This window comes from Natator depressus, chromosome 22 (assembly GCF_965152275.1).
Source record: "Natator depressus isolate rNatDep1 chromosome 22, rNatDep2.hap1, whole genome shotgun sequence".
NCBI classification, from domain to species: domain Eukaryota; kingdom Metazoa; phylum Chordata; order Testudines; family Cheloniidae; genus Natator; species Natator depressus.
In genome coordinates, this window is record NC_134255.1 from 10,926,947 (window position 1) to 11,052,200 (window position 125,254).

At 43.6% G+C, this 125,254-nt stretch overlaps 2 protein-coding genes and 3 non-coding genes across 5 annotated transcripts; all 5 read left to right on the forward strand.

The window, feature by feature from the left end:
- The first annotated feature begins 35,092 nt into the window (after window positions 1-35,092).
- On the forward strand, window positions 35,093-104,185 carry CLMP (CXADR like cell adhesion molecule). Its single transcript, XM_074936794.1, has 7 exons — window positions 35,093-35,268; window positions 91,082-91,239; window positions 93,428-93,629; window positions 95,102-95,269; window positions 96,030-96,152; window positions 98,705-98,846; window positions 100,369-104,185. Exons 1-7 carry the CDS (start codon window positions 35,115-35,117, stop codon window positions 100,661-100,663), a joined length of 1,242 nt encoding a protein of 413 aa, XP_074792895.1. The 5' UTR covers window positions 35,093-35,114; the 3' UTR covers window positions 100,664-104,185.
- A 5,701-nt stretch (window positions 104,186-109,886) lies between these two features.
- HSPA8 (heat shock protein family A (Hsp70) member 8) lies at window positions 109,887-116,795 on the forward strand. The gene is made up of 9 exons (XM_074936792.1): window positions 109,887-110,016; window positions 111,249-111,458; window positions 112,269-112,474; window positions 112,620-112,772; window positions 112,884-113,439; window positions 113,839-114,041; window positions 114,538-114,736; window positions 115,155-115,387; window positions 116,362-116,795. The coding sequence occupies exons 2-9, from the start codon at window positions 111,254-111,256 to the stop codon at window positions 116,545-116,547; spliced, it is 1,941 nt and encodes a 646-aa protein (XP_074792893.1). The 5' UTR covers window positions 109,887-110,016; window positions 111,249-111,253; the 3' UTR covers window positions 116,548-116,795.
- LOC141976128 (small nucleolar RNA SNORD14) lies at window positions 113,678-113,768 on the forward strand. The gene has a single exon (XR_012636078.1). It is a non-coding gene; the product is annotated as a small nucleolar RNA SNORD14 (small nucleolar RNA).
- Window positions 114,315-114,411, forward strand: LOC141976129 (small nucleolar RNA SNORD14). Its single transcript, XR_012636079.1, has one exon. It is a non-coding gene; the product is annotated as a small nucleolar RNA SNORD14 (small nucleolar RNA).
- Window positions 115,667-115,764, forward strand: LOC141976127 (small nucleolar RNA SNORD14). The gene has a single exon (XR_012636077.1). It is a non-coding gene; the product is annotated as a small nucleolar RNA SNORD14 (small nucleolar RNA).
- Window positions 116,796-125,254: the final 8,459 nt, after the last annotated feature.

Sequence of the window (125,254 nt, forward strand, 5' to 3'; positions counted from 1 at the left end):
TCTAGAAGAACAGGAACAGTTTTTGACTTTCCAAGCAATTTTTTTCCTCTCCTCTCTCATTTCCTGGGGAGCAGAAAACAATCCTTCATCAGATTGCAACAAGAAATGGAATCTGCGAAATAACCCAAGGAGTTCCTTACCAAAGGATGAAAGAAAACATATTCAAATTTCCTCCTTGATGTTGAGCCAGTCCCCCACACACTGTGGGAAACAGCAAAGATTCAAAGACCATTGAGGCTACTGTTGAACTGAAACTCTAATTACTCTGCATTGCTTCTTGAAATCACTACAGCTGCTGTGGAGATGGGGCAGGGAGAGATCAAATCTGATGCAAACTCCCTCACATTGATGGAGCCTCCATATGTTAAGTGGAAAACAGATGACAAGTATAGCTTAAAACTGACTCTCAAGGGAAGAAGAAGAATTAAGTTTGCACCTTTCCTTGCTTTTGGCCGTGTATAAAGGTAGCCTGAAATGGGGTTTTGTTGTTGTTTTAAGTGGGTGCTGGTGGTGTGGGGGGATTGTTTTTTGTTTTTAAGAAATTCAGATCTTGACTGACTAATTTTTCCTGGAAAACGTTATGGACAACTGGAGAAATTGTAAAATTAGGACTTCACACATAGCCACAAAGTGACACCTGACCAATGAAAAAAAGGGGCTTTTAGTCAAACTGTTTATAGCTCTTTGAGTTAAATAATGAATCAACAAAAACAAATTAAAAAAATACAACTCATGCTACTATAACTGTTAGGGGGAAAAAGCCTCTCTGTGAAAGATTCAGTAATCACTTCAACAGCAGGCTGGGAGAGGAAACAAAAATACTCTCTGAAAATTCCAGCTCTGTGAGCCAGCCTCCAAAGAGTGTGGTTGGGGGAAAAAAGGGCAGATGGAGAGACAGTGGATTTATATATATCTTTTTCCAGTGGTGGATGAAATGATCCTTATATGAGAGCACTTTAGAATCTTTTGATATGAAAAGTGCAAAGTAAACGTCAGGCATTGCTGACACTTGTTAGTATGATGAGGGGAAATGTGCTCTTGAAGTTAAAATGGTGGAGAGGGAAAGTTATGCAGATTCCCGGGTTCTAGTCTCAGCTCTGGCACTGACAACCCTTGGCTAGATACTGCCATGCATAGCGTGAGAAGTGAGGCATAAAACAATGCAAAGAGTACACTCTACCTTCACATCCCATTTCACCCATGCAGCAGTTGGGTGAGATGTTCTCCTGGAGTACTAAACAGGGGCCCTGCTAATGCACCCACCACTATATCATGACTTCAAGAGAGCAAGGTCTTCCAACAAGAGAATATGGTCAAGCTCCTTATGTATGCTGCAGCATCCAATGTGTGCTAGTCAGAAGCAGCTGTAGCGACAGAAAAGTATGCCTGCTGCAGGTCTTCCTGCCCATCCAATCCTGGCCAGCACAATAACTCTGGAACCTACCAAACAGCCATTACCTCTGCATTCCTCCCCAATGCATCTCAGACAAAACTGAGCAGGATTCTGCCAGGTTAAATACTGCATTGCCTATCAGCAAAATGAAATGGGCAGAGAAACGAGAATTCAAGTGATCACAATGCCCCTCGTCCAACCAAGGGGGCAGAAAACCGCGTGCCAGAAAGCTAACTACATGCCACAGAAAACTGTGGGCCCAAATAAATGGAAAATCCCTCCAGATGAAAGGACATGAATTTGCTGGTTATTAAATTTAATGCTAGCTTAAGCCAGAATCAGATTACAGGTCAGGACGTAGCCTGTTCAATCAGTAAACAATGCCATAAATAGTCTTCCTTACACAGCTATCACATCAGCAGTGTAAAGAGCTCTCTTCCCCCACCCCCGCCATCTCAGACTTGCTGGTAAACTACCCCATTGCTTTTCTATGCGTATGGAGACTGATACAGTGCAATAAAAAAAGTAAAATAGGTCTGTCTGTTCGCAAACGCCAAATTGGCTTCCCGAGGACAGATAGTCAGACCACCCAGCATTCCCCCTGTGCGGAGACTGAGGGGCTTGGTTTGCTAGAACTTTATGCGCTGAGGAGCTTTAGCTCTCTCATCTTCCAGAAATGTTATTTTGTCTTTAATCCCAAATGCAGACACACAATGTACTGTTGAAACTTACCTGCATCTTTTCAAAAGATTTCAGTTAACTAGCAATTCTTTTTTAAAGGTCAGTTGTGAATAATTTAGAGGTAGAAGAAATACCCACTGAAGGAAAACTCAGACATGTAAAGAGACAGACTTATACATATGCAAAAGTTTATGGACACAGCCATACACATTAATGAACAGAGAATCACACAATATATTGAAACAATAAAAAAAACCATCAAAATGTGCTATCATACACAAACACACGGAAAATGAATAAAAAATACACACAAACATTTACAGTGCTTACGTCAGGAAGCCACAGTACACTAAGACATATATTACACACAAACTGATGCAGGTATACAATCCCATCTAAAGCCACATAATCATGCATGCAAAAATATGAATATCATGAATAATGTGCTAGCCTGAGATCTTTTATACTGTGGAATAGTCTCCCTGGGGAGTTGTAGCAGCTGCATTGGACGTTGAATAAAACAAACTGTAAGGAACAGCCCTGTATCTGCAGTGCAGACTGGGCTACATAACCAGCAAGTCTTTTCCATCTCAGATTACTGTGGCTCCATTGCATTAAATCCATCTATATTTTCAGGTTAGATAATTGCCTGTATAGGAAGACTGGATTATGGGAATTCAGTGCAGCAGAAAGGGTTGAAAACATTGGTGAACAGACACAAAGTATATGTGAAACTACAGTACTTTTCAATTTCTGAACATTTCAGGCCTGCATTATGCAGGAGGTAAGACCCAATGATCACAATCATCCCTTTTGTTCTTAAAACATATAAATCCCTGTAGCATCCATCTCCAGTCTGGTTCTGTCTAGTAAGTCTCTTTCTTGGAATATGAATATCCTGGCAGCCAGTTAAATGGAGACTATATCAGATGCTATACCTTAAATTTCAGCTCACGTTCACATGCAGCATAGGCCCAGGGGTGTCCGTGTACCTGTTTCACATGCACTAAAAGCACCTTTCGCACCTGAACTGCTCACCTATGATGCACTGGCTAACATCTGAGTGAGCAGTGCTGCTGTCTGTTTCATGGGAAGGTTATGAGGCCTACTATTTGGTAATACCTCCAGCAAGAAGAGCTCTCCTTCAGCTCAAGTAGAAACCTATATTTTTGGAGCTGAAGTGCCCAGGTTCTACTCCTGTCTCCTCAGTTACACGAGAATGTGAGAGATTTATCGAGCTTAGGTTGTCTTTAGATTTATCTTACTCATATGTCAAGCTTTTCAAGGCAGGGACAGTCTTTTTGTTGTGTGTTTATACAGCACCTAGTGCAATCAGGTAATTGTATTCTGTGATACTGTAATACAATAATAGCAATTTGTCTGTAGCGTACACTTTCACTTCACCACACACACACACCCCTCTTTTACCTGGATTGTCCAGGACACCTTGTGAACACTCTGTTGGCTGTTGTCCCCTTCATCCAAGACTGCAGGAGTGTGTAATTAAAAACCTATTATATTGAGCTGTTGTCAAAGTAACAACAGGACTCACATGGCTATCGCTTTACAATCGGTTTATGGAGATACTGGTTAATACTCATGGTAGTATATTGTGACAACTCGTTTATAGACCACAAACATTTATTTAAAAAAAAACAAAACCCAAAGAAAGGACATGACTTCTGACAGAGCACCTGCTCCTTATCATGAGATAGCTGAGCCTCACAAGAGAAAGAGAAGACTTGGAGGAGACTGGAATAAGACCGAGGAACTGGGAATAGTGGAGGATGACAATTGGTCTGGAAGGCAATGAAGTAAGATTTAGCCCTTACATAATGCTTTGCATTTTCGGAACACTAGATTCAGTACCCAGCTAGTAGATGGGCACCCTACAGAATAGCCAGGTGGTCTGCATTCAGTACCCAATGACTAGACAAGGCAACCTATAGAAAAAACAGGTGCTCAGCATTCAGTACACAGCTATAGAAAGAAAAAAAAAACAGGTGTTCTGTGTTCAATACCCAGCTAGCAGGCATGCATCCAACCAAAAAAAAAAAAATTACAGGTATTCTGCGCTCAGGACCCAGCTATTAGACACCCTATAGAATAACCAGTCAAAAATATGTTAAGGACTTAAGGTTAAGGATACATATCAGTTAATGGTAAAACACAATATACAGTGTTATAATTATCCCACAAACCAAGCATCATAAACTCAGGAAATTCAGAGTTAAGGTTGCATTTAAAAGAAAACCAAATCAGGTTTCAAAGTCTTAAGGTAAGAAACGTCCAGTTAAGCACATAAACAACCTTAGCTCTACCCTGTAGCGATGCCATGGAATGACCATACTATTATGACTGAGGTATCTTCGTGTTTGACATCCCAGATTAGATTCAACTACATTTTTAAGACACACTAGATTTTTTTTTCATATTTTCACCATTACAGGACAGAATTAAGGTTGTTTGGGTGCCTTAACTGTGCATTTATTTTTAAATTCATAATCAAATTAATGGATTTACTTATAAATTCTCAGAAGATTTGTTCTGCATTCATAGAGTAAGTGTAAATTTGGAAGGATATGCTGTATTTCCAAACAAAGGTCTCATGGAAACCTATTTTGGCAAAATTGTCATCGGTAAAAAGTTAAAAAAATAACAAAAAGTGTAAATGAATCATTTTGAGTTTCTTGTTATGATAATGTAGAAGTTTCATTTTGACTATTGTTTCAATTCATTGTGACTAACATAAGAACGGCCATGCTGCATCAGACCAATGGTTCACCTAGCCCAGTATCCCGTCTCCACAGTGGCTAGTGCCAGAGCTGCAGGCAGAAGTGATAATATAAAATATATAATATTAAATATATATTGTCTGATAAAATTAATATTTTATGTTTGCCGTTATCAGAACAATTTGATGGTTGAGAATTGAAACATCTGAATTTGTGTTTTATGGGAAATTTTGAAATATCAGGTTTTTGTTCCAATTAGAAAGAACAAATTTTGAAATGTTGGAATTTCCCATGAAATGGAAATTCTAGTTTCTGAGCAGCTCTAGTCCAGAGATATTAGACAGGTATTTATAATCACCGGGTGAGCCAAGCTAGCAGGCAAACCCTGGTATCATACAGGATCTGCAGATGAAGTGAGAAGGAAGGGGAAATAAGAGAAAGTAAGGAAAAAAAGAGTGAGATAAAGAAGTGGAAAGGGAAAAAATAATCTATGTACGTAGAGGAAAGAAAAGGATGCACACCAAATCTTTATTAAATATACTGCAGCATTCTACACTTCTGACCCAAAACAACTGCAGACTAATAACCTGAGTGCAAAAGGTAGCGTTTTTGTTTATAACGACTCTCTCACTCTTAACATTCTTCATAGTAAGCTCTCTTTTTTTTTTTTTTTTTTTTTTTTTAAGAGCAAAGGGGAAAGTTTAGATGCCTGTGACAAGAGTAAGCATCTGCAGAAGAGAAACTGTCTGATATTTATTAACAGGAGTTCTCTATCTGGAAGCTTAATTGAACCAAAATGTTTCCTTCCAATATTTTTCTGCTGTTTTAATAATCCAGAGCTGGAAGTCTTCATTTAGCCAGAAAATACACGGTGTTCCATTCAGTTCCTGTCCAGGGGCAGACAATGATTGAGCAAACACTCCCTACGTTATTACACAGACCTTTACTCTCCAGCAGCTGAAGATACAGCTGGTTATTGTTCATGTGACATTTTGGGGATCACCCAGACGATTAAGGGGTTCTGACACCACCTGCCCTGTAACCTCTTGTGCCTTTATGCTACACATCTTTGGTTCAGAGCCCTGATACCAGTCGCCTGCCCACAAGCACACGGTCTCACCCTGACTTCCGCCAGCCTAGTTACTCCTAGCAGGATCAAACCAACTGCCCTTCCAGATTACAGTGTCCCCAAATCCGTCCTCCTTGAGTTCTTAACTATCAAACATTCAGACTTTTCCCATCTGGTTCATCACCCCCAAAAAGCATAAAGCCAGCCCCCTAGACACCAGCTTATTTTGGCACAGACGCACCACTGTTTGCACAACAGAAACCTGCCTAGGGTAAAAATAAACAAAATGTTTATTTAGTAGAAAAACCACAGATTCAAAGATGAAATAGTGAGGAAAAGCAAACATGCAATTTACACAGAAAATAAACAAAGATGCAACCTCCACTTTACACTTCTATCTTAGATAAAATCCCTGTTCTAATACAAGTTACCTATAGCTTCTGAAAAGTTTCCCTGCATACCCCCAGTCACAGAGTAGATCCAGTCCAGCATTTCTCAGACAGCACGAGCCAAGTGACTGTCCCTCATTTTCTGGAATAAAAAAAGCTCAAACACAAGCCGGCTTTTAAAAGGCTTTTCCCTCGGTTTCTCTCTCAGTCCATGGCAACTCATGTTTATTCAGTATGTGAAAGTCCCCTCAGTTTCAGAGTGGGGATGTCTCAATGTCTTTCCATTAACTCTAATGGTCCACCGTGGTGTCTTCCTGGCTGGACAACGGGTTGTTATTTGGAGCTGGTTTTGTGTAAATACGTGGCTAGGAAAATGCTCCTCCCTGCTGTGAGACACAGCTGAGAGACAGGTTTCAGAGTGGTAGCCGGGTTAGTCTGTTTCAGAAAAAACAATGAGGAGTCCTTGTGGCACCTTAGAGACTAACAAATTTATTTGGGCATAAGCTTTTGTGGGCTAGAACCCACTTCATCAGATACATGGAGTGGAAAATACAGGAGCAGGTATATGCCCAAATAAATTTGTTAGTCTCTAAGGTGCCACAAGGACTCCTCGTTGTTTTTACAGTTGAGAGAGACAAGGTGGATGAGGTATTATATTTTATTGGGCCAACTTCTGTAAAGAGTATTACCTCACTTTCCTTGTCTCACTCATATCCTACGACCAACACGGCTACAACACCACTGCGAAAACCCGATTACTGCAGAGATTCTCTATCAGCTGGGCATTGAACCTAGATACCCAGATGGATTCTGTCTCAACTAGATGGATATTAAACACAGATCTCTTAGGTTACCTTCCAAGTACCACACCACTTGAGCAGTGAACTCATAGCTTGTGCCATCTGCATGCTAAACTCAGGTCCACTTGCTACTGGCTAAGATTCTATGTTGCTTGTGATCTAGTCTTTGGTTTGATTCAATTCATATATTTTATTGACATGACAAGTTTATGGAAGTGTTGCCAAGTGTAAAAAGGAGACAGATCCCTCATGAATCCCTTGGAGGCAGGTAGTGAACCATCCCAGCTATGGCTACATACTACATTTGGGTTCAGTTTTTCAGCCACATCTGCTCCTGATCTGATGGCAGTGTGCTACACAGAATTACAGAAATGTATGGCTGGAAGGGGCCTCGAGGCACCATGGCAGGACCACGTAAACCTCAACCATCTCGGACAGGTGTTTGTCCAAACTGATTTAAAAACTTCCAGTAATGGGCATTCCACAACTTCTCTTGGAAGTTATTCCAGAGCTTAATTACCCTTACAGTTATAACATTTTTCCAAATATCTAACCTAAATCTCCCTCGTTGCACATTCAGACTATTACTTCTTGTCCTACCTTCAGTGGACATAGAGAACAATTTATCCCTGTCCTCTTTAACAGCCAATAATATATTTGAAGACTTATCACGTCTCCCCTTGGTTGTCTTTTCTCAAGACTAAACAAGTCCTGTTTTTTTAACCTTTCCTCATAGGTCAGGTTTTCTAAACCTTTTACCATTTTTGTTGCTATTAGCCAGGATGGACAGGGATGGTGTCCCTAGCCTCTGTCTGCCAGAAGCTGGGAATGGGCGATACGATGGATGACTTGATGATTACCTGTTCTTTTCATTGTCTCTGAATGACCTGGCATTGGCCACTGTCAGAAGACAGGATACTGGCCTAGATAGGCCTTGGTCTGACCCAGTATGGCCGCTCTTATGTTGTCCTGTGGGCTCTCCAATTTGTCCACATCTTTCTTAAAAAGTGGCAGTCGGAACTGGACATAGTATTCCGGCTGAGGCCTCGCCACTGCCGAGTAGAGCGGGACAATTACCTCCCATGTCTTACATATGATGCTCCTGTTAATACATCCCAGAGTGATATTACCCTTTTTCACAGCTGATTGACGACTCTCATTCAATCCACGATAAACCCTAGATTGTTTTCAGCAGTACTATCACCTGTCCTAGCCCTTATTCCCCATTTTGTAGTTGTGCATTTTATTTTCCTTCCTAAGTGAAATTCTTTGCACCTGGCTTTATTGAATTTCACCTTGTTGAATTCGGGCCAATCCTTCAATTTGTCAAGGTCATTTTGAAGCCTAATCCTGTCCTCTAAAGAGCTTGCCACCCCTCCCAGCTTGGTGTCATCTGCAAATTTTATAAGCATGCTCTACTCCATTATCCAAGTCATTAATAAAAATGTTGAAGAGTAACGGGCCCAGGACTGACACCTGTGGGACCCCATTAGGTACACCCTCCTATAGTAGAGTGCAAAGAATTAAATTACATATAGCTTAACTGAGGTAAATTAGAATTTATTATGAATGGGATGAACCAAGTAACTCAAGAGTAATTATCCCAGGGACCCAACCATGCCTGTGTTTTGGAAAGGTGTCACAAATTTTCTGCATTCCTGTTTGACTGTGAAGGAAAGCCCTGCTCCTTGTAACTTTAAATGAGCTTCAAATCAGGTGAAGACTCACCATGATTAAAGCAGCACACAAGCGAGACCTCCCCATCCTGCGTCTCTGGCCTCATTCATTTCAGATTCCAGCTTTAACCTCCTCCCTTAAAAAATTAAGTTAGTTGTGGAAATTTAAGCTGGAGCTTTTCCAGGTTGGAGCTTTCAAGTCTGTGTCAGCAGAAGCCTATGAGTTACAGTTAGAAATTTGCAAAAATCTGACACCTGCCACTTTCCATTGAGCTTTTGGTAGAAAACGTCCCTGGCCTCTTCCATTTTTAATGTCAACGTCAGCCTAGCGGAAGAGATCACCTCCAGGTAAAGTCATTCAGAACAGGCGCTCGTGTCTGCTGAGCCCCTCCTCCTTCTCTACAGAGCTGATGCATCAGAATAGAGACTTTTACTTGCACTGGGGATTGCTATTTTCAATGTCTCTCAACACAGCAGCTCAGCTGACTTTTTGGGTAGGAAAGGGGCAGATACTCCCTTTTATAGTTTTTTTAATTCTGATAATTATCTCCTTTCAGGAGTTAGGGGAGTTAACAGTAATTAGCCCTGTGGGAACCTCAAGCTGTCTGGAGGTTTGGCACTCCCAAAAAATCCAACGCTTATACAAGCCTTTCAAGGGCCAGATTCTCCACTGGTGTAAATTGGCATGGCTTCACAGAAGTCAATGGGGCTATGCCAATTTATACCAATGGAGAATCTGACCCAACATTGACAAACCTGGGCCGGATATACACCAAGACCAGCCTCCCATGGTATTTTAGCTTCCAGCCCTAAACTGAAACAGGAGGTGAAGAGGCTGCCACAAAAATTAAGGATAACAAGGGTGTAAAAGGTATTGGAGTTTTTTCAAGCCTCAGAAATCAGGCTCCATGCAAGATTTGGGTGGAAGGGTCTGGTGGATTGAAATTTAATCCATCTGGATTAGAGACAAGTCTGAACCAGAACCCCAGGTTTCAACACCCCCAAACTCTGTTGAAATTTGAAGTTTGTTGAAGATCCTGCAAAATCCAGCCCATTTGTAGCTTAAATTCTTCCACTTCCTCCTTCTCAAATAAGCCAAAATCTCTATCCCAATACAGGAAGCACTGGATGGAAATGCTTGCCTAAAATTCCCCTTGAAAGACACAGAAGTTGAAATTCATAGAAAGGCATAGAACAAAAGAGGTTTCTGCATGTCACAGCATGGGATCTCCTTTCACCTTACCTCTACCTGTGACTAATTTGTTGCCTCCCACCTGTTGGGTTTGAGGCCAGAAATCAGCTTACAGCCTGCAGGCTAACAGTCCTTAGATAAAAGGCAAGTAAGCAGCTGAGTTAGGGAGAGAGACCTTCAAGGAGCAGGAAGACTCCTGTAGGACACCCAGTACCAGGGAAAAGGATCTGAAAGGGGCTCTCCATGCCAGCTATGTCAAAGACCTGGCTGGAGGCACCTGCTGAGAAAGAGAATTTAGGAGGGTCCAGGCAGCACGATGTAACCTATCTGCTTTGTGTGGGACTGTTCAGTTTTGAAAAATAAACCCATCCCTCAATCAAGAGACTGAAATTCTGCTGCAGATGGGAGCTTCTGATGCAGTGACCGGTGAGTTGGCCCCACCAGCTTGCACAGCTTATTTCTCTTCACACATTTGCTGAGAAACATACATTCTTGGCGGGTGACGGATTCCCTCTCCAGTCTGAAATTAGGACAACCAAACAGACCTGCAGGCCCACTTTCTTTGCGGCACTGAGTTACCCTATCAAGAAACTAAGGGAGGGCTGACACTGCAAATGTCCCCCACTGAGCTTAATGGATTCCTTTAGTGCAACACAGAGTGGGGTTTTTACTAAAACCTTCAGAAACTTGCTGAAAACATCAGCTAGAGCTGAATATTATAGCCATAATGTTCTAAAATAGAAGGAAATAAAAGCAAAGAGATGTCAGTCTCTCCTCACTAATGTCATAAGATACTGATGCTCTTTATTTATTGATGGGTACTCTTATTCCAGCCCGGCAATCTGAACATCTTCATGAATATTTCTATATGCAGGGGAAAAGATCCTTCTGCCTCTATCCTCTTCCCATTGGGGCCACAGAAAGCAGCTTCTTTATAGACTGAGACATTAAAATTCAGCAAATACAAAACCTGGTTTGTCTATCTAGTATTTATAGTAAAATACCATTTTTCAGAATCACTAAATCCACCATCTCTGAATCTCCAGGAACATCTTGGGTACACTTTTACACATCTACCTGTGTATTGTTATTTTTGTTTATTTACAGCTGCACCCACCATGGGTTAGATCCTTTCCAAACATCCTTGCTCCAGGAATCTCATAATCTAAAGACAGACAGGTAACTGGTTAGGGGAAGGTGAACAATGATAAGCAATTTATATACAAGTCAATTCAATTCAGTGTAAGCACAGCAGAAGTCAATCTTTACGAGGAGCTTAATATGGAGGAGGTAGGAGCTAACATGCAGATAAGTGCAGGGAGGCTGCACAATGCATAGAGGACCATGCAGAGGGCAGCACAAGGGCCTAGCAATGCAATAGCTCAGAGCCAAAGATGGACCAATCAGGATCCATAATAAAATATTCTGCACTTAATTCATTGCTTTACTTCGAAGGATCTCAAAGCTCTTTGCCATGGTTAATATAGCATCACTATTCCCATTTTACAGCTCAGATGTAGAGAGAAAGTGCACAAAGGTAGTGCACCAAATCAGCAAGATCAGCATACAATGCAGGTATTATTCTGACACACACTTCCTTTGCTCATCACTGGACAATGCTTCCCCACCTTATTATTATTAAGTATGAAATATGGTAGCTGCTAGAGGCCCCCACTGAAACCAGGGCCCCCACTGTGCTAGGTGCTTCACACACATGTAGTAAGAGACAATCCCTGATTCAAAAAACTTTCAATCCAAACAATCAGAGGGGTGCGGGAAAGCAGCAGCATTATCCCTATTTTACAGATGGTGGAAACTGAGGCACGGGGGGGGGGGTGATTTGGCCAAGGCCACACCAGAGGTCCATGACAGAGCTGGGAAATGAACCCACATCTCACAACTCCAAGTTCAGTGTCTTAACCACAAGACCTTCCTTCCTACACGTCATAACTACTATGCTACCTGAAGCTTCAGTACAGTTTACTGACCACGTCCAGTTTGCCTCACATGCCTGTAACACTTTGAGGTAAATATTTCCTGAAATGTCTTCCCACAATCCAGGTTTATGCTGCCATGTATCAATGCTCTCCTTGGCACAGCACCATATGACAAAGTTACTCATTAAGCAAGATCTCTTGCCTTCAGCTGCCAACTTGAAGGCACTGCTTTTACATACCAGCATTTATTTCTTTACATAGAATAAAGGATTGTGCCTTTGCCCAGAGCAAACCTCAGCACTATGGCCCTTCCTTAGTTCTCAATAAAATATTCTCATTTCAGTATCCGGTATCTTCAAGTTCTCTAGCATGAGTTACATAACAGATTATCCAATCCTATTATTCACACTGTTGGATATCTACCCCTCCTTTCACCACAGTCTATGCTCAGGATACAATATGCCACCCTAGCTGAGTGGCATACCACCAGCCTATATAGAACTTGCTATGCAGGGTAGTCTGTTGTAGGTGGGTATTCAGATACAGAATTTGGATTCATGCTCCCTCATTAATATTTATATATGTCTCTTGACAAGCATCAACATTCTCAATGAAATTACAAACATACATGCAAACTATACAAATCACCACTCCGCATCACTTTTGTGATGATGGCAGCCATAATAACTGCATTGCCAACACTGCATAGCAGTTTCTTAGAGGCAGGAAGTGAAGAATAGGACCTTATATTGAAGCGTCAAGGCAATTTCAAGTAAGAGGGATTTAAATACCCATTTTGGAATTTGCAAGGGACATTAGGGCTAACCCTCAGACTTGAAAAAGTCTGCCATGGGCACAAGGAGCCACAGCTTTGGGTTTCTCTCTCCCTTGAAAGATGCTAACCCCACACAGCACAGCACTACTAATGCCATGCTGGAGCCTTCCTTCAATTTTGACTCAAAGGCAAACATACACCTTAATCCCAAACCCACTTCATGGAGTAGTTTGTATAGGCCTTGGAGGAACCTCATCCAAGTACTGGCTATGCTGAATCCTGCTTGGCTGATGAACCACGACAAGAACACAGCCCAAGATGCTATGGCTATAGGTACAGTTGGGTCAGGCCTGGGTGCTGCATGAATCTGTTGGATTAGAAATGCAATTACCTTCTCAAACAGATCCCCCCTATTCCTGCACCTGGATTTGCACACATGGGCTAGGACTTCCACAGGAGCCTAAGAAACTTAGGCTTCCAATTCTCAGTGAAATTCAACGGATGCTGGGCACCTAAATCCCAGCCATAAGTATAAATTGATGTTGTCTTTTAAAGTCCTTCTATGCTTTGTTCTCCAATTCCTATGTTTCTGGTAGATATCTGACTTGCAAATCATATGTATGCAGTAGTGTTGTAGCCGTGCAGGTCCCAGGATATTAGAGACACAAGGTGAGTGAGGGGATATCTTTTACTGGACCAACCTCTGTTGGTGAGAGAAACAAGCTTTCAAGCTTACACAGAGCTCTTCTTCAGGTCTTGCAAATCATATGACAGTCTTGTTTTTTGTTTTGTTTTTTCTGGTTCCTATTTAATTAAATGTTTGCAAAAGGCGGCAAGGACTCCGTGTGCCAGTGACAATTAAGGACAATGACCCAAACCAGTTTAACACAACACAGAATAATGAAAATCATAAAAAGCACACATTATTCATGCCTAATAATTAATAGCAGAGGGAGACTCATATTAGGTCTCAGAGTCCAAGTAAATATGAAAAGACTGCCAAATCTGTCTATAAATCCTAGTGACGTGATATATGTTTTCATTAGATGTATGGAGAAGTGGTATTTTTATCCTGCTAATGAGATGTGAAGACAATAGACTAAAGTTCTGTTTTAGATTAACTCTTTCATATGTATATAGTCTGATAAATTTTAATTTGTGCCTGAGTTAAAAGAGAACTATGGGATTTGCCAGAGAGATTCAAGACCCATGGTCCAACAAGTTCTGTATCCTGGCCCCAGAAGGGGCCTGCACTGGATTCTTCAAAACCAGGGAAAAAAACACACATGGAATTGCTTACTTGTGCAACTGTCAGCTGTAAAATGTAAAATAGTGTCAGCTGTAAAATGATCCCACATGGAAAAACATCTTTCTTGAAACCCATGCAGCATTAGCATGAATTTTTGAGGGCTGATTTGGAGGCCAATCCATATTCTAAAGCCAGTATTTTCACTGGTTTCAGAGTAACAGCCGTGTTAGTCTGTATTCGTAAAAAGAAAAAAGAAAAGGAGTACTTGTGGCACCTTAGAGACTAACCAGTTTATTTGAGCATGAGCTTTCGTGAGCTACAGCTCACTTCATCGGATGCATAGCATATCGTGGAAACTGCAGAAGACATTATATACACACATGGTCTCTGTGTGTATATAATGTCTTCTGCAGTTTCCACGATATGCTATGCATCCGATGAAGTGAGCTGTAGCTCACGAAAGCTCATGCTCAAATAAACTGGTTAGTCTCTAAGGTGCCACAAGTACTCCTTTTCTTTTTAGTATTTTCACTGATTACTACTTCTTTGTCGGCTAGAATTATTTTTTGTTTGTTTGTTTGAATGAAGCATTGGGTGGATCCTGTGATTAGGTCCTGCCCCAACCCACTCAGAATAGAAACAAAAAGGCAAAGCAAAGCAAATATACTTCTTCTGGGCTAGTCTCCACTTATTTTAACGCTTCAACTGCTCTCGATAAAGGATCTATGCAATGCAGTATACATTCCAGGAGGAGGATTCTAGAGATTTCACCTTTACTACATTGAAGGAGGTACCACATGAAGGATTGCCTCTCTTCCTATGCCATACCACCACAAATGCAGACCACAGGGCCACTCGAGCTGGATCCCCTTTATTATGAAATAAGGGACAACTGGCAGAGCATAATCTGTGCAGGCTCTGAGACTCTGGAACACGCCCACCCAACTTGACCCAAAACTGTCTGAACTTGGTGATTTAGCAGGCACACTGCAATACATCTGTTTGATAGGCGTTTTGGAGAAGTCTAAGGGTAGACTATGCTTTCTCAATGATAAAGGGACAGAAAGGACTTTTAAAAATATATTACTTACTATTTTTTTTACCGTTGGTCCTAGGAGCCCTAATCATGGGCCAAGACCCCATTTTGCTAGCAATGTAGAGAAACAGCAAAAAGACAGTCCCTTCCCCCAGGAGCTTTTGTAGGTGGCTGGCTAGCTGAGCTCCTGCTGAATAATTTTAATGCTGCTGAGATTTAAATTGTATGTTAATGTGTGTCAGCACTCCTAAAGCCTTGGCTAGGTCTTTTTTAGTTATTGTTTGTATCTGAATATATGAATGAATAAATGGCTTGGTAACCCAAGCAAGAGGAGAGAAAGGCACCTGCAAAAGAACCATTAAATGAGCCACTGTGCAGCTAAATTGAGCTAGGGCTCTATAAACGTTGACCGTGAGCGACCACTGTAACAAGAGGGTGAGGGATAAAGTAGTTCAGAGCCATTTATTAGTGTAAAGATATCAGAGACAATAACAGGGGGTATTCTGCCCAAAACATTTAAATACAATGCAGGAAAATGTGAGCCATAAATGGCTATCAACAGTCCCACAACCCAAGGAGGTAAACTGCAAGTTTTAGAGAAGAGATGAAGACACAGATAAGAGTGTCTCTGTGTTCATAAAACTTCAAAGCTAGCATGCGTGGTCTGCAGAAATGAGAAGTCCTCACCCCCAAAACTCATAATCTGAGTTAGACACTGCCAATAAGAAAGAAGGATGAGGATAACAACAAATGCAAGGCTAGATTATAAACCCTTTAGGGGAAAAGACCATATTTTTCTTCTGTGTTTGTACAGCACCTAGCACAGTGGGGTCTAGTCCATGTCTGGGGCTCCTAGGTGCTACTTCCATAAAAATGAAACGTAATAGTAATAATGTCCTGCAAATGCTGAAAGATTGAGCAGAGGGCAAATGTGCAAAACAGGTCATCACAGATATCCTCACATTGCATATGTAGGGCCCTACCAAATTCAAGGGTCATTCTGGTCAATTTCACAGCCAGAAGAGTTTAAATTTGGTCAATTTCACAATTTCAGATGTTTATATCTAAAATTTCACAGTGTTGTAACCGTGGAGGTCCCAACCCAAAATGGAATCATGGGCCGGGGGGTGGGGGTGGGGAGGAGTTGAAAAGTTATTGTAGGGGGGGTCCCAAATTGCCACCCTCACTTATGTGCTACATTCAGAGCTTCTTAGGGCCAACTGGCAAGGGGCACAAAGGGATTGCTTACTGTTACAGGGATCTCCTGGGTCTGGTATTTACCTTTTAGTTCACCAAAAGGGTGTCATGAGAGGTTTTAATAAAAGCCTGTGTCATGCTGGTCATCAATATCCTTGTGAAATACATGTACATCTGTTGTGTAAAGAGTTAAGAGAGAGAGTGTGTGTGTGTGTAAAAATATAAAATTATGTTTTTACCATATCTGTCTGGGGACAGATAACCAGGAAAAGTGAAAAACAGGTTCTCTTTCAGGCAAGAAATACTTGTCTATTTGTAATTAAATATTGTATGGTTCACAGTGGGTCTTCTCTCACCAGTCAGAACCGAATATTAATGAAGGTATGTGAAAACTTCAGAGAAAAATGTTAACAGGAAAAGGTTAACAGCAAGAGGGGGGAACCTTATCTTGGGATGCATATCAAAGGATTGTTCTGGTATATTTGGGGGGACAAAGATGACACCCTGCCATCCTTCACTTTGGAAATAAACAGATAGCAAATTTGCTTCATGAATGAGGGGTCTCAAATAGGCTTGACTGGAACCACTGGAGAGAACTTGGGTGAACAAAGATTCTTTAGACAGGAGGACAACTTGTTAAAGTTTAGTCACCAGAAAGCATGTTATGATTGTTTTATATGTAACCATTTGTTTCCAATATTTTTACTCACAATCATTTGAATCTGTTCTTTCATAATAAACGTATTCTTCTTTTCACTATAAATATATCTAAGTGCTGTTCATTTATCCGAACTGCGTCCTGAGTTATAACCAATAAACTGTGGTGGGCTGTTCCTTTGGGAACAGAGGCCTGGTAATTCTGTGAACGTTTGGTAGATAAGGGACTGGACGCTAGAGAGGATGCTCAGAGGACTCGGGGGTTGCTTCGTGTCTGTCGCGAACCTGTGCACAGAGAGAAAGGCCTGGAAGGTAGTCCTTGCATGGCCAGAGGCTGCTGGTTTCAGGGAGCTGACCCACAGCAGGCACAGACAAGACTTCCTCACACTAAGGGCAGGTGCTGAGGTGAGTCTCTACCCTGGGTACACACTATACACATTCGTTTTGGATAATGGTTACCTCTCGTCTCCAGAATCTGCTACAGCAACAGCTATGAAACATTACCTGCGGTTCTGACAAATAATCCTTCCAAACATCAAGACTGCATAGCTTTTACCTTCCTTTAACTGATACCGCAGATATCTTCACAGAATGATTTTCACCTTAGTAGAGTTCTCGTCACAAGGTAGTTATCCTATCTCCACAGTGTGATTATCTACAAGCCAGCTGTCATGAAAGTTTGAGATTCTAACCACGGTGCAAGCTGCTCTCCTGAAAATGCAATTTCCTGAGACTCCCCCAGTAAGTTTATTTCTACCATCATATGGTCCTCAGTTACTACGGCACTGGGGGGGCATATAAGCACATACAGAGATCTCAGCACAACAAGATTTTCTGAAGGTACTGACAGTTAGCATCACAGTGTGGTTAATATGAATGTACAATTATCCTCTCAGTGTTATCACTGCAAGTATCATCATCATCGTGGCAAATTCCCAAGGGATGTATATAGCCTCCTTGCACATTAAATGCCACCGGGATCGATCTGTAGTTAGGTCCTTAAGAGGATCTGGCTGGATGTTCAGTCTGTCTGTCATTGGTGAGCTTTTCAGTCTACTGAAACTTTTGGCAGTCATGTGACTGCCACCTGTGTAGTGGCATTTCTTGTTAACTGTGCTTAGTAATTCCTTGGTCTTCCACCTTAATAATATGCCCATACCACGAAAGCAGTTGAAACCAAAGTCCCACTGATGGAGATAGTTGCTTGGGTCAGCTATGAATATCCTCATTGCTGATCTTGTCTTGCTAGTTAATACGGCGCAGATGACAAAAGACAACCGAGGCAGAATTCTTATCCGGGTGCAGTTGCCAGCAGAGCATTCTGGACTATGGAACAAATTCTGAGGTCTTTACTCAAGCAAACTACCATTGGGTTTGGCCCAATTAGATTATCACCATCTACAGCACTCATTAAGACTTGGTTCGCACCACCGTTTTGAGTTTACATCTTCCCTGAAGACACTTGCCAAGGTTACAGACTTCAATCCATCATAACTCAGTACTTCCTTGCCAAATGCTTCCAAACAAATGGAACCAGAGTCTTGAACCCACCTCAGGATACTTCTGTCCACCGATCTGAATGGTGATTCTCACAGTGCAAAATTCATCTCTTTCAAGCCCAAGTATAGTGGTGTTTATCCCTTAAGCCCCCTGGTACCACCCAGAACTGTCTGTGTCTCACTAATATAATTACAAGTTGTGAAACTTCTCCATGTATTTTTAGCTTACAAATGTCAGGTTGTCATCTGGTAATTGCAGTAAATGCTCTTCTGAGACAGAACGGTGACAATTCTGCCTTTCCTAAGTAAATTGGGAAAACAATACCAAACACACATACTATTCCACAGTGACTTGTTTAGAATTGGGAAGTTGGCAAGGAGGAGAATGATAGAGCTACACCCAAGATCCAATCCACATGCATACCATCCTGTCCTTTGACCAGGAATTATTGGACTTGACACAGGAATTGCTACTGGTTGAAATTCTCTGGTGTGTGTTAGGTACAAAACCAAACCAGATGATCAGAATGGTGCCCTCTGGCCTTAAAGACCTATGAAAACTAGATCCCTAGGAACAGCTATACTTGATCAGCCCAAGGGACTGCCTAGCACAGTATCTTTTCTCCGACAGTGACCAGTTTTAAAGGAGGACAGTAAAAACAATAAACAAAAACCAAACAAAAAGCCTCCAACCAATCCACTGCACACCATAATGGGCAATTATGAAATAACCATCTCAGAGGGAAAGTTTTTCCTAACCTCAAGCAGCTAGTAGTCAGATTATTCCCTGAAACCAGAAGACTTGTAACCCTTTTATACATTTTTCACTCTGTAACGGGGTGCATGCCACACCCCGTAGGATTTGGCCCCTTGGCTCCGCTCCTTAAAGACTCAGACGCTCGAAGGTGGTGCAACACCCGTGCTCTTTATTTTGTGTCCGTTCTCACCACCAGTTTCCCACTATTTATAGGCTATATACACGGCTTGGCCTCACACAGGCCTGACCAGTAACAAACTAGTAGACTCTTTCCTCCCTCTGAGCCTGGCCTGACCTGTCCATCCTGGTCTCTACCCTCCCCCTCTCCCTCCCCCGCCTGTTCCACTTCCTCCCAGCCTTTTAACTTCTGCTAATGAGGCAGACAGGTGCAGGCAGTTCCCAGGCAAGCACTGGGTATTTATCCAGCCCCAATCCATTCCCCCTGATGGGCCTGGGGTGGCAGGAGCTGATTGAGGGCTTTCCTAGCAGCCCCCTGCCACACCCTCAAATAAAAGAGCAGTTCATTGTTTCAAATCCTGATAAGCTCTTGACCTCAATAAATCTTGCGGCAGTGAGTGCCACAGGTTAATAACATGTTGTGGTTTTTTAAAATTATTTCTTTATTGGTTTTAATCCTTTGCCTTTTAAGTTCATTGTATCACACTTGTTCTGTTATTATGAGAAAATGCAAATAGGGGCACACTGCTTATTCAGCATGGGTGAAATCCAGTCTCTATTGAAATAAATGGGATTTTCACATCTTTAGTTAATTCAGATTAACTTTCCTGAATGTGCCAGTGTAGACAAGCCTTTAGTCTCTCCATGCTTCAGTTCCTCATCTATAAAATAGGATAACAGTACTCCGCTATCTCCCGGAGTTTTGAGAGGTTTATGAGATGTTCAGGTACTACGGTGATAGGGGGCATGTTACCCTTATATCTACATAGTTTCCTTGTTGGTCTCTAGCTATCTGAAATGTCTGAAGTGCCCTAATCACAATAAATTACCCACAGCTCAGTAATACAGAAACCCTTCCAAGTTTTCCCCACTCTCCTTCTCAAGTACCTTGCTTGAGGAAAGGAAGAAGATTGTGTGTAAGTCAAGTGTCCAAGATTTAAGAGAAGGAAATTGTTCTGTGCACATGTAAGGGAAAGGAGAGGCACTTTCAGGGGTGTACATGGACCAATTAACATCTGATTCTGGCTGGGGGTAGAAAAGGCTGTCATTCTCTTTGCGCTGTTCAACCAGCCACAGCACAAACTTCCCCTCTTCAGCTCACACATACCGTTTCCTACAAGCACGTTTCATGGTCAGCCTATGCTTCAATTGTTACTAAGCTGCTACACGTTTCTCTCCTACCCCCAAAGGCCTTAATAGCTGTAGATATTTAAAGGGTTTTCCCTTCCCCTCCTCGCCCTGGTTTCTGGGGGCCATTAGTGCTTTTCATCACTACAATTAGCTGAAGGCCAAATGCAACTTTTTAAAACACCAGAGCTCTTCACTTCATCAATCACTCTGCAGAGAGATGGAATTAGCCCTCCAATCTTAATTTTATCGGACAAGGAACTGATTTCCTCTGGGGTGCGGCATGACTTCCTGCGTCAGCACAGACTAACCCTAACTGCCGTACCTTGGTTGTGTGTGAAGCGAGTCTAGGGAGATGAGGTGGCTGATGGACAGCTAGATTGCTCAGATTGACATATCTATGCCATGTTATGTTAATACACTGGAGCTGAAACATTTAGTTCTCACTGTTCTAACCCTCAATAAAGGATGAGTTTGAGATCAGGGAACCTATGAAGCTTCCTGTGTCAAGCACGAGGGATAATGTTACATTATTTCTACAGCATCTTCCATCCTAAAGGATTCCAGAGCACTTGGCAAACAAAGTGAAATACATCTGAAGCTATATTAGATATCGGGCAGTCCCTTCATCCACTCCTAAAATGCAGCCAGCTCTGGAGTGGAATGCAGCTGCTGCTGAACAGCTGCACAACAATGAATAGCAGCTCGGGAAGAAGAGTAGCATACTGATTTGAAACAGCAGGGGAATATTTAGGTCCTCAGAATTTATTCACCTTGGCTGAAGCCCAGTCACAACATTAAAGTTAACACCCTCATTTGCAAAATGTGCTATGGGATCTTTAATGAACATAAGTGGTCAGCACAAGTGGTCTTTCAAAGGAGATGTAAAAATCAATCTCCAGTAGCTACCTCAGGATTAACTCAGAAGAATAAGTACTAAATTCCTAACATCACCTCCTGTAGCACCTAAATTTCCCTTGCAAGATTTGAGCTTCAACTGGTAGGGCTGGCAGCACAAGAAAATCGTTTCATTTAAAAAGCAGGAGGCATGAGTCTTACTCCTCAGTCAGCAAAGACAGGGGGGAAGAAGAGGTTGGTTTGACTGAGCTATTTCCCCCTGAAAGACAGCTAGCTCCTACAGAAAGCGATTGTTCCCCAGGGCCCTGGCCAGAGCAATTCTCAAATGAAGCCTATTAATTGTGGGCCTGGTTCTTCCAGGCTACCCATTCATACATGCATATCTAACTTTACTGTTAGTGGAAAAGGGCTCAGACTTCATCAGGCAAGAACAGAGGAGTTTAAGAGGGGGTCAAGGAAAGAACAAAATGCTTCAGCTAGAGAATTACTTGTGATAAACCCACAATCTCCACTGCCATTTTTTTTTAAATGAGGCTGTTCTGGAGAAGGGGTTAAATTTTATGCAGACTCACAGCTCTTCCTTCTCTGATGGGACGTAAAGGGAACTTTAAATTGGGCATCCACTGTTGGTATTCTATGCTCCCATGGCCAGTGTCCTGCTTTTCTGACAGAGGATTCCTATCACTCTTCAAAAGTGTCCCCTGGGTTTAAATGGTTTTGAATTGTGCAACCAGGACTGTCAGAAGAGGTTTAGCCACTAAGGAGTAACCCACTCTTGAGTTTCTCTTAACTATGAAGAGGCAGCGTTATGACTTCAGTGACCACACTGACATTTTAATAGGAGCTGAAAGAACAGGTCTTGTAACCTTCACTCCTTACAGGTCAGATTAAATTAGCAAAATGTATTAAACGATTATCTTAAATGGCATTATTCAAACATACCTCACAGGGCATTCTCCTCAAGCAGACCGCATCAGATAAGAGGACTGATCATGCTGCTTGTGTATGCGTGAGTGTCTATTCAATGTGTGACCGTGCATACTCAGGTTCATAAATCTGTGCTAATATTCAAGTATGTGTGTTATTAAAAGTTAAATAATCTGAACTAGGTCAGAATCCAGTGCCCTACCGGGGAAAGATTTCAGAAATGACTAGTGATTTTTGGATGCCCAACTTGAGACACCTTAAAAGGCCCTAGATTTTCAGAGTGGGTAACTCAGCTCTTTTCTGAAAATTTTCGGCGATATGGCTCTCCTGGAAAAAAATATTCTCTATTTGGAGAGAATTTTCCTTGCAATTGTGGGCTTGTCTATGCTACCACTTTTGTTGGTATACTTTATGTATTTCCGGGGTGTGAAAAAACACCTGTCTGAGCAACATAAGTTACACAGACATAAGCGCCTGCGTGGACAGCGCCAAGTTGGTGGGAGAGCTTCTCCCTCCAACGTAGCTACTGCCGCTCATTGGGGGTGGTTTAATTATGTCCACAGGAGAGCTCTCTCCCCTCAGCATAAAGCGGCTGCATGAAAGATCTTACAGCAGTACAGCTGTGCCACTGTAAGCTCTCTAGTACAGACATAGCCTGTATGTACGTGTTACAGCAACGTAGCGGGACTAATGCAATGGCCTGCCAACATTTGTCACAGAACATTGAGTCTTTCACCTTTTGACATTGGGTTCTGATGCAGCCAAGTTTGGTACTAGTAACCAAAGGTAGTTAATTGTTAAACATCAGGAGTGAAATCTTGGCCCAACTGAAGTCAATGGCAAGACTCCCATTAACTTCAAAGGAGCTAGGATTTCACCCCTGGTGCCTGTTCAGTGGCTTCAGACAGGTGAAATCAGCTGGTGGATCTCAGTCCAGTTTCCTGTGGACTGGTGTCCCCATTCACATTAACGAACTGGCACCCTTGCTGGCAGTGTTACCAGAGGGCCACCAAGTATCTGAGAGCACAGATGCTAAAATACCCCTCGCCACTAGAGATGGTCTCTTTAGGTAAGGGCTGAGGCAAGTACATGTGCATGGAATACTTTATGGCTTGTGCACTATTACATCAACAGTGAGAGGCGCATGAGAGGACTTCAGTCATCACGGTTGTCACACCAGCACCAACTACTCCATCCCTGTCTTTTGGGGCAAGAAAAAGGTCAATTTCAGGTTGTTTTGTTGTGTTTCTTTTTTTACTTCATCCTTCTTTGACGGGGGGGGGGGGGGGAACGCGCCTGCAGGCAATTTGTCTCTGTATGGGCCTCTCAAGGGGAGCCCCACCCTGGAGTCAACTGGAGGGGTCAGCAACAGTCACCACTACTTTGAAACGTGGATTAACGAGCAAGCAACTCAGATGTGTCCCAACTCATTTTAACATGCGAAGAGAAATGAGTGGAACTTTCAGAGGAGGAATTATTATGATGAGAGCTGTTTGAATAATATTTGAATAAATTCATTTAATTAATTGTGTGCTGTTTTCTCTAATAAGTGTGCTTATGCTCCCATTCACAAATACACGAATATAGTCAATGCATTTAGCATTATAGTTCAAATAAATTATTATACTTTATTTCCATTATTTACCCAGCTCTAACTGGTTATCCCGAGAGGATGTAACAATTAATCCTCCCTTCAGCAATAGGAGCTGGCCCCTATTTGGCAACAGATAACGCACAGGTATCTAAGCAGCGGGAGAAACACATGGTGGCTTAGCCACTGCCATTAAAATGTCAGCATTTGTCTATAGGGTGACCAGATGTCCTGATTTTATAGGGACAGTCGTGATTTTGGGGTCTTTTTCTTATATAAGCTCCTATTACCCCCAACCCCTGTTCCAATTTTTCACATTTGCTGTCTGATCCCCCTATTTGTCGACAACCACTGCATCCCTAAAACATGTGGACACACTTGAATAGTTTCATAAATCATAGATTTCCTCATAATAATGCACTCAATGTACAGAGGCTGCCAAAACAGTTACACAGAGCAAGATATTGATAGAATAGCTGAAATAACATGAACATAATATTGCAACAATCTGGGGTTCAAGGAATTCTGACCAATAGAAAGAAGTATGCCAATGTTATCCAGTAACAAGTCAAGCCAACCATAAGGACATGGTAAATTTAGATATTGAGCAAAGGCTTGTTTACTTGTTCATCTTTTCCCCTTCTTTTTATCTAGCATCCACATCCACGCTATTGTGAAGAGTTCTTAAACTCAACTCCGTGAGCAACGTTATGCTCAGCATGGCATTGGCAAACAAGGAATCGGTCAAAATGGCTTTGTACATGTTTCCTGCGCAACACTGGATACCTAATGAAGTGATCTTGTCATTCTAGACACCCAAGTTAGCAAATCTGATTGCTGAGAAGCAAAAAAAAAAAAAAGTCTGAACACAACAACTGGAGAAGAAAAGATCATATGTAACAGAATAGTGTTCACATATGGTGTCCTTGATATGAAGGTGTCAAAGCACTTTTTTTAAAGTATTAAATGTAACTACCTTCCCTTTCCCCCGTGAGGGAAGTGCTATTATTATACCCACTTATTTACAGATGTGTAAACTGAAGCACAAAGAGATTAAATGGCTTACCCAAGGTCAAACTGTGAGTCAGTGGAAAAGGCTAGACAGAACAGAACCCAAGAATCCTGAGGCCCAGTACCTTACTCTAACCATTACATAGCACTGCTCCCTATAATTCTATTTCATTTCTTTCTATTTACTATCCTTAAAGAATGTGCAAGTTTTTCTGAATCGTTCCACTGTATCTTTAAGTACATTCAGTGCAAGGGTATGTGTAGACGCAGTAAAACACCTGCATCTGGCCCAGAGCAGCTGACTCAGGCCTCAGACTGCAGGGCTATAAAATTACAGTGTGGCTTTCTGGGCTCCAGCTGGAGTCAGCTCACACAGGCCAGCTGTGGGTGTTTTATTGCAGTGTAGACATACCTGTAGCAAAGAATCCTAAGCAGAACCCCAGAGATAGAAGCCCTCTGCTGCCTAGCCACTGACTATACACAAAATGGGCAACCATTCACAAACACACTGCCCCTGTGCTACCCTCGATTTGACAACCTTCTTGAACCCTGACCTGGAAGAACCAGGTCTAGGTGATGGAGCCTCCAAGTCTCCACTGATCATTTAATCTTTACCCTCTCAGCTGAGACTGCCAATTCCAATGGCAGTTTGAGTTGTGCAGACAGGTGCCCAGTAGGAATTTGGCTGAGACCAACCAAATTCATTTCACATGGTCCACTGAGCAACTGTGTCATGCTAACAACTTTTGCTCACTATCGAACTGAGCTAGATGCAAACCAGCAGCCTACATCTTCCATTAACAAAACCTTAAGCATGCTAGTCCCTGTAATGAAAAGATTGATAGTTAAGAATGCATTAGATTTGAGATACAAATAAAGAGACAAACCATTTTATCCCTTTCTTGTCCCTGTCTCTTTCCTGTTCAGTACGAATCTCTCCTTGTCTTCAGGGTCACAGGAGATACCCTCCTAGTGCCAAATGCTTACATGCAACACTCTCCACTGTAACAAACTGGTGGCTTCCTTAAGAGAATAAAAGAAGCTGCAGGGAGGTGGAAATAATACAGAGTGACCGTTTCCACCTAGAAATGACTTTTTTTTCCCCCTGCTGAGCTTGAATAAATGAAAAGTACAAGAGAGCCAACGATGGCTTGGGACTTGGAGCCTGGCTCCCTGGCTGGGTATTTCTGGATGGCCCTGCCTGCTTCCACTGGAGACATTTCCAGTTCACTGCCGAGTGTCCAGAAATGTATTTAAAAGGCAACTCTTAAGGCGTTTTTCTAACTTCTTCTTTCCAACTCAGTGTTTTTAAATAATCCCTTGTAAGCCTAAAAGTGAAATCGTGCTTGCTAATAAAAACTTTGACATTGCATCATCCATGCTAAGCTGTGCACACAGGCTTTATTTCTGTACCGGCACTTGTGAGTACTAGATTGTACAAGCTGGTTCGTTACTACAGCGATGCTCGTGAGTGCTGGCTTAAGTCTACTGGTTTATTATTGTAGGGTTGTTTAGGAGCACTGGGCTGTATAAAGAGAAGTATAGGATAACTCAGAAATGCTGTTAACTTATTCTGACATGTTACTATTGGGTTGCTCATTTGTGTTGAGATGAACACACAGATTTACTATTAAAGGATTGTTCAGGAGTGGTATTAATATTATTTATATGTTTAAAGAATATTAAAACATTTGCTTGATGTGGAGTAAAAACACAGGTCCAAACCCCAAAATTCAGGAAGACAGGACTTTCGGATTTGTGCCTTAAAATATCATAATGGAATTTTCATACCAACATTTAAAATCAAGTCAAGCTTTAGATCTACTTACCTTGACAAGTGAAAGATCTCCAGATAACCAAGACACAGCTTGAGTTAAGCTGAGCTGTCTTATTTCCATTGTACTAAACAAAAACAAGAAAACAAAAACAAAAGACAATGCTTAATGCACAAATGAGTAGCACAGATCTTTGGAAGTTTGATTTATAAACACTGCACAAATGTTTTTAAAACCTGGTAAAATAAGCAAAGCCTGATTTGCATCCTGTTATTGGCATTGATTCTGACCTTACTATTAAGTGATAAATAAACTGTTACAGTTGTCTTTAGATCCCAAGTTTTTCAGTAAATTTCAGATTCGGGGCTCTCTCTTTCCCATCACTAAAGAAGCCTGGGACTTAGCATTAATTTACATTTCCAAGGCACTTTGCAAACAAACTAATTACTATTTGGACTAGTTTCACGGGGTAGCTGTGTTAGTCTGTATCAGCAAAAACAATTTTTATTTGGACTAGATTAGCACTCTGAAATTAGGGCCTCATTTTGTTAAGCTCTGTACAAAAACAAGAGATGGGACCCAGGGGAAGTAACTTGCCCAAGGTAGCATGGGTGGTCAGTGGCAGAACTGGGACAGATTCCAGGGATGAAGTCAATGGGATGAAGTCATCCCAGGACCTTTGAGTTCCTGTCTATGCCATATCCACTAGATAAAACTGCCCCCACAATGACTCAATCCTCACACTATCCCTTACGCAGGTTATAAGGATTATTCCAATTTTACATTTGTAATTTCCTTTGGCAATTTATCACCACAGCACATTCCTCTCCCCTAGTAACTGGGAACTGATAAAGTCCTGCACACTTAACGTTGTATTTCTCTTCTCATTTGTAGCACTGCATTAGCTTTCAGTCTAAACCGAAAGTTTGAGACTGCACCCAACTGAACATCCCAGATTGCTAAACTCTCTCTGTTTCATATAAAATATCAGCTGTTGGGAAGCTGATAATAGTATACAAACCCCAATCCTACATAAACACCATATGGGTATTGCAGCCACCGAGAGCCCCTTGCAGGATCAGGTCCTAGAGGCACAGTAATACTAACAACCAGAAATTGTTACCACTCACAAGAAAGATGCCTGAGATCCCCAAATTTCCCTGAATAAAGATTTAGATCCTTTCCCTTTCTTCCTACTCCCTTAGCAGTCAGGCTGAACAAAAGGTGCACACTCTGTCTGAAGTTTTGTCACATTTTTTTCCTGCACTACTGTACCTTTATTTTTAGGTCCATTTTGGTTGAAATCTACCTGCTTCAGAGCAAGTTTCTCTGCAGCAAGAGCTGTGCTTGTTTCAGAAGAGTTCCAAAATGGAGGAAGGTCTGCTTATAGATTAAGTCCCTTCAGCAGCTGGAGTTGTATTAATTAGGGGTGGAAACTTAGTAACTGCTAGGCTGCTGCCCTTGGTCTTCTTTTCCCCCTACCCATGTTTGTATTTTGATCATTCTTACCGGCCTCTGTTTACTTCATTTTATAACAAATCATATGCATTGCTTTGTAAGAGTTTAAATTCAAGCTCTTATTTGTCAGTCTCCAATTAATAGCAATTGAAGTGGCTCAACAGCAGCAGAGAAGCAGCAGCTCCCAAGGTTTGTTGTGTATGAGATACACACATTGCACTCACTCTGAGATTTTCTTTTAAATGAGGCTGAGGTTTATGTCACACTTTGTAGAATATATTAAAACCAGTACATTAAGCTGACCCTTTTTCCTCTTCTATTCTCTATCCTACCCCTATGTTTCTCTCTTTAATGTCTCCTTTACCTGTCTTTTTCCATGTATTTAGCTTCCCCACTCCCATAGTTGGTTCTTCTGTCTAATTTTGTTTCTCTTCAGCTTTTCTTACAGCACTTGAATGTTTTCTTCCTTGCCATACCCAAGACAGTACTTTGCTCTGATTTCTCCCCCTCCTCCTCTTCACATGTGGGAGGGATAGTTAGGCATTTGCTTTGGACTCCATGCCTAGTATTGCTTAAGGAAATCACTTACGGAGTGAGAGCTTCACAGCCAGGAGTCCCAGCAAGGAACGGACTGGCAACCCAGTTATTTCTCCTGCCTGGTGACAGTGCAATTTAAGGCAAACTCTTTATTTTGGTTTAATGTATTTTACTCCCCTGCCAGCTGACAGACATTCATGTAAGCACCAACATTCCCCTACTTGAAATGTTTGTCTTAAGTACTAGCCTCCTTTACAGTAGCGTTTGAACACCCTCAGGGGACAGGGAAGTGCTACTGACAGCCGCAGAGAGGCTAAGTGACTCCACCAAGGGCACTCAAGAAGCCCGTACCAGAGCAGAGCCCTCAACCCAAGTCTCTCAACTCCTAGGGTGAGGCCCTAACACCTGGGCCATCCTTCCTCTCTGCAACAGGTCGGTGGTAACACAGTGAGGAAGTAACATTTATTATTATTTGTATTATGGTAGCACCCAGAGACCCCACTCGAGACCAGAGCGCTGTTGTGCCCAGCCTGGTACTTACACATAGTACGGAGCAGTCACTGCTCCAGAGAGCTCACGTTCCAACAGGACAAGACCGAGACAGGGATGAGGGAAAGAAGAGAGAGGTTAGCTTGGCTGGGAGTGGCTTACACAGGTGGGAGGGGGGCAAACCTTGCACTGGAGCTTAGAAAACCCCAAGGATGGAGCTAGGGGGGTTAGCGAACAGTATTTTTAGTCAATTAAAAGCTGCCTTTGACACTAGGTACCACGCACCACTGGCCAAGATACTATAGTGCTGGTTTTCTTCCTCTCTGCCTGTTAGCACAGAGCCAGAGACCTGCTGCCAGCTTTTACCTCAGAACTGGCTCTGCACCCTCTTACATTCCAGGTTCAGTCAATAAAAGGGGCTCATCAGCCTGGCTTTTGATACCTGTGAGCAGCTCCCCCTGGTGCTAGAAATGCAGCACTGCAGCTGCCCCCTGAGGAGACAAGGTACAGCCTCCTTTCTGGGGTGTGGTAGTTTTTGTTTATTCTGGTTTGTTGCTGGTTAGGGTGAATGGTTCATGGTGGTAGCCCTTTATTTCCTCCAGGGCAGGGGGAGATGTGCATTTGTTTTAAGTTACCACTATATCTATATACAGCTATCGTCAGGGCTTGAAGGGGAGATTTTCAGAGCTAAAAAATCCCCCTCCTGCTATTGTTTGAGCTGAAGGGAGAGTTCTTTGAGCAAGTAGCTGCAGCAGGCTCTTCTGCAGACCAGCCCCTAGGGAGAAACAAAGGCACGCATCCTCCTAGTGTGGGTCATAGGTACAAAGGTGGAACTGGCTGAAATTAAAAGGGGGGCAGAAAAGGGATTCTAAAGTCGGTCTCCAGCCTTTCAGAATTCACCTGCAGCTAGGAGTTAGTGCAGGGTAGATCGTAGTTTGGCCTAGGCAAGGCTGCCCCGAGATGCGAGCAAAAGGAGCCGTTTGCACTGGGCCTCCTATTTGCGAGAGGCCCCCAACTGAGTGGCGATGAGACCTAATGCAAACCTGAAGGGCGCTGCAGCACTGTGCACCAGGTCGCAATGCCACTCGCTCAGATTTAACCCAGTTTACCCTCTGTCATGACAGAGGGGCAGCCAGGCCAGACTGTAGTGTTGCTGCCACCCCGTGCATCAGATTGCAATACCTGGAGCAGGGAGCCAGCCTGAGCCCTGCAGGATAGGAGCTGCCTCTACAGGGTGAATGTGGGATGGGCTCACTCTCGAACCCCCAGGCCTCCTCAGGATAGTAATTTTTTAAAGGGGTGTGGGGGCTTAGAATCAGATTTTCCCCCAAGCCTAGGTTTTTAGGAAACACTTTCTTATACTTAAAGCTGTGTTTTAAGAAGGGGTAACTATTACCAGAATTTTGTTACTGGAACTTTGCAATCCAAATCTATTGATTTTTACAGGGATTTTAATTAAAGTCCACTGTTCTGGATACCTGCAATGGCCTCCTGATTTCTCTCTGCTCTCTTTCTCTCCTCATGGACTTTTATGAGCCTACAATCCACATTTCCCATGCTACTACAACTTCAGAGTGTGACCAAAGGAAAATCATTCACAACCTTGCCTGAAAAAACTGGCCTTTTAAACAGAAGACATTACGCTGCTGAAACCACCTGCTTACCCTTAAATAGACCAGCCAACATCCTGAAAAAATCAGCTTGTATGGGATGGATTCAGCAGGTCCTCTTGTGACTGCCTGAGTCGGCCCAACCCAATCTTAAAATTTGTTACAAGTTTGGAATTGTTTTGTAATGCAGGCAGCAGAGATGTCCTGTCAATAGCAGAAACTAACACAAAAGGGGGAATCCTCACTGAGCCCCAAAGCATTACTTACCCCGAGACAAGTTTTCTGAGGGGATGGAGAGGAGAGGAAATATAGCTTGACAAGAGGATGTAGAATGGCTTTTTAGATGATAGACGGAGCTTCTGCAAGCATGGCTTTTCCCCCCCACCTTCCCTATAGCCTCTCATGCTAGTCTCCGCTTTGCAGATTTCAATGGATGCGGGGAATAAGTGCAGGGTGACAACACTTTTCTCTCTCAGTTCCTGATGCATTGATTCTATTAAAGCGAGGAAGCATTCTGGGTACTCATGGCACAGATCGGGCCATCTTCTGTCAGAGCTGTAATAGGGAGAGACAAGCTCAGTGCTCCTTGGATTCTGGAGAGGATTAAATGCACTTTTCTCCATTGATTTATGTCTTACACTGAAAACCAATGCTGTTCTCTCGGATCCATCCACGCTGCTGTTTGAGAACCAGCAGCCTGTTGGGCCAAGTGTGATGGGAGAAGTTCTGAAGGAATCCAGGTTTCAGAGTAGCAGCCGTGTTAGTCTGTATTCGCAAAAAGAAAAGGAGTACTTGTGGCACCTTAGAGACTAACAAATTTATTTGAACATAAGCTTTCATGAGCTACGGCTCACTTCAAAGAATCCAGTTTCTACTCAACGCACAGATGAGACAGACACTGCTCCCTTTTAGCAACTGTTCCATTTGCCCGCTAATGATGGCTTTTGCTATTTGTCTCCACTAGTTGGATATGCCATTTAAAGTTCCTTTTTTGTCATTGTCACAGGGAAAACAGCCGTATAGTAGACAACGAGCCAAATTCTGCTCTCGTTTACATCTGTGAAATCAACAGGAGTTACCCAGATGTAACTGAGAGTCAAATTGGGCTGTTTATGTTAACAAAGCAATGGGAAGAGGGAGGATTCTTTATACCTTGGGTACCAATCACCATCACTTCTCTCTGATGGAACCCATGTGTGTGTCAGCACCTGCTGAGATCAGAGTAACTACATTTTCCTGTCAAACTCATTTCCTGTCCTGAAGTAAATATTTAAAAAGCCCCTGTCACAGTGAAGAGCCAGATTACAAAAGTCCTTGAAGGACAGGAAGGAAAATGTGTAAGGGCTACATTTTCTCCCCAGTGCTGGATGTTTTCATTTTAGTGACGGTGAAAAGTGATGACCTGACAGACCTGGAGACAGATGCCTTTGTTCCAAAGAACATGTCCAGCGGCAAGACAAGCTACACTCTCTCTATCTCGTTGATGTACCTCAACTCTGTCCTGTTGGGACCTCTCTTAGGGGCCATTGAGCAGCTCTGACATGCTAAAGAGCTTCAGTTACTACTAAGCTGGGCTGGATCTGAACTGATGGTGTAGCGGTAAAGGGCTCCCTATCACCTAAAAAAAGTTCCCTGAGCCACAGGGGCAGTTAGCAGAGGAACAAAAGAAATGCATAGGAAATACTCATTGATCTGTATTGGACTGTGCATCTTTGATCTTGGGACATTTCTGTAGGCAGTTAAGCATGGAATTTCCAAACCTGAACACAAAGGCCTGAGACACAGTCTGACCCAAACCGAAACTTCAAAATGAAAGAGAAGAACCCGTGGCAACAGCCTCATGGCTTACAGTGCACATTTCACATCAAGAAAAGAGACCTTTAATTCTTTCTGGGCCCAGCTTTGCAGCCAGTCCAGGACTGATTGGGAGCAGAGTGGCTGCACAATCCACTCCTCCAGGTGGGTGAAACTTTAAAATAATTTTAAATGATAAGAAGTGCTCTGCATTGCCTGTTCTCTTTCGCTGTGGAGGTGTGAATGCCCGAGAATGTTAAACAGTGATAGATGATATCCTGGTATTATAGTAGAATATAGCATTAATCTGAAGTACTTTTTATTTGTATTGCTGTAGCACTAAGAGTCTCCATCATGGATCAGGACCCCAATGTGCTAAGTGCTGCACAAACACAGATGAAAGAGACTTACCCTACCCCAAAGATCTTACAATCATGGCTCTCATTACTGAAGTATCTGAGCACTTCATAATCATTAATGACTTTACAGTCATAACATCCATGTGGGGTTGGGAAGTGCTATTAACCCCACTTTACTAATAGGGGACTGGGGCACAGACAGACTAAACGACTTGTCCAAGGTCATACTGGAAGTTTGCGACAGAACAGGAAATGGAACCCAGATTTCTTAAGCTCCAGGTTAGTGTATTAGTTACTGGACCATCATCATCTCTCATCTAGAGCATGATACCCACTTTCATAGCACCGCTCATAAGAGTGAAGGTTTATCCTGATGCAGTTGGCCAAGGTTTTTGCTCTCCTCATTGTGGTGCAATGTGTTGACTCTTCTGGCCATTCCCCAGGTAGCTGCATCTCAGTGCTGTTAGAAGTGACTTCTTGATGTGCGTAACGTGCTGTGGATGAAAATTGCTGAATATACGCAAACGCATACAACATTATCATTGTGGTCACTGCAGTGAGAGTATCACTCACTTTCTCTTACCACAGCACTAGAAAACTTCATCTAGCTCCCGCAAGAGAGATCTTCCAGTGTAGACATGGGATACAATTTCAAAAGTGCCTAAGTGACTTAGGAGCCAAAGTCCCACTGCCTTTCAATGAGACTTTGGCTCCTAAGTATCCAGGCACTTTTGAAAACTTTACCCACTACCCAAATTTTTGAATACATGGGTTCCCACCCATTTGTGCATCACAAACAGGTATCAGGGTGATCATAAACAGGTCACCAAAAAATGGTTTCCATTATAACAAGAGATAATGGGATGGAAAAGGCTGAAAAACAGCCTGTTTTGGTGAAAATCTTTCAGTCTTTTATGATCGAAAAGGAGAAGAGGCACAAGTCCAACTTTTTGTTTCCTTGCAGGTCACCTTTGAGTAATTTGAGCCCGATCCTGTTATGTGTGAGTTGCTTCCTGTGCAGGGCTGAGCACACCTGACATGCAGTGAGATCACTGTAGGACAGGTAATGTGCATGCAAGAGCCAAGCATTATTGTATGAAGGGACTAACTGACTGATTTCAACCTATGGATATGTTCTCATTCAATCAGATCAGTGGAGACTGAATACTGGTGTGGAGGACAATGATGGGGTATTTAGTATGAAATTCTCCTTCACTGGCTGTTTCCAGCTGCTGCTGAGGTGGAATTTTACTACAGGAATGGAAAAACTGGTGGTAGCATCAGCAGGGCTTCAACTGGCAGTGCTGTGACCCCACCGAGACAGTAATTTAAATCTAGGTATCAGAACGAGGGGGAAAAAACATCTGTTTGTCTAGATGCTCAGCTGCCGTAGTGATGACTGACTTTATAAAGATCTAGGGACATACATTCTGTGGCCTTCATCATTACAATATCTGGTTGTCTTCTATTTGTCACTCTCCCTGTCAGCTAATGGCCAGCTCCTGCAAAGAGGTTCACATGGGCAGCATCTTGCACCCCATACGGAGCCCTGTTTAAATCAGTGGAGCTCCATGCAAGCCCCTGCAGCTCTATCTGCAGGATCAGGCCCTAATAGCCCCTCCTGTTTGCTCTCTGTGGCAATCAAGCAAGGAGGGAACTCACAAAATCAATCAATTTTTCTTCAGTTGTTTTGCTTAGTTTTTTTTTTTTTCTCCTTAGGAAACTAATACTGTGCTTTCAAAGGGGAAAAAAACAACACACCACCACCCTGGGAATGCCCCTGAGTGGGGATGTAAATGTGAATTCTGCAGCTTCTCTGCTGACAATGACACTTGTATGTATGTGAATGTCTGTCTATTTATCTAGTGCGTGTATTTTTTCCAAGGGAGTCTTTGTCTCTGGCCCTTGAGCGACAAGTGCCTAATTGTTCCAGGCTGAATCTTGACTGTCTCCAAACGTAACTATTTTGACACCAGAGAAGTCTGGTTGTTTCCCCTCAGAAGGTAGAGCTGCATTATTGCCAGCAGTACGTCTCACCCACATGATTGGCCTTCAATGCTAATCCCAGCTGATGGTAGGGAGGGGCTGTCCTGGGAGGCAGCCATGTGGTTAACATTGTGCACAGTGTATTTTTTTTCTCCTCTTCTCTCCTTTTCTTTTCAGACATGCAAAATTGTTCCATACAGCCATAGATGTGTCTCCCTGCTGCACTGCCTCTATCTTTTCTCTTCCAGAAACTCAAGGCCCTGAATTAGCAGGCAGAGAGCTCTAAAATCTGCTATTAAATCTGGATGGAAACTGGAAAGGGGATGAATAACAGAAGGCAAGAAAGAGCAAAGTTGGTTATTTTTCTGGCACATGGATGCAATTACATTCAGTGCATTCCAGGGGCGTTCCTTTGAATTCTGTGCAGGTCTGCCTACCATTCCTGGGAGAAAGGAAGAAAAAGGGAGGAAAAGTCTCTCTCTCTCTCCTGGAGACGGAATGTCTGCACTTTCCATCCTCTTTTTAGGTGAGTGGGGCTTTTTTATGGAAATGAAACTTACATTTGCTTTCTCTGGGCAACAGAAAATGCCACAGGGACTAGCAAAGGAGAAGCTCTTGCAAAGAAAAAAACTTGTAGCAAAGTCTGAGTTCAGAGACAACTGGCTTAATTTTGTTGTTGGAGGGGTTTTTTTTTGTTCTTGTTTTAATTATTACCAGGTTTGGGAATGGGAGAATTTTTAAACCTGATTTTGCTTTCGTATGTTTCAATCAAACACAGTCATTATAGTGGAGTTATTTTTGTTTTTAAAAGGTGCAGCAGTTCTAAGCCATGAACTATTTAGGGGTTTGACTCTTCTTGACAAAACAAAGGTGAAGAAAGTGTCTTTGTTCGAGGGATGGTGTCAAATTTGTTTAACTTTATTTTGTTTCATCCAGGAATTTTAATTTCAGGTTAAAAAAATAAAAAGAGCTTATTGTTTCCAGTAGATGCTGCAGACAGCTCAGATTAGAAACAGATGCGTTAAAGTGCAAGTGGAAGGGAGGTGGGGGAGAGAGATGGGGAAAGGGAGGAGGAGAGGAAGGTAGAGAAAGGCGACGAAGAGAAGGGGGGAAGTGAGACAAAGCACTATGGGATGGAGAAAGGGAGAAGAGAAGGGGGGTGACTGAAGGATGGAAAGGAATGAGGAGTAAAAGAGAAACTGGGGAGAGAGAGGAGTGGAAGTATGAGAAGGAGTGAAAAGAAAGAGGGAGGCAGAGGACAGGAAGGGAAGATGAGTGAAAGAATGAATGGAGGAGAAATGGGTAAGAAAGGCAGAGAGACTGGAAGGAGGGATGTTTATTAAAAGACGACCTCTGGAGTAAGGGATTTGCAGCCCTGTGGTATTTGAGGGACCTCGCCTGAGCGACAGGCTCTGAAGCAGACCCTGTCTCCAGAGGCTCCACAGTGCAATGAGTGAGCCTCTGCCTCCATTCCACTCACCAGATTGCACTGACAAGCAGACAGTTCAGCGAGAAATCTTGTGTCAGGGCCGGACATGGGCTGTGATGGCTGGATCCCCGCCAGCAGACTGAGGTTGGGTGTGAGGGCAAGGTCTCCTCCTCTCTGGGGAGCACGGGGGTACCACAGACTCTGAGGGGCAGGTCAGAGAGCCACCACAATGGCTTGAGATGGGAAGATGAAAATGCTGGAATGGAAGGTCTTGTCTGCTGAGGCTCATAGGTCTGAAAAACAGAGACTAGTCAGCATTCTAGATAGGGCTCCAAGAGACGCAGGACCATCAGTAGAGCTGGCTGAGTAATAATCCCAACTCATGTGTTCCATTCATTTTCCCCTGCTCCATCAGTTGTTACGTACATTAATTGCGAACAAAGGTTTTCGTCACTCGAGTGTAAGGTTTCCTCGGCGGGGACGTGGGCTGGAGTGCCAGAGACTGCTGGAGGCAGCTCAGAGACGCTGCGAAGTCTGCAGCAGAAGTGCGAGTAGGAGCTTGTCCCTTCTGCACATTAGCCTCAGCCCTTCTGTATCCACATGCTGAGGGTGTTCGAGAGACTCTGATAGTTTTTACCCCAGTGCCTTTGGAAGGCCATGTGCTAACAGCCAGGCTCCTCTTAAAAGGGTCAGTACTGGGTCTGCCACAGAACCACTACCATATTTGCACTACCTAGCCTAGTTTTATCAGTGGTTAAAGTTAATTCAAGTAGCAGGGGAAGACAGTGCACTAGCTGAGGAGGAGGGGGAATTGTGCAGAGCACTGCTTGCCCCAGCTAGTGAGCGGAAGGGGGGCAGTAATTTCCCCCCACTTTAACCACTGAGTCTTATTAAGGTGGCTACACATGTTGGACGGACAGGAAGACAGAATTCAGCCTTAGCTACATTTATACTTTGCGTTGCTGTCGCAACCCTTATCCAAGAGTCCCAAATAACTAATGCTTATTTGCATTCTAATAGTTTCTAGAGGCCTCATTGTGCTAGGTGCTGTATGTATCTATAGTTAGAGCCCTGCACGGATACAACATTTGCATCTGCATCCAATCCGCAAACATGGTCAGTGTGTGGATATCCACAGATTTGAAGGGCTCTACCTATAGTGAAAGATGGTCCCTGCCCTAAAGAGCTTATAGTTTAAATAATCATGAATGAATTAAGTCTTACCATCCCTTTGTGAATCTTGGAAGTATTGTTACCCCCATTCTGGAAGAGGGGTAAGTTAAGAGACTTCCCCATGATCATAGCAAAGGTGGGAATAGAACCCAGTTCTCCTAGTCCTCTCATCTCAGCCACAAAATTGCCCTGCACCTCTTGTCCTTTGTCTCTTCTGCCCCCACTGTACCTGCTCTGTAGATAAATAGAGGAATTCAGTCTTCAGGAACTGTAAGTCCAGCCCCTTATTCACTAATAATATGCTTCAGAGAAAAATAAGAAAGGACCCTGGCTCCTCTTCTTGTGATCCAGACATCGGGGTGAGATACAGGGAGGCTGGAGAACCTCATTCGCTAGCCGAAAGCAATCCACTTGTAACTATGTTTTTGAAGCTCCAACAGCCCACTTCTCTTCTCACTGTTAAAGCAAAGGGAATAGCTTGGGATAGCATTTGAAAGACACAAGCAAGGGCTGGGAGGAGTGTAGTTGAGGGGAAGTGAAGCACAGCTTGGTTTCCCGTTATTATTAAACATGTCTATGGCATTGCCAAGACGTGCTGTGCCTTACGGACAGGATGAGGGATGGTCCCTGCCCTAAAACAGGCTAATGGAGATAAACCAGCAGTTCGGGTAAAGATGGGAGGGGAGTCAATGGTGAGAAACAGGAGCAAATGACTCTTGGAAGAAGGGAGATTTAAAGAAGGGAGGTTGTGCTCTTAAAAGAGAAGAGTAAAAGACTTTTCCAAGTATGGGGCAAAGCATGAGCGAAAGGCATGAATCAGAGAGTGGGTGGAGGGAACAGCAAAAAGAGAAGTGGGACAAAAATGTGACGTGTTTCTAGCTCTGGAGGCATCGGATTCCAATCTTAATCACACTAGAGCTGGTTGAAAGTTTGCTTTCAAATTGTGTTGTCAACAAAAATGGCTTTTGGATCAAAATGTAAATGTCTGTGGGAAATGTCCATTTTTTGATGACTTTTCTCAAAAACCTGAACACTGTAATTTTTTTTCACCTTTTTGGCAACTAAAAGCTGAAAACAATCATCCAGTTAAGCAAATATTTTCAATAAAACCAAAACATTTTGCTTAAATGACTGAATTTTTTGGTGCCAAAAGTGAAAAAATTCAGTTTTGAGATTTTTGGGTTTTTTCAGTGAGAAGCCCCCTACCCCCTCTCACCCAATTGTAGAAAATTTGAGGAAGACGAAAATGGTTTTTTTGTTAATTTTTCACATGAAAAAAAATCATACCAGTTTCACATTGGTATAATTATGTTGACTTCAGAAGACTTACTTTGGATTTACAATAGTATGAATAAAAACAGAATGAGGACCTTCAATGTACCCAACTGAAGGGAACATGGTGGCAACATTTCACTAGAGGTGAATGGAAAAATTCTGCCAAAATGAAATTTCAGTGGAAAAAGAGGGGAAGGGGTATGGCTTTCTGCAAAAATTGTCTTCCATTTTTCAACCAGTTCCAGAACTGTCATCCCATTGAAAAATATTCCCATTCAAAAGAAATTCCTTGTAAAAATGTGCATTAGCACATGCAATTTTTAGACATTTTGGGTCAAATTCAGGCCTGGTGTAAGTGGCTGCAACTACCTTAACTTACACTAGAGCTAAATTTGGCCCCTTTATCTTGGGAAAGGTTTCGTGAACCACAAAGCTAGAAAATATTCCCAGGTGCTCCATACTAGAGACATAACATATGTTGGCAACCACACTGGCTGTGTCTAGCTTCAGAGATAGGTGGGTTCTAGACCCAAAAGAGTATAAGATTTGCCCGACCAGATCAGATCATTCACCTAGTCTAGCATCCTGCCTCTTACAGTGGCTGAGACATGATGCTTCAGAGAGATGTGAAACCCACCCTAATGTCCTAAGTGCTGCTGCATTGTTGTATGGCAAGAGTACTTACAAATCAGTAGATAAACTGCCTCATAGATCTGCACAGTGGAGATAACCTCCCTGTCAGAACTTTAGCAATTTATTACATGGAAAATTAATCTGGGGGAAGTATTCATAGCTTCTTTTAATGTGACTGACCAGCTGGAGGCAAAGAAGAGCCAGCGCCATGTGACCAGTCTGCTCTCTGCTTGGGTCACAGCCTGAGAGCAACTGCTGTATGTACTATCTTTTGGGGGGGACGTTGGAGGTGAGAGAGACAGGATTAGGTTGTAATGAATTTTAAGGGGACTCTTTATTTGGCTGCTGGACACGGACAGACCCTGTGGTTCTCTCTAGCTCCCTGATAAACTGATACAGTTAGTGTTGCCTCGAGGTGCCATACAGGTTCTCCCCAAGACCTGGCCTGAATTAAGCAGACATGGAAGGGACTACAGGGTAACTACACTACATTATAACTACATTATACATTCTCCATAAACACCCTCTAAAGCATGAAATGTGATTCATCTTTATCATAATCTTGACTCTGACTTCCAAATACTCACTATCACTTAGCATCTTCAAAGCTCTTTACAAGTGCTAATTAATCCCCACAACACTCTCAGTAAGTATTGTTATCCCCATTTTACAGATAGGGAAGCAGCCAGTGGGTAAGTAACTCAACCAAGGTTATGCAGAGAATCCTTGACAAAGAAAAGTTAAAACTAAAGCGGGTCAAGAATTCCTCCCCAGCCGGCCTCCCATGAAAAATAAAGAGTTTTGTGAAAAAAAATCTTAATTTTTGTGTGTGTTTTTGTTGAAAACCCCTAAAATGTACATGGGTGTTTGGTCTGTTTTCTGCAAACAATCCCCCAAATATTTCCATTTAAAATCAGTTTTTGATGAAAACTTGAAAAAAAAAATGGACAAAACCCCCTAGAAATGTTTTTGGGAAGAAAAAGATCTAGTTAACACTCTGGAACTCCAGGCAGGAGCACAGGGCTGGGACATATTAGATCGCACTTCAGTCTCTAGAGGCAACATATGACACAACCTGACTGTGTGTAATAAAGAGGTGTTTTTCTGGCGTCTGGTCTGATTTCATAGCACTGTGTTGAGCTCTGTCCACTGACTCTCTGATATCAAGGAAGTATTTCAGTGTTGTCCCAAGGGTCCACGGTCAGTGAATCAAACTCCAAGACTCCTGTAGTCTCGCTGTATGGAAAAAGGTTATGGTGAAAATCCCTCTAGTGCCAGTTGGCATGATCACAGCTGTCCCAGAATGGAGTGATCAGGTCTGACAGAGGATGTGCAGTTTCCTATATACTCACCAGAGTTCCAGGATGCATCTTCTGGCATAAAATGGAGGCTTTTCTGATGCATTTAGGAACTGCATGCCTGATCACACTAAAGCAGATCAGGGGTCTGTCATAAAGGCTATACATCCTGCTCCTAGTGGGGGAAGTTATTGGTGTTAATGGGCACAGGGAAGAGTTATACATGAATTAACAGAGAGGGAAGGGTAACTCCCAAACTCTGAGCTGACTCTGTCATCTTCTTTTCTCATACTGTGCCAAATGCTCAGATGGTGTAAATTAGCATAGCCCCTATGATTTAAGCGAAACTATGCTAGCATACACCAGCTCTGGATCTGGCTTATTACCTCCAAACTAAATTTAATCAGAATGGGGAATAGTCTTGGTCTGTGCTTTAGATCTATTTAATCTCTTCATCTCAGACATTGCTAATGCTCCCATCATTGCAATATATGTGCGCTACATGGCAGGGTCATCAGTTCTTCTTAAAAAATAAACTCTTCAGTTTATCTTATTTGCTGACATATTTTTCTTTCTTTAGAATCAAAGTCTGTGATATTTGCATGTTTGATAAATTACGATTTGTTCGATATCCAACAGCACAGGCCTGACCCTATACCACACCAGGCTGTGAGTGAGAAGATCTCATAAACTAGGCTAGGTCAGGATTTGGACGGGAGATCTGCGAAGGAAAGCCTAGCGCAAGAGAAAGATCTGTGAAGGAAAGCCTAGCGCTAGAGAAAGTGGTGTCAGAGATAGTACTGAACCAGCATGGTGGTCTGGCATGCTGTGTTCCTGAGGACACCATATTTCAGAGAGAACATAAAACTAGAGTTGTCATTATCTATTGTTAAAGATTCCATAAAACTTCTCACAAGGCTATAGTGTTGTTACCGTCAAATTCCAGCTGAGTACTTGCAGTCTTCCTACCAACAATTTTCCCCAGAAGTTTCAACAGGATAAAATATTCTCTCTGTCTCCCAGATTGTTATGCTGATGTGTTTCACCCCAGCCTACTCCTGCACTATGTGGTGGGGAAGTTATGCATCTTATATCCGTATACGTATTGTAAAATGCTTTGGGATCCTTCTGGATGAAAGGTGCTATAGAAATGTAAAATCATGCGATCTTAAATAGACCTGACTGATGGACGCTCATTAAAAAGTTTTTTTTGTTTGTTTTGCTATTAATCTGCCAGTTCATTAGTTAACTGACGAAAATCTTTGGGTAACATCATGGTGCTATGAATATTCCATTTATTGAGTTCCTTTGAAAAGTTATAATCGGTAAGCATTAGCACTGTTGACACACTTTCCTCGTGCATCCCCATCTGTCTGTCTTTATCTACCTGTTGTCTCTTCAGAAAAAGAAAAGGAGTACTTGTGGCACCTTACAGACTAACAAATTTATTTGAGCATAAGCTTTCGTGAGCTACATTGAGTTTATGCTCACATAAATTTGTTAGTCTCTAAGGTGCCACAAGTACTCCTTTTCTTTTTACGGATACAGACTAACACGGCTGCTACTCTGAAACCTGTTGTCTCTTGTTTTCTACTTAGATGGTAAGCTCTTTGAGGCAGGGGCTATCTTTTTATTCTGTTTGTTCAATGCCTAGTGCAATAGGATGCTGGCCCATGACGGGGGCTGCTAAGCACTAGCACAATAATAAGAAGAATGAATCTGAAGTAGCCACAATATACATTTATGTCATGGGAAAGAACCTAAAGGAAACAAGAAAACATATACCAACTCATAGAATTGTTCCATCCACCAATGATGTGCATTTACATCTAGGGTGAGGCATGGAAGCTATTTAACAGTACACAGTGGTGCGTGTGAAGATTAGGAAAGTAAGTGAAGAAAAGCAACCTATCCATTTGAAACTGCGGGGGCAATTCAAAGTGGCTGATGTAATTAAATGAGTTGAAATCTGGTTAGACATCAGTGTTAACACTCCTTGTGAAAGGCACCACAGGACCTTTTATAACTGGTCTGAAATAGAGTAGAACTGGTCCAAAAGTCTCCATTTATATATATTTTTACAGAAAATGGCCTTTGTATTCTAAGTGAAAATTTTTGTTTCATATGAAATTTTTCAAATTTTCAACAAAAAGAAATATTTTAAAAAATTGTCTTTCACCCCCTTTTTTTTCCCCCCCTCCCCATGTTGCCACTGGAAAAGGAGGACAAACTGGAATGCCAAAGGATTTTTACTAGAGGTAAAAAATCACAGGAAAAGAAAAGAAAACTTTTCTAAATTGTCCATGGAAAAACAACTGGGATTTTTCCATCACCCCCACACAGGCCCTTGCTTTCATGTCTCCTTTGTGTAATCTGTCATCTGTTTATGGGGTGTTGGCACTGTTTAGAAAGAAGCCTTGTGAAAATGCAGCACAACTTCCCAGAAATGTTCATTCTTGCACAACTGGCTCCTAAGGAAGGAGAGCTCTTTCTGTTTATCCTCATGATTGCAACAAATACCTCTGCTTCCCTCATGGCAAATACAGGGGTTTTATAAGGAGGACAGATAGGCTGGGAATTTGGGGATGTTTGAATCTTCCGGAATTGCCTGGGGAAAGAATGTAAACAAGCACCCTGATAAAGCTCTCAGTGTGTGTGGGAGGGACAGGATGTTAAAAGTTAACTGGAATTATGCATGAGTAAGGGCTGCAGGATTGGCCCCAATGTATTTCTTGCAAGATGGGGGGGTGTGTGTGCGTGTGCACGCTCATGCTCAGGTTCTGCCTCTGTGCTTGATCCCTAGAGGAAAAGTGTCTGTTACAGCACTGGCAGGGGCGTTGTACTTCAAGCTGCAGCCGTTAATGCTCTTAGTTCTGGAGGTCTGTGATTCAATCCACAGTGTGTCAGCCAAGATGGTGGCCATTGCTATATCCTCTGCATGCAAGCAGGAATGACTGATGGAGTGTGTGTGTGTGAACTTATGCACATGTGACTGCGTGTGTATTATGTGTGCGACTCCCTGTGTGTTTTGAGTGTGCTGGCACGTGTGTTACAAAGCAGAGGCATTCCGGCTGCAGTGTAAACTTGGGGCCTGTCCTATCTCAAAGATGAATGGCTCTTTTTCAGACGGGTTCTTCGTCCGTTTTTAGAAAATTGTTAGTTTCCAAAAGTGTCTCAGCAAAGAGGCTTGGGTGAAGTCAGGTCACTAGGGGTATGTCTGCACGGCAATTAGACACCCGCGGCTGGCCTGTGCCAGCTGACTTGGGCCGCAAAACTGTGGTTTAGTTGTTCATGCTCGGTCAGGCTTACGGGGCTAGAGCTCTGGGACCCTCCCCGCACACGGTTATGAATAGATACTCGGAAGACTCAAAGGGAGGGGGATCAGGAAAGGTAACATCGTGAAGCATGAATAATGGCAAAGGTATAGATTAAAAGTGTCCCCTAAGGGCTTCTTGCCAGCAATGGGAACGGGAATGAGCAGAGAAAAGGAGAGCACAGTGTATTATTTCTCTCATTTACCCTGGCTATCATCTCCTCCCTTTTATACCTACCCTCCCTAACAGTACTGGCTGGAATGGTAGCTGTGACCGAGCGGCGCTCTAGTGGTAAGAGCACAAGACTCTAAGACAGGAGTTTTAATGCTGGTTTGGATGCTGACTCTTCCTGGGAAAGCCACTTATTATTTGTATTATTGTAACACCTGAGAGCCTCAGTCATGGACCAGGATCCCATTGTGCTAGGTTCTGTACAAACACTGAACAAAAAATGGTTCCTGCTTACAAACAGGAACAGCGTACAATTTATGTATAAAACAAGAAACAACGGATGGATTGAGACAGACAGGCGGGGGGAAGACAAGTAAACAATGAGACAGTATTGGTCAGCATGACAGGAAGTGGTCTCAGAATGCTAGCAGCCTAACCCTTCTCAAGTTTTTTGTAAGCACTTAGCCTCACTGTGCTTCAGTTTTCCAATATGTAAAATGAGGTTGGTTCTCCCTTACAGATGGATTAATGTTTAGAAAGTATATTGCAGATGGTAAATATGATGACTGGACAGGGTATCAAACAAGTTCTCTTCTGAAAGCCTCATCTGCACCTTCCTCCTTTCCAGGAAAGGGCTGGGTTGTTTCTGGAAGGCAAATGTTCTTCTAGCTCATCACCTGTCTTAAAGGGCAAGGGCAAGGGCTTCGCTTGTGTATGCCAGAATCCTTCTCCTGCAAAGATCATTGCACATTAATGGGTGCATTTCCAGCCTGGCTTCCTTTTTCTCATATGTAGATTATCCCCCTTTTTTTGTGCCTACAAAATGAATCTGGGGCACAAATCAGAGTGTGTGTGGTTGCAGCCGATTTGTCCTCGCAATTGACTAGGGAGAGAGGCAGGAACTCAGATCTGAGCCTGCAGTTTGTCTGTGGAAAAAGGTCACTGCAAATTCTATGGGCAGGCAAGCTGCATCTGTAGAAGGAGGCTGCGCTCCTGAAACTGAAAGGTGTGCCCAGTTAAAAGAGAATAATGAGGAGGAGAGGATGGGTTTTATTCTAACTGCAGTGCCAAACTACTGCTACTTTCCACTCCTATAGATCTTTCATAATAAGGAACTAAGAGGACTTTTACAAGTGTACAAGCTAATTAGTGTTGCCTCACAATTCTCTGTGGGGTGAAGAAGTGTTATTAGCCCTATTTTAGAGAGGACTAAGGTGTGGCACAAACCATTGCCCAAGACCACACAGTGACTGAGTGGAACAGCTGAGAATGTAGAACCCAAGAGTCCTGACTCCCAATCTTCTGCTTCAACCACTGCTGTGTCCTGTTCTAATACTTCCTGAAACATACCCAGCTGCACATAGCTGAATTAGTAAAGGCCAACGAATAAATGCATGGGAATCATTACAATAGGCAGAAAAGCTTTTCATACTGATGTGAATTAACTCTTACTGGAGGGATGACTTCAAAGGGGAACAGGAGAAGTCTGATTTGGCCCTTGCTTCCTGCTAAAATTACTCAACAATTAGTATAAAAAATGATGGTGGGGTTTATAACATGGACACATTGCCACTCGATACTGTTCTGACTACATGAATGACACAGTATAGTTTTATTAAGAAAATGCCCCCAAGAAAATTAATTTGCGGCTCCATATCTGTGTTCCCTTTATTGTTTTGTTCCACATTTGGGCAGGGACTGTCTAAACATTCCACGTAGAGTACTTATAATGCTCCCTTTGCTGTCATCTCTGAGCACCTCACAGTCTGCCTGTATTTACCCTCACAACCCCCCGGGAGGTAGGGGAGTGCTATTATTCCCATTTTATAGATGGGGAACTGAGGCACAGAGAGATTGTGGCTACACTATGAGCCAGGGCTGTGATTCCCATATGTGGACATACTCTTGCTGAACTGGTGTGCTAAAAATAGGAGTATAACTGCAGTACTGTACTTGCTACCTCAACTACAAACATACCTGAACCCTGAGGGCATATACTGGGAGCTGCTAGCCTGTGCCATTACAGCGACAATACTATCTTAGCATGTTAGCTTGATGACAGCTAGCACAAGTATGTCCACCGGAGCTGGGAATTACACATGTGGGTTTGTTTCTGTAGCAGCTGGGAGGGTGTTCCCCTGCATAGATTGATAGACACGCTAGTGGACTATAGGAAGTCTATAGGGGACCTGAAGCTGATGCTTTACCCACTGTAAGACCTTTCTTCTTGGGGTCAATCTGTAATAAGGGAGGAAGACTGATGCCCTTCTTTAAAAAAAAAAATGCACACCAGGAGATATGGGTTCAGTTCCCAGCTCTCCTACAGACGTCGGCCAACTCACACAGTGTCTCAGTTCCTCATCTGCTTGTGCACTGTACTCTTTTCTTGACTATTAAGGCTGAACCTTCTTTGGGGCCAGGACTCTCTTTTTTACAATGTGTCTGTACAACATGCTGTTCAATGGGGCCCCAATCTTGGTTGGGTCCTTCAGGCGCTACATAATATAAATCATCATCATGATAAGAACCACTCGGTTCCCTTCCCCATTTGCTCTTTAGTAAAAGCATCAGCAGGAGGTGGTTTTCCTGTATTCAGAATATTTATGAGATATGTGTTGGCTGGATCTCACAGCTCAGCCTGTCGAGGAGATACACAGAGAGAGAGAGAGAGAGAGAGAGAGAGAGAGTCTCTCTCTCTCTCTCTATGTGTGTGTGTGTGTGTGTGTGTGTGTGTATAAAATTTTATCAAGGCTCATAGATATATATCTATGAGCCTTCATAAAATTTCAGCAGCTATGGAAATGTTTAGTATAGAAATGAACTCTATCTATTGGCACAGGAATGCACAGCACTAGGAAACCACGGAAGGCAGGAGGGATCTTCCATATACCAGATAGAGCTTGGCATATCAAACTAAAACACAGAGTCAGGCTTTTTTTTTTTTTCCATTTCAGAAAAAAAAATCACAGGGTTTTCAACCTTGAAGGCAAATCACTTTGTGACTTCATTGTTTAAATTTAGGTTTTGTTTTGCGGGGGGGAATCATTAGACTTCAAGCAAAAGCCTCATAGCCCAGGGACTGTCACTTCTGATTACTTCCAGTGACACTTCCAATTATTTCCAATCACAATTCCAGGGACAAGAGGGAAACAGAGCCAGATTCTCCAACATCAGGCTTTCTGAACAAAGGACCATTTATCAGACCACTGCAGAAAGGGAAGTACCAGGCCGGATTCTGAGTTCAGTTACATCAGAGTAAATCCATTGCAATTGGAGTCAAAGCCATAGCATCTTTGAATAACAGAAGAACACTAGGAATCAAGGGTTCTGTTCCTGACTCTAGCACTGATATGTTTGGTAACACGAGGCAAGTCATTTTCCCTGTCTGTGCCTCAGTTTCCCCAGATGTAAAAGTGGGATAGAATGCACTTCAGAGAGGCTGCACAAAGCTTAATGGATGTTGAAGTGCTTTAAAGACCTTATATGAAAGGGGCTGCAGAAATGCAAAACTATTATTGTTTAGAAAGAGAGTGCTGGGAACAGGAGACCAATGTCTCTGCTGGGGAAACGCCATTGACCTTAATGGAGATATGCCAACAGAGAATTTGGCCCAATTGTAATTCAGGAGATACTTGCCATTGTATCATTTAATAAGCCTCCCCAATAACGGACAGCTAGAGAAAGAAAGAAGAATGACTGATGCATGTGTTAGTGATTATAATTCCCCAGGGCTTGCGCCTTGCAGCCTTGAAACAGAAGGCAGCTGCTGCTCTCCCCAGTGGCAGTGTCAGGCAACGATGCACCCCAAATGTGTCCCAGTTCAACTCATTAAATTGTGGATAGCACAAGTAACAGGTTCAGTGGCCAAGAACCATGTGGTCAGAGTGGAAGGAGCCACCACTAATCGGGGCCTGCCCAGGGGAAAATGAGAAGGATGTTTTACTTCAGCCTGGTAATGCAACCGTCTCATCATTTTCTGACCTGTAATGTCGGATGATGACAATGCAGCATTGGGCCAGTCATGCGTTTAGGCATTTCTGGATTTAAAGGGCCAGATTCTCCACTTCCCTCCTGTGATTCCACCGCTATTCCTGATATACACCAGTTCAAGTGAGAGCAGAATCAAGGTCCAAATTATAAACCCTGTCTTCAGCTTCGGTGCATTAGATCTTTGCATAACATAAAACTGTTTTCACTTTCCTGACTTGACGGACATGTTAATTAATTGTGACTTTAGAGTACCACAGGCCAATTCCCAGCAGAACTGTGTCTCCGAGGTTGGGGATCAACAGTGAAGCAGGCTGTATTCCTACTGCCTAGGAGTTTGGACCAGCTCTGTGGCAAGATGAGACCTGCCACTAGAGCTGGTAAAAAGTTCCTTTTTGTTTTAGAATGTTAGTAATAGCACCAGTGCCTTGGCCAAATTCCACTTCTGCTTATTACTTGCTACTAACCTAAATTCCTGCCACAGATGAATGTGGCATGCCTCACTTTGGTTTTGGTCCTAGACTGCTGTGCGCTGTGAAGCAGCCATTGTTTTCCACCCCAGAGGAAGGTGAAGTGATTTCAGTATCTGTGTCTATCTGATCAAATCTATTCTTCTGTAAAGTACCCTGGAATGGAAGGTGCTATATATAAATGTAAGATGATATTATTTGGCACATTAAGCACAAGCAGTGGAGTGCATAGATATTTTTGTCATCAAAGTTCAGAAATTCACTTTCAGATCAGTGGCTTTGGCATTATTATTGGTCCAAGGCCTTCAAAATCTAGCCAGACATCAGCACTGAAGTCTTTGCTTTTTTTTTTCTTCTCGGCTTTCTCAGCTTCTGTGCCTGCTGGAACAAGCCTAGCTTTCATTACAGGTGCACATCACTGGTGGTGTTTTGAGGTGCTGCTCTCCTGAGAGCCCAGCATTAATAGCCTATGACTTTCAGCATTTCATATGAAGAATTAACAGCTTTACTGAACACATACATTCTGGCTGGACATCTATACGGAACTGACCAGTCCTGTTCCAGTATGGACTGAGCCTTGTGCAAAACCCATCCCTACTTTGGTTGTTCAAAACTCTTGTTTGGAAACACAATGTGGATTTTCCCAAGACAATGTGGTGAGCAATTTCACATAATTCTGCATTCGGTGCAGCCCGCTATTTTCCATATTTCTTTCCCAAAGTGGAATTTTAGGGAAGTGGGTGGATTTTCTGATGGTTAAAGCAGTAGGCTGGGAGTTGGGATGTCTGGATTCTGTTTCTGGTTCTGCTACTTACTGTGTGACAAGTTATTTAGGCCTCAATTTTTAAAAATGCCCACTAATTTTGAGTGCCTCTATTTTCAGGTGGCTATCGTGAGTCGTCTAGGGTCAGCACCTCTGAAAATGAAGCTCAAGAGGCTGATCCAAAGCCCACTGAACTCCATGGAGAGACTTCCACTGACTTCAGTGGGCTTTAGATCAGGCCCTAGCTGTCTCAGCTAGTGGACACTATTACAAATGTGGGCTTCAGCCTCTGTATGCCTCAACTTCTCACCGGTGAAATGAGACTAATATGCATTTATCTGGTGCAGCTTAAATCATGGTTTTAAAAATGCTTTGAGATCACCATAGAAAAGGTGCTGCAGAAATGCAGGGTATTATTGTGTCAAAGTAAATGAACGGAAAGCCATAGAAGAAGTGATAATATTGCAGCTGTTAGTTATTTCAGATTCACAATGACCTCGTGCGAGAAAGGTTGAGGACTCTGAGGTCACTTGCTTTGGAACTAATGATCCTGTAATGCACAGTAGTACTTCCTCTAATTACTTATTTTTTTCCTATTTAGTAACGCCCTGGGCATGTTGCTTCCATTGCGGGATTGCTGTGAATGCGCACCCATTAGTAAGCAAAGCCATCTAAAGGGAGTGGAGGCTTCTCTTTTTTTCTCTAGTGACTTCAAGTTCTTCCCAGAATCACTGTTGGATTTCCCCCCTCCCCATTTTTTGAGTGATAAGGCGGGGGGGGGGGGGGGGAAGAGCAGCAAGCAAAATCTAAACAGAAGAAACTGGTGGATTGTGGCACCAGATGGAAATACATGGAAATATTATTTAGACTGCAAGCTCTTTCAGATAGGGGCTGTCTTTTTGTTCTATGTTTGTACAATGCCTAGAACAATGGGATCCTGCTCCATGACTGGGCTTCTAGGCAGTGGTGAGCTGGAGCCGGTTCGCACTGGTTCACGCAAACCGGTTGTTAAATTTTGCAGCCGGTTTAGAACCGGTTGTTAAAGGCGTTCGGCAAACTCCAGCCCATGGGCCGCCGTCCTGTCCGTCCCGCCTGAGCTCTACTCACCTGGCGGCCCTGCGGTCCTTCGGCGGCACTTCGGCAGCGGGTCCTTCAGTTGCTCCGGGTCTTCGACGGCACTTTGGTGGCGGGCCCTTCAGTGCCGCTGAAGACCCAGAGCGACTGAAGGACGTGCCGCCGAAGACCTGGAGCGACTGAAGGAACCGGTTCTTCAGCTTCTGGCAGCTCATCGCTGCTTCTCGGTGCTACAGTAACACAAATAATAATAACAATACTGGAATAATAATCATTAATATCAAGTACAGGGTATGGGGGCTGCATGCATTGTGCGCTTATAAGTTAGGAACAGGACAAGGTCTTCAAGCCTAGCCTTGTGAGTACTCATCTCTCATCACCTTGACAGACAAAATGGGAACTAAGATGTACGGAGCCCACATATGATGGTTTTAACAGGACAAGGACATGTTCAGATACCCTGCTGATGGTCATTGTAACAGGGTGGCTTACACAGGGGCTGGAGACCCTGGCGTTAATCCAGACCTGATTACAGGATGAGCCATGAATTGAATCGGAGGATCATTAATTAATTAATTAATTAGTTAATTAAACCAGAGTCACTGAATTGGGCTTGGGGCCTCGATGGTCTCTATGCACAGGAGCACTCAGTAAATTGGAACCCAAGAGGGGACTGTCTGAACTTTTGTTGAACGGAGTGAGTTCTTAAAAGGGCCCTCAAGAGGGGAGGGAACAGAGGCAAAGTACTGCTGAGGCACTGTTGGACACAAGGGAGTGCTTGATTGACAGTCAGTGGCCACATTGCTATAGTCACTGTTGTAAATGACTGGAAAGACAGACAGACAAGGCTGTAAGGGCCTTATAGGAAAACCTGTAAAGCCTTAAGGCTATAGGCCAATGTTCTGATTTTTGAAGGTGCCAAGGACACTCAGCTCCCATTAACTTCAAAGAAAGAGGTTTGTTCTGGCTGGAACAAAAAAGATATCCCTAATGCTAAACTAATTTTTAAGTGTACTTTTTTGCCAAAGCTCCCAATTTCTGACAAGTTCCAGACCCTACCAAGGGCTCTTTTACACCACTAGCTCTCAGCAGATAAAGCCACCTCAAGAAATCTAATTGTAACCCACTTTGAGTGTGTGTCTGTCTCTGCGGAGCCCCCTGGCACTTCGTGGGTAAAGTCATAGGAGTTCCGAAACTGGCTTGCAGCCAGAGTTCAGCGGGCCTCCATAGAGTAGCACGAAGACATTGAGGGAGGCAGGGAGATGGATTTTCAGGCTGGCAGCGATCACTGGATCTGATGTCCTGTATATCCGAGGCCATAGAATTTCGCTCAGCTTCCCCATATTGAGCCCCATAACTGGTTTCAGATTAAAGCATATCTTCCAGAAAGACACCCAGTCTTGATCTGAAGATATCAAGACACAGAAAATCCACCATTTGGTAGTTTAGTCGGAGTGATTGATCACTCTCACTGTGTTTAAAAAAAACAAACAAACAAAAAAAGGTGCCTTATTTCTAATTTGAGTTTGTCTGGGTTCCACTTCCAGCCTGTTGGTTCTTGTTCTCACTTTCTCTACTAGGCTGAAGAGCCCTTGAGTACCTGGAATTTTCTTCCTGTGAGAGTACTTATACACCCTAATCAAGTTACCTCTCAGTCTTCTTTTTGATGATAAACTAATCAGATTGAGCTGTTTAAGCTTTTCCCCTTCCTGCCTTTGTTTGCAGGGGTGGTTTTGCTAAAGCAGAGGGATTGCGGGAGCGTGGCACTCTGCTGAATTTCTGCTGCCAAGCCTCATATAATAAGGTGAACTTCACAATTGGCCAAGATTTTCAGAAGCAGCTAGTGATTCCGGGTACACAACTTGATTTCCAGAAGGCTGGTGCTCAGTGCTTTTGGAAAATCAGGCCCTTTAACATGTCTTAAGTTGGGGCCCTGAAAATTGAGTTCCCCTGACCCCAAAAGCTAGTCACGTTTTTGAAAATGTTCTCCTTCAAATGCATGCTCGCTTTGATCGCCACAACCCCACAGATCAGCAAGAACAGTACAGCTTTTTAAATTGAATTCAAGCGAATTTCAGCTGGGTTCATATTCTTCTCTCTTGTATATCCAAGCGGGGAGAGCTTCTCTCTCTAAAGGCTCCACTAGGAGGGAAACATGACTGGGGAGAGGAGCTGATATAATTCATGCATGTGGAAGGATTTATTTAACTGGCCTGTTAAATAAATTACTCAAGATGCCAATATCATCTGTCTCCCCTATTAGAGCTCCTTCCTAGAGCAACTAAAGGCAATGGACTGTTCCCAGCCCTTTTTGACTTTTCCATAGCTGAAGCAACCACAGAACAGTTGCCCCGAGATGGACCCTTTGGAAGGGTATGGCTGTGCTGCAGTGCCTCAGGACATGCATTGCAGCAGGTATAAGCATACACAAGTTGAGTTGTGATCGAGCTAGCTGACTAGCAACAGCAGCATTGGCAGGATGTCAGCACAGGCTACCACCCCAGAACCATCCCACCTGGGACCCCTGGTATGTACCCGGGTGGCTACCCCATGCCACTATGACTACACTGCTATTTTTAGCAAGCTAGCTTGATCCAAGCCAGCTCAGGTTTGCCTACCCATGCTGTCTGATTTCTGTCTCTGGAAACAGGTTCAATGATAAAAATCCACACACACACCATATCACAAAGGACCTAGGAAGGTATACGGTGAAGACTATCTTAAGCGAGCAGCAGAAACTAGTGGGTCATCACAGTGAGTTGTACTGAACACCCAGAAGAAAGCTTTAAAATCGACACTTAGGAGCAGAGGATGCCAGTGCGGGGTGGTTTTTATTTTTTAGAGACAGTCTCGCGGCGTTTCCCAGCCAGGAGGATCCTTTGAATTCACTCTTGTTTAGCACTGTGCAATGGCAGTGACCTGACAAAGAGAAGCTCCTACTGGACTATGTTTTCCCTTCGGTTGAGCTATTGCAACTCCACTGAAGTTAACCAGGTTTTGCTGACCGAACAGAGAGGTGACCTGCTGCCTGTGTGGAAGATGACAATGGGTGCTTACGAAAGGGCTGGGAATCACGGTGCTTCTGCCTCCAGTCCTGCCTTGGCTGCACAGTGTTGAGGTTCATCGCCTTCCTGGCATGGTGCCTGATGTGCCCCCTCTGATAGCCTGCTGCCGCTGCTTAAAAAAAGGTTGGGGCTTGTGGTCTTGGGAACAGATGTTCCAAGGTATTTAGGTGCCTGCAGGAGCAGAGAGATGCCTAGCGGGGTTTTCAAAAGCTCCTAAGCAGGTTAGATGCTTAACTCCTGTTACTTTGCTTCTAGTCGTTTGTGCTTAAGGCCCTGTGACGAATCCCTGCTCTTGCTTGTGTATCGTGCATTGCTTGAGACTTCAGTGGAAGACTGGAGAGCTGAGACCAGAAAACTCATTCAGCTAGTGTGAGATTCCCATTGGGTTTCCCCACACTGAGCGCTGGAGAAAACAGAACACTGTCTGCTCCTCTCTTCCTAGGAGCCCATGTCTAATGCCTAGGGCTGGCCCATTGGGTGGGGGGTTATATGGGTCCCCCTCTGAACACTGATAGATGAAGCCAACACAAGACTGTAAAAGCTACACTTACTTCAAAGCCTGTTTCCATGAAGAGGCCCCACTTGCCAAGTGTAGCCTCTTTGGGGTAAGGACCGTTCTTTTGTTTGGTGTCTGTACAGAACCTAATGCGATCCTGGTCCTTGACTAGAGCTCCTAGGTGCTGCCACATGACAAATAAATAATAATAATAATTAATAACCACCATCATCTTTTCAGCCAAACACTTTATGCCTTACAAAACCTTTGCATGCCCACTCCCTCCCCGACCCAGCCCAATCAGTCCTCTCAGTCGCTTCCTATTCTCCAGCCATATGTACCGTAAAACTTGGTTTACATGGACAGCAGAGGCCTATTCAATAGCTGCTGGCTTCCTTCATTGTGATGAGACATGCTTTGGGCATGCCGAGGCTCTTTTCACTCAGCATGCATGTCTCCTCTTGTGGTTTTGGCCGTGTTAGGCCCCCTGGTTGAGTCCAGAATATTCCCTGCACATGCTTGCCTCTCTGGACTCAAGCACTATCATGTCAGTGGGATGGAAAATCTCTCCCCAACTGAAAGCACCTGGTGTGTTGAGCCTCTGGAGTATTAACATCCAGCTTTTGGGAACATAAGGAATTAATGTACTTCTTTTGCTGAGAATGGAGTTTGGCTGTTGTAAAAGAGCTTGCCATCAGTCTCCCTTGCTAGTTGCTGGTGTACAGACATCTTTTGGTTTAACTGATGATCTGGCAGAGAGGAAGAACCACTGTCAGGGATCTTTATAAAATGGCAAATACGGCCTTTCAGGGGTTCCACAGATATGGAACTGAGCCCACCCCAGATCAGTTCCTGAGTGGAGAGTTTGGGCATGAGGTGTAGACAGAAAATTATGCCCCACTCCAGTCCAGTTCCCTGAATGGAGGGTTTGTATTATCATTGCATGTGACACAGGTATGTTCCTGTCTGTGTTCTCTGAAAGGCATGACTTCCAGGTCACTTCTGGCCACCCTTTGGTGCTACTGTAATGTAAACATGAATTAAATCATAAGCATCGTTTCTTCCCCAGTATCTGAGAGAGATGGGGACGTGGAATCTAACTTGCTTAGGCTCAGCCAGGATAAGGTGGAAAGTGGTTAATTCTATTGGTTTATTGTACAGATTTATTTTATATATTGCTTGCTGAGCACAAGCTGAACAGATAACAGACCATGTCCTTGTGTGCCACAAGGGGCTCACAATCTTAGACAGACATTTATAGTCCAAACAATCGCATACATGAATCAAAAGCACTGGAACACTGAGAACAACTGACCTCAACTGGAAGTGACGCTAAGCAACTGGGGTTAACATCTCCAAGAATGGTACAGGCCTGCAACTGTAACTTCTCTTGGAGCTGTACATGAGTGTTTTGCCCGTATGGTTTACATTCTGCAGTCACGCTGGATCCATTACTCTTGGGCCTGACTTTTTCAGAGATGCTGAGTGCCAGCAGCTCCTATTGACTTCAACTGGAGTGGCTGGTGCTGAGCACTTCTGAAAACCAGGGCCCCTTGGATCTTCGGAGATTTTGGTGGCATGCACAGACTCATTTCATCTGCCACTGGCCCTGGGGCTCTGCTTGTTCCCCTTTCATGTGAACCTCTTCGCAATGATCTGTGCTTTTGCAACCTCCCAACAATGCGCTCTACTTGAAAAGCGCCGAACTAGTACAATATGCAGTGACTCACCTCTTCAGAAGAGTGTTCCACGTTCTCCGCTGGCTTCCAGTTTGCTTCTGAGAAAAGCTGAAAATGTTGATTATTATGATGCAATATTTATATTGCATTAGTAATAATGCCTAGCTTTTATAGAAAGCTTTAGATCTCAAAGGGGATGTCTACGCTGCAATAAAACACCTGCAGCAGGGCTAGAGAACTGCACTGTCACCATCCAGGCTCGGGGACCCTATGAGGAGGGAGGGGCCCAAAGCCCAGGCTCCAGTCCAAGCCCAGACATCAACACTGCAATTTTATAGCTCTGTAGCCCAACTGACACAGGTCAGCTGCAGATGTTTTTATTGCAGTGTAGACATACCCAAAGTGCTTTACGATGGAGGTCACGATCATTATGTCTATTTTACAAATGGGGAAACTGAGGCACGGGGCGAGACGTGATTTGCCCTAGGTCACCCCACATGCCAGTAGCAGGAATTGAGCCCAGGTTTCCTGCAGTCTTGTCTGCTGCTTCACCCTCTAGGCCACACTGCATTTAATATAGCCCCTCCCTCAGGAAAGCAGAATAGCCCAATGGGTAGTGCCCTGGACTGGGGGGCAGGAGGCTTGGGTTGCATTCCCAGCTGTATTCTCGCTGACCTTAGTCAAGACACTTCACCGCCCGTGCCACAGCCCCATTTGTAAAAAGTTCGTGATGATCCTGAATCTCCTTTGCAAAGCATTTTGAGCTCCAGGGAGGAGACACGCTACATAAGGTCTAATTGCTGCTATTATTTATGGCTATAACAAGTTTTTAGACAAATAATTTAAAAGTCCAGACTCAATAAATGAAACAGTCAATTGGAGCATGAATGACTCCCACTTGCTGGAAGCCCCTGCGAGGGTAGGCCCAGAACTGATCAGTGCCATAAGAGGAAAGGAATCTATTAGCTGCACATTCCTGATCTTGAGGGATGAGCCCTCCTCATTGCTTTAAATCATTCTGGGTTTTATTCTTCTGTGTCAGCACTGTCAGTGCCTATAATCCTCAACCAAAAGAGGCCATCCTAACCGACCAAGAGGGGGCTTAAAGTGAGGGATCCCTTTCAGCAAGGATGTGGCAAGCAGACTGATAACATAAAGGAAAAGAGAAAATACCCTGAGCTGAGATGCCTAACATTAGGGCCTGATCCTGAGGGCAAAAGCTAAGAGATCTCAGCTCCAAATGAAGACAGCACCTCTCCGGACTGGGCCTTAATTTCTCCCCCTGTCTAAACTACCTTCACTATTATAATTAGAAACTAAAAACAAACCCATTCATGAGTCCTCTGCTGCAGGAGGCTCATGTGGTCCTGAAACAGGCCATGCTTACTGACCAGCCATGTGTTATAACCACTGTAATTGAGCAGGTAATTATTATACATTCCTTGTAAACACACACTATTGGTAATTCATGTTGTGCACACAGGAAGGATCCATGCAGCAGATAAATGTTACTTCTGCATTCATTATAAATAGCTGCCATGGTTCATGTTCCTCTCTGTGTGCATTATAAATCCACAAAGCAAGTAAAATATATTATGCAAGCAAAGTTTATAGGTATGCATTAGAAATTGAGGCATTTGAGAAATAGTGCAGGTCTCAGAACTCCATGCTGTTTGCAGTCACAATACACGTCCAGAGGTGTTAACTGCCCACTTCATTGTAAGTGGCTTCTTGCAACACGTGTTAATTCCTTATGCTTTACAGTCTGTCCCACCTTCTATTTAGTTGTGGTAGTGACACTCTGGCTACCTTTCCCAGCTCTAAAGAACAGCTCTGTGTAGCTCGAAAGCTTGTCTCTTCCACCAAGAGAAGTTTGTCCAATAAAAGTTATTACGCTACTCTTCACCCACCTTGTCTCTCTAGGCTGCATGGGGGCAGGCAGTGTGGCTTAGAGGATAGGGCACTGCCCTGGGATTTAGGAGACTTGTATTTGAGTCCTGGCTTTGCCACTGGTTTGCTGGATGACCCTGGGCAAGTCACTTTCTCTCTACCTCAGTTTCCCATGCTGTAAAACAGGGAGAATGATACTGACCTCCTTTCTAAAGCACTGGTAGCTCCATGGATGTAAACAGCTCGATATTATCATTATAATATATTAGAGAAGGCAGAAGTGTCTAGCTATTAGAACAAGAGGTGGAGTGTGCGTCAGGAACCAAGGGGTCTACTCTTAGCTCCTTTTGTGATGATGTGACCTTGGGCAAGTCATTCGCTCTTTCTATGCCTCAATTTCTCCATCTGTCAAATGGGAATAATTTACTCAACTTTGTAAAACACTTCGAGGCCCTCAGATGAAAAGTACTGTATAAATGCAAAGTATTCGTTGCTACTGTTTAATGTCCTTTCCAAAGATTATTTAGATTATTGATTATTAAAGGTTAAAGATTATTGCAGTTCTTGCCTATCATTCTAATTTATACTACACCCATCAACCTAGTAACTAGGCACATAATGTGTTCCGTTGATGGAGCTCGAGTATTGCTTCGTTATTTAATAGGAAAAAAACTGAATTCTCCAGGAGTTGCAAAGCTGTTTACTTCGCTCTTCTGCAAATTTTGCAAGAAACATACACTCAGCTGTTCTTCCTGAAGGAAAAAAAACCCCTCCAGATCCCAGAATCTTGTCTTCTTGGTGCACAATAAACAGAATCCAGATGTTTTAATCTGGGAGGAAAATGTTGTTTTGAATGTAACAGCCTGAATAGAACAACCCTGGAAAAAAACCCATCAACAATCCACCCACCAACCCACATAAAATCTGGCAGTTTCTAGCTTAGAGAAAAATAGAAGTGTCCTGATGTCATGTCAGGTTAAGAGAATGGATGGGAGAAGAGGAATTGGTTTCATCACTAACCAAACAGGGCATCTCAGGCAAGATTTATAATCATGCCAACTCCTATAATTGTCCCAAGTGAGTCTTATGAAACAATCAGAATCCTGAAAGTGGGTTTGCTTGTATTTAATATAAGTGGCAAATGGAGACACCAATTGTCTGGCCCAGATAATCACACTTTTGTATTGTTTCTAGATGCTAAAGAGGGCCATACTTGGACATGAGTGCGGTCCAGCGCCAATGATGCATTGCTGTCTCTGCCTCATAGAGATTTTTTCCCCCATCCTATCATTTTCTTTATAACAATAATAGTACCTAGCTTTTACAGAGTGCTTTTCTCTGGATGGTGTTTTAATTTATAGGCAAAGGGAACATAATTTTTGCAGCATGATGAAGCCATTGTAATTCTTCTTCTGCTCAGCTTGCTGGTCTGGAGACACAAGGAAGTTATAAACTGGGGAGTAAATATGGAGTTTAAAATAAGGAGAGTAGGAGCATAAGTCATGTCATCAGTATATACTGCCAGCAGGCACTATGGCCACAGAATAAGGCTCCAGCCTCCCAAAGAGAAACTCACAGTGGGACTCTTGTATCCACATAAGTTATGTCTACACTGTACATTAAGACTGGGGTCTAACTCAAGTTTTGTCTTCCCCCTCGATCCCCCCGTTCCATCCATACACAAATCAGTCTAATTTGGGTCAGCAAAGACTCAGGACTGAGGTCCTAGGACCCTGCTGGAGGGTGGGTCAGAGCCTGAGTCCCACTGCGACTCAGGCCCAAGGCCTGTCATTTGGCAGTGTGGACGCAGCTCAAGCAGCAGACGCAAGTCAGAAGGGCTGCGTAGCACCGTATGGAGGTGTTAGCACGGCTGTGAGACCCGGGTCCAGCAACTGTAAGCCCAGGTTTACAATACAATGTGGACACTCAAGTGCAGGCTTGGAAACACTGAGTCCATAAGCTCAGGTCCCACGGCACTGTAAACCGGGGTCTGTGTCGAGATACCCAGAGAGTTGCATTGACTCCAATGAGCCGCTGGGATCTGCCTATGCACATCTCGTTGCAGGATCGGATCCTAAGTGGATACATAAACCCTTCTGAATCTCTTCCTGTACAGAGAGAGACAGACCGTGAATGGGGCCAGTTTGAAAACTGCACACGCACTGCCCTGCTGATTGCCTTCTTCCCGTCTCTCTCCCTGTAACACACACAAGCAGTGGACCGCTAATCGAGTTGAAGAGGAAGGATGCTCTTGTGTCTAAGGCACTGGACTGGGACTCAGGAGATCTGTGTTCAGTTGCTGCTTCTGCCATAGATTTCCTGGGTGACCTTGGGCAAGTCACGTCTGGGTCTTAGTTCCATCCCTGTAACATAGGGACAATCATACTCCTTTTCTCCCACCCTTTGTCTGCCTTATCTCTTTAGGCCTTGATGCTGATTGAGCAGCACACGGGTGGATTGCTTTATGCCTGCCCAGAACCCTAATGTCGTCCATGGCCTATGCTCACGTGTTACACAATGCAGGACTGGGGCCTTAGACTGCAAGCTGTTCTGGGCAAGAAACGTTTCTTCCTATGTGTACAGCATTTAGCACAAAGGGACCTCTAGACACTACTGGACTACATAGAACAACTTATATCCTGCACGGTGCTGTAACTAGCAGCCGCACAGAGCCCAGGTGATTCCAGTGGAATTTGACCCATCTAACTGAGGGTGCAGTTTGGCTCATTCTCATCACTGCCAGAGCTGGTGCACAGTTACTCAGCAAGCTCTAGCCCTGTGCCGTTAAAGGGCCTAATGTCCGATCTAAAGCTCTCAGGAGTTGGGGGAGACTTTCCATTGACTGCAGTGGGCTTTGGATGAGGCCTGACTAAGAGCAAAAACACTGCCGTGAGAAACGCAGAGACACGTGCTTTCCCCCAATTGTTGTGCCCTGTTTCACGATCCATCGTATCTTTGTTAACAGAAAATGACAAATATGCTTTTCTAGCCGCCCTGCCTTTCTGGCACATGGGCCAATTCCACCCACATTCACCCATGTTCTAGACTCAGCTCTGCAAGGTGCTGTCACGATTGCCTCATTCCCTGTCTGTCCACTGGCTTGGAACGCCAAGAGTAGCCCATAATTAACAAGCATTTCACTCCCTCTCTTAGAATAAATTTAGTCAGTGAGTCAGTCTGCTTGCAGTCCTAAAACAAGTTTTTGTTTCATAGGAATAGGAAGTTAGGAATTGCCAGACCAGATCAGATTGATAGTCCACTATTCTGCTCCTGACCATAGCCAGCACCAGATGAAGAGGTGATAAACCCCATCAGAGGAAAGAACAGGGAACGCCATCATGACTTGCCCATCGGGAATATCTCCTCCCAGCCCCTGGGGGTCACTGGTTGCATTATGACCTGAAGCAGGAGGCTTGTGCCTTCTTTTTAAAAAAAAAAAAAAAGAAAAAAAAATTCTATCTGGTGTAATTTTGGATTTTGATCTCTATAAATGTGTAATCCCTATCTGAATCCTGCTAAGCTCAAAATCTTTGATCTGCCGTCCTGGAGCCAAACAGTCCATTTCCTTTGTATGTTCCTGAGCTGATGGGGGGTCTTTTGTCTTGCCTTGCCCATGCTGCTAAAATTCCAGTTGCCCACCATCACCAACCCTCTTTCCATGAGTGAAGAGCTGGTAACGCAGTGCCTACTGCAGACATGGAACTCTCTCTGCATCTGATCAGGAATCAGTCGTGTAAGAAGGGATTGTTGGGAGTTCCTCAGCTCAAAGAATTATGGACCTATTTCTAAGGGTACCTCAACACTGCGATTAACAAACCCGCAGCATTGGGTCTCGGAGCCTGGGTCAGCTGATGCAGGCTTGCCAGGCTTGGGCTGTGGAACTGTAAAATTTCAGTGTAGGCTTTCGGGCTTGGGCTGGAGCCTGGGCTCTGCGACTCTGTGTGACAGGAGGATCTCGGAGTCAAGGCTGAGCCTGAGGCTGAATGCCAGCACTGCAATACCCATGAGCCCGAGCCAGTTGACCTAGGCCAGCTCTAGCTGCGCTGCAGGTCTTTTATCACAGTGTAGCCGTAACCTAAGGGATCTCTCTCAGGTGTACAGTGGAAGAACTCTGGGTATGCTGTGTGGAGAAACAGAGATGCCACAGAGTGGGGGACTCAATACCCCAATGTACACTAGAGAGGTGATTTCAAACTCACCATGGAAGGGACAAATGTGGCACAAAACAGGGTCAACTTATGGTCTGTATAACAATATGTACAGTGCCAATTTTACACGATTTCAATGAAAGACAAGTTTTGTAACCAGCACCTGAATACTATGTGATGGGCACACAAGAAAGGTGTCGCTAGACGGCTGGGTATGTAAGTCAGCTGAACCTTGGCAACCCTTCTGGCTTTTGGGATGGATGGATATATGTGCTAGAGAAGACGGATGCAGGAGTTAGGCAGAAAGGCTGATGAACCTGTGGAGGAACTTAAGTCTGGGTTTCGACTCTGTGTTGAGTTTCATGTAGCCTCAGGTTTCACTGGGATGGTTTGGTCTCCTGAATCCCAGCGGTCATCTTCTTCTGCCTGAGTTGTGATGGCAAAACACACATAAACAAGCTGAGTGTGGTAAATGGTGTTTTGTTTTGGAGCTTGTGCCTGAAGAGAGTCTGGGTCAGAGTAAAGGTCCCTCCATTAAACCACTGGCAAAGGCTGCTTTTTGGCTTGTTTAAACAATGCAGCTGAGTGGAGTTTAGCTTGGGGAAGGAATGCAAACTGTTTGGGATTGGGGGGCGACTCTGGGCTATGCTAGCTGTCAGATGTATACAGAAGCTTCATCAGAATGTGCTGTCTCACGTCTCTTGGCAGATCTCTATAGTTTACCTGATTACCATTTATAGTAAATGTTTTTTAATAAGCACGGATGTGTCCAGGCCTGCATAGATGCAAGGAAGACATGCCAGAGACTTCCCCAGATTGCAAGGTGCTGTGCAACGACTCGATTTATTAAAAGGAGGGTGAGAATTAAAAACAGCTCACCCAGTTATATAAACTCCCGCCAGTTCTGAATGAGTCTCAGATCTTGATATCAACTGACAGCTAGGCCTAGTCCATGATAAAGCTCTCCCCTTGCAAAAGGAGTGCAAGTTCATGACAATCCCTGCCACCAGCGTAGGAAGCAACAGGAATTTAGTAGGATATAATGTGCAAAGACGTGAACCAATTGTCCTTGGTCTGTATCATTGTGAGAAAAATAAGTTCAAATAATACAGTAAACATTTTTAAAACATCTGGGGTAATTAGATGTCTGATGTCAGAGAGCCTTTAATCTAGCAGACAAAGTCGCAACAATACTCCATGGCTAGAAGTTCAACATTGACAAATTCAAACTGGAAATCAAGTTTCTAAAATTTAACAGTGAGGTTAATTAACCATTGGAACTTTTCATCAGGGGTCTGGTGGATTCTCCATCACTTGAAATCCCTACATCAAAAATGGATGAATTACTAAAAGTGACACTTTCGTTCAACCACGAGTTATTGGACTTGCTGCAAGAATCACTGGGTGATATTCTATGGCCTGTGTGATGCGGGTATCAGACTATGATCAAAATGGTCCATTCTGGCCTTAAAATCTATTAATTTTATTACCTTTCATTTGTTGTCATTATTTTATTGATTGGGGCCCAAATTCAGCAAGACACTTATGCACATATGTAATATTAAGCATGTGAGTACTCACACTGATGTTGGTACTATTCACAGGCTTAACTGGTTTTAAGCGCATTACTGAATCAGAGCCATAGTTCTATGGAGGTACATAGTGCTTTACAGTAACTAATCAATGCTCAGATGGAGGTAGATGTTCTTTACAAATCTAAGATAGACAAATTCACATAGAAAAACATAGACTGGTATTCAATGTTTTAACTCAACTCATCTCTAATGGCTTCTCTGAGTGGATGTTTGTGTGTGGAGTCCAGACTCACCCCTTTCCCTGGGTTTGGATATATTTAAAACAGAAAAGAAACTAAGTTCCTCCTTCAAGACCGCTCAGCCCACACCCTAGATCTTCTCTCTATAGACTCACTCTCATCTCCATTATATCCAGGTGGGATAATGTACTACAGGCCTCAATGGGTCAGCAGAACCTACTTAACCCTTTCCCAGCAGGACCAGCACCTGCTAACGAGTGTTCTAGGAAAAAACTGCCACCCTATTACAGTCTCTTTTGTCCTTTTCTCATTCCCCTTAAGAAGGGTCTGATCTTAACTGTTTGATTTTTGTTACTGTGTAGCTTTGCTTTTGTATAGTAAAATCTGCAAATATTTCATATCCCTTTTCCCGTGTGCATACTTATTTTCTATGAGCCATATCCAAAGTCCTTACTCAGGACCGTATGCCAAGAGGTGCTGAACTCTCTTAAATCCCACTGACCTCCACTAGAGTTGCAGATGCTCGGCACTTCCTAAGGATTTGGTCTAAATTTAGCTGCCCGTGCTTCATGATGGCTCCTCCAATGAATAAATATTCAATAACAAAACAGCACGAGTCCATTTGAAATGTAAAAGGGGCAGGAATGCAGAATTAGCATTGTCAGGAAGAGAACTGAATTTCACATGGGACAATCGTTGTTTCACTTATCACCAGCAAACAAAGCAAAGCAAGCAGCAAAGAAAACATAACGCAACAAAAGCTACAGTCTCTCCATAGTTTGCAGTCAGCAAACTGCTCTGTTTATTTACATAGTGATGTATCCTTTGTGACTTTTTCCACCACTAGACTAATCTTGCCCTTCCAGACTGTTGATTCATCAGGTCTGGTGCCGTGCAACCGGCAGTGGCTAATTCCTGATGCCCCTCTCTCTCTTCTTCTTTCTATCTCTCTATTTTTTCTCATTTTCTGTCTGGGTTTTTTCCCTTTTTTTCTTTCTCTCAAATTTTTATTCCTTTGTTCTTTCTTTTTTTCCACCATAGTACACCTAGTCATCTAAGCAATGTTCTACATTGATGCAGAGGGAGTAAATGGTTTCTTCCTAATCCCTGTAGTGATCTGCTTAAGCCTTAGCCTGCATAATTATGAATGTTGCTCATAAAATTATCCAGGCCTTTTAAAATCCCACCTACACTGGCCCCGACCCCCTCTGGCAGTCTATTCCACAGGGCACAGCCACACTGTGCAAGCAAAGTAGTTCCTTTTGTTTGTTCTAAATTTACGGGCCATTTAATTTTCAGTGTCTCGTTGTTCTCCTGTTTTGATCCATTATGTCCCTGTCATATTCCTGTCTATTTCTTGCTGTCTATTCCACATGATAGTTGATAATGCAACAGGGTTAGTGTTCAGGGCCCCACAGTTCAGAGGAAGTAAGAAAGGACACAAACTCTCACCCCAAAATCATATCAAACCTTTTCTGAGGGTTGGAAAATTTGGATGATTATTTTTTATTCTTTATTTTTAGGGATCTCATAAGATTTGAGGTTTTGTGAGCCTCTCACGCTATTTTTAAAATGTGCAAAATAGGCTGGAGTTCCTGAATCGCTTTTACCTATCCTTTAAACCCATTACTTTTATTTTTCTAGGCTGAGTCAATTGCTTTTGACTCAGCCTAGAAATGATTTTCCGGCTGTAGAGTGGCCCGTCTAAAGCCATAGGGATAGAAGAGCCCGGTTTTCCCCCACACCCAAATTAGACTGGCATAAGCAAGTGCCATACGCACATACATATAATAGGCTAACAAACCTGTGGCTGCCTAAAACTTCACAATTGTTGCTATGCTGCACATCAGTGCAGCCAGAAACCTCATTGCAATAGCAGAGTTAAAACACAGGTCCTCCTGCTCCAAAGGCCACAGGCCTCTACTTGAGCTAAAGGACACTCTCAATTAGCAATTAGCCCTACAGGGCCTACGACAGGCAGGAGAGCATATTCTGTTCTGTACAGGGAAGTGATGCGCATACACACTAATCAGTCCATTAAAATACTGCATTTATATTTTCATTGGATTTTTTTCCTCTCTCTCCATCTCTGCTCCTTTCCCTCTCTCTCCTTGTATTTGTTTTGCAGTCTATCCATTCTTTGCTCCATTTCTCACTTTTTATTGTATTGGCTTTTTCAGTCTGCTCCTTTCCAGTCTCTGCCAAGTGGGATGAAAACCCAATAACATTTGAGTTCAAGTCTAGTTTGCAAACCCACAATATTCAGGTGGATTCAAAATGATGTGAAATGACTTTGCACCTTCCTGATTACTTTATATTTTTGCAATAACCTCTCACTGGTCAGCTCCTTCACAGAACCCTTCTACCATGTGCCCCACCCATTTTTCCTACTGTATCTATCTCCTAATATTCCAATATCCAGTGGACACTAAATCACAAGCCCAGTACCTGATAATTCCCCCAATTTGAAAATCATCTCACTACTACTATCAGAGGGGTAGCCGTGCCACTTTCACTACTACTAGTTAGTATTGCTCGCCCAGGTACTAAAGCCCACTGATTTTGCTTCTCTACCAGCACTGAAGCTTCCAATTGGGTCATACTTTCTTAACGGTATTTAGCAACCGTTATTTTGCTTTGTTGTCTAGCCACATTTATTTCAAATTTCTAATAAAAAGAGTGATGAAGAAGCCATTGGGACTTAAGCATTTGCTTAAATTTAGGCATGGGCTCTGATGCTCTCCTAAGGAACCTGATTTTTAGCGATGCATCAATTTTGTGTCCAGTATTGGGAATGCAAAATATTGTGCACAACTGCATTCATAGAAAAGTCTAATTCCCCACTCTGTGGGTATAGTTACATAGAATTCTCTGAGGGTACGTCTCCACTGCAAAAAAAAAAAAACCTCAGGGCACCGAGTCTCGGAACCGGGCTCAATTGACTTTGGTTCGGACGGCAGGGCTAAAAATAGCAATGTAGACGTTCCCACTTGGGCCGGAGCCCGGTTTCTGAGACCCTCCCCCGGCACTGGGTTTCTGAGCCCATGCTCCAGCCTGACCTGGACTGTCTAAACTAGTATTTTTGGCCCTGCAGCCCTAGCCCCGCAAGCCCAATACAACTGACCCGGGCTCTAAGACTTGGCACCACGGATTTACTGCAGTGTAGATATACCCTAAGCATGTCCAGCTGCAAGTGCTGTGCAGCTCTGACCCTGTTCTAATTTAAGACCATGGCAAAACTCCCTTTGACTTCAGTGGCGCAGGATCTGATCCTAATTGTGCCATTTGGAAGCAGTTGTTGAAAATGAAGAAAAACAAATCTTGCCATAACTCTTCCTTGTGCTCTCCTGTCTGTCTCCATCTGTTGTCTCTTGTCTTAGACTTATATTGTAAGCTCCTTGGGGCATGGACAGTCTTTTTTGTTCTGTTTGTACAGCACCTAGCAAAATGGGGTCCTGGTCCATGGCTTGGTCTCCTGGACAATACCACAATATATATAATAATTACTAATATTGAGACACAGCTCTGTATTTAGCAGATAAAGCATGTTCCAGCAGACAAATCAGTCCCATAGTCGGTAACAAGACATGGAAACATAGTTCACTAAGGAGTGATCTGACCCTAAGTGCAATATCCTCAGATACAGTGCTTTAATCCTCCACAGCAATGCTCTTTGAAACTCAGCCAAATTCACCATGTCAGGAGCCTTAGGACAGCAGAGAGGCATCAGGCCATTGTTTATGTATTACTTTTATTTTTTTCTTTTAACCTAAAAGTTCTGTGGGGGGAATTTATTACCAGCTACGAAACGTGGCTGCATCAGTGAATGAGAAGCAGTGACATTAAAAGTAATTGACATTAAAATGTTGTGACATTAAAATTAATCATGTTTGATGGATGTTAGAGACTGAATCCACAAGGCTTCAGGGTTCACATTTTAGCAAGTTCTAACATTCATTCCTACCCTCTTCTGCCTCTGTTATGTAACTCCCCCCCCCCCCCCCCCCCGGTCTCTAAGACCATCTGTAGGGAGGGGCTGGAAAAGGGTGAGTGCTATTTCAGGATGTAGGATGCCTTTCCACTTGGAATTGCAGCCAGGGCTTGGGCTAGACTGCTGGGTTACCTCTGCTGAGTGCATTTACGCTTTGTCTACACTGGCAAGTGAAATACAAAACTTTTGTCCTTCAGAGGTGTTAAAAAAACACACCCTGAAAGACAAATGTTTTCTCGACGACAAGCACTGGTGGGTGCGCTCTCCTGCCGACAACGCGAACGCTGCTCGTTGGGGGTGGTAGATTTTTGTTGGCGGGAGAACTCTCTCCTGCCTACTAACAGTGGCTACACTGCGCACCTTTTAGCGGCATGTCTGTAGCAGCACAGCCGTGTCACTAAAAGCTGCGTAGTATAGACATAGCCTTAGCCTGAGACATGTTGGGGGAATCTGCTCACTGCTTCAAGGAAACGTCATAGGCTCTTCTCATAATGCCTTTGACTGGGACAACCCATTGCTTTTGGGAGGAAGAAAGGGGTGCAAGACACATGTCCCATAAGTCAGAAGGGTTAAAATAATCAGTTTGTTCTACCCTCCTACTCATGGGCTGCCAGGTACTTACCTTTTCATTTTCAAAGAGTTACACAGGATTTAGCCCCTCCTATTGATTTACATGGTGAATTGCTTTCAGACGGTTCGGACAAAGGAAATGGGAGTCAGGATTCCTGAGTTTTATTCCTGGCTCTGTCGCTGATTGACTATGTAACCTTGAGCACATCACTTAACTTCTCAAGTTTCCCTACCTGTAAATAAGGATATGAGCTCACACGGAGGCTGAGGACAAATATTTTTTAAATGTACTTGTAAAATATCATCTTCATTGCAGTTCTGAGATTTAATTAACTGGTGCCTGTAAAGAGCCTTGAAATCCTCAGCTGAACTATGTATAACACAGGTGCCAAATAATGTTAACTTCTTTATTGCTGCCTGGTTTGCCAGGGTTTTGGATAACAAACGCACCTCCCACACTGCTTTATGTGAGTGGAACGCCCTTAGTGAAGGACCTGACTCTTCAAAACACACTGCCAAGCTGTGCCTCTGATATGTTAATTAAGGCTCCATAAACTCTAATCGCTTCCACAGATTTTACTGGGACGCGTGAAGCTAAATCGGGAGCAACGCTGAAAGTGTTCAGAAGTTCTGTTGAAAGTGGATGTTTTAGTATAGGGGGCATACCCTCAGGTAGCCATTCTGGCTCCAGACCAAGAGGGAGATGTTCAGTGAGCGTCGCTCAACACAGCTTGGTCAATGGAGCTACACTGATCTATCCCCACTAAGAACCTGGCCTCAGGTCATTAAAGGTGAATGCTGGTTCCCATCTAAGAGCTCTTTGGCGTTACTGAAATGGGCGTGCTGATCTCAATCCAGTTCCAGGTGAAGTGGCATCTGCATTGCAAAACCATCATTGCAGGTGGGACTAATTGGTCCCATGGGCCGTAGTCTCAGCAAGGAGATTATGGATTAAATGGATCATAGAGACATCTAGAGAGGGTTCTTCCAGGACAGGGCTGAAGGGAGGTAACATTGGCGAGTTTGCCATGTCACTTCCTGTGCAGAAGCAGCTGTGCAAAATTCTTCTCTTTCTGTGAGAGTAACTTTCTCCCCTATTTTGACAGGCTAGGAAAAATATTAGTGTGTTGTTGTCCTCATCATCCTGGTAAGGTCGGCCGTAAGCAGAGTGTATATCCGGGCTGCTTAGCTTTCGTAACAATTGTGCAAGGTTGAGCCAGGGACATCACATCCGTCTCCAGGGCTGTTAACACTGCACAAGCACAGAGTGCAAAAGAAACTGGCACCGTTTCCATTGAAGGGCCTGGAGCTTCTCTAACAGCTGGAGGGGACAGAGCACAACGTGACACCTGCACTTCAGAGCCAAGTCATTTAACAGCAGCTAGGAGTACAGGGAATGTCAGGAGCGGCTTTTGGCAGGCCACCATGCACACTGTTTCCTTTGCAGAATGAGAGCCAGGTGGTAATGACGGCAGCTGGCTCCTCCTAGACTGGAGCCAGTCCTGAGGAGATGCTGCCTCTGAAAGGGGAGGAGGAGAGGCAGCATTTTCTGGTTTTGCATGTAATATTTTCCCACTTCCTTTTTTGGCAACATGAGGTTCCGTGTGGCCTCAGAAAAAACGAAACGCTGTATTGGGCAAGAAGCCAGCCACCTTCTCACAGCCCCAGATCTAGGCTGGCTTCGCTTCCTGGCCTGTTTGCAAACCACAAGGAGCAGCACCGTGCTGAGCTGTGCTGTTTCTCTTAATGTGGGCAGCATGGGCTGTGTGGGGTGCATTTCTTGTTTACTGAAAGAGCTGGTACAATGGGCACGTGGACTTTCACAATGGCCTGTTCCCCAGCACTGGGCAATTATTTGCTTTAGAAGTTCCCTCGGCCTCTCTGGAAGCCATGATGATGTAACTGCATTTTCACAGCCAAGCCCAGAGACCACCCTGCATGGTTATTGCAGCTGGTTAGAGGAACCCTTGTCTAGTGGTTATAGCACAGGGATGACCACTCTCTTCTGCTTTTGCAGGAGACCAGAAACTCCCATTGAAGTCAATGTATTTTGCAGAGAGAGAATTAGACCGCAGGACATTTGTGTTCTATTCCCAGCTCTAATATTGACTCATTGTGACTGTGGGCAAGTCCCACCATGTCTCTGGGCCTTGTTCATCCTGAGTGTAAGGGCACACGGGAGTTAAACTATGGATGAATTTGGCCCCACCCTCTGCAAGCTAGCAATAATGATATTTAACCAGCTTCACTGGGAGATTGTGAAGCTCATTTAACTAATGGCTGTAAAAAGCACATTGAGACCTCGGGATGGAAGGATCTAGGGAAGTGCCACGTTTTTCTCTTTTGAATGGTGCAATATGTACAAGTTTTACAGCAGAGGCACTGTATGGGGGAGGGTAGTTTTAAAACAGCTTGAGCTGAGCAAGCCAGTTGAGCAGTTGTTCCTTTTCCGTATGCAACATGAGACTCCAGTTGGTTGGATGCCACTGGACAGATGTTGTTTCCTTAAATCCGTAGACTAGGCCAATGACGAGAAGAATGTTTCCTATTAACATTTTAAAGTTTTCAAAATGAAGCTCAAAACAAACAAACTTTTCTCCTGGTTTATACTTCTCTGGTGCTTCTTATTCAGAGATCTCAAAGCACCTCCCAACACCCCTGGGGTAGATAATTTCTGATTATCCACATTTTGTGGGTGGGTAAACTGAGGCACGGAGCAGTTAAAGTCCAGAGTTTGGCTTCCTAATTTGAAACACCTAGGTCCTGGTACCCAGCGGTGCTGAGCACCCACAACTCAGGGCTGGTCTACACTGACAACGCTAAAGCACTGCCACGGCAACACTTTAACGTGGCTTGTGTAGTGACAGCAGAGTTCTGGGAGAGAGCTCTCCCAGTGCTCTAAAAAAACCCACCTCCACAAGAGGTGCGGCTCCCAGCGCTGGGACACTGTCTACACTGGCGCTTTACAGCGCTGAAACTTGCTGCGCTCGGGGGGGTGTTTTTTCACACCCGAGTGCGACAGTTGCAGCGCTGTAAAGTGCCAGTGTAGCCAAGCTCTCAGACTGCAATCAGTGGAGAAGATGTGAGTGCATAGGATCTCGGCGAAAAATAGCCCAAGGTGTCTTAATTTAGGCAGTCAAAATTAGTGTGTGCTAGGGCTGTTTGGAAAAAATTTCTATCCAACCTTGTTTTGACTGAAAATTATTTTTTCAACTAAACAAAAACCTTTGCAGAAAAACGCCTGCTTCCTTTGAAAATATTCAATTTTTCATCGGAAAACAAAACCGTGAAAAACCAAGTTGCTTTTGGTTTTCAGCCAAAAATGTTTTAGGTTTTGGCAACTTTGGACCAAAACATTTTTGGGTTTCCATAGGAAGTCATCATTTTCCACTGAAAATGTCCACAATAATGAAAAATGTCTTTGTTTTTGTTTTAAAAAAAAATTGACCAACTCTAGTTGCTACTTCTCTAAATATATGGGCCTAAAAGACTGCCAACATCACATAGTGTATGTGGCAGAGCAAAAAAATCGAACCAAAGAGTTCCAAAGCCTAAACCCATGCTCCATCTTCCTAGAGAGATGTTGAATAAGACAAAAATGTTCTGCAAATATTTGTTTTCTTTTAAATGAAATTTTCTGTGAGCGGGCTACTGCCCTGTTTACATCACTTCCTATGAACATTCCAGACACTGAGGTTTTTTTCTGGCACCTTGAAAGTGAATTTCAATGTCACCTACGTGAATATGGGTGGGAAATTAATTTTAAATGCACATGCACATTTGGTTGCTAGCTCATCCAATCAGGAAACAACACCAGATGATTCATCTGACCAATCAAAACTAAGCTCTTTTTTTGGATTTTTCTTAATGACACAGAGTAAAAAATTCAAAAAGCTGTTTAGTCAATACTAGAATAATGAATGAATTGGAGGAAACGGTGACCTGCTCACAGATATTCAGTCAGCAGCAAAAGAGGTTAAATTCATCAGATAAATTATTTGCTCAGCTCTACACTAGACCACACATGCTGGGATAGCTGGGGTTTACTTTAGTGTCTGACAGATGGCTGCCAGACATTACAATGGACCCAATCACTTAAAAGTCTCCCTGTGTAGAAGCTGTGTGTGCATTTTTCATGTCACTGCAGCTGAGCCTTGAGAATCAAGCTGTGGGACCCTGGTTGTCTCAAGGAAAGTAACTGTACCAGGTGAGGAAACGTCTCCGTGGTAGGAGAGATTCAGAACCTCTTGCCAGATGTTACTGCCTTGAAGAAAGATGAGAGACGTGCTGGGGGGTTAAAGGGAGCAGAAATCAAGAGGTTGGCATTCTAGTCTCAGCTTTGTCCCTGACTCACTGTATGACCTACCACAAGGCATTGTTTTGCAATGAGAAAGGGCCATTGATGGAGGCAAAATAACACTACGGGACCAGCTCTGGACCTCATCACTTATATGCTGCTTTGTTGGGGTTGGCAAGGAGCCACAGTGGGTTGGAGGAGAATTCTCTTAATTCAGAAGCAGCATAGGGTCAATGTAAGCAGTCCCAGAGTAGGGGGGCATGCCCAGGTAGGGAACAAATCATAGATCGGAGACAGCATGCTTGTACTGCTGAGTGCTGCTGGTATTCTGGGCTGCAGCACAGCCCTGGGGAGCCTGCTGTAAGTGAGAGCAGTCCCCAGTGGCTATAGTAACTTATGCAAGAGCCTGTTTTGACCTCCACAGCAGCCCAGAATCTGGATGATGGAAAGATGATGGAAAGCCACCTTTGCCCCCCTGCCTCACCTCCTGTTGAGTCACACCTGCTGTGCTGTGTCTCTGAGAGGGTGCAGCACAGAATCTGCCCCTTGCTCTAATCATGGTATTTCAGTTCCTTTGTGCTTGGCATCTTGCAGGGAGATGTGAACGTGAACTTGGCCCAGAATAACTCCCCTATGAGCCGTGGTTCCTTGAAGCAAAACCACGCCAAGAAATAGACAAATACTGAGGCCCTGGAGTTTTCCTGCACATGAAAGCCACTTGGATACCCAGGGCCAGAACACATAGCCCTTGTGTTAAATTACCCTCCAGGTCAAACCCTGGCAGGAGACTTTCAGCCATTCCCTGCAGGCCCGTGTTTCCCTCCACATGTGATAAGAGCTGAGCTTAAACCATGTTCCTTGGGGATTTCAGGAATGCATTTTCAAACAGAGCTTTTCATTGCTCTGTAATCCCAGTGCAGCCCAGGGCAGTGTCACAGTGACAGATGAGGGAGATATTGAGTGACAGGGTTTCACAGCCTGTGAAGAGACTCACTCCTGGGGACAGAGTGGGGGAGGTCTGGTAGTTGTCTCTGCATTTTGAGGGGTGTTGTTCAGTGGAATAACTGAAAACTTGTATCCTCTGGAAAATGGTCTCTTCTCGGTTTGGAGCTGTGCAGGGTTGCAAAGAGTTCCTTCTGTGAAGAGATGGGTGTCTATCTCCTACATTACTGAACCGAGGGAAAGGGCTCAGATGCAAGTTGCTTAAGAAAAGATGTTTTTAATGTGTGGTTAATAACACTTTTCATCCAAAGGTCTCCAAGCTCTTGCCAACCATTAATTATTTAAGTCTTACACCCTCAGACACAGGTAAGTATTATCATCTGCTTTACAGCTGGGGAAAGTGTGGCACAGACTTGCCGAAAGTCCACCCTTTGGGCCAAGTCCAGAAGTTTTTCATTCATCAATTAGAAGGCCAGAAGGGACTACTGTGAGCATCTTGTTTGACCTCCTACGTAACACATGCAAGTCTTATAGTTAAGAGAATGCAAACTATTCCAACAGTAGATTAGACAGGAGTTGAACTTGCTGCTACAAACCATTCCTCTTTTCACTGATTCATGAAGCTCTTCTTTAGGGTTAGATCTGTCCCTACAAGCAGGGGCTAATCGGAAGAACGCTCTGAGGCTCCCCCTTGTAAAGTTTCTCTCTGATCATTGTGCAGGGTTGGTCCCTCCCTCTCTGAACAGGTTACAGATCTGCCTCCAAACCACATGAATCCACTGGGATCTGAATCTGCATGGAGGCACTTGCTCTGTTATCTCCTTGCTCAGGACATTCCCTGGACGTTCCAGTGAATGAGAGCTACTAGGGTGCTAGAATTGGTGCCACTGAGCTGTCCCCAAGAGCAGAGGAATGTAAAGGTAAAGTATAAAGACATTTCTCTCCAACTTCTTAGGTCCTGCATCAAGTACAGTTCAGCTGGCCCAGTGACCAGGGTACTTAGTCACTTAGAGCAACCACTAGTGGGTTTAGGATATGTCAGAGAAAGTGCAGATTAAATACGAGTTCAATGTTCAATTATAAATCCAGCAGATGCAAAAAACTGGATGACAAATACAAATGTGTACAATAATTCATCACATAGAGCCTAATTAATAATGATCATCATTCTTCTCTCTTTTTTCGAATGGGGAGAATCCCATATTTCATTACATCTACAAGACCAGTGTTCTCCCTTGCGCAGCCACATCGTTTTCTCATACCTCCCACTTGTGCCAGTAGCTGAAGCCACTCTTGATGCAAACAACTCTTGATGTGAGGGAGTTGGTCGGTCACGTTGCTGTAGGGGCTTCCCAGGATCTGGATGAGGACAAGGGAAAAGTTCAATGACACTTTTATTTAAGTTGAAGCCTATGTTGTGGTCAGCCCCCTTTAATACAATGAGGGGAAGGTGAGAATTCAGAGTCTCTGTGGCAGAGTTTAGCTGGACATGAACGGGGGTTACCCATTCCTCCTAGGCTTAGCTGTATATACTCCACCTGACCTTTACAGTATGTTCCTTGATAACATGCCTGACCTTTTCAGATCTAATTAGCGAATACGCTCAACTGTTGCCCAAATGCCGTATTTGTCTTTTTCCTCCTCTGTTCCGCATGTTGGAAACACTGCTTGGTCACCAGAGCTCAATGGTGTATTTGTAGCTCTCAGTCAGAGCTTCCTTACTCTCAGGACACTGATACCCAGATGCAAAGGGCTCTGCCTCTTCAGCCATACCTACAGTAGCCCTGACTGTGAAACTGGGACACGTCCCTAACAGAACTGCATTCCTATTTTGTGCAAAGGTCACAGGCATATTTGGCAGGCATGGCACTTGTATGTTCCCATCCGGGGCTTCCCTCAGCAATGGCCTTAGGCTCATGAAGCCTTTGCCATTGGACAGTGCCCTGTGCACTTAAGAACATGCCAAACAAACAAATGCTTCAAAGGATGGCTTAAGAACCCAGCAGCGTAGGCAGATGTGGCATAATCTGTCCCCCACATAGGTCTCTAAGAGTCAGAAGAGGCTTAAGCCCTGAATCACAAGGTTTAATATTCCTTCCAAAACGTGCTGCTATTTTGATAATTCTGGCTATTCCTGGTATCCATACAAATATCCAGTCTTTGTTAGGTTCCCCTCACCGTCATTAACGTTTCTATCCTCACAACACCGCTGTTAGATAGAGAAGTGCTGTTACCCCCCACCACATAGATGAAGAGCTGAGCCCAAAGTCACACAGTCTGTGGCAACCCTGGGGTCCTGAATCCCATGTTAGCATGCCAATTACTGCAGGGTTCTTCCTTTCAACAATGATGGCATAAGGTCTGTGAGTGAATCACTGTGTCTTGGACCTGGGCATTTAGACCTCACAAAAGGCCACAATGAGCTACTCAGGATGGAGAAGAAGATGCCGTTTCTGCCCCAAGGAGCTCACAATGGGAAGAGGCAGCAGCAGAAAGCAAGATGAGCGCCATAGGGGAAGGTTCTATTTATTGTTGTTGTTTTATCGGTTGTGTGTGTGACTGGATGGACATGTTTATTGTGGGAGATGAATCAGAGGCTGTTTTGTTTTGTTTTTGCTGAGGTGGTTTAACCTTTGTGGGCTTCACAGAAAAAGTCTGTTTTAGTCGCCAAGAAAACAAACCCCAATCCAAGAACCAGTCTCCTTCCTTTTTGGTTGAACGGGTGGGCGGGTTAACAAAGTGCTACTCCATGTGCTTGAAATGATACCTTTACCCTCCTTCCCTGTCGCAATGGGATGGGGGAAGTTTTTGTTACAGAATATTCAGTTAATACTGTCCCCAGTAAATAGAGGAAAAGGTAAGGTAATGAACGCCATAGTTTGTATCTGTGGCACTATTGTCCTCTCCCGGATAGAATCAGAATTGCTTTACTATATGACATAGATCCCCATACTGCTAGTAGATAATGCAGATTTCTCTTTCGCTCAAGTGGTGCTTTTGGAGAAAGTGTTTGAGTTTTAACCCTTTCACCATCAGGAAGTTCAAAGCAGAGCTGCTTTGAAAATGGGGGAAAGGATTTGGTGAAAAGATTTGGTGAAAACTTCAAAATTTCAAAGATGTTTCCATTGCACAGGGTTTGAAATGGATCCATTTTCATTTTTAAAAAAATTTCAAGATATTTTTAACTAATTTTTTATTGAAATTGTTTTCAAACCATTTTGTTTACCAAAACCTCCAGTTTTGAGTAAAAAACCATATTTTTTGGTAAATAACAAAAGCAATTCAAAAATGATTTGATAAACATACTTAAAAAGGTCATGGAATATTTCACAAAAACAGAAAATTTCAATGATGTCAACAATATTTTGTGAGAAGTTTTGTTTTTGAAGAAAGGCCATTTTTCAATGAAAAAATGTTTAGTGCAAAAAATTGCTAACATTATTTAGTTCCAACTAACTGTGGTGTGCAGCACTCTGGCAACAAGTCCTAAGTGGTCATAGATTTGTTAGAGTATTCATCTTGCATATTCAAGGAAACAATTTAGTAGTTTATATTCAGTGCAGGTGCAGCTGTCTCTTCAATACCTTTAATCCATTAGCACAGGGAGGAAGATTAGGATTAGGATGTTTAAAAATGGGGATTAGAATTACCTTGTTCAGGTTCTAAAACAGTAGTTGATAACGCGTATTGCAGAAAACTTTCTTTGGCCCAAATGTGATCACATTTCCTGGCACACTTACTGTCAGATCCTCAGCTGGCATCAACTGGCATAGTTCCACTGAAGCCAAGGTAGCCACATTGATTTGTATCAGCTGAGGATTTAACCCTCAAATTATAGATTTCAATTTTGTTGGGGATGGAATCCTTTCCAGACGATTTCTGTGTCTGTGTGTGTGGTGGGGGAGGCTGTGTGTGTGTTTGTAATATGCACTGTAGCTGTTCTTTCATGGCAGTCACTTCGAACTAAGAATATATCTAATCAGTAGCAAGCCAGTGTGAAAAACATTTGGCCAAGTCTGGCATTATTATATTTTTAATTTATTTAGCACTTAGCAATACATTCTTCTTGCATTCTCTGATCCTGAATTTTCAGTCCCTTTAGCATTGGTAGCTATTGTGCCACGGTACACGTTGGTATTCATAGCTATTGTGTCATGCCCACCTCATGCTCAAAGGGGAATGGAGTAGCTATTGTGCCATGTTGCTACGTGTCAGTTAAAACAGCTGCTGTGTTCTGCGTCAGAGGTGGCTTCCCTTCCATGGTGGGAAAAGTCCTTCCAAACAGTGTATGCCTTTCTCCTATGAGTAGCTCTTTTGACATCAGTGGGATTGCTAGCATGAGCAAACTGTGCAGGATTTGACCTTCAGTTTGTAAATTTGATTGGAAAGAGCCTTGGGATCCTTCTGGACACAGTGTCTTTTACAGAAGTGCGAGCTGAGTGTTTTTTCAGTGTAACACAAACTAGCATTCAGTACCTCTGATGAGCTTGGGGGACAACAAAGATACCCGCTTTCTAATATCCACATGCCTGCTTATCTTTCAATATATAAAGTCCGATTTACATTCCAATACACTCCTTGCTTTGCTTGGGCTGGTGATGTGACTCCTGGAGTGTGATGCATGGAACTCTGCCTCTTGTCTTTTGGGAGACAGCACTATGCGTACAGAATTGTTTAATTCCTCATGGTAGTGGAAAAAACCTGGGAAAGGATGAAGGGAGCAGACAGTAGTCTCATTTCCAACCCAAAGTCCTAAGGGATTGCTTGCAGCTGGCATTGTGCTAGGTCAAACCCTGGGAGGGATGTGGAGAATAGCATTAAATAATACTAATAAGATTACTCACGGCTTGATCCTCCTCTTACTTATAGCCACGTAAATCAGGAGAAACTCCATTGAAGACAGTGGAATGACATTACTGTACAACAAGAAGAGAATCAGACCCTTAGCATTTACATTCCATCTTCCAAAAACTTTGCAAGCATAAACTAATTAATTAATTCTCACACTTTCCCTGTGTAGTGGGAGAGTATTATTAGGTGAGGAAACTGAGGCAGGTTAGGTGATTGATGCAAGGCTAAAGAGGGAATCTAGTCCAATCTCGGATTAGATTTTAGTAGTTCTTGGTACCCGGTCCCGCGCTTGGCCACAAGCCCACAGCTCTCATTCAAAAAAATGATCCATTAGAGCCACACAGAATTTAATGTATCTTTTTCACAAGACTAACGGAGATGTTCTGCTGTTTGTTTTCTGCCCTAGAGTAAACTGTGGCTGCATGTTGGAGAGTGGGCGGGAATATGAAAAGTGACAGAGTGCTAATACATTAGGCATTCATTTTGCATCATATTAGCAATGCTTGTACTGGATAAGTGAAATGTCATACCCTGTTAACACACAATTATGGGAATATAACTGAGCATTTCACTAAGGTAACATGAAAGTGGTTAACAGGGATGAAGCTTGTATCTTGGAAGTGCATTTGTCTTCACTGTGGATTATTGCTGCAGCAATAAAGAGATGCAATAAAACATCAGTTTACTTTGGAATAGCTTTTCTTTGACTTTAAAAAATGAAATTTACCCAACTGTGAAGAAAAACAGCAGAGGAAATGGAGCCATAGGCCAGCCCTTTTTGGAGAACTTTTGTCTTGCTTTGGAGCCTAAAACAACAACAAAAAATTGGTTTGATAGTGGTTTGTTCAGAAGCAACTCTTTTATTACCCTCCCAAATGTAACTTTCCAGTCTTTCTTTGCCCTGAATTTTCAGAACTGAACATCTCAGCTGAGCCCCCACATTCCATCTTTGGGCCTTCCAGTTGACGAAGAAAGTAGAGAATTGGGCTACTCCATTCCCCTTTGAGCATGGGGTGGGCATGCAGTGTAGGTCTGTACATTTTGAAATAACACTCCCTGTAAAGACTCCAGTCTGAGGTTTGCACAGCTACTCAGCTGCATCGCCACTGAAGTCAATAGAATTGTATCTGTGCTAACAAATGGAGAATCTGAACCCATGGTTTGCACAGGAAAGATATGTACCCTGAGCCAGATCCTCAGCTGGCGTAAATCCACATAGTTCCATTGACTTGACATAGATTTACTCATGTTAAAGATCCTTGAGACCCAGCCTTTGTCTTTCTTCTCTGTTTGGACTGTACATTCTTTAAGGCAGCGACTGTCTGATTATGGGTGAAAGGCTGACTCCATTGAATGGAAAAGCTTCCAATGACTTCAGTAGGGCCAGGATTTCACTCTGTGTTTAGTGCAATGGAATGCTACTGTCGGATGGCAGCCTCCAGGTGCTCCTGTAATACAAACAATATGTAATCACAATAAATAATGAGAGGCAATGTGTTCTCTAATGCTTAGAACAGGCTCCTGAGAGCCAGGTCATTTGGCATGAAATCCAGGCTCCACTTGGTTCCTATTCCTGCATCTGCCACTGATTCACTCCATGGCTTGGGCAAGTCACTTCACCCCTCTGTGACTCTGTTTTCCCATCTGTTAAATAAGTATAATAATACCTGCCTCATTGGCACGATGCTATAGCTTAATACATTCATGCTTGCACAGTTCTTTGTCTTCCTCAAATGGAAGAGACTATAGAAATACAAAGTATTTTATTTCCTTCCTCGTCCTCATCTTTCCTCTCATATTCTCAACCTTGCTTTAAATCGCTGGTATTTGTTGAAGAAAAGCCAGCAGAATGTCTCATATTTTCATGGAGATCTGTCCCATTCTCTCTCTTCCTCAAGGCACAGCTTTGTAGGGCACCCAGAGTGGCATAGATTCCATCACTGTCTGTGTGAATGTTTGGGGGACAGCCTTAGGTGTTTCAGCACCCTAATGTATCTGGGAGATGTACTTACAGGTTCTCTGCAAAGATCTGAAAAACACAGCCTGAAATGAACAGCTGAATTACTCAGTGGCTTAGCTGAGCCATGTTACTGTAAAGAAACAGACACCTTGACTCTTTTATTAATAAAACACCTGGACTTTTAGCTAGCAGGCTAAGGGACTTCATACCTTTCATTGTATAAACATTCTAAAATTGGAAGATGAAGCTCTAGCATCTTGTTTTCTGTTTGCTTTGGTCTCGAAGGCTGTAAACCTGACACCTTTTACTAGCATTAAACATTAATTTGAAAATCAAAAACCACCCAACCAAACAAAAAAAAAAAATGATCCCAGTGCCTAGACATTGTTTGCCTCCACAGAGCCCCTATCTAAATCAAAGTCCAATTTCTTTCTTGTTTTCCCCCATCCCTCCTCAAGAATCTGGATGAAACCCTGATTCTACTGAAGTCAATGGCAAAGCTTCCATTGACCTCATTAGGGCCAGGATTTCACCCATTGTTTTCAGCAACGTGAATGTAAGATCTTTGGGACAGGGGCTGTCTTCCGTGTTATGATTGTAGAACTCCCAGCACAATGGGGTTCCAATTCTGGTTCAGCTTCTGAGCACTACTGTTCTAGAAAACACCATAATAATAATATGTTCCCTGCAGCCTTTGTAGAATATTGCATCAGTCCTTGGATTACTTTTTTAAGAAATAAATGACGAGAACTATTTAGTATGGAAAGAAGAGCAACAGAGGATCTGATAGTGGTATATATGGTCAAAAATAGTATGGAGAGTGTTTGCCCGCTCCCATATTATAGGAACAAGAGGGCACCTGATGGAATTAAAAATAAATGTAGAACTGTTCACCCATGAAACTTGCTGCTGCAGGATCTCACTGAAGTAAACAAATCAGTACTACTAACAGTAATATAACAAAAGGATTAGACCCTTGTGGAAATAAAGATAGCATCTGCAGTAATTTTAACGAGGAAAATATTAAAAGAGCTATCAACCCTTATGCTTCCAGGGCATAATCAGATCACTAATCAGGAAATGTCATCCTTAACCCGCATTCATAGCATTGCATATTGATTGATGCATTTTAAATGTGGAGGAGATTCTATTTTATTCTATTCCGAATAGGTTCTTATGCTTCCCTCATCACCATAGCATCTAAGCACCTTCCAGTTGTGCATCAAACAATGTTACTAATATCTGTCAAGCGTGCTTCATTTTCTCCCTCATCCTCTCCCAAGGGGAGAACTGTGCGTGCCATGAAGTGTTTGGTTTTGGTCGTTTGTTTTTTTTAAACAATTTACAGTTAGGAAGAATCTGGACTAGATGGACCGTTGATCTGTTCTGGTTATGGCAGCTCCTATGTCTCCCATCTTTAGAGGAAACATCAGATGCTGTACTGTTCATATCAGAATACCTGCCTTTTTCTCATGTGTCACCCTCCATGACTTCCACGGGGCTGGGCTGTCTATCCATTTCTAGCCAATTCACCCAGTCAGAGTCCTGTGTTTAGAAGGACTAAAACAGCGTAGAGAGCTTCATGCAAAACCCATGTGTTCTCTGCCCCATTGAAAAGTAGTAATAAAAACCAGAATCAGAACAGACATATTTAACTAAAAAAATAATAGTTTTAGTGATATTGGTACATAGAGAAAAGCAAAATGCCAGCACCTCCTTATCCCCTAATGGTATTATGTATATTTCTGAAATGGCTTCTGAACGATCCGGTAAAGATATCCACTGGTGCAGTGATAATGCCCTGGAGTTCACAATCCCATTTGAATTCAGCAAGGGGTTAAGGGGCCCATGCTGAGGGAACCTTTTGCAAGATCAAGACCCGAGTATGCATCTGCATTCCGACTTAGACAAGTACCCTGTACAACTGCACAATCTAGCCCTACAAGAGGCAAGAGAAGCTGCGCAGGAGCAGTGCAAAGAGGCTGTGGTATCGCTGGACGCGTTTGCGTATGCATATGTGGACCAGGCCCTCCCCTGACATCTTCATCCCTCCCATCGTATAATGCTCCTCTCGGGCTCTTGTCACAGAGTGCCTGAGGAGTGGTTCCTCTGAAACATATTTGGATGAGCCAAAACAAGGGAGGCCAACTCTCACTCCACCAACTCCCACAGCTAGTGGTGTTTCTTTTGGTAGGAGTCTGCATAGCACCAGCCAGATTTTAGCCTCACCTGCCCTCCCCCTCTCAGTCCCTGTTAGCTTTTAAAACAAATGTTTTCCTTCATTAAACTGTATTTTTCTGTTTTGCTGGGGCCTTATTAACTCCTCGGCAGCTCTGCTTCCAAAAGCCTCAGATCATCACTTGGAAACACCGCAACACGCATGTTCCTTCAGTTTTATTTCATTGCTGTGCAGGAATCCTGTTCTCAAGCCTCCATCCCAAGCACATGTGATTTCAATCAGAGAGAGGACCTCTGCAGTGCTGTGTTTGTATGGGTGGGATCTGCTGACCTCTGTGTTTTGACACAGCTCTGCCGTCCCTGCGGGAGCTGACTGCAAGCTCACATTTTTCATTCGAGACGCTTTCGCCTCACAACCAAATTCCTGAAATCAGAGAGAGGCCGAGTGGGGCAGGCGGCAGGCGGCATGCACTGGCGGCTGGATCTTGCTCACTCGGCGCGTTCAAGCTCTTGGGAGAAGGTGACCCCTGACCCATATCCCTCAGCTGGCCAAGGAATACAAAAAGCAGATGTCCCAGAACATAGTCTTGGCTGAGCTAATTACCCTTAGGAGACTTCCATCCACCCCCAGCTCCTCCTCAACTTGCGGAAAAGAATGTCAAATCGCCATCTCTGTGTAAAAGGACACCATTTTACATTTGTTTGGACTTCAAATGCTATGGAGGGTAGCGAAGTGTTAAGACTGGAATCATAAATGGCAACGGGAAACATAACACAAAAGGAGGGGATAGGGTCTAATGGTTAATGTCAGGGCTGCGCAGAGGTTTTTAGGGGCCCTAGGCAAAATCTGAAACTGAGGGCCCCTCACCCTTCCAAAAAATTGCCACTGAGAGGATCTCAAGGTGGGGACGAGCTGGAGAGCAAGCCCCCACCACACTCAACTCTGGGCATTGCAACCTGGGTATGGGGTTGTAGTGCCACTCAGGTTTGGCTTGTCCGCCTCCTGCCTAAAGGAGGGGCTGCTGAGTCAAATTTCAGTGAGTGGCACTGCAACTCCGTGTACCAGGTTGCAACTTTACTCCGTTTGGGAGCCCTCTCAAATGGGGGCCCAGGGCAAACTGCCCCTTTGGCCTCCCTCTTTCTTTCCCCCGCTCCTCTGGGCAGCATTGGTTAGCACACAGGACTGGGAATCTTGAGTCCTGGTTTCCACTCATTGCTCTGGAACAAGTCAATTTAACCCCCCAGTGGCTCATTTTACCCAAATGTAAAATTGGGATGATGTTATCTCTCCCACGCGGGTGTTGACACAATGTACGTTTGTAAAGTGCTAACCTATTATTTTTAATTGCACGGTATTTGTACTAAGAAATGACTGGTCTTGCAGCATAGATATTAATTGCAATGCCCAGTGGGTGGAATAGTTGGATCATAACTCTATAACAAAACAGTTCTCCTTGGCCTTTGCATCCTCATTGTATCATCCATGAAGTCACAGACAGTTCCCTTGATAATCCAGTCTATTTTGTCACCTAGGTAAGCTTGCTTTGGCAATAGAAAAGGAGTACTTGTGGCACCTTAGAGACTAACAAATTTATTTGCGCATAAGCTTTCGTGAGCTACAGCTCACTTCATCGGTGCCACAAGTACTCCTTTTCTTTTTGTGGATACAGACTAACACGGCTGTACTCTGACATTTGGCAATAGAGAGTCACTTGCACCAAAAATCAACACTACTCCCAGTCCCAAAGGACCAGTCACTTACAATGGGTCTGTTGTGCCTTAGATCTTACACCAAAGACAACAATTGTAGCCAATCCTCTCATAAACTATCTAACCATGTATTAACTACGAAAGGGAAATGAGAGAGTTATTCACAAGGTTAAAGCAGATAAACATACACACACAAATGAGTTACAGCCTTAAGTTTCAAAAGGCAATAAAAGCTTCTATAATAAGCAAGCTGTATATGTCCCTTGGGGCTAACCCAGGCTAAACACTGGGGAATCTCTTGCTTATGCTTAGAAAACCTTGCCCTCGAGAGTCCAGCATAGAGATGCAGTTCCTCCTTGTTAAGGTTTTTTTATTCCTTCCCCAATTCTGCTTCCAGCTGCAAACTTAGCTGATGGGAGGAATTCACTTGCACGCCTCCTCTTCAAAGGGAGTGAGGGGGTGAGCAATCAACAAAGTATTTTGTCATCTGGTGTTGATGGGCCTTCTCTGCTGGGCAAAGCCTAATGCCTTTTGTTGGAAGCCAGTATCTCACACTAATTCATGTCCCTCTGTCTGGTGATTTATTTGGGGATTGGTCCTGCTTTGAGCAGGGGGTTGGACCAGATGACCTCCTGAGGTCCCTTCCAACTCTGAGATTCTATGATTGTAGCTGTAGCTCACGAAAGCTTACGCTCAAATAAATTGGTTAGTCTCTAAGGTGCCACAAGTCCTCCTTTTCTTTTTGCGAATACAGACTAACATGGCTGCTACTCTGAAACCTATGATTCTATGATTTACATAGTTACGGAGTCTTAAAAAGCAAACACTTAAATATTACCTTCATGGGATACAGATGTTATATGTGAGATTAATGCACGCAGCAATTTACAAACATTCAATAAAGACTAAACACTAAGCACATTTTTATAATTCTAATACATATTTTAACAACACTAACACACAGGGCCGTCCTTACCCATAGACAAAGTACGCAGCTGAAATTTCCTGGTGCCCTGGGCAGCTGTGTGCTGCTCCAGCCCCTGCTCTGGCTCTTCCCCAGGCCCCTGCCCCCACTCCCTGAGCTCTGCAGCAGGGCTGGGGCTGCACTCACCGGTGGGTGGCAGGAGTGCAGTGACCCGGTGCCAGCCGCGCCGCCGGTGACTGCTGCAAGGTGGTTCCCCCTTGCCCCCCAAGCCAGCCCCCCTCCCCCCCCGCAGAGGCCTGGGGCCAGCCCCCCCCCGTTTCTCCCCCCACAGAGGCCTGCCCCTCCCCGCCCCCATGGGGGGGGCTGTGTAGTGCCCCAGAACAGCTAGGGACGGCCCTGCTAATACACTCATGAGCCAGATTAATTCCAGCTACGTGTTTGTCAGTATCCAAGTGAGGAATGGGGACCTTGTGCCAGCATCACGGATGGATTTAAGCATGTGCTTAAGTGCCTTGCTACTCCCCCAAATCATCCAACCAAGCTGAGAGAGCCCTCCACATGCCTGATACTAGCACAAGCTGCCTTTGTTTAGCTTCAGTCACAGGGAAATTGCAGGTTACTTGTCTACTTCGCAGACCAATGTCAACCTTCTGGAAGAGACTTAGCAACGTACCCCACAGATAAAGCAAAATAAATGATAAAAAGTGTAGCTGAAGAACCTGCTTGTAAATTAAACAACAAGGCCTCGAAATGACTTAAAGTTTTCAAAACCAATTTTAAGAATTCATTTTTCAAATGATCGTGGATGGGATATTTTGGACCAGATTCTCAGTGTGTCACTAAGTGTACCCCATATCCAGAAGCCTCTAAAATTTCTCTGGGTCATTCATTCTCTCTCCAGTAGTCCATAAATGATTGAAGCAAAACTTATTTTTTTAAATGTGTAATTTATATTTAATATTAGTCCTGGTTCAACCTCTCTTCTGAAGCTAATAAAAGATTTAGGTCCAGAAGTGCTTTAGCTTTCAGTATTAGAATTTTCCTATAAATAGAAATGTTGACAAAATATGTTAGTTTCTAATCCCATTCTGTGTGTATGTGTGCATTTGTGCTGTGAGTGTGTTCATGCGTGATTATCTGATGTGTTCCTGCATGTGTGTTGAATGCGTGCATGCATTTGTATATCTGTGCACCTGTTTCAGATGTGTAAGTAAATGTGGTTTTGCACGTGTATCTTGTATATATGCATGAAAGTGTATGCTGGCACGTGTACATGGTATGTGTGTTTAAGTACATCCACGTATGTATGTGTACATATATCTTTTGGTGAAGGAGTTAAGGACTTTCTCACATTGAGTAGTATCTTACTCCTTGAGTAATCCCACTGATTTCAGTGAACATTGCAGAGGGGAGGGAATGGTACTCGGAGACACCTGACTTTCTGAAAATCATCCCCCTTAAAGTGTCTCAAGTTGAGTACCAAAAATTGAGGCACTCAAAATCACAAGTCATTTTGAAGTTCTTGGAAACAAAGGGCCTACTTCAGGAGTGAGTATGACTAAGGGTTGCAGAATCTGGCCCCATATATTTTAAAAAACGTGTTGGTAAAAAGAACTGAAACTTTGTTATTACGCTGTCCACCATATACCGTTTAGGTGTGTGAGCTTTTGTGTTGCTTAAAACATTTCTGTAATTTTAATACAAATATTAGACTGGGATGAAAGAGCAAACCTCTTTCTTTTGTCTGCAAGGCCTGTGTGGTTGACCAAATCCATTGTCTTTTAGCACGAAGATAAATGTTTAAATATTAAAACTGTTTCACCAACGTGTTCTGTTTTATGATGTGCTGAGTGACACGTCAGCTAGCCTGAGGGCTAAAGAGGACGCTCATTTTTAAGGACTACGTGCCCAGATGTGAGCCAAAGCTTAAGCAACCTAGGAATTGCTGTACAGGATCAGAGTCATGGGCCTTGCTCGGAATAAAGAACCCATTGTTGTCTGTGGGAGTTTGCTTGAGTAAGGAGTGAGTAAAGGCTTTAAAAATCTGAACGCTATAATAATTTTGAAATATATCACATGATGCTCAGGATCCATGGAGGACTGTGAGTAAGTGGGTGTGTTGCTGGGGTGAGGAATCCAGGATCAGACTTAACGTAGCCACTCCGTTATTAGTAGATGAAATTTAAGGAACTGACCTTTGGGGAAATCATCTGTTGTATACCTTTAGTGGAGTGCATAATGTCTTATTTGGGTGGATTCTGCCCTCTTGTGGCTGGAAGGTTTCCTAGAGATGGCTGGAAAGGTGCTGTACCCATTGTGCACAAATATTATGGCTCTATGATCCACAGAACCAGCTCCAGGGTACTGTATCTGTTGCTTTTGCAAACCAGCAAATGTCTATCCCTGTCAGCTCACAGATAACCACACAAACAATTATGGATGGTTTTGCTTCCTTAGGCAATCGCCCATAAGCAGAGCCAGCTGATTTTTATACCCATTAAGTGGGTTTGTGTTTTGTTTTTTTTTTAATTCCTCTGTTTATAAAATTAGGAGCAAAATCTGAGTTTTCTGGAGTGTTTCTTGATATTTTTTCTCTCCCATGCCCTCTCTCCCAGCCCCAAACCAGAGAGGATGGAATGCTGTTGCATTTTTGACAATGTGGTATCCCGGTGATCTCACCTAGATATTTCTGGCCAGGACTTTGAGACACCCAAAGAAGATGAGGATGCATCCGATGAAGTGGGCTGTAGCCCACGAAAGCTTATGCTCAAATAAATCTGTTAGTCTCTAAGGTGCCACAAGTACTCCTATTCTTTTTGTGGATACAGACTAACACGGCTGTTACTCTGAAACCAAAGAAGATGCTGCCTCCCTAGGAAATCCAACCCAGGTTATACATGAAGCCCAGTTTGATGGCAAAGAAAGGACTTTGGGAGTTTAGTCAGTGTTGTGTGCGAACACTCCCTGCAGTGGCAGATCAATTAAGCTCATTGATTAACCTAGTGCAATGGCTCTCAACCTTTCCAGACTACTGTGCCCCTTTCAGGAATCTGATTTGTCTTGTGTACCCCCAAGTTTCATTTCACTTAAAAACTACTTGCTTACAAAAATAAATAAATAAATAAATAAATAAATACAAAAATATCAGAGAACACTATAACTGAAAAATTGCTGACTTTCTCATTTTTACTATATAATTTTAAAATAAATCAACTGGAATATAAATATTGTACTTACATTTTAGTGCATAGTTTATAGAGCAATATAAACAAGTCATCATATGAAATTTTAGTTTATAATGACTTCGCTAGTGCTTTTTATGTAGCCTGTTGTAAAAAGGCAAATAGCTAGATGAGTTGATGTACCCCCTGGAAAAAAAACGGTGTACCCCCAAGAGTACATGTACCCCTGGTTTAGAACCACTGACCAAGTGAGTATCAGTGGCTTAATTGACGGAGGATCCAGCAATTTAGGCCATAATAGAAAACAAGCATTTATCTTTAGAAAGAATAAATAATTGCACTTGGGATATGAAAAAACTGATCCCAATTGTGGTCACAAGAAGTTTTGGCATCAGTGAATCGAGCTATAAATTGAATTAGCTTTCCCTTTAGAGAAACCAGCCAACGTGGCTGAGTGGGGCCTCCTCCGGGCCTGTTGATTCCTGTAGAGAGCAGGGTGGGGGAGATTAATTTGCAGCAGGAATCCACCCATCTTAAACTACGTGGCAGTAAAGGTTGAAGGAGTGCCAGGGTATAAAGGAGGGCGGAGTAGGCACCGGCTGGGCACCGCCTTCAGTCTGGCTGATGTGATAATTTGTCACAGATGCTTTTGGCCATGTAAGAAAAATGTATCTGTAAGGAAAATAGGGGGGAAATCTGCAAAATGCATATAAGGTGTGCGTGCATGCAACTGGGCATACAAATCGTGATTCTTACCCAGGGAGCAGAGATTTTATAGGCTATGCATGCTGTTAATTCAGAACACACATTCAACCATTCAGCCCCTTTCTTCCCATGTTATTATTGTATCACTATTACATTGCACAGATATCCTGAGCAGTGTCTTTTATCCAAGCACATGACAAATATCAGTTAAGCAACACAGATAGATAAACTGACGCACAGGGAGTGAAGGTCAAACAGTAATTCAGGAGCAGAGCTGGGAACAGGACCCAGGAATCCTGGCTCCAGCATACACGCTTCTGAGGGTAAAGTTTGTCATAAAGGGAGGGAGAGAGCAAGCAAGAGAAGTCCAGGGAAGCATCATTCTTGTTGTGTCTCTCTTGTCTTTACACAAATGTAAAGGAGAGGTTAGAGGTGGAGAAAACCTCTCAGCCTTTCTGAATGTAAATTCTGAGGCACAGTCATAGTGTGGTGCATGCAGGTCCCACTAGGGTGACCTGACAGCAAGAGTGAAAAATTGGGGTGGGGGTGGGGGGTAATAGGAGCCTATATAAGAAAAAAATCCAAAAATAGGGACTGTCCCTATAAAATCGGGACATCTGGTCACCCTAGGTCCCGCAGTGTTGCCAACTCTTGTGATTTTCTTCACAGTCTCACAACACTTGTTTTTTTCTTAAAGCCCCAGTTCATGGAATCAAGAAATGACAGGAACTTTCCTTTAATAATAATAATAAATAATAATTAATAAAAAACATACCAGTCCTAACGTTTGCAGACGTAAGTTTGAAAACATGATCTGATTGTGCTCTAAAGTTTCCATACCCAAAAAGAAGCCCACATTTATTTTATTTGTTACAAATCTAATAATTTTTAAGGCAATCTCACAATTTTAGGGTAGGGTGACCAGATGTCCCGATGTTACAGGGACAGTCCTGATACTGTGGGGCTTTGTCTTATATAGGTGGCTATTACCCCCCCCATCCTGATTTTTCACACTTGCAAACTGGTTACCCTATTTTAGGAACCTGATCCATCATTTTTGAACGTTGAGTTTGGCAATACTGTGTTAACGTCTGGCTGCTTAAAATGCCTTTAAACGTGCGGCTACCTCACAGCAGCAATGATGCCTGTCCCTTGGGAACAAGATGAAAGACTAAGACACCATGAAGCTCGACTGTTTGCCTTCAGATAGGTGGTGATCCCACATGTAACAGCACATCTTTTGCCATACCTGAGTTTTACTTTGAAAAACATGTTCAAACAAATCCCAAAACTCCCTGTGAAAACTCAGTCACAACTGCTATTTTTCACTGGATTTAATGTCTGAACCAGAGATGACCCTGAGGCAAATGCTCAGAACTTTTCCAGTGTCCCAGAACCCCAGAGCCATTTGGATCAAGATCCAAATTAGCATCTTGGGGCTAATTTCTAATCAAAGCCGTGAGATGGGCATGGTACAGTGCAAAGCTATACTGTAGCCAACATCTATTTGGAACAGAGCCTCATTTAGTAACAGTTCCATGAAACTGGGCTTAATTTTGAGTTTGTAAGGAACCCCCAAAACAGGTGAGTTTCATAATGACTCACAGTGCCCTAATATTAACACAGTGCATGTAAATGTAATGCTTTGTCTGGCATTACCCAGTCTTCCTTTTTCTTGATGTCAGATGCACGTAAGGATCTTGATTCCCTCTAGCGGTCCAAGTTAGGATTTTTTTTGTAATGGTAAACGGTTCAAGACAATCAGGGTTCAGAGCCAGTTCACTAACCTAATTGTGCCATCCCTGCTTTACGGAATATCATGCTTTTATTTCCTGAGCTTGACTTCTTACTTTCAGTACTGCAATCACACTGAACTCATCCTTTGGGGTTTGGGAGAGTCTCCCATTACATCACTCATCAGGGACCAGTCTGGCTGCCAGGAGTGGCATTAATGTAAAGGCTGGAAGGCTACAGGCTGAAATGCAAGCTATTGGGTCATGGAAGTGTAAAAGAAGAAGGAAGTAAAGAAGGAGGCACTCTCAAGCCTCAGGGGGTGCACAGAGGACTGTGGTGTGCACATGTGTGGAACATTCATGGCGCTTAGACTATTTATACTTTGGAAATAAAGCCTCTTGTGAATTTAGTCTTGACAGCTCAGTGGAGACCAAAGTAACCTGTTCTTCGAGCTCAGACACTGGGGCGAATCTAACCTGATGTCAATTAACATGTGGCACTTTTAATCAGATACAAAGAGTCCAGTAAGCAAAAGTACTGCATTTTCTTTGTTACTATGAAGCAATGAGTCCCCCAAAATCAGGCCCAGCTGAACCAGTGAGTTCATAGATGTTTCCTTCCTCTTGGTCACTGACCACCGGTTTCTGTCTTTCAGCTTCCTGTTTAGTTTGGATGTCTGGGGCTCAAACGGAGTTTAAGAGGGTGGCTGAGGAAAACGTCACTCTGCCCTGTCACCACCGTCTGGGCCTCCTGGAGCCAAGAAGCCTGGATATTGAGTGGCTGCTGCATGATTCCAAAGCCGACCAAAAAGCGGTAGGTCTCTGTTCAGCCACAATTAGCATCCACCAAGAAGAAGCCCTGTTTCCTTGTTGTATTGAGGGGGAGAACATATTCACGTAGGTTGGTATCAACACTAGCCTATGAACTGGCAATCCTCCTAGTGGAAACGGGCACACAGGAGGAAATGAGAATGAATCTCTCATCTGCCAGTAGCTGCTCGGCTACTCGTAGCCTCTCATTGGAAAAAGAAAAAAACAGTCCAACACAGAGCAATGGTTCAAAAATATATAGGAAGCTCTGCTTATGAAAAAATTAACACACCAATTACGTATCCATCAAAATGGACAAAGGACAGATAGAAACATAGAAAAGTGGTTACCTTTTATTCAATACTCAGATAAAGTACATTCACCTGCAGATAAAGCCAGCACACCTATCCAATTGTTTTAAATACTAACATAGACATGCCTGGTCTGTTAAATATGTGTATATTGAGATTTCACTCAGCTTAACAAAATCACTAGAAATGACATTGGTGTTGTAATGATGCTCACTCTAGGATAGGGTAACATCATGTTAAAATGAAAGATCTGATGATGTTATACTAATAAAATAAAAACCAGCAGGATCTTATTAAAGGGGAAAAGGCAAAATGCCACATTTATTGTGAATACAGAAAGAATCATAGTAAGCAGTTAGTTATAGCTATAACATTCCATTCAATTTCATATTTATTCACACATTCATTCACACACACACACACACACACACACACGTTCTGCAAGGTTGTCATCATAGTTACCAGCCTTAGAGTTGCTCATGCCAAGCCACTGGCCAGGTGGCCTGGACATGAGGAGGGAGAAGGGCCTTGTCAGATGCACATCTGATGCTCCTGGAAGTTGGTCTGCAGAATCAGACCCCAAAGTTCTCACTTTCTAGAGTCCATTTTTATAGGAATTTCTTCCTATGCCAGTCTGTGGGAATTGCTTCATCATGCTGTTGCTGAATCAATCAGCAGATAGCACATTCCTGACGGCTCCGTGCTGCCAGATGTTATCTTGTTCTTTGGTTCTCCCATTCTTGAGGCTGTTGGGTGGATTCCAGTCTGCCCTCCGGGTGTCCTCTGATTATTTCCACTTGACACCCTCTTCAGCTGATGGACACTGGATTCTGAGGCAGGCACCTCCCTGATCATTCAGTTATTATCCACACCAAGCAGCCATCCACATGCATCCTCTCTCTCTATTTTAATCACAATTGTTAACAAAGCGAGATGAATACAACAAAAGGGCGGGGAGTCTCTGGGTGCTGTTTCTGTTGTTACAGAGTATTGCTTTGAGTCTCTCTCTGTGTGAGTAGCTGTGGTTACAAAGAATTGCTTTGAGAACAGACTCTGTCTTAGAATGTACTAACACAATTAGCAGCTTGCAAGTTTCACACAAAGAGGGAGAGAAACAGTACCAAAAACCAAGAGACCTCTTAATTAGTGATACCCTGGAATTTAAATTATGGGGAATCAAACTCATTTGTGATTTTAATACAGAACTTCTTTAATATGATCCAACAACGACTCTATTCCTGTATAATGTTTCTGTAAACAAAAGCTAACAGCTATTATGGTTGTCTTGTTTCTGATATTGACATGGCAAGTATTTGTAAATTTATTAAAATTTCCCAAATAAAAAATAATTTAAAAATAAATTAAAATGGGGATGTTATAATTTCCCTATTTCACAGAGGATAAATCTGTTAAAAGTGTAATGCACTCATATATTCCTGTAATGGGGGTGGAGAGCGTATAAGTACCTACAGTAAATGGATGGAAGTGTAGTGCTATTTCTACCAGTGAAAAGGGTAAGCAGCACCAATGTAAATCACACTACACCAGTATAAACTGTGTCTACACTAGGGGTCTGTACCAGTGCAGCTAGACTGGTGATTGAAATCCCAGCATAGACAAGGGTTTTCTAAACTGAACCATGACAGAGTTTTTAGAGGGATTAAACTCTGGGTACAGGAATAAAGCTCAGTGCAACCGTAACTGAATAAGTACCAACATCTCCATAATTACTAATAACCAAAGTAATTGCCAGATAGAAATCCTATTTTGCAAGCTGACCTGGTTTCAAATATGAGTCTCTTGTGATTCGTTTGTTTGGTTGAGCTGTACAGTACAGTGACTGGTTCGACTGACTGATTGGTGGCTAACTCCCCCTTTTAGGTTATTACCTACTCTGGAGGCAACGTGTATAATGACCTGAATGAGGGGCAAAAAGGTCGTGTTTCCTTCACCTCCAATTTCCTAGCTGGAGACGCCTCCTTACATATTGTGTCTCTGCAGCCAAGTGATGCGGGGCAGTACACGTGTAAAGTTAAAAATGCCGGGCAGTACGAGTGGTATCGCATCACCCTGATTGTTCTAGGTAAGGTCGTTTTATTGTTTTTCAAAAGAAAACACACTAGACTCAATTCCTTGAGGCAGATTTTGCTTCAGCACAGTACCAACGCACCTCAATTGCTCCCAGTATCTGACGATCAGATTTCACATTCAAGTTTCACATTTGCCTTTGCATTTTCCAGTGAAGGACAGAGACTAGAAGAGGCCTAAAATACTGTTTGGAAGTCATCACAGCCAACTGAAGGATAGCATAAAACATTCTTTCTGAATTGTATCTCTGATTTGATCACAAAAGCTAACATGCCATTGTGGCTGAGTTGGTGATGACCCCATACAGCGTTTGAGCAGAGAACTCTGGGTTCAGATCCCAGTACCAGGAACTGGCCACATGTCTGACGGGAACAAGATGCTGGAGCTGGCATTGTTTCCTCCCTGACTGAAGGCTTTCAGTTTGGGTTTTTGCTTAGTATACAGTTAATAAAACAAATAAATAATAAGGATGCAGGGCCCCCAACAGACAGTGGGGAAAAGGAGGACGAACAGACAGATGGAAGGAAGCAGTGAAGGAGAAGAGGGTGGATCACAGGGCATTCAGGGAATGAAGAGCACTTAAATCAGAATCCAGAGTAACAGCCGTGTTAGTCTGTATTTGCAAAAAGAAAAGGAGTACTTGTGGCACCTTAGAGACTAACCGATTTATTTGAGCATAAGCTTTCGTGAGCTACAGCTCACTTCATCGGATGCATCCGATGAAGTGAGCTGTAGCTCACGAAAGCTTAAGCTCAAATAAATCGGTTAGTCTCTAAGGTGCCACAAGTACTCCTTTTCTTAAAGCAGAATGTGATACAGAGGTTTGCAGTGTACTGAGCTCCTCCATGATGAGATTATGGGGATTAAGCCAAGGCACCTCACTTTCCGGGCTCTGCTACGCATTCATGTGGGCGGTAGACAGTATCTAATTCCCAAAGGGGACAAGGATGGTGCTTTGGCCTCCTTTACCCTAGCGCAAATCCCAAGGAGGGAACTGGCACTGATGGCATGTCATGTTGTTTCTGTGCCCACAGGAGACATATTGAGTCCCTGTCCTCAGGCTGTGGTGAGAGTCATTGCTGTAAAGGGGTCAGAAGTAACGCCAATAAACAAGCAGCAGCGATATTGTGTGACACCCACCCAGAATGGCTAATTTGGAAAGGCAGCTTTCAGAAGCTGCTAGAAACAGTGTCCTCTTGCCCTCTGGCTATGAGCAGCCATAGAAAATATTGCCACTTGATATCCAGCTGGCAGGTTCTGCCCTATTTCCCTGGGGAATGCTCAGCTCTTATTAAACTCAGTTGTTGTTATTGTTGTTGGAGGTGAGGTTTCTAGCTTGCTTCCAGGGATGAAATCCTGGACCCACTGAAGTCAGTGGCAAAGCTCCCATTGAGTTCAGAAAGGGCAGGATTTCACACCAGATTCTTAGTTAACTAATGATCCAAACCCCCAACCTGTTTCTTCCAGAGAAACCTTCCAAGCCCAAATGCTGGGTGGAAGGCGAGCTTTTTGAAGGAAAGGAACTCTCCTTACAGTGCAATTCTGCCTCCGGCACAGCACCCATCTTGTACCAGTGGCAGCGCGTAAGTGACAAGGAAGGAAAAGTCGGACACTTGCCACCCACGGCACGAGTCAGTAAGTCATCCCAGGCCCCGTCCCAGTTCTCATGGTATTCCAACAAACAAAAGAGCCATCCCTAAGGAAAAAGAAAGAGGCCTACCCTCTCTTCCTCCCTACTCCCAGCTCTGTCACTGGATGATCTTGTAATACTGGGCAAATACTGAATTGCTCTCAGCCTATTGCCCTGTCATTACAATAGAGGCTATTGAGTAGAAGTAGTGCAGTATGGAGAAAGAGCTTCAATCATAAGTCAGGGCCCCATAACAAAAAGGACAGTCCCTGTCCCGAGGAGCTTACAATCTAAGTATTCAACTTTATTTGTTGAATGTCAACACTATGATCAATGATAATAATACTTCTCAGGGTGTTCTGAGGCCTAATTCATTGCTTTTAATGTGGGTTGAGATCTTTGTATGATAGGTCCTATAGAAATGCAAACTATTTATTGTTAGCATTATTTATTTGTATTAAAATAACACACAGAAACCCCACCCCAAGATTGGAGCCTCATTGTACAAACATAGTGAGAAACAGTCTCTGCTGCAACGAGCCCGCAACTTAAATAGGTAAGACAAACAAAACGTTGGAGGGGAAAGAGAGAGACAGACAGAGAGGTCAAGCAACTTGCCCAAGGTTACCCAGAAAGTCAGTGGCAGGGCTGGAAATAGAATACAGCTCTTCTCTGTCCAAGTTCAGTGCTCTAACCACTGTACAACATTTCCCCTAATTTTTATGACTTCTTTGTTCGTTTTGCTTCTTTTTGTTTCCATTTCAGACATTTCTAACCCTGGGCAAGTTCTAATGAAGAATCTCACACAGATGGTTACAGGGTTATACCAATGCACTGCCTACAATGAGGCTGGACAAGAGAACTGTGTTGTGCAGGTGACAGTGCAGTGTGAGTATCAGAGGGTAGCGAGTATCCAGGGTGCTTTAACAATAACAGTACCTCCAAAGAGTCTCCTGTGCTGATAAAAGCTCTGTTTCTGTGCACGAGTAATGCCACACCTTTGGTTTAACCTGAACACTTGCATAATCTGAAGTAGCTCTTCCTTACTCATTATTGACTTTATGGTTTACATAACATTTACTGGTATAACCTAGGGTTGTACAAAAATACTTCAGGTGCAGAAACCTGGTTTCCTTTGCCTCTGAGAAGGAAAGACTGGCAGAGCACTGGGAATAATGCTGAATTGCTGAGCTTCCAGAGCATTCAGGTGGTACATGTACTTACAAATTTACTGGCTGTATAATAGAGGACTATTAACTATAACACCCCAATCCAGAATTAAGCATCTGTCCCAATTAAGAGAGGAAGCTCTCTAAAAACAGCCTGAAAAGACTTACAGTGAAACAAAATAACATGCTGATTAAAAATGACATTTGCTGCATTTCATTTCTAATCCATGTTTGACAACTTCTGCATAAAGACCAGAGATTAGGATGTCACACCTGGTTAACCACCTCAGCTGGAGTTGTGTGCGCGCCTGGAAAAGGGGCGGGATATGGCTAGCACACTGCATTGTGTGTCCCAAGATCTATGTTTAGAAATCAATCTATAGAACACATTTTTCCTGGGTTTTCAAAACTCAGGGTGTCCAATTCACAGGTGAGCTCAACAGCGAGGGTGGAGCTGGAACACCACTGGGATTTACAAAAGGGGCCTGGTGTGAGCGTTCTCTGCATTTTGCAATTTATCCCCATCCCAGTCAGAAATTGCCTAAATCTGATGATGATGCAAAGATCATCTTTTCCCCCACACATTTGAAAATTGTGGTGGTGGTGTTGGGGCACCAAGGGAAAGAGAGGCGACTTGTAAGGTGATGGATTGTTCAAAGGAGAGGGGGATTTGAGTTTTCAAGTTGTCTGGCTTACTGGTGTTATCATAAATTGTACCACTGCACCTAGGGCAGAGGTGGGTAAACTATGGCCTGTGGGCCACATCTGGCCCGTGGGACCGTCCTGCCTGGCCCTTGAGCTCCCAGCCGGGGAGGCTAGCCCCTGGCCCCTCCCCTGCTGCCCCCCGCCGCCACGCCGCTGTGCGGGCAGCACGGCTGGCTCCAGCTGGGCAGCGGGACTGCCAGTCCTGCTGCTTTGAACGGCATGGTAACGGGGCGGGGAGTGGGGAAGTTGGATAAGGGGCAGGGAGTCCCGGGGGGGGGGCAGTCAGGGACGGGGAGCAGTTGGATGGGGTGGAGGTTCTTGGGGGGTGGTGGGGAACAGAGGGTGTTGGATAGGCGTGGGAGTCCTGGGGGGCCTGTCAGCGGGCGGTGGTGTGGATAGGGGGTGGGTCAGTCAGGGAGCAGGGGGGGTTGGATAGGGGGTGGGGTCCCGGGGGGGCGGTTGGGGCGGGAGGGGGCAGTCAGGGGACAAGAAGTAGGGGGGGCTGGATGGGTGGAGGGTTCTGAGGGGGTTGGGAAGTGGGAGGAGGCAGATAGGGGGCGGGGGCCAGGCTGTTTGGGGAGGCACAGCCTTCCCTATCCGGCCCTCCATACAGTTTTGCAACCCTGATGTGGCCCTTGGGCCAAAAAGTTTGCCCACCCTTGACCTAGGGTGTTTTTTAAGACAAGTCAAGAATGCCCAGGGCATAGGGATAGGTGCCATTTTTAGCATTTCTATAAATCTAACGCCTTTTCTATACAAGAAATTTTCAATTGCTTAACAGAAGGTGTGATTTTTTTTTAAACCAATCTAGTTATATCAGTAAAAACCCGTGTGGACACACTGCAGTTTAAGAATGGCATATTTCGGTTTAGCTTAAACCTATACCTAATTAATTTAAAATAATCCAAAAATAAACCTGGTTTAACTGAAAAAAGTGTCCACACAGCCTTTTGCATCAATTTAACTAAACCAGTTTAAAATCTCACTTTAAGTTAAACCAGCAAACTCTGTGTGTAGGCAAGAGTAAAGGAACAGGTTTAAGCTAAACTAAACTAAGCCACTCTTAAATAAGAATTACCACACCGGGGTTTGCACTGACTCAACTCAATTGGTTTAAAAACCACTGTAAATTAACTTGGTGCAACTCCGGCATGTAGGCAAGGCCTAAATAATTGGATTAATTAAATAAATTCTGTCCTGACTCACATCCCATAATGCTTACACATTGATTGTTCAATGTAATTAGATATTAGGAAAAACTTTCTAACTAGGATAGTTAAGTACTGGAACAGGCTTTCAAGGAGGGTGTGCAACTCCCATCACTGGAGGATTTTAAGAACAGGTTGGACAAACACCTGTCAGAGATGGTCTAGGTTTACTTTGTCCTGTCTCAGCACAGGGAGGCTGGACTAGATGACCTCTCAAGACCCTTTCCAGCCCTACATTTCTATTTCTGTGATTCCGTGAAATCTGAGTGATGCAGGAGAATGGGGTGTGGGGCGGAGTCTGGCTTTGTGACTCTGTGGAGAATCTACTAACACGCACATTTGCTTTCTGGGATAACAGACGCCCGAAGTGTTGGCATGGTCGCCGGAGCAGTGTGTGGGGTGGTGGTGGGAATCTCCCTGGTCTTCTTGAGTGTGTGGCTGACAAAAAGGAGGAAAGAAAAGAAGAGGTATGAAGAAGAAGAGGCTGCAAATGAAATCAGGTAAGTCTTTAGGCCCCCACATACCCAGCATGATCTCGGTTAACAGATAGTTTCCGTTGTCTGTCAAGTAACAAGCTAAAATCTCTACGAACCTTGTGTTAAGAAGCTTGACTTTACACCCACCAGCATGTAAATAGTCATTAAGATGCTTCGAGACCATTTTGTGGAGATCTTGCAGTGAAAATAAAATACAGAGATATAAAACGCTGTGTTCCAAGGGCAGATCTAAGATAAAATACAACCCACTCACTCTCTGACTCATTCACTCACACACAGTTTCCACTCCTCCCTAAGCCTTTATTTATCTCTTTCCTAAACTGAATTCAGATGGAACTTCCTTTAAATTCTTAACTGTTTGAATGGTTTATTTTCAACTCCAATTCCTGTCTGTAGGACAGGGATGTTCTTGCAGTCTCTCTGGCTGTGATGAACACCCTTCCTTGCTTCTGGCTTTAGCACCGAGTGAAAGAATTCTCCCAGCATGAGAGTGGAGACTGAAGTTCTACCCAGTGCTGATGTAACACCACTGCTGATACAGGGTTGATGTACTCATAATGGGTACATAATGAGGCCAACAGAAGTTAGTCCCTACCAGAACTTGCCCGAAGTTCTCAGTAGAGAAATTCCTGGAAAAGGAAATCTCCGGAAATGCATTTCAGCAACATGTGCCCTTGGAGAACACCTCACTTTCTTTCACCCTTAATTCTGTTTATTAAGGAGTCCTTGCCCTCACTTGACATCCATTTAACAGTAGGCAGGGGTATGTATAATCCATTCAGCAGTGGATCTCTCTGCCCTTTGACAGGTCAGGACAGCTATTAAAATGCCTGTATGATGGAATTAAGCTGCTTACTTTGCTAAGCCCCAGCCTACAGACTGATTCCTGGCCTGTTTTCTCTGCTTCAACCCCTCGCTTTCCATTTCCCTTCCACCTTTTGTTTCAGTCCCAGCTTCTGGCTCTTGCTAAATCATCTTTTTACCCATCTCTCCCCACTCTGCTTCATCTTCTTCCTTTTTTACATGCCTGACTGTGGACCTCTTTACACCAGTAGCATTTATTAGTACTGCACGACTGGCCCCATTGGTTTCTGCTCACATAAGTAAGTACTTATTCATGCTGAATGGGGATTGCAGAATCAGGCCATCAGTACCTGAACTCTTTGCACATAACCTCTGCACTAATTCCAGAGATCTCAAAGCCCTTTACAGATACAAATAAGTGATAAAACCTTGTGAAGTATGAGTTGTTAAATGCATTTTACAGCTAGGTCAGCTGATAAACGGAGAATTTAAGGTACCTGCCACAGTGTCACACAGCAAGTCAGATGTCAAATGGAATAGAATTCAGGAGTCCCTGCACCCTGATCAAACCACTAGGCTATTTATCTCTTTTACAAATGATACAGAATCTTAAGAAGTATCTCCTGATCTTAGTGGCAACTCAATATGGTATAATCTGTGGGTGTGACTATTCCTGTTCTCATGGTATTTTAATTCTGCCATCTCTCGTGTTTGGTTGCAGAGAAGATGCAGAGGCTCCAAAAGCCCATCTAGTCAAACCTGGCTCCTCTTCCTCTGGCTCCAGAAGCTCACGTTCAGGCTCCTCCTCAACCAGATCGACAGCCAACAGTGCCTCTCGCAGCCAACGGACTTTGTCCACGGAAGCCACCCCCCATATAACTCCTCCGCAGTACAGCCGGGTGGAGACAGAGGGAAGGGAAATTGGTCCAAAGAAAGTTAACCATGCCACCTTGGTGAAAATGGGAGCCACCCCAGTCATGCTGCCTGCTCAGAGCCGGGCCTTCCAGACCGTTTGACTGCTCACCTGCTATTCTGAGACTCCAGCCATCCAGAACTACTGTACACGCCACCAGCCATATAAGAATTATTAGATTAGCTTATCTTCCTGGGTAGTTTTTTTTTTTTAACCACTTCTGATTATTCACTCCACAAGAAGCCCTCAACTTCATCTCTTTCTGCATATTCCTACACTGTGGTTCAGACATTGACTTTTTATTTTTTTTAAAGAGTCCTGAAGTTGGAGAAAAAAGGGGGCTTTATTTTGTAGTTAATATTAAAAAAGGGACTGTTGGGTACTCTGAAAATATAGCTGAAAATTTGGACAGCTGAGCACTGTGAAAATTAAGTGTAATGTTCTGGGGCCTGGAAACAAATCTCAGGATTTTTTAAAAAAGGGATCAAGAGAGGCACAAGACATAAAATATTCCAGAGGGGTTTTGAAAAAAATCTTTTGTACAGGTTTTTGAGAAATTGGTAAATGAGCCATTCTCTTGTCCTCCGAGGCAGTATCTTAGGTGAGGATAGTCCTCTGATCACCTTCAAAGGGAATTGTCAGCTGCTTCATATTTTTGCATTACGCCTTTTAGCAAAATAACTGTAGGAGCAAAAACTCAACCCAAACAGCAAATAATAACTCAAATCAGTATTGAGAAGCAGCAGTAATATAACAGATAGAAATAACCTTTGTGCTGAAGAAAGGACCTTCATTGTTAGGGGATGCAGGTACAGTAATTGCAAGAGGAAACTGAAGACTGAGTGAATATCGACATGGCCCCACTGTAAAGGAGCCTGATACTGCTCTTATTAACACCAGTATTAATCACCAAAAGGTACTACAAAAAGGTAAAATCAGTCTATGTGAGATCATAATCAGGCCCCGAATCCCAAATAAAGGAGGTCTCTTGTGAGCTGAGGGCTAGTGATTGAATAGCATAGAAAGCCTTGGAGGATGAACTTGGAGAGTGCCCTTCTTGGTACCAGAGATGATGATGCACATGTCTGGGGTGTGCAGTATTGCAGAAGCCTTGTAAACAGTCCCACAGCTGAATGAACAATGCGGTGGAATTGTCTCGCATACTTCCAAGTAAGGGCTGAGGTGCTTTGGTGGAGCATGCTGTGAGGCAAGCACACAGGGAATAGACAACCAATTTAAAACTAATTTGAAATCAAATACTTTTGTTATACAATCCTTAATTCACCTGTGGAACTCAATGTCACATGATATTACTGAGGTAAGAAACTAGCATGACTCCAAAAAGTATTCAACATTTACAAGAAACAGACAAATTATATTAGATAGGATAATCAGTAATAGGGGCTAAAACCCCTCATTCTTCGACTTGTAAATTTTAGGGATAAACTTCCCCTGCAGGCAGATTATTCCATAATTGCCCAGCATGGTATTTACTGCATCTTCTTCTGAAGCACTTGGTACTGGCCACTGTCAGGCACAGGACACTAGACCAGATGGACCGTTGGTCTGATCCAGCAAATCATATGTTCCTGTGTTCCTAAATTCAGGACTTAATAATTATGGTAACTGAGTTTTACTCTTACCAATGGGAGAGGGTTTTCTCCATCCCATGGAAGAAGTCCATTGGAAACATACTGGTACTGTACAGAGAACTGAGCAAGTATGAATCTGTAAGTCTTTCATTGGAGGGATTAAAGTTAACCTCCTTTTCTGACAGAGGCCAAGTATTTTAGACTCTTTGATGGAGACTTTAGAAAATAATTGCTTGTGATGTCCCCAGAGGCACCAAAACCTGATCAAACACAAACTTCTGAATGTTTCTTCTATCAGGAGATAGAGTTCCATAGCCATTTGGGGGAATCCATGAGGAATTTTAAATGGCCTATATTCTTGGAGAACTTCACTTTCTAATAACAGTAACCAACCCCCTTAATCTTCACATGCAAAAATATTCATTTCCCTCCCTTACTCAAAATACAATATTACCACTCTCAGAGGTGCAACATATCAGCATCGTTGTGCAAGGGAAACAGTCTGGAGTCACACATCTAATCTTGAAAGCCCATTGCAAAAGCCTAAATTATATCATCTTTTGGTTAGATCTTCTGCGTTCATGCTGCAGTGCAGGTTGTTGGCCATGATATTGTTTTACTTACAATCTTTTCATTACTAGCCAAAATGCAAAGATGTTTCTCATTGACCTACCCCTTCATAAGCAGGTGGTTGAAATTAGGAGTTTGTCTATAGGTGCGGTTGCACCCATTTAACTAAGCCTGTGCTTTAAAATCAGTGCAGTTAAACCAGTGCAAAAGACTTAAATCAATATTATACCTAATTTGTATTGATTTAGATCAAGTTGATTAGGAGCAGGTTGAAGCTAAACTGAAATACGCCAGTCTTAAACCAAAATGAGTGTTTATCCACGGGTCTGCACCAGTTTAGCTAATGGGTTGTCTACACTTAAATTCTTCCATCGACCTAGTGCAGTCTACACGGAGATTTAGGTTGGCTTAACTATGCCGCTCAGGGGGTGTGGATTTTTCACACCCTTGAGCGACAAAGTTATGCCGACCTAATTGTCTCGTGTAGACCAGGCCGAAGTTGGTTAAAAAAAACGATTTAAGTTAAACCAGTGCAACCTGTGTATGTAGTGGGATAAGCAGGACTTTTTAAGTAGTGCATAGCTTTTGTGTTGGCCCTCTGCACAGAGATGAATCTCACCAGTTGTTGTTTAAATGATGACAGAAGGCTACAGTTTCACCCAGCATACCCTCACTAAATTCTAAGTCATTGCTGGGAACATGTATTTCATATAAGTAAGTATTGTACTAACTTCCTCATTACAGACATCTATAACTGAACACCCAGAGGCTTATTACCAGAGAATGGAGGTTAAGGATTCAAAAAGCCGAGTTGGCTGAGCCAATCTAGATACAAGATACTGTATATTCTTTTTGAGCCTTTACTTGTTCTTCTAGATTCCCAGCTAAACTTGCCATTCTTTTATTGAAACTAGCAAAGTACAAGCCATGATACTGCTGTTCAGACCAGATACCAATGATCTTACAGGTTAAAATGAAATCAACAGTGAACTTCATTGCTAAATATGAAACCAAAAAGAAAAAAGCTAACTAAACAAAGGGAATGTGAGGAAAAGATTATTTAAAAGAATCATAAGCATTTCATTTTCAAAGGGACATTTTCTGAGTTCATCATGGTACAATCAGGAGTTTTCAAAGGGAAACAATTCAGTTAACCATAAACCAAACTTTTTGTAAAATATTGTATTTAAGGCATTTACTGTTATGATGTATACCAATTATTGCTATAATGTGATTGCTTACATTCTTACGTAGTTTTCTTTGGTTTCTCAGTGGCTAAACTGAGTTTATTTCTCTCTTCTAGTACCTGTTATAATTGGTGTACTTGTCCTGTGTCTGAGCAACACAGAGGAAAACAAATATTTATTATCGATTCCTTTGAATCAACAATTTAATAAAACTGTTTGGGGTTTTTTGTTTTTGTTTTAATAAAGATGCTGCACTTAAAAAGTCTGCAGTTGAATTAAACTAGTAAAAATGCTCTACTTTCTGAGCTTTATTACACTATATACAATCAAGCAAGACATCAAGCAAAAGCCCTGCATTGGTAAAAGAGTCTTGAAACTAATAATTATTCTGTACTTACAGCGTTTGGTGCTTTAGAAATCCTGAGGAAATCACAGTTCCTGCCCCTGACCTTACAGTCTAAATTAAACACATTACATAAACAGAAAAGGAGGACTTGTGGCACCTTAGAGACTAACAAATTTATTTGAGCATAAGCTTTCATGAGCTAAGTGAGCTGTAGCTCACGAAAGCTTATGCTCAAATAAATTTGTTAGTCTCTAAGGTGCCACAAGTCCTCCTTTTCTTTTTGCGGATACAGACTAACACGGCTGCTAGTCTGAAACCTGCCATTACATATAAACAGGGAATGAAATCCTGGCCCCATTGAAATCAATACGAATTTTGCCATTGATTTGAATGGAGGTAGGATTTCACTGATGGTATTTAGGTTGAGGGCGCAAATTTCAAACTAATAAGGTACGGTAGATATTGTGAGTAGGGACAAATACTGTTCACAATAAAGACAACCACAGAAATTCACTCTTACACCCGAACATTTCAAATTTCACTGGGATCTACTAAACTGTGTGCAGGATGACAATAAAACCCTTAAAAACTAACTGATTTCCATTGCAAAGATTCTGGTTTTTCCTGCTTGCTTGGAAGTTTTATGCAAAGATATGCAGTTGGCATTCTCTTAACCACATTGCACAGGGTGTGACATTTTTCACAACCCTGACTGATGTAGCTAGGATAATCTAACTTTTAGATGTGGACCAGGCCTCAGATCCTACAGAACTGCAAATGATAAAATTAAATGCAACAACGACAATCCATTGCCATTAGTGAAGCCTCACAAAACTCTAGACGCTAACAAAATAATTAGATTTGACCAAATCGTGAGGTCCTTATTCAAGGCAAAATTCTGCGCTGTGTGCTGCAGGGGTTGCAATGTGGCTGGAGGCCTCAGGAGGAATGCCAGGCTCCTAGAGTGTGTACCCCAGAGGGGGTGCAGTATGCTCTCTGCTCCACACCCAACCAGCTCTGTCGAGGTGAAGGACCCTGGCTCACCTTCCCTCTCCTCACCTTTTCAGACAGCTGAGTGAGGGGAGGGTGGCGGAGCTAGTATGGAGCAGAAAATTGTTATTAAACAGAATTCTGACCCTGTCCTTGTGCACAGGGGAGGGAAAGCAATTTGAACCCTCTCCCACTGCATATCAATGCAGGGACTGGAGAGAATCTGGCCCTCTAGTTCCTACTCAGGCAGACTCCCACTGACTTTATTATGGAGATTTTTACTTCATTTAAAGAATCTAAACAATTCACAGTAACACTGAGCAGGCCTGACCTTGTTTATGATATTATGACATTCTGGACAATCCAGACCAGAGAGGGGCTGTGTCACCCTTGCCCTGCAACCTGGGGTGCCTCACAGTGCTTTCCTGCTGCAGCACCCTCTTGTGCAACTCAAACAGCCTGCCAGCATGCAGGTCACACCCTGAGTGTCTGTGTATAGCCACAACCCTAGTCCAGCACCTCTGACCCCAGAAGCCTGTCAACAAACACCAGCCACACTCTGGCTTCCAGCAGCCTTGGTTACTATTTGCAGGGTGACCCCAACAAACTCCCAGTATCAGATATCCCCCCGAAAATGTATACTCTGCACTGTCCGGCCCTCTCCTGGACAGTTCAGATATTTTAGGTCCATTGCCCCTGCTAAAGGGATCAATATCCAACAGTCTGATACTTTAAATAGAGTTACCCCACAGCCCAGCTTAACCACACCACTGGATTAGTTTTGATTAAAGAATGAAGCAAGTTTATTAACTACAAAGAGATAGGTTTTATGGGAATGCACATATGAGCATTAAAGCCAGACATGGAGAAATAAAGATAAAATGCTTCTTAGTACTAAAATGTAACAACGTAAATTTGGTCCAGGGTGAAGTCCCTCACCATATGACCAAATTCTCAGGCCAGAATCGGCGTCCAAAGGCTGTTTCTTTTGTCTTCTTAGGTGAAAGAGAGAGCTGAATAGTGAGAGATACCGTGACGTATTTTTGCCCCTCACTTTTATAGTCCAGTCCCCTTTGAAATGCAGTTTCTAGAGGATTACCCATTTATTCGCGCTATGAGGACAGAGATAAGGAATCTTGTGGTGAAAGGGGTTTCATGCTGTTTGCTATGATGCAGATCGGTTTGTTCCTGTCTCCTCTGTCTTTGAGAACTTGTTTACCCACACTTGTCTGGTAACCATATTTCAGATCTAATTTCAGCTTATGTTTATAACCTTCCACATATATAATGTTGCTATACACAGTTCATCATGATATAATTGACCAGTGAGTCACTAGTTTTCAAATGATACCTCACAAGGCATATTTTGTACAAAGATTATTACAATGGTGTGTAAAGGGTGAATATAGGGGTGCATTCGGTCACAGATATCTGACCATCGTTTCGCCTCAGGGGGTATGACTGTTTAGGGTTTGTGATGGGCCATATGCTTGTTTTGTATCAAAGGTTCCTAAAGAAGCATATTATAGGTGAACAAATACAGTTCTCCACAAACGTCCTTCCTAGCTGCTATTTTAAATGCACCCTCTCTGCTGGGACACTTCTGCTGCAACAACGCATTTTGACAGCATGAACTATGAGTGGCATGTGGCTGTGGATTACTATATATATTTCCACTCAGATAAATAACGTGGAGATTGTTGCATTGTTATCCCTTGGTTTATTTTAGTACATTAGCACTGATTATGGGCAAGAGAAGCTTACAAAGAATTAAAATGTGGGATTGAAAAGATCCCATTGAGGCCAGATTTTCCTCAATGGAGAAAACTCTGCATCACCCTAAAGCAACCCCTTCTGACAAATATAGGGCCAGTTTTCCTCTGACAGTTCATTTGATCTGATGCAGGGAATTAAGATGTGGGGGGAAATTGGAGGATCTTCACCTGCTCCCCTGCCAAAGGATAAAAAGGAAGGCTGCAGTTTGACCCTCATTGCTAGAAGAGTTTTATTATATTTTGAGATATTCCTTGAAGTAAACAGCTAAGTACATTTTTAAAAGGCATTAACCGATGTATTATAAACAAGAACAGCATTTGCAGTTGCTAGGATAAAAATTACAAGTACTGTCAATTGTTTCAGGACATAAAATGATCACCAGCTGGTTTAGGAAACAACTACCATTCTCCCCCGTGGTACTTTATTGCACTACGTTGTGGAGGTTTTTATGCCTTCCTCTGAATCATGTAGCACTGGCCACTGTTGGTGATAGAATACCTGATAAGCCCACTGACCTATTTTGCTATGAAAAATCCTATTGTATATTAGATAGCAAAGTACATTATGTAGGGGAACAGGATTACACCTTTCACCAAAACATCCAGAATTGGCCACTGTCTGAGGCAGAATATCAGACAAAATGGACCTCAAAAAGTTCTGGTGTGGCATACTCTAATGTTCTATAATAGAAGATTGAATAAGTAGACACATTTGTTTTGCCTCCCTCTGAAGCATTCAGCATTGGACACTATTGGAGACAGCATAGCAGACAAAATGGACTATTCACCTATTCCAACACATGGTAGCAGTAATAATGATAGCTAGATTATCTGCACTGCTTTTCATTAAATTGCAGTGTTTTACAAAAGAGGTCAGTATCATTTCCCCCCTTTTACAGAAAGGGAAACTGAGGCATGAGATGCAGTGACTTGCCCGAGGTCACCTGGTAGGCCCGTGGCAGAGCCAGAAAGAGAAACCAGGTCTCCTGAGTCCCAGTCTAGTGCTCTAACCACTGGACAACACTGCGTCCCATATGGTCTGGTATTATATGGTGAGATGCAAACAGTGCATGCTCTCCATTCAAATATCATACATTAGCCATTGTTGGAAATGAACCCATGCTACTTAGTCAACTGATTTATCCCTTTATGGAGAAGCCTATGGTATAATATTGCAGAGTGGGATACATAGGAATTAAACAGCTGGGTCCTGGCCACTGGTGAAGACAGGATATTAGGTTAGATGAGCCAATGGCTGATCTGCCCTGTCAATACTTCTAGTCTGGCATGGTGGGTGAAGTATGTGATGGAGAGGTATGGTGATTACACTTTCTGTGAAGCAGTGTTACTCAATTTCTTCACACTGGCAACCCCTTATTCAACGTGAAATTGTTTTGTGACTATTCCCTAAACATTTACTATTGAAAAGTAAAATAAACAAAACAAAAACAAACCAATGGTAATATATCTAACCTGAGCCTGTACTTGTTTTCAAAGGTTGACAGGGAACACTTGTCCTTGAAGTGTATGGATAAGCAGGCAGTGGGAGAGGGGTTTATTTTTTTTTTTTTGCCTTTAATAATACATAGCTCTTATATACTAGTTTTCGTCAGCACAGCTCAATACGCTTTACCAAGGAGCAACATTACCCCTATTTTAGGGATGGGGAAACTGCAGCACTGAGCGGTGATGTGACTTGGCCAACACCAGAACTAGCACCTAGGGCTCCCCAATTCCAGCCCAGTGCCTTATCCACTAGGCCACATTACCCCACCCGGTATGTGGCGCTGCTTTGGATTGTACTGGGGGATGCCTAAAACTCAGGCCAACCGAGCTACATCACTCATGGATGTGAAACGCTTGGCCCCCCCTCTCCCTCAAGACGTGGCTATGCCAACCTATGCCCTGGTGTAGACAGGGCTCCGTGATAGCAGAATTCTTCCGAGCTGCCTGCCTCTGGTAGGGTCAAGGGGTACTGGAACAATGTTTATAGTGGAGGTGCTGAGAGCCATTGGACCAAACTGTAAATCCTGTGTATAATGTGAACCACTTCAGATCAGGGGGTGCGGTAGCACACTCCCCTCACACACCCCTCCTCCCCCAGTTCCGGCACCTATGGGTGGGGACGGATTTCTACAGCGACTGAAGGACCCCTCCGGCGGCTGCAGCCTCTACACCACAGGCCGCCAGCAGCATGCTGCAGGGCATGAGCCGGGGAAAGGGGGCCCTTGGCATCTCCCGCCATACACGGGGGGGGGGGCAAGGAGAGGTGCATCATGGGACGGGGAGAGGCGCCCCGGGCCTCCTGGGCATGGCTGTTGTGCGAGTGGGGGGGAGGGACTGCGGGGGCGAGGCTTCCCCTGTGGCCCCCAGCCTGGGCGGCGCGCCCCTGATTGCGCCCCCTTTGGGCCCCCTCCCCCCCATCGCGACAGCTAAGCCGCCATTTTGTTTCCCTTCCCCGCTCTCCCTCCGCGCCCACATATGCAACCAGCTCGGATAGTTCCGCGACCGGATTGGTCTCTCGCTTCCTTCCCACTTTCGAAATATGCAAATGCCGCCACGCTGTGACACGATTGGTTACATTACCGGTCTTCCTTCCGCCTTCTCTCCACTGGCCGACGTGACGTTCTCTTTATGCAAATAAAGCGGCAGCCTGGAGCTCTGATTGGATCCCGTCCTTCCCTCCGCTCCACCCCGTGCGGCGACTTGCCCCTTCCCTCGCCGGGCACGGGTGTGAAGGTTCGAGAACGCCGGCCGGCAGGCCCGCCTCCTTCCTGTGTGCGTCACTGAGGGGGCGGGCTCCGCTGAGCGCGATTGGCTCCTGCCGGGGGGAAGCACGGCAGGATTGGCCGGCTGGAGGCGAAGGGGGGCGTCAGTTCTGGAAGGTTCTGAGGGGGGTATATAAAGCGTGTGGGGGGCGAGCAACCGGTCTCATTCAGCACTGCAGCTCCCGCATCATCGTTTCCTCCCGTCCTGAGCTACCTCGCGCTGAACAGGTACGACTGGGGCCTTGTCTCGACTGGGGCTAGCCAGGAATATGGGGCGGGGACGAGCGCCGGGCCGGGCTCGCCGCTCTTGGCGCGGGACCCGCAGCGCGGCCGGGCTTTCTGGGGAAGGGGGATCGCGGCCTCGTTTCCACCCGGCTCGGTGTTCCCAAAGGTTGGGGGAAGGGCCCTGGGGCCCGAAGCTTCCCCTCAGCCGGCTGCCGCGCTCGCTGCCCAGGACTCCCCCGCCTCCCCGGGGTGGGTGGCCCGCATTGCCGCGGGGCGGGTTCCCCGGCTCCCTGCGGCGGGGCGCGAACAAGGGAGCCCCCCCGGCTCACGGGTGGGGGAGGCGGGGAGATGCTGCCTGCGGTTTCCGGCCGGCGTCAGCTGTTTCCCCGTCCCGCGTGCCCTGCGCCGCGCCTCGCCGGTTCCGGGCGGGGAGGGAGGGGACAACTGTCCACGTGACACCGCCTCAGCGGCTGGTTCCGCAGGGGCTGGCCAGAGCGCAGGCGCGAGAGCGCGTGGTGCGGCGGGGCATGCGGCCCGCGCGCGGGGAGGCGTGCTGGGGTCTTTCAGCCCCCTCCCTCCGCCCGCCTCGCTTCCCGGTTGCGTTTCCCCGTGGCCTGGCCGCGTGGCTCGAGGAAGGCGGCTGTGTGGAGACTTCGCTTCCCAGCATGCAACGGGCGCCCCCACCCACGTGGCCGGAATGAGGCGCGCGCCCCGCCCCCCCCCATGCCTGGAGGTTCGCTCTGCGTGTTTCCGTCCCGTCCGCCTTTGTTGGCCAAGTGGCTCAAATGGCAACGTTCTGTGCCCCAGGCATGGGCTGAGGCTTTGTCTGCCTGGCCAAAAGGCTGTGTGGCCTTAAGGCTTAGCTGTAAATGTAGACTTCATGGTTCATTTAGCTACTAAATTGTAAGGGACTTTGTGTCTTTGGGTAAGTTTTTTTTTTGTTTTGTTTTGCGTCACTTTGAGGCCACGTGGCATCGTGTGCCTTTATTCTAGTAGCTAATTGGTGAGACTCAATGCCACACTAATTATTGATACTTTGCACAGAAGCAAATAGAAACATCCGATACTAAACTCATGAGTTTAAACCTTGCTACTGTTAATCCTTTCAGATTTTTAAAGGGAAAACATTGATTTTGTTAACTTTTGTCTTATATCTGATTTAGGAGTTTTTTATTAAACGTGAGCTAACAAACTGAAGTGTTTGCATATGTGGTAAACAAGCTTCTCATTTACAGGCAAAATGTCTAAGGGACCAGCAGTTGGAATTGATCTTGGCACCACATATTCATGTGTTGGTGTCTTCCAACATGGCAAGGTGGAAATCATTGCCAATGATCAGGGTAACAGGACCACGCCGAGTTACGTTGCCTTCACAGATACAGAGAGGCTGATTGGTGATGCTGCAAAGAACCAAGTTGCAATGAATCCTACTAACACAGTCTTTGGTAAGAAAAGACATGAGCCTTTTAAATTGGGACTAGAATATTAAACTGAATAAAGTTGCTGTATTGTTGCTTAGCTAGCATAAACTATAGCTCTTCTGCTTGTTAGGTGGTATAGCCTCATGCAGAATTGGGCTCTCTAAGTTGATGTAGATGGAAGGAGCTAGAGGCCTCGCATCTCCATTGTTTCCATGTTGGCATCAGTTTAGGCAGCAATGCTTCTTTGCTTTCAATGAACAAATTCTGGGAACGAAGGAACAAATGCCATCTGTTTTAAAGTACATCCTGTGATGCAGGTTGGTGCTCAAATTGGCATGAAGCATAAGTTATTTAGACTCCAGTTCCATTCATAGTCCTGAATGATCCCAATTAATCTTTAAGCTTATTGTGTTTTCAGCTTTCATTGAGTTCGGTTTAAGTATACAGGTTAAGGCTCTAAATCAGGGGGTTTTCAACCTGTAATCTGTAGACTCAAAACATTGGGCAGAGGGGTCTGCACATCCCAAGGTTGAAAACTATAGGGTAAATGGAGGTTGCGTGATTTAGAGCAGTAAAGTGGAGACTTTTTTGCCATTGTCCTAATACCAGTAGATAGGATGGTTTAAATCTGCTCCTACTGTGGCAGGAGTCAGTCTCCATAGTGCCACTGAACAAGATGGCTAGGTATTTGGGGAGGGGAGTTACTTTGGGAGTTGCCTCATTTGAATTTAAAACAGAGACATAACTGACGTGTTAATCTCGGCATGCTTTTTGTAGAATGGTGAATTAGAAAGTGAATTGGAATTATTACTGACAATAGCTAACTTTTTTTAGATGCAAAGCGGCTGATTGGTCGTAGATTTGATGATGCTGTTGTCCAGTCTGATATGAAACATTGGCCTTTCACTGTGGTGAATGATGCTGGCAGGCCAAAAGTCCAGGTTGAGTACAAAGGGGAGACGAAAAGTTTCTACCCAGAGGAAATATCTTCCATGGTATTGACCAAGATGAAGGAGATTGCGGAAGCATACCTTGGGAAGGTGAGACTTAAGAGCTGAGCTCCTCCGGTAACTCTCCTAGAATTTAAGGGGTTAATGGTCTCAAACATAGCTTGATCTTGATTTCATATATTCGTATACCCTGTAGATGAAGGTCTCAGCTGATTGACTCTTTTTCTGTCCATAGACTGTTACTAATGCTGTGGTCACAGTACCAGCCTACTTCAATGACTCCCAGCGCCAGGCCACAAAAGATGCTGGAACCATTGCAGGTCTCAATGTGCTCCGGATCATCAATGAACCGACAGCTGCTGCTATTGCTTATGGTTTGGACAAGAAGGTGAGCAAGCTGTAATAGCACAGCTAAACAGCATAGTAGGTTGTTCCTAGTTAGCTCAATACTGGTGAGCTCTAACACATCCGTAACAGAAAACACACTCTGTTCTTCCAGGTTGGAGCTGAAAGGAATGTCCTTATCTTTGACCTTGGTGGTGGCACTTTTGATGTTTCAATCCTCACCATTGAGGATGGCATCTTTGAAGTGAAGTCAACTGCAGGTGATACCCACTTGGGTGGGGAGGACTTTGATAACCGTATGGTCAACCATTTCATTGCTGAATTCAAGCGGAAGCACAAGAAGGATATTACTGAGAACAAGAGAGCAGTTCGCCGTCTCCGCACAGCTTGTGAACGTGCAAAGCGTACCCTTTCCTCTAGCACTCAGGCCAGTATTGAGATTGACTCTCTCTATGAGGGCATTGATTTTTACACCTCAATTACCAGAGCTCGTTTTGAAGAGTTAAATGCTGATCTGTTCCGTGGCACTCTGGATCCTGTGGAGAAGGCCCTGCGGGATGCCAAACTAGACAAATCACAGATCCATGATATTGTACTGGTTGGTGGGTCCACCCGAATCCCCAAGATTCAGAAACTGCTGCAGGATTTCTTCAATGGCAAAGAGCTGAACAAGAGCATCAATCCTGATGAAGCTGTGGCTTATGGTGCAGGTAACTAATTCCCCCAATAACTTCTGTGGCGTCTAATGCTGGGTCTTTTGACCATAGTTTTTCACACTTTACATATATCCATACCTAACTCAATACTCAAGCCATGGCAGCTATGGCTAGTAAGTGATTAAATGTTGGTGACCTATGGATTGCTATAGTATCCATGACAAATCACTTATGCACGTATTCAACTAAGTGTATTGCTTAAATCCTATGGGATAGCATCTTTCCAGTTTACTTGCGTTGATGAATTTGGTTCCAAAGCCATTCGTAGTTTCCACCAGAAGTTGACTGATGATGGCTAAAACCTTCCTTGGATGTCTGAGCGAGTTAAAAGAAACCTCCATTTCCCAGTGACGGTATTTTTTTTGCGGTGTCTTGACACTACTTTCTTCTCAGCTGTTCAGGCTGCCATCTTGTCTGGGGACAAGTCTGAGAATGTACAAGACCTGCTGCTGTTGGATGTCACTCCTCTATCTCTTGGTATTGAGACAGCTGGAGGTGTCATGACAGTCCTGATCAAGCGAAACACTACTATCCCCACCAAGCAGACTCAGACATTCACCACTTACTCTGACAACCAGCCTGGTGTACTTATTCAGGTATGTATCTGGTTTGGGGTAATTATTCTTCAAATGATTAAGGGGCTGCTACTCATCACATTCACTGAGGTTATGCTGCAGTACAGAGGCAATCAATTTTAGGTACTGAAAACCCCCAGTTTAAACTCCTAACTTCTCTTGTAAGGAAGTACTGTAATTATAATTAAGTTTATCTGTGGATGAGTTCAGTCGTCTTGAGTAGATTATCAAGACATGGTGGGTTTGAAAACTCTTCCTTGTTTGAGAGTTGATTTGTGAAGGAGTAACTTATGGCCGCTATGATGAAAACGTTCCAAAATCATTCGTAGTTTCCACCAGAGGTTGAAAGACCCATGTTGGTGCCAAGTACCTTCCTTGGATGTCTGAGCGACCATAACACATACTTCACTTGACTTCCTGATCCTTACAAAAATAAAGTTGTAAGTAACAGATTAAACTTCATATAGCAAAATGCTTACGCTCCTCTTGTTGGCCCTTGTTTTTTCCCCCACTTCAGGTCTATGAAGGGGAGAGAGCCATGACAAAAGACAACAACTTGCTGGGCAAGTTTGAGCTGACTGGCATCCCTCCAGCTCCAAGGGGCGTACCTCAGATTGAAGTAACATTTGATATTGATGCCAATGGCATCCTTAATGTGTCTGCTGTGGACAAGAGCACTGGCAAGGAGAACAAGATCACAATTACCAATGACAAAGGTAGGCAGTGCATAGTCCTTTGGGGGTGTAAAGTGGCTGCAGTAGTTGTAGGACTGCATCGTGTTCCCCTGAAGTGGGTGGGTGTACATATACCAGTGATAGAATGAAAGGCCAATCTTACTGCTGTAGTGGTACTGGAACCACCAATTCCAGCTCCTTTGCCGTAACTACCAGCTTGCTGGGGTGTGCCCCAAGCTAAAGCGGCTGCCCGGTCACCAGTTTGTGCTGATAGGGAACGTTAAACCATGTTGCAAATTACACAGGCAGTAAATTCTTAACACTGAACTGTCTTGTTCTGCAAACTCCAAAAAGGAACCATGGGTTGACAGCTTAAAGCCTAAAAATCTCACTCCATGAACAACTTCTTACAGTAATGTGGCCCACAAACTTAGTGCAACCAACTTACCATATCTTCCAGGTCGCTTAAGCAAGGAAGACATTGAACGCATGGTCCAGGAAGCAGAGAAATACAAAGCAGAAGATGAGAAACAGCGTGATAAGGTGTCTTCCAAGAATTCTTTAGAATCCTATGCTTTCAATATGAAGGCCACTGTTGAAGATGAGAAGCTCCAGGGCAAGATCAGTGATGAGGACAAACAGAAAATCCTGGACAAATGCAATGAAATTATCAACTGGCTGGACAAGAATCAGGTATATTTAAAATTTCTCTCATGGAGAATTTTAATCATCCAAAAATCAGAATTAAAAGTTCCAACAAAGCTTCAGGACTTGTGTTAACCTGAAAATGAGCACATTTAATCAGTGCTGCAACAATCGGGCAAGTCTTCTGCCATTGTAATCTTAACCAGTATTTTTTGTATTGTAATGGCCTACGCAGAAGGCAGCTCCAAAATCCAAGGTGGGTTCGTAGTTTCTATGGGGAGGCTGTAGCTATTGGCCTAGATTTGGGTGGCAGGAGGTAGCTAATGGTCGCTATGATGAAAATGATTCCAAAGCCATTCGTAGTTTCCACCAGAAGTCGAAAGACTTATGTTGGCTTAAAGTACCTTCCTTGGATGTCTGAGCGACCATAAAATCTTCCTTTCTAAAAGACTGCCTTAATGTTTCTCCTGGTGCTACAAGATGTCTCCCTCCCTTTTAAAGACACAATGTCAGATCAGACTCTAGTTACCAACTCCACTAAAAGAAATGGGTTTCCCCCCATTTCCCTTCCTGAGTGCACTTCTTGCACTAGTGAATAACCAGCAATTCCTTGCCATAACTGTTCTGACAGTGTCTCTTTAACTCTGCTATAGGGTATTAACACAGATTACATAGGTCTCAAGCTCTTTAGCAGTGGTTGCTGTTAACCTATAGCTTTCCTTCTGCTTAACTCTTTTGCCTGTATGTCTAATTCTAGAGTCTGAATTGCTCTTCGTAGCTTGTCAAACACATAGCTTAGCATACTACTCTCCCACAGTCATCCTTGTCGCCCAGGGAAACTGACTAGAGCAGTGCAAGCCTGCCCCTGCATGGGGTTTGCTTTAAGTACACTTTCTCAAGGTGCCACCTTTACCCTGACCCAAGGTAAATGTGGGGGGGAGTATAAACAGTAGGCTGGCTCTTGAGCTGGCCTTCCAAGGGCACACTTGCAGCAAGTGTGCAAATTGCTCTCTATGTTCCAGACTGCTGAGAAAGAAGAGTTTGAACATCAACAGAAGGAGCTGGAGAAGGTTTGCAATCCCATCATCACCAAGCTGTACCAGAGTGCAGGAGGAATGCCTGGTGGCATGCCTGGTGGATTCCCTGGTGGTGGAGCTGCCCCATCTGGAGGGGCCTCATCTGGACCAACCATTGAGGAGGTGGATTAAATGCACTGGAAGCAGCATTCCACAGCTGGCTATTTCTTAGAATTGAAGGACTCAAGGCTGGGTGCATTGGCAGGCTAAAAAAAAAAAATTCCATATTTTGAGCTGCTGTATAAATTGTGTCTGGGCATTTTAGGCATTCTAAATACTTGAACATGTGCACAGGGAAGGTGAACACCATTGCACTTTATCAGTACTGTAAACAAGTGCAAATGCAACTCATGTCCTAAGGAATAAAACTTATTTAATTGGCATCAAAAGGCTTTTGTTCTTGATTCATCCTACTTGGTTAAAGAAAAGTAACTTGTAGTTTATCAGGAATTATGAGTAAATGTAAAGCAATCTTCATGAGACTGGCTTTGCTTCAAGTCTAGTTCTCAGACATAAGCATTAAAGGAATTTGCTGCTTGACCTTGACAAAGACACTTCAGACTGGTAAAGTTATTAAATATCAGTGTTCTGGCCCCATAGCATTTTGGTCTGACTGCTTTGAGCATGGGATTCAGCTCTTTGGGTTCTCTGTCACCTTGGAAGAAAGGAGTGAGGCTGGGACTTCATGCCACTTATGGTTGGCAGACCTGAATGACTTCAGATATGTAGGCTGATATTTACTCCAACACAATAAACTTCTGGAAAGCAAACTGACTAGGCATAGCAGCTGGCTAGAGACTCTTCCTCTGCCAAAAAGCTAAAGCAAGCACTGTTTTGATTAGACAACATATAAAACTTGTTTGCAGTTGAATGCAGTTATAGGTCAGGCATCTCCTTAACAGGCACCAAAATTACACACAAGGTGTTGGACTCAGAAGTAATTTTACCACACCTCAAAGGCATGCAAATGTGGGCAGAAAGTGTCAGGTAAGATTGCTCACTTTGAAGTGTCTAGTATTACTGTAAAACTAGTAATTTGCCAAACTGCTTGGGTTGGGAGTGTTGCCTTTTCCGTCAGGCTATAAAGCAGTCATACCAAACTCTTTGCTTTAAAGAAGCCTCTTCAGAAAGCTAAGCAATTAAACACACACTTAGCCAAAGGTGTCTAATTGTTTCAACTACAGAATATCAGCTTTGTGACACTGCATGTTTATTAAAGCTGATAGCTTCCCTTAAAGCCATTACTAGGCCAAAGGCAAAGCAAAAACTACTCCTTATAAATTAAGGATTCCTAATTTTCTATTAAAGGAACTTCCCTTAATTTACCTGATAAGTAGGAAACTAAAGCATTTAGTGAACGTGTCCTACACTGTGTCAGAAACCCCATATGAACTCTAAAAGGGAATTTGCAGTTGTGCTCACCCCAAGTAAGGCTATATTTACCTTACTTGTAAAAGCATTCCTCATTTTATGTAGGTGCTGAGATGCATGAGCACCTGGAAGAGCAAATTGGTTTATATGGCTCTGGAACTTCACTCCAGCAGGGCTTGTCTAAAGTTAACATGCATAATTGCATTAAAGCACTGTGTAGGTGTTAATGGAATCAAAGTGGCCTGAGCTTGCTGAAATTTTAACAGGTACAAAGTAGCCTGAATGAGAGTATTTATGCATGGTTTCAGTCAAACTTCTTCCACAGCTAGACTAAATGCGTATGACTAGCTTCCCCCACTACAGAATCAAATTAGCTTAGTTGTGCTACAGGGGTGCAGCCCCTACAGGTGAAATCATGGGGTGGAGACAGCACACTGAAGGATGTCAGTCTAAGGCTCCATCTCTACTTGTAGCCACACGACAACTACAGAAGGTGTCACTGTAGTTACCCTCCACATCTTGGGGAGGTAGGTTGGCTTAGCTGTATGGTTTCCCTTCCTGCCACCCCCCCCTTCCCCCCACAGGGTTGTACAGCTGGATTGACTTACATTTTTCAGTGCAGACCTGGTCTCAGTAGTTCTTCCAACCAGTTAACAGCACATGGTACTAAGGGGTAGTAATATCCATTCTCAGTGTCAGCAGATGGGAAATTGAGCAAAAGATCTTGCTAAAGGTCAAATGGGACTAGACCTTCTTTCTCCCCATTCTGACTTAATCTCTGCAAGTCCTGCCTCATGAGTGCCCATTAGCACCCCCTTTCATGGGTGCTCTTGGGATTTACAAGTCCTTGTTTGTTACTGGTTTTCTGTTGCTTCTGCCCAGGAGACGTTCTGTTGCTAAGGATTGAGGTGCTAGGCCATTAGGCACAAATTTTATTTATTTAAAATAACTGTCTAAAGCACCCACCTGCCTTCTTCATAAAGGAGTAAGTGAGACCACAGCAGGGAGGGAAGTGTTCCATATAGCAGAACAGAAAAAAAGTGGCTGAAGGTTGGCTTTATAGGCTGGCTAGTTTAATAATACATGGTGCCAACTGGAATTTGAAGTCTAAAATCATTGAGCAGATTCTCATCCCAGGGTAGAGTAGATTTTACAACTCTTAGTTGCTGATCTGGGAGCAGGAATCAGTTTTCTGGAAGGTTAGTTAAACAAGGTAAGGATTCCTTAACAGTTTTAGAGAGATTATGTAGTGCTCTTAAACAAAGGATTTGGAGCTAGGAGCTTCTGAAATTCTAATACCAGTTTTGATACTGACCCTCTGGGGCCTTGACCAAGTCACTTCAGACCTAACAGGTTAGCTCTTGTCATCGCCAGGGTGTGGGGCTTTTGTTTGTGAAGCGTTTAGAAAATGAAAAGTTTTGCACAGGGTTACTAAAAATGAACCAAAAATGCCCAGGAGCCTCTGAATTGGCCATATTTTTAATTCCTCCTGTTCTGAGTTTTGCTAGACCCTAGGGATCAAATCAAAATTATACCTTTCCTCTACAATTTCAGTTTCTCTTTCAGGTGCCCCCCACCCTGCTGCCATTGTGAACAGGCTGTTGGTTGAAGGAGGAAAAGCTTGCTTGTCAAATGGATTCATATTACCATCTAGTGAGCTGGTATGAGTAATACTAGAAGGAAAGTAGATGAGTCTTTTTATGGGGGATCTAGGTGTCTTGTCAGCACGCAGCCAGATACGGATCCTTTGGCTTAGGTTGAGGGATGTGGACAGGGCAGCAGGGAAAGCACCGACTACTGGTGGTGTAATCCATACTGAGGATGAACAGTCTCTCTGGATTTCAAGCAACTGAGAAACCATGAGTTCTCTGAGTGGTTTGGTGAGGAGAAGAGAAGGCTGAGCTTCTCAGAAGGATTGACCCTTTATCTTTGCCGTAAACCACGGCATAGTTTGAAGATGCATAGCTTCCTGGGCCTGTTCCAACAGTGTAACTTCCTAGCTGAAGTCTGGTCTCCATCTGGCCTATGCTTTCCAGCTTTTATTTTAAATTGACAACAGTGTGGGCTTTGAGGCTATGACTATGGGATCCTCTTTGAGGTTGCTTTGTTTTATACTCTATCCTTTGAACGGCAGTAGCTCAGTAATGTTTCCAGCCCTAGACAAGGGACTCTCCTGGGTCATTGAGTCCAGTGGCCCGCTAATGTGGGCAGCTCACTTGTGGAAAATACAGGTTCTTCAGGTATTGTTCGGGTGAATCCACATTCAAGGTATGCCATGTCTGCACAGGTCTGGAAACTTTTGGTCTAGCAGTGTCTTTTGTGGGCACGCATGTGTCATCTATGTCCTCACAACATACACTCCTCACCCAAGAACATATAAGGGAGTGCAGCAACTCCCTTTGTATTAGCCACAGCAGTTAATCAGAATTCAGCTTTGCTTGCCTCATTCCTACAGTGCAATTCTCAGAAATAAAAAATAAAAAACACCTTACCTTTTAGCCCTGAAAATCTTTTCTTAACTACACTGGATTATTTGACTTCTGTCATCTTAAACTCAGATTGGGAATAAAGTTAAATCATGCCAGGGTTGGTTTTGGGATTATTAGTGGTTGGTTTGAGTTTCCATCCCTAATAGCGGATTTCAGTCAGTCATATTGATGACTGAAGAGTTTCTATTGCATAGGCGTAGTAGACTTTTCATTGGGGTCACTAGTAAAGGGTCAGTTTTTGGGTGCTAGGCAAGCGTTAGTATTAGGCATAAAGGTAGGTCCAGGGATGGTATAAATTAAAGAGTGTGGAGTAGTGTCCTGAATATGTGGGCAGATTTCCTGAGTGCTAATTCCAGTTCCGCTACTGACTACTTGGAAAAATCACTTTACCTCTTTGTTCCTAAATTTCTCTCTATAAAATGGGGCAATAACATCTACCCTTTGGAGAGGGTTAAAATACTACATAATGTTTGTTCTGTGCTTTGAACACAAAGTACTAATTATTATACCTGAGGGGAGACAGCATGCTCAGTGACTAGGGTGGTGGATGGTGAGTCAGAAGACTTGGGTTCTATTCCTAGCTCTGCTACTGGCTTGCTGGATGACCTTGGGCAAATCACTTCCCATCCTCAAGCCTCAGTTTCCCCCTCTGTAAAACAGAGATAATGATAGTGACCTCTTTGGTAAAGCACTTGGAGAGCTGATGAAAAGTGCTATGTAAGAGTTAGGTGAGCTATTATTATTGACAGGCTATGACCTTGAGCAAGTCTCTTTGTGTCTCTGTGCTTTGGTTTCCTTTCCCACCCTTTGTCTACTTAAAAATATAAGTTCTTGGTGGTAAGACTGGCTTTTAGGACAGTGCCTACCTCAATGGAGACCCTAAACATTATCATAATACAAATAATATATTTTATGCCTGTAGAGAAGTGAAATGAATTATGCTTGGCTATGAAATAAGGCTAAGCAGTAAACCCTGCAAATAACATTAACTTTTAGCATTTAGATAGGAATTAGTGAAGCGGTTAGCCATAGGGATGCGAGCAGTAAATGTGTCTCTGGCTCAGGACAGACACAGTACTTGTGTTGTCCACCAGGTGTCAGCAGTTGTTAATCTATTAAATTGACTCAGAAAATCACTGGCTGTTTTCTCATTTTTAGGAGTGTAGATTAAGTCCAGCGGAAATATTTTATTCAGAGAGATCTCAGCACAAGGGTTGTGGCATTGCAGGGTTAGGGTAACCAGATGTCCTGATTTTATATGGACAGTCCCGATATTCGGGGCTTTGTCTACATAGGCACCTATTGCCCTTCACCACCGTCTCAATTTTTCACACTTGCTGTCTGGTCATCCTATGCAGTTTGCACCTCACAGCAAAGCAGATACTTAACACAAACTTGGGTGCAGATTAAGAGAAGCAGTGCTTCTCTTAATGGGGGACAGTTTTTCAGATTCTCAGTTAGGGCTAACACTGTTTTAGAGAGCAGGGCACAGCTGAAGATTAACAAGGCCAGGATACTATCACAGGGTGTGATTTAACTATGATCATTATTAAATAGCTCTGTGAAGGTAGCTCCCCGAGATCCCAGTCAGGATCAAGGTTCCACTGCACCAGCCACTGTACAAACACAGAATGTCCTTGCCCTATGATACTGTCCTGGCCTCAATGAGTTTACAGGCTATAAATATAAAACCAATAGGAATGAGAGAGGTGCATTTTAAGAGAGATGGGCTATTGGCTGGTTAGGGGTCACATGAGCACTGGACGACCCATAAACTAGAGTTTATACAGCTCTCAAGGACTAAAGGAACAGTTTAAGAATTTCAATCCTGTGTTTTTCTTACAAGGACAAAAGGACATACTGACAACCAGGCCTGGAGCCTTTGTCCTAAATGGAATAGACTATTTATAGGAGGATGTGTGGGTGACAAGAGAAGACAGGAGAAGTCAGAGACATGGGAGATGCTTAGGAAGAATTACTGTCCTATTTCCATGATAGAGTGTTGCACAGTTAGATACAACTTGTACGGTGGGGTGATACCCGTCTTTGAAGTATCTGGCATAGACTATTGTCACAGACAGCCTACCTGACTTGAAGGGCCATTGGTCTGTTCCTTGATATCAATTTCTGTGTTGTCAGTTGGAAACCAGAGCTGTTGGCCAGGTAGATCTCTCATGGCCTAATGGTGCAGTCAGCTGGGGAGGAAATGCAGAGAGCAGCTGATGAGATAAAACTCTTTGCGCATCTGGAAGGGTCCTGTTTTTCTTGGGAGATGGGATGGTACAAACAAAACCAATAAATAAAAAGAGCGCAGAAAACAGCACTATTTTGTTGTTCTGTTTGAGAGTGAGACCAATTGATGAAAAAGGCAAGAGGCCCCACAAGATAAATAGCACACTCAAGTGCTTTCCCCTCCTAACTGACAAATTTATGGCCAAGTGGTTATCACAATTGTTTGATCACTGGCCGTCCATCTTCTAGGACTTGTGAAATAACTATTTTCCCTGCAAGAACTGGCCAATTATCCCCCATCTCTCACTGCCTTGCAAGAAGAGCATGCCACATAAATCACAGGCTTCAACTACTGCCTGCTTAGAAAGGGCAGGAAGTTAATTCCTTGTTTATTTAAGAGTTAGGAGAAGCTATCTGGATTTCATCTCTTTGGAAAGCCTTGTAGGGTTTGTATCTCCTGAAGTCATTAGGCTGCATTAGTTGTATAATAATAGTCATCAAACTCTGAACAACGTACAAATCTATGGTGACTCTGTCTCTCTTAGATGCTCCAACCACATTGGAGCAGCTGCTAGATTTCCCCCACAAACCACGTCTGCTGGTGTGTGTGTGTTTTAAGGATTATGGCCATTAATTTTAGATTAAAGGTATAATAACATCCTACTGGAACATTCAGCACAGAGGAAAAGGCTACTGCCAAAGTATCTTGGCTTTGTGGGTTGGCTGCTGAGGGAAGAATTCTCATGTACAGTTATGCCTAGTAGATTTGCACTGCAGCCTCATGAAAGACAAAAACCAGCAAGAGTACCAGTCTAGCAAAGGAAAGTGTGGGTCATGTCCTACTGCGGCTTTTTCGCAACTGGACCAGCTTTCCCTTAGGTATATCTTCATTTTATTGACTTTCCATGTATTCTCAAATCTCTTAGAAATTGCCAGACTGGATCAGAGCCATGGGTCGTCCAGTTCAGTAGCCTGTCTGTGAAAGTAGCCAGTACCAACTGCTTCAGAGGAAGATGCAAGAAACTGCACATTTATGGGATAATCTGCCTGCGGGGAAAGTTTACTCCCGACCCCCCCATAGTTAGGAGCTGGCTTGGCCATCTGAAATCCTGGTCTTATCTGAAAAAACCTTCTCTTCCCCCTTGCATGGATATACTTACTATAAGGTAGCATGGTGATTAAAGTACAAGCCCATGGATTTGCTATGAGGCCTTGGGCACATTACTTCTGTGAGCACATGGATTTGCCTGAGCAGATCCGGCTGCTGAATCAGGGGATAATGAAACTTACTGTCCTTTGCAAAGTGTTTTGAGACTGATGGAGGAAAAGTGCTGGTCTGTTTTGTAGGGCATTGGGTGTCATTGCCTATACACCAGCAAGGACTTATATTACTGCCTCATAGTATCTAGCTATTTGGCATAACAGTTCTTGGGTGGTATCATACATAGTGTGTACTTTGCATGTATTTATTATCTGTATCACTGAGATGAGGCCCATTGTGCTAGGGGCTGTAAATACACATAGTAAGTCTTGGTCCCAAGGAGCTTACAATCTAAATAAATAAGACAGCCAAAGGAAGTATTAATGTCCTCTCTCTACACATGGGGAAAGGAAGCACAGAGAGATTAAGCCTGGGATTTTCGAATGAGCCTAAGGGAGTTAGACACCCAATTTGGATACCTAACTCCCTTAGCACCTTTGGAAACTCCAGCCTAACTGACTTGCCCAGGGCTACACAGAGAGTCTGACAGAGCCAGGAATTGAACTTTGACTCCTGAGCCTCTTGCCTTCACCACAGTCCCTCTTTGCTCTCTAATAGCTTTAAGCTCTTTGAACACGGCACTCAAACTCATTGAGCATTTCCTGCCAGTCAATACCAGAGACAGAAAGAGCAAAACCTTTGTATGTGCTATTGGACTCCACAGCGTAGTGGTTGGTGGCCCCAAGAAGAAAAGGGATGACAGTGGGACATGCATTTTGATGAAATGGTGTCTTTCTGCTGAAAGCAGGGCAAAGGGACAGAAGGAGGGGGAGTTCTTTAGTGTTTAGAGCATGGGATTGGGAACCTGAGCACCTGGGTCCTATTCTGTGCTCTGCCCTCAGCTTGATGTTTGATTGTGAGGAAGTCATTAGAGCAGCAGGAGTTAGCTGTGAAGTTCAGCTCTGGATTTGACCTTCCCCACGATTCTGGCATCTGATATTTTGAATCAAACCCTTTTCTGTGTAGAACCAGCTGAAATTACGTGCACATACAGAGCCTTGGTCAGGGTGCCAAGCACGCTTCAGATTTCACTCTCATGGGTTTGTCTATGGAACTGAACCACCCATTCTTAGAGGTTTGTCTTACACTAACCCACCCCCTTACAGAACCCAACCTTGTGTGCTCCTGTGCCCATAACTAGTTGACCCAGCTGTCCCAGAATTCCCTGCATTGGAGAAAAAGCTGCTGACCCTTTCCAACCCACGGCCCAGGTGCTGCTGTAAGAAAAGTGAGGTTCATGCAAAAGTCTCTGTGGAGATTTTAAACTGAAGAAGAGGAAGAAATCCTGGAGAAGGAAAGTATGAAAAAGGAAAGTATGAAAAAAGAAAGGAAGAGCAAGAGGTTTCTGCTTGGCATATGAAGTAAGTGGTGACATAATCTGACTATAGTGCATAGGACTTGAGCCACAGCTCTGAGTTGAAATCAGCATTACTCTGTGTTGTTTTAACAGAAGAAATGTAGCCAGATTAGGAGACACAAGCAACCA

Excerpts from the sequence above, each read along its gene's own strand:
- CLMP (XM_074936794.1), top strand. The coding sequence starts at position 35,115 with ATGGATGCAATTACATTCAGTGCATTCCAGGGGCGTTCCTTTGAATTC. Across the intron at positions 95,270-96,029 it reads GCCACCCACGGCACGAGTCA|ACATTTCTAACCCTGGGCAA; the intron begins GTAAGTCATCCC and ends TTTCCATTTCAG. Across the intron at positions 98,847-100,368 it reads GAGGCTGCAAATGAAATCAG|AGAAGATGCAGAGGCTCCAA; the intron begins GTAAGTCTTTAG and ends GTTTGGTTGCAG.
- HSPA8 (XM_074936792.1), top strand. The coding sequence starts at position 111,254 with ATGTCTAAGGGACCAGCAGTTGGAATTGATCTTGGCACCACATATTCA. Across the intron at positions 111,459-112,268 it reads TCCTACTAACACAGTCTTTG|ATGCAAAGCGGCTGATTGGT; the intron begins GTAAGAAAAGAC and ends AACTTTTTTTAG. Across the intron at positions 113,440-113,838 it reads AGCTGTGGCTTATGGTGCAG|CTGTTCAGGCTGCCATCTTG; the intron begins GTAACTAATTCC and ends CTTTCTTCTCAG.